Source organism: Balaenoptera physalus (assembly GCF_965194825.1).
Source record: "Balaenoptera physalus genome assembly, chromosome: 2".
In the NCBI taxonomy this organism is placed as follows: domain Eukaryota; kingdom Metazoa; phylum Chordata; class Mammalia; order Artiodactyla; family Balaenopteridae; genus Balaenoptera; species Balaenoptera physalus.
The window spans coordinates 40,968,267-41,112,445 of record NC_138883.1 but is presented as its reverse complement, the minus strand read 5'-3'; the positions used below and the strand labels follow the sequence as shown (position 1 = coordinate 41,112,445).

The window sequence follows — 144,179 nt, the reverse complement described above, 5'->3', positions numbered from 1 at the left end:
AAAAACCTGAACTAACGTTTTGGCCAACCCAATATTTACATCTGGCTCCCATACTGAATGAAATACTTCATGAATTCTAATAGTTTTTTCCACTGATTTTCTTGGCTAAACAATCATATAAGTTGAATATAAAATATTGGATCTGGATTTCTAGCTTGTTGCTTCTTTTATTTTTTCTTCTTTGATTAGCTTAAAACTTCAGCTTCCAAAATAATACTAAAGAACATTGGTTTTCTCAATCATCCTTGTTTTATTTCTCTAATCTAGGGTTTACCGTTAAGTACAATGTTGGTTACAAGTTTGAGATAGTTTTTTTTTTTTTTTTTTGGAGGTGTGTGTGTGCATTTTATCAGGGAAAGATGCTGAACTTCAATGACTGCCCTTTTGATATCTACCAATACAACACATTTTTTTTTAGTCCCTTGACTTATTTACATGATAAATCATATGAATAGCTTTCTTAATATTAAGCCATCATTGAATTTTATGAAATAAATTCTCTATGGTAATTGTTTATTTATTTAATATATATCTAGGTTTAATTTGTTAATATTTTATTTAGAAGTTGTTCCAAATCAGATGATGAATTCTGTATAGTTTTCTTTTATGCATAATTTTTTTCAGATTTTGATATGAATTATTCCAGTGAACTAAGATGCTCCCATAATTTTTCTGTGCTCAGAAATACTTTTAAAAGCCTATGAGTTATCTGTTTTTGACAGTTTGATAGTAACAACCATTAAAACCCTTAAGGCCTAGTACATTTTATAGAGGTAAATTTTAATAAACTTTTCAATTTGTTACATGATTATTTCTCTTCTTGAGTCAATTTTGATAATTTATATTTTCTTAGAAAATCATTCATTCCATCAAAATAATCTTAACAGATCACCCCATTTTTCAAGAGAAGCTAGAAATTGTTTTATTAACATTCCTTTTACTAAAAATAATTTTAGTCTTACATTAATGATAATATTTTATATAACCATAGTACAATTATCAAAAGCAGAAATTAACAACGATATAACACTATTAAATATTGAACAATTAAGTACATAATTCTTTATATAATTAAAATTGTGATGTTATATGAAGGAGCTATGCAGGATGTTATGAGAGGTATCCTAACAGTCTATGGGAAGGAGAGAAAGCATCTTTGAGGAAGGAACATGAATCAGTGAGAATACTAGTAAGAAAGTCTATGGTTCTAATCAGACCTGAAGCCAAATCTATGGTTTCTTTTGTGTTTAAGCTAGTGTGAGTTGGGTGTCTGTTGCTTATATCTGAGAATTCTAACTAACATGCCATTTAAGGCTAAATAAGATGTAAAATCAGTTTCGTTCAAGATAGTTAAAGAGAAGGCCATAACTATTAGACCTTAGGTTGCTATTTGAAGTTAATTTCAATTTGCAATTCATTTTTTCTCAGGTAATTTTTTTCAAGTTCATTCCCTAAAGAAAATGTAATAATTCAGTCAGAGCTACACATTTTTTTGCTTAAAAAAACAGAAAAAGTACACTCTAGATAAAGCTAATTATCTATTAAGACATAACTATTTCAAGTATTCATAGATAACTTTACATAATACCTAAGAACACTTTTCAAATTATCATCTGCACATACACTTACAAAGTGTATATACTACATGCTACATAGCAATTTAGTAAACATTTATAGATCACTTATTAAGAACCAGGCCTTAGGGATATAAAGATTAAAGACCAAGTCCTGAACTCAAGGAGCTCATATTTAGGATTATGAGAAAAGTTCTCAGGAAAAATTGAATCCCATAAAACAGTAGTGCTAGACACTGGTGACATAAAAATGATTAAGAGCTAGTCTTTGATCTGTAGGATTGACTAGCTTACTGGCATAGTTAGCTTATGCCATTCACCTTTCTCCAACAAATATTTATTGAGCACCTACAAGGGATACATACCATGCTAGATTATATCTGAGGTAGCAGTAGCAAACAAATTAGATATAGTCAAGTGGGGGAAACAGGAAACACTCAAGAATTATAAATATAATTAAAGCATTATTACATTTGGGGATCCTTAGATACCTAGAGCATAATCTTTGTCCTTGTGGAACTCAAGTCTAATTTTACAAATAGATAAATAATAAGTGAATATTTTAAAAGCTATGTTAATGGGTATGAACAAAGTATTTTTGAAGCACATAAGCTGAGATATGCTTAGTGAAATTAGAGACTGTTTTGCAGAAATGTCTTTGAGCTGAGTTGTAAAGGATAAGTAGGAGTAAGTAGCATATGAGTATTTTAATCAATGGAAGCAAATAAGAAATTTTTCTCCCCATAATTTTCTAATCACAAAGAAAAAGATGTACACTATGTATTGATTTTGTTTTTGTAGGCATGGAATATTAATTACATTTCTGTTTACACTATCTGTTAGACATACACTCATAATAAGTTATTCTTGTTGTGTAATGTTGAAATAAAAAACATTTGTATTATAGTCTTAACTGTGTTTTTAAGACCAGGTTGGTTCTGTGTATGAATAAACTCAGGTTCTTATAGAGGTGCTACTATTACTGTGGAAGATTAATTTTTGTTTCACTCAGATAAAATACACTACTATTTTCCCTCTCTTTTCTTCCTCTCATTCACCATGCTCTGGCCACAATGAATTCCACCTCCTAGAAATGCCAAGTTGCTACCTCAGGACCTATGCCCATTTTAGAGCCATTACCTAGAAAATTTAAAGTATTTATGCAAGTTTTGTGTACTGGCTATCACTCCCACTCAGTAGACCATAGCAAACATTTTTTGAATTAATTATTATTAGGTTTGCCATATTTTGAGATCCCATTATTCAGATCCTTTTATTTTTCTACCCAGCAAGTACAGAGAGTAAGAAAGAGACAGACTAATTCAAAAGATGTAGGCTATTATTAATTATAAAAAACTCAATGCACAATTCAAGTATTTTAAAATCATCAGAATTAGTTATGAAGGGCAAATGAATAAAAATTAGATTAGGGAGTAAATATTTTAATGTTACTCTTTTATTATGTGTTGGCAGACAGAATTATTACTTCCTTCGCTAGGAAAAACATGCATAATTTTTGCAAGTTATTGTTTTTCACACCCATTTGGACCATGTTATAACTGAACTAATATAAAATGCTTTCCTATTGAATAGTTGCTTTATTATTGGACAGACACTGAAAGATAATTTAAAATATCTTTTGTCTCTATCATTTGATGTGTTTAGCATTTCTTAATACATGTTTTTATATCTGAACATGTTCAAATTATCATGTTATATATGAAAATCTCTATCATCTATCTGTAAACAAATTGACCACCATTCTTCAAGCACTTACCATGAGCTAAGCACCAAGCCAAAAACTTTAATACTCCCAACAACCCTCTTTGATAGGTAGGATCATCAACCCCATTTTAAAAATGAGGAAACTGAAGCAAAGATGACAAATGATTGGCTCAGAGTCACACTTTGGCATGAATCTTTCAGTGTTTAAACCCAGAGAGGAACTCCAGGGTCCACACTCTCAGCCAGTATTCAATACTCCATCCAACATTCCTCTGCTATACTCTCTGTGATTCATCAACCTGGAGCTACAAATACTTCATGAGAAAACACTTCCTAAAACACACCAAAAAAAATCTTAAAAAGTGAGCTGATACTTTGGCAAAATAACCTTCTAAAAAGTACGGTAGTTTAAAGTTCTAAAAAGAGTATATATTCATATCAAATCAAAAAAGGTACACTATTAAAAAAATAATGTTTTAAGAGACAAATTCTCAGAAGGCTCTTAACATCAGAATACAAAATGATGCATCTAGAAGAAGAACTGCTGTGCTGCAAACAACCTGGGTGTGAGTCAGAGAATATTAGGAGAGGCCTGTCCACCATGGATATAGATTTGATTTCATGTGACTTGTGTCAACTTTGGAGAAATCAAGAGCAAAATATAAAAGCAAGGTAATGGGAATGTTTCTAAATGAGCCATTCAGCCTCTAAGGCAAGTTATATGGTAGCAATAGAAATTCAACTGAAATTCAAATTCAAATTCAAATTCAACATGCAAGCCAGGGGCAGAGTCAAGATGGTGGCATGCGAAGACGCGGAGCTCGCATCTATCTCCCCACAGCTAGGGCACGTGCAGGATGCTGGTGGCGGACCTCAATGCCCAAGGAGATGGGAGGAAACCCTGAGCAACTGGGTAGGACGTGGTGGGGAGTGGTGGGGGAGGAGAAGTGGAGGTTAGACAGGACCGGTGCCCCTGAGGGGTGGCCGGGAGAGGGGAGGGGTTCCCTAGCCTGGAGGAACCCTTGGGGGCTTGGAGGATCAGGGGGGAGTTCACCTAGCGTTTGCCCTGCCCAATTGGGCCCCCAGAAGCCTGCTGGGCTCCCAGACCAGGTCCTCTACCCTTTGAGGCCCCGTCTGGGCCGTGTTGTTCCTAGGGGCATAGGAGGGAGGTGGGGGGAGGAGAGGCAGACAAGGATGAGCCCTCCTGATCAGAGGATCAAGGGAGGCATGGAGGGCATTTCCCCCACCCACTTGGCCCCGAGAACCCCTTTGGGCTTCCGGGTCTGGTCCCTGCCTTCTGGGGCCCTCTCTAGCCGCATGGGTCCTAGGGGCACAGGAGGTGAGGAAGAAGAAAGGCCAATGAGGAGAGACCCTCTGGAATTGGAGGATCAGGGGAACGCACCTAGCATTTCCCCCCACACACTTGGGCCCAGGGAGCCTGCTGGGGTCCTGGACCTGGTCCTCTGCCCTCCAAGGCCAAAGGCACTTGTGAGCCCCTCCTGCTGCGTTGAGCCTACACTCCACCCTCCAGCCCTCCAGGGCCTTTTCTGGTCCTGTGGGTCCTAGGCATAGGCCCTGCCCACCACCTAAACCACCCCTGCCTAAGCCCTGCCCCTCACAGCCAAGGGCTTTTCTGGATTTTTTTTCCTCCTCTTTTCTGCTATTGTTGTTCTGTTTTACCTTCTGGTTGTTGTTTCATCTACTTTTTTTTTTCAAATTTATTTATTTATTTTTGGCTGTGTTGGGTCTTCATTTCTGTGTGAGGGCTTTCTCTAGTTGCGGCAAGCAGGGGCCACTCTTCATCGTGGTGCGTGGGCCTCTCACTATCGTGGCCTCTCTTGTTGTGGAACATAGGCTCCAGATGCGCAGGCTCAGTAGTTGTGGCTCACGGGCCTAGTTGCTCCGCGGCACGTGGGATCTTCCCAGACCGGGGCTCAAACCCGTGTCACCTGCATTGGCAGGCAAATTTTCAACCACTGCACCACCAGGGAAGCCCTCATCTACATTTTTATTTTGTTATTTTTTCTAACATTTCTGTTAGTTTTCTAATCTTATTTTTTACTCTCTGTTATTTCCTTTTTTTTTTTTTGCTGCCTTGTGTGGCTTGTAGGATCTTGGTTTCACAAGCCAGGGATTAGGCCTGAATTCCTGTGGTGGGAGCTGTGAGTCCGAACCACTGGACTAACAGAGAACCTAAGACCCCAGGGAATATTCATTGGAGTGAGGACTCCCGGCGGTCCTCATCTCACACCAAGACCCAGCTCTACCCAACAGCCTGCAAACTCCAGTGCTGGAAGCTTCAGGCCAAACAGCCAGTAAGACAGGAACACAATCCCACCCATCAAAAAAAAAAAAAAATGAGATGACAAAAAAATATGCCACAGATGAAGGAGCAAGGTAAAAACCTACAAGACCAAATAAATGAAGAGGAAATAGGCAACCTACCTGAAAAAGAATTCAAAGTAATGATAGTAAAGATGATCCAGAATCTCGGAAATTGAATGGAGGTACAGATCGAGAAAATACAAGAAATGTTTAACAAAGATCTAGAAGAACTAAAGAGCAAACAAACAGAGATGAGCAACACAATAACTGAAATGAAAAATACACTAGAAGGAATCAATAACAGAATAACTGAGGCAGAAGAACAAATAAGTGAGCTGGAAGACAGAATGGTGATAATAACTGCCGAGGTGCAGAATAAAGAAAAAAGAACGAAAAGAATTGAAGACAATCTCAGAGACCTCTAGGACAACACTAAACCCATCAATATTCGAATTACAGGGGTCCCAGAAGAAGAAGAGAAAAAGAAAGGATCTCAGAAAATATTCAAAGAGATTATAGTGGAAAACATCCCTCCCAAATCCAGGAAGTGAAGAGAGTCCCATATAGGAAAAACCCTAGGAGAAACACATCAAGAAACATATTAATCAAACTAACAAAAATTAAATTCTAAGAAAAAATATTAAAAGCAGCAAGGGAAAAAATAACATACAAAGGAATCCCCAATAAGGTTATGAGCTGATTTCTCAGCAGAAACACTGCAAGCCAGAAGGGAGTGGCAGGATATACTTAAAGTGATGAAAGAGAAAAACCTACAACCAAGATTACTCTACCCAGCAATGATCTCATTCAGATCTGATGGAGAAATTAAAAGCTTTACAGAAAAGCAAAAGCTAAGAGAATTCAGTACCACCAAACCAGCTTTACAACAATGCTAAAGGAACTTCTCTAGGTGGGAAGCACAAGAGAAAAAAAGACCCACAAAAACAAACCCAAAACAATTAAGAAAATGGTAATAGGAACATACTTATCAATAATAACCTTGAATGTAAATGGATTAAATGCTCCACCCAAAAGACACAGACTGGCTGAATGGATACAAAAACAAGCCCCATATATATGCTGTCTACAAGAGACCCACTTCAGACCTAGGGACACATACAGACTGAAAGTGAGGGGATGGAAAAAGATATTCCATGTAAATGGAAATCAAAAGAAAGCTGGAGTAGCAATACTCATATCAGATAAAATAGACTTTAAAATAAAGACTGTTATAAGAGATAAGGAAGGATACTACATAATGATCAAGGGATCAATCCAAGAAGAAGATATAACAATTATAAACATTTATGCACCCAACATAGGAGCACCTCAATACATAAGACAAATGCTAACAACCATAAAAGGGGAAATCGACAGTAACACAATCATAGTAGGGGACTTTAACACCCCACGTATACCAATGGACAGATCATCCAAACAGAAAATAAATAAGGAAACACAAGCTTTAAGTGACACAGTAGACCAGATATATTTAATTGATATTTATAGGACATGCCACCCAAAAGTGGCAGAATACACACTCTTCTCAAGTGTACATGGAACATTCTCCAGGATAGATCACATCCTGGATAACAAATCAAACCTCGGAAAATTTAAGAAAAGTCAAATGATATCAAGCATCTTTTCTGACCACAATGCTATGAGATTAGAAATCAATTACAGGAAAAAAAAACTGTAAAAAACACAAAAACATGCAGGCTAAAGAGTACACTACTAAATAACCAAGAGATCACTGAAGAAATCAAAGAAGAAATTTAAAAATACATAGAAACAAATGACAACGAAAACATGATGACCCAAAACCTATGGGACGCAGCAAAAGCAGTTCTAAGAGGGAAGTTTATAGCAATTCAATCTCACCTCAAGAAACAAGAAAAATCTCAAATAAACAATCTAACCTTACACTTAAAGCAACTAGAGAAAGAAGAACAAAGAAAACCCAAAGTCAGTAGAAGGAAAAAAATCATAACGATCACAGCAGAAATAAATAAAATAGAAATGAAGAAAACAATAGCAAAGATCAATAAACCTAAAACTTGGTTCTTTGATAAGATAAACAAAATTGATAAACCTTTAGCCAGACTCATCAATAAAAAAAGGGAGGGGATGCATATCAATAAAATTAGAAATGAAAAAGGAGAAATCACAACAGACACCATAGAAATACAAAGGAGTACAAGAGTCTACTACAAACAACTATATGCCAATAAAATGGACAACAACGAAGAAATGGACAAATTCTTGGAAACATACAATTTTCCAAGACTGAACCAGGAAAAATTAGAAAATATAAACAGACCTATCACAAGTAATGAAATTGAAACTGTAATTAAAAATCTTCCAACAAAACAAAAGTCCAGGACCACATGGCTTCACAGGCAAATTCTATAAAACATTTAGAGAAGAGCTTAGACTCATCCTTCTTAAACTCTTCCAAAAAATAGCAGAGGGAGGAACACTCCCAAATTCGTTCTACGAGGCCACCATCACCCTCATACCAAAACCAGGCAAAGATATCACAAAAAAAGAAAATTACAGACCAATATCACTGATGAACATAGATGCAAAAATCCTCAACAAAGTACTAGCAAACAGAATCCAACAACACATTAAAAGGATCATACACCAGGATCAAGTGGGATTTATCCCAGGAATGCAAGGATTCTTCAATATATTCAAATCAATCAATATGATACACCATATTAAGAAATTAAGGAATAAAAACCATATGATCATCTCATCTCAATAGATGCAGAAGAAGCTTCTTGACATATGTCAATGATTTATGATAAGAACTCTCCAGAAAATGGGCATAGAGGGAACCTACCTCAATATAATAAAGGCCATATATGCCAAACCCACAGCAAACATCATTCTCAATGTTGAAAACCTGAAAGCATTTCCACTAAGATCAGGAATGAGACAAGGATGTCCACTCTCGCCACTATTATTCAACATAGTTTTGGAAGTCCTACCCACGGCAATCAGAGAAGAAAAAGAAATAAAAGGAATACAAATTGGAAAAGAAGAAGTAAAACTGTCACTGTTTGCAGATACAATACATAGAAAATCCTAAAGATGCCACCAGAAAACGACTAGAACTAATCAATGAATTTGGTAAGGTTCCAGGATACAAAATTAACACACAGAAATCTCTTGCATTCCTATACATTAACAACAAAAGATCAGAAAGAAAAATTAAGGAAACAATCCCATTTACCATTGCAACAAAAAATAAAATACCTAGAAATAAACCTGCCTAGGGAGGCAAAGACATGTACTCAGAAAACTATAAAACACTGATGAAAGAAATCAAAGATGACATAAACAAATGGAGAAATATACCATGTTCTTGGACTGGAAGAATCAATATTGTGAAAATGACTATACTACCCAAAGCTATCTACAGATTCAATGCAATCCCTATCAAACTACCAATGGCATTCTTCACAGAATTAGAACAAAAATTTTTACAATTTGTATGGAAACACAAAACCCCCTGAATAGCTAAAGCAATCTTGAGAAAGAAAAAAGGAGCTGGAGGAATCAGGCTCCCTGACTTCAAACTATACTACAAAACTACAGTAATCAAGACAGTATGGTACTGGCACAAAAAAATATATAGAACAATGGTACAGGATAGAAATCCCAGAGATAAACCCATGCACATATGCTCACCTAATGTGTGACAAAGGAGGCAAGAACATACAATGGAGAAAAGACAGCCTCTTCAATAAGTGGTGCTGGGAAAACTGGACAGCTACAATGTAAAAGAATGAAATTAGACACACCCTAACACCATACACAAAAATAAACTCAAAATGGATTAAAGACCTAAATATAAGACCAGACACTATGAAATTCTGAGAGGAAAACATAGGAAAAACACTCTTTGACATAAACCACAGCAAGATCTTTTTTGACCCACGTCCTAGAGTAATGAAAATAAAAACAAAAATAAACAAACAGGACCTAATTAAATTTAAAAGCTTTTGCACAGCAAAGGAAGCCATAAACAAGATGAAACAACAACCCTCAGAATGGGAGAAAATATTTTCAAGTGAAGCAACTGACAAAGGCTTAATCTCCAAAATTTACAAGCAGCTCATGCAGCCCAATATCAAAAAAAACCAAACAACCCAATCCAAAAATGGGCAGAAGACCTAAAGAGACATTTCTCCAAAGAAGATACACAGATTGCCAACAAACACATGAAAGGATGCTCAACATCACTAATCATTAGAGAAATGCAAATCAAAACTACAATGAGGTATCACCTCACACTGGTCAGAATGGCCATCATCAAAAACTCTACAAACAATAAATGCTGGAGAGGGTGTGGAGAAAAAGGAGCCCTTTTGCACTGCTGGTGGGAATGTAACTTGATACAGCCACTATGGAGAACAGTATAGAGAGATGTTCCTTAAAAAACTAAACATAGAACTACCATATAACCCAGCAAATCCCACTATTGGGCATATACCTTGAGAAAACCATAATTCAAAAGGACACATACCCCAATGTTCATTGCGGCACTATTTACAATAGCCAGGATATGGAAACAACCTAAATGTCCAATGATAGATGAGTGGATAAAGAAGATATGGTACATATATACAATGGAATATTACTCAGCCATAAAAAGAAATGAAATTGAGTTATTTGTAGTGAGGTGGATGGACCTAGAGTCTGTCATACAGAGTGAAGTAAGTCAGAAAGAGAAAAACAAATACCATATGCTAACACATATATATGGAATCTAAAAAAAAAAAAAGGTTCTGCAGAACCTAGGGGCAGGACAGGAATAAAAACGCAGACATAGAGAATGGACTTGAGGACATGGGGAGGGGGAACAGTAAGCTGGGACGAAGTGAGAGAGTGGCATGGACATATATACACTACCAAATGTAAAATAGATAGCTAGTGGGAAGCAGCCGCATAGCACAGGGAGATCAGCTCGGTGCTTTGTGTCCACCTAGAGGGGTGGGATAGGGAGGGAGGGAGGAAGACGCAAGAGGGAGGAGAGATGGGGATATATGTATATGTATGGCTGATTCACTTTGTTATACAGCACAAACTAACACACCATTGTAAAGTAATTATACTCCAATAAAGATGTAAAAAAAAAATGTGGTACATATATACAATGGAATATTACTCAGTCATAATAAGGAACGAAATTGGGTCATTTGTAGAGATGTAAATGGACCTAGAGTCTGTCAAACAGAGTGAAGTAAGCCAGAAAGAGAAAAACAAATATCATATATTAACGCATATATGTGGAATATAGAAAAACGGTACAGATGAACCTATTTGCAGGGCAGGAACAGAGACGGAGACATAGAGAATGGACATGTAGACACAGTTGGGGAAGGGGAGGCTGGGATGAAATAGAAGACTAGGTTTGACATAAATACACTATCATGTGTAAAATAGATAGCTAGTGGGAACCTGCTGTATAGCACAGGGAGCTCAGCTTGGTGCTCTGTGATGACCTAGATGGGTGGGATGTGGGGGTGGGAGGGAGGTCCAAGAGGGAGGGGATATAGATATACATATAGCTGATTCACTTCATTGTACAGCAGAAACACAACATTATAAAGCAATTATACTCCAATTAAAAAAAAAACATGAAAACCAGGTTTCTACATTGCTTGTTCATTCATTCCTTCAAAATATCAGAAAAACTTTATTTTTAAAACAGTAATAATACCACTTCAAATTACTAACAATCTTTGGTCAGCTAGCAGTTATTAAAGCTCTAGTCAGCCACCTGTTTAGACTCCTGAAACTATAGTACCTATTCAGTCACAATAAATAAAAAATTAATATTTATATTTTCCATTACCCAAAAAAGATTTATAATCCTGCATACAGTAAGGTAATAGAAAGCTTAAAGCTGTGTGTGTGTGTGAGTGTGTGTACGTATTGTTCAAATTTTCTCTCTACTGATTTTTTAAAACACATCTTTAGAGCAGTTTTAGGTTCATAGCAAAACTGAGCAGAAGGTAGAAAGATTTCCCTACACCAACACATTCATGGCCTCCCCTGTTATCAACATCCACCACCAGAGTGGTACATCTGTTATAATCAATGAAGCTACATTGACACATCTTTATCACCCAAAGTCCACAGCTTACATTAGGGTTCACTCTTTGTGTTGTATATTCTATTGGATTGAACAAATTCATAATGACATGTATCCATCATTATATTATCATACAGAGTCTTTTCACTGTCCTAAAAATCCTCTGTGCTCTGCCTATTCATCCCTCCCTACCTCTTGACCCCACACAACCGCTACTATTTTTACTATCTCCACAGTTTTGCCTTTTCCAGAATGTCATATAGTTGGAATTGTATGGTATGTAGTTTATTCAGGCTGGCTTCTTTTACTTAGTAATATGCATTAAAGTTTCCTCCATGTCTTTTCATAGCTTTTTAACACTGAATAACCTTCCATTGTCTGGATGTACCACAGTTTACTTATCTACTCACCTACTCCTTAAAGGACATCTTGGTTACTTCCAAGTTTTGGCAATTATGAATAAAGCTACTATAATCCAGGTACAGGTTTGTGTAGACATAATTTGTACTTCCTTTGGGAAAATACCAAGAAGCACTATTGCTGGATCATATGGTAAGTGTATGCTAAAGTGTCTTCCAAAGTGGCTGTACCAGTTGGCATTCCCACCAGCAATGAATGAGAGTTCCTGTTGCTCCACTTCTTTGTCAGTTGTCAATGTTCTGGATTTGGTGTTGTCAATGTTCTGGATTTTGGCCATTTTGATAGGTGTACACTGGTATCACATTGTTGTTTTAACTTGCATTGGTCTGATGACATATGTTGTGGAGCATCTTTTCACATGCTTATTTGCCATCTATATATCTTCGTGAGGTGTCTGTTCAGATCTGCAGCCCATTTTTTAATTGAGTGGTTTGTTTTCTTATTGTTGAGTTTTAGGAGTTCTTTGTATGTTCCGGATAACACTCCTTTATCAGATATGTCTTTTGCAAATATTTTCTCCCAGTCTATGGCTTGTCTTCTCATTCTCTTGACAGTGTCTTTTGCAGAGCAGAAAGTTTTGATTTTAATGAAGCTCAGCTTATCAATTATTTCTTTCATGGATTGTGTCTTCAGTATTGTATCTAAAAAGTCATCACCAGGGTTTCCCTGGTGGTGCAGTGGTTAAGAATCTGCCTGCCAATGCTGGGGACATGGGTTCGAGCCCTGGTCCAGGAAGATCCCACATGCTGCAGAGCAACTAAGCCTGCAAGCCACAACTACTGAGCCCGCGTGCCACTACTACTGAAGCCTGCACACCTAGAGCGCATGCTCTGCAACAAGAGAAGCCACCGCAGTGAGAAGCCTGCACACCACAATAAAGAGTAGCCCCCGCTCACCTCAACTAGAGAAAGCCCACACACAGCAACAAAGACCCAAGAAGCCAAAAAAAAAAAAAGGAAAGAATAATTAAAAAAAAAAGTCATCACCAAGAAATGGAGAAGATGGCAGAATAGGAAAACCCTGAGCACACCTTCTCCCACAAGCACACGAAAATTACAATTACTTACAGAGAAACTACCTATGAAAACAACCTGAAGACTAGCAGAAAAGATTTTTCATAACTCAAGATATACAGAAGTAACCACAAGACAGGTGGGAGCGTTGGAGATGTGGTGCAGTCAAGACCCATAATCTCGGGTAGGTGACCCACAAATGGGAGGATAATCACAATTGCAGAGGTTCTCCCCAAGGACTGAGGGATCCAGCTCCACATCATGTTCCTTAGCCCAAGGGTCCTGCACTGGGAAGACAAGCTCCCAGAATACCTGGCTTTGAAGACTAAAAGAAAGCCAGAGGGCTGTAGGAAACAGTGAATCTGCTCTTAAAGGATGCACACAAAATCCCACACACTCCAGAACCCAGTGCAGATGCAGGAATTTGAAAGAGGCCTGGGTCAGATCCACTTGTTAACCTTGGAGAGTCTCCTGGAGAGGCAGGAGGCAACTGGCACTCCCCATGGAGACACAGACATTGGTGGCAGCCATTTTGGGGAGCTTGTTCTATCACAAGGATACTGGGGCTGGCAAGTGCCATTTTGGAATCCTCCCTCTAGCCTATTAGCACCAGGGGTTTACCCACCTACCAGTAGGTTGGCAACAGCCCCATGACAGCCCCAGCATGGAGCCAGCCACCCCAAGGCTTGGGCCCATGCAGTAGGTGGGCACCATCCCTGGGCCTCCCTGAGCCCCACCCACCAATGGGCTGGAGTCACTGCATGAGGCACTGCCTGGCAACAACCAGGCCAGAGGTCAGGCCTGCCTAATAGTGTTCTCTCAGTAATCACACCTGCCACAACAGAAGGGCCACAACAGAAGCCCACACAGGGGGCACCCCTAGAGTGTGTTGCTCTATTGACCAGAGGGGATTGCACTGCTGGGCCCCATAGGACGTCTCCTACATAAGGTTAGTTCTCCAAGATTGGGAAATGTGACCAGTCTACTGATACACAGAAATAAGGAAAGAATTAAGCAAAATGAGGAAACAGAGGAATATGTTCCAAATGAAGGAACAAGATAACACTCCAGAAGAACTAAGTGAAGTGGAGAAAAGCAGTCTACCTGATAAAGAGTTCAAGGTAATGACCACAAAGAGGATCAACAAACTCAGAAGAAGAATGGATGAACACAATGAGAAGTTTAACAAAGAGTTAGAAAATATAAAGAAGAACCAAACAGAGCTGAAGAATAAAAACTGAAATAAAAAATACTGCAGAAGGAAAGAACAGTAGATACAGAGGAACAGATTAGTAAACTGAAAGACAGAGTAGTGAAAATCACCCAAGTGAATAGAACAAAAAGACAGCAGAATTTTTAAAAACAAGAATAGTTTAAGAGATCACTGGGCCAACATTAAATGTGCTAACAGTTGCATTATAGGGGTCCCAGTAGGAGAAGAGAGACAGAAAGGGGCAGAGAAATTACTTGAAGACACAATAGATGAAACTTCCCTAACTTGGGAAAGGGAAAAGACATCCAAGTCCAGGAATCACAGAGAATCCCAAACAAAATGAACTCTAAGAGGTACACACCAAGATACACTGTAATTAAAGTGGCAAAAATTAAAGATAAAGAGAGAATCTTAAAAGCAAAAAGGGAAAAGCAACAGGTTATGTACAAGGGAACTCCTGTAAGACTATCAGCTGACTTTTCAGAAGAAACTTTCAGGCCAGAAGGGAGTGGCATATTCAAAGTGATGAAAGGAAAAAACCTACAACCAAGAATACTCTACCTGGCAAGGCTATCATTCATATTTGAATGAGAGATAGTTTTACAGGCAAGCAAAAGCTGAAAGAGTTCAGCACCACTAAATTGGCTTCACAAGAAATGTTAAAGGGACTTCTCCAAGCAGAAAAGAAAAGGCTACAACTTGAAATATGAAAATTATGACTGGAAAAATCTCATTGGTAAAGGCAAATATACAGTAAAGGTAGTATATCAACCACTTATAAAGCTAGTAGGAAGGTTAAAAGACAAAAGCAGTAAAATTATATATATCCACAATTAGTAGTTAAGGGATATGCAAAACAAAAAGATGTAAAACATGATGTCAACAACATTAAATATGGGGTGAGGGGAATAAAAATGTAGGGTTGTTAGATGAGCTCAAACTTAAGAGATCATCAACTTAATTTTACATATATATGTGCATATATATACACATATATTTTTATGTATATGTTGTGATATATAATCCTCATGATAACCACAAACCAAAAATCTATAATAGATACACACAAACAAAAAGAAACATAACACTAAAATAGTCATCAAATCACAAAGGAAGAGAGCAAAAGAAGAAAGGAACAAAAAAGACTATGAAAACAACGAGAAAACAATAAACAAAATGGCAATGAGTACATATCTATCAGCAATTAATTTAAATGTAAATGAACTAAATGCTCCAATCAAAAGACATAGAGCAGCTGAAAAAAAAAAAAGACCCATATATATATAGACTACAAGACACTCACTTCAGATCTAAAGACACAAGAGAGACTAAAAGTGAGGGGAGGGAAAAAAGTACTCCATGCAAATGGAAACAAAAAGAAAGCTGGGGAAGCAATATTTATATCAGAAAAAATAGACTTTAAAACAAAGACTGTAACAAGAGACAAAGAAAGACATTATATACTGATCAAGGGATCAATCCAACACAAAGATAAAACAGTTGTAAATATACATGTACGCAACAGAGGAACACCTAAATAAAAAAAAACAAATATTAACAAACATAAACAGAGAAGTTGATAGTTAACACAATAATAGTAGGGAATCTTAATACCCCACTTCCATCAATGGACAGATCATCCACATGGAAAATCAATTAGGAAACACTAGCCTAACAACACATTGGACCACATGGACTTAATAGCTATATCTAGAACATTCCATCCAAAAGCAGCAGAATACACATTCTTTTCAAGTGCACATGGAACATTCTTCAGGACAGATTACAGGCTAGGCCACAAAATAAGTATCAGCAAATTTAAGAAAACTGAAATCATATCAGGCTTCTTAACTGATAGTATGAGACTAGAAATCAAGAAAAAACTGCAAAAAACACAAACACGTGGAGGATGAACAATATGCTCCTAAGCAACCAATGAGTCACTGAAGAAATCAAAGAGGAAATCAAAAGATACCTGGATCAACTATATACCTCAATAAAAAAGGTACCTGGAGACAAATGAAAATGGATACACAAGGATCCAAAACCTAAAGGACACAGCAAAAGCAGTTCTAAGAGGAAAGTTTATAGCAAAAGAAGCCTACCCTAGGATACAAGAAAAATCCCAAAAAAACAACATAATCTTACACCTAAAGGAAATAGAAAAAGAAGAACAAACCCAAAGTTAATAGAAGGAAATAAATAGTAAAGATCAGAGCGTTAATAAGTGAAATAGAGATTAAAAAACAACAGAGAAGATAAATGAAACTAAGAGCTGTATCTTTGAAAAGATAAACAAAACTGATAAATCTTTAGCCAGACTCATCAAGAAAAAAAGAGAGAGGGCCCAAATAAAATCAGAAATGAAAGAGAGGTTACAATCAACGCCACAGAAATACAAAGAATCATAGGAGATTGCTACAAATAATTATAAGCCAATAAAAAGGACAATCTAGAAGAAATGAATAAGTTCCTAGAAATGTACAATCTCCTAAGACTGAGTCAGGAAGAAATAGAAAATATGAAGAGACCAATTACCAGCAATGAAACTGAATCAGTAATCAAAAATTCCCAACAAACAAAAGTCCAGGACCAGACAGCATCACAGATAAATTTTACCAAACATTAAAAGAACAGTTACTAATGTCCTTCTGAAGCTATTCCAAAAAATTGAAGAGGAAGGAACACTTCCAAACTCGTTCTACAAGGCCAGCATCACACTGACACCAAAATCAGACAGAGACACCACAAAAAAGCAAAACTGCAGGCCGATATCACTGATGAACATAGAAACAAAATTCCTCACAAAATATTAGCAAACCAAGTAAAACAATACATTAAAAAGATTACACACCATGATCAAGCGGGATTTATGCCAGGATGATTCAATAGCTACAAATCAATCAATGTGATACATTAACAAATTGAAGAATAAAAATCATATGATCATCTCAATAGACACAGAAAAAACTTTTGACAAAAGTCAACATCCATTTATGATAAAAGAAAAAAACTCTCAACAAAGTGGGTATAGAGGGAACCATACCTCAACATAATAAAGGCTATATATGACAAACTTACAGCCAACATCATATTAAATGGTTAAAAGTTGAAAGCATTTCCTCTAAAATCAGAAACAAAATGAGGATGTCTCCTCTCACCACTTTTATTCAACGTAGTATTGGAATTCCTAGCCACAGAATTAGACAAGAAAAATAAATAAAAGGAATGCAAATTGGAAAGGATGAAGTAAACCATTACTGTTTGAGATGACATGATACTACATATAGAAAATCCTAAAGACACCACCAGTTCTAAACTGTTAGAACTCATCAATGCAGTCAGTAAAGTTGAAGGATACAAAATTAATATACAGAAATCTATTGTTCAATATCACTAAAATCATTTCTATACACTAACAACAGACTATTAGAAAGAGAAATTAGGAAAACAGTTCCAGGGACTTCCCTGGTGGCGCGGTGGTTAAGAATCCACCTGCCAATGCAGGGTACATGGGTTCGAGCCCTGGTCCGGTAAGATGCCACATGCCGTGGAGCAACTAAGCCCATGTGCCACAACTACTGAGCCTGCGCTCTACAGCCCACAAGCTACAACTACTAAGCCCATGTGCCACAACTACTGAAGCCCATGAGCCTAGAGCTCATGCTTCGCAACAAGAGAAGCCACTGCAATGAGAAGCCTGCACACCAAAACGAAGGGTAGCCCCCACTCACCACAAGTAGAGAAAGCCCACACTCAGCAACGAAGACCCAAAGCAGCCAAAAATAAATACATAAATTAATTAATTAAAAAATTGAAAACAATTCCATTTACAATTATATCAGAAAGAATAAAAAGTCTAGGAATAGGTATAACGAAGGTGGTAAAAGACCTGTACTCAAAAATTATAAGACACTGATGAAAGAAACTGATGATGACACAAACAAATAGAAAGATATGTTGTGCTCATGGACTGGAAGAAACAATACTGTTGAAATGACCATACTATCCAAAGTAATCCACAGATTGCCTATAAAAATTCCCTGGCATTTTCCACAGAACTAGAATAAATAATTCTAAAATTTGTATGGAAACACAAAAGACCCAAATAATCTTGAGAAAGAACAAAGCTGGAGGTGTCATGCTCCCTGTTTCAAACTATACTACAAAGCTACAGTAATCAAGATACTATGTTACTGGCACAAAAACAGACACATAAATCAGTGGAACAGAATAGAGAGGCCAGGAATAAACCCATACTGATCAAATTAATCTACAACAAGGGAGGCAAGAAGACACAATAGGGAAAAGACAGCCTCTTCAATAAATGGTGTTGGGAAGACAGGCCAGCTACATGCAAAAGAATCAACTTGGACTACTTTCTCACATCATACACAAAAATAAACTCAAAATGAATTAAAGACTTAAATATAAGATGTGAAACCATAAAACTTCTAGAAAAAACATAGGCAGTACTCTCTTTGATGTTGGACTTAGCAATATTTTTTTGGATCTCTCTACTCAGGCAAGAGAAACAGAAGCAAAAATAAACACATGGGACTACTAAAATACTTTGCACAGTGAAGGAAACCATCAACAAAACAAAAGGCAACCTACCAAATTGATATTTGCAATGATACATCCGACATGGGGTTAATATCCAATATATATAAATTCATACATCTCAGTATCAAAAAAACAAACAATCCAATTTAAAAATGAGCAGAGGAACTTTTTTCCCAAGGAAGACATAAAGATGGTCAACAGACACATGAAAATATGCTCAATATCACTAAAGTCATCACAGAAAGGCAAATCAAAATCACAGTGAGATATCACCTTTCACCCTTCAGAATGGCTATTATCAAAAAGACAAGAAATAACAAGTGCTGGCAGGGATGTGGAGAAAATGGAACGCTTGTGTACTGTTGGTGAGACTGTACATTGGTTTAGCCACTATGGAAAACAATATGGAGGTTCCTGAAAAGATTAAAACAGAACTACCATATGATCCAGCAATTCCACCTTTAGGTATACATCTGAAGGAAATGAAAACAATAATTTAAAAGAATATACACATGCCAATATTCATTGCAGTATTATTTATAATAGCTAAGATATGGAAGCAACCTAAGTGCCCACTGATAAATGAACAGATAAGAAAAATGTGGGATATATATATTAATATTATATATATAATATATAGATATTATATATATAATATATAGATCTATATATAAATAGATGGAGAGATATACCATGTTCTTGGATTGGAAGAATCAACATTGTGAAAATGAGTATACTACCCAAAGCAATCTACAGATTCAATGCAATCCCTATCAAATTACCAATGGCATTTTTTACGGAGCTAGAACAAATCATCTTAAAATTGGTATGGAGACACAAAAGACCCCGAATAGCCAAAGCAGTCTTGAGGCAAAAAAATGGAGCTGGAGGAATCAGACTCCCTGACTTCAGACTATACTACAAAGCTACAGTAATCAAGACAATATGGTACTGGCACAAAAACAGAAACATAGATCAATGGAACAAGATAGAAAGCCCAGAGATTAACCCACGCACCTATGGTCAACTAATCTATGACAAAGGAGGCAAAGATATACAATGGAGAAAACACAGTCTCTTCAATAAGTGGTGCTGGGAAAACTGGACAGCTACATGTAAAAGAATGAAATTAGAATACTCCCTAACACCATACACAAAAATAAACTCAAAATGGATTAGAGACCTAAATATAAGACTGGACACTATAAAACTCTTAGAGGAAAACATAGGAAGAACACTCTTTGACATAAATCACAGCAAGATCTTTTTTGATCCACCTCCTAGAGTAATGGAAATAAAAACAAAAATAAACAAGTGGGACCTAATGAAACTTCAAAGCTTTTGCACAGCAAAGGAAACCATAAACAAGACGAAAAGACAACCCTCAGAATGGGAGAAAATATTTGCAAATGAATCAACGGACAAAGGATTAATCTCCAAAACATATAAACAGCTCATTCAGCTCAATATCAAAGAAACAAACACCCCAATCCAAAAATGGGCAGAAGACCTAAATAGATATTTCTCCAAAGAAGACATACAGATGGCCACGAAGCACATGAAAAGATGCTCAACATCACTAATTATTAGAGAAATGCAAATCAAAACTACAATGAGGTATCACCTCACTCCTGTTAGAATGGGCATCATCAGAAAATCTACAAACAACAAATGCTGGAGAGGGTGTGGAGAAAAGGGAACCCTCTTGCACTGTTGGTGGGAATGTAAATTGATACAGCCACTATGGAGAACAATATGGAGGTTCCTTAAAAAACTAAAAATAGAATTACCATATGACCCAGCAATCCCACTACTGGGCATATACCCAGAGAAAACCGTAATTCAAAAAGACACATGCACCCGAATGTTCATTGCAGCACTGTTTACAATAGCCAGGTCATGGAAGCAACCTAAATGCCCATCAACAGACGAATGGATAAAGAAGATGTGGTACATATATACAATGGAATATTACTCAGCCATAAAAAGGAACGAAATTGAGTCATTTGTTGAGACGTGGATGGATCTAGAGACTGTCATACAGAGTGAAGTAAGTCAGAAAGAGAAAAACAAATATCGTATATTAATGCATGTATGTGGAACCTAGAAAAATGGTACAGATGAGCCAGTTTGCAGGGCAGAAGTTGAGACACAGATGTAGAAAATGGACATATGGACACCAAGGGGGGAAAACTGCAGTGAGGTGGGAATGGTGGTGTGCTGAATTGGGCGATTGGGATTGACATGTATACACTGATGTGTATAAAATTGATGCCTAATAAGAACCTGCAGTATAAAAAAACAAACAAAACAACTAATACTAAACTTTCATTGGGTTATTTGTATGGAAATATGTTAATATAAATGTTTCAGACATTACATGAAATTTCTAAAAATCTTATATTTGTATTTGTATGGAAATATGTATGGAAATATGTTAATATAAATGTTTCAGACATTACATGAAATTTCTAAAAATCTTATATTTTTATTTGTATGGAAATATGTATGGAAATATGTTAATATAAATGTTCCAGACATTACATGAAATTTCTAAAAATCTTATATGTTCTGGTACAATGTTATAAGTCATAATCCTAGTTATTACTTTAAAATGTATATCTCAGAAATAACTAATTTTCTTGTCAACTGCATTATTATGAACTTTCATCAAATCTTTAACCGTGGTCATTTTTAAGTCTTCTGTCATTTGCAGACAGTTCTGGGTGTACTCTGATGATTTTGCAAATATGTTCCTATAAAAGGGTTTCATCTTCAAGAAATTCATGGAAAAGACTCTGACAAGTACAGGTTTCTGGTAACTGACTGTACTGCTGAACTGAATGAATAAGCATTTTCAGAACTCTAATGAAAAACTGATGAACTCATAAAAGTGCTAACAAAAGATCAAGATGAAAAAAAAAATTAATTACATGGGACTGAGTGAACTGATGAGGATGAGTATAATTTTTGTGACTTTCTGTCTGAATTAAAAAAAAAAAAAAAATCCCACAAGGACTCAGAGGCAAAGAATATACAAATCAATTTTCACTGCAAAGTAAAGGAGCTGTTACAGTGGAGGATTACTGGACTGAATGTCAATATTATGACATAGTAAGAGTGTGTTTCATGTTTGGTAATTGCAATCATTGTTGCTTTTGTTGTGGTCATCCATATACAATGCTTGGTGTCAGTCTATTTATCTCTTATAAAAATAAAATACAGTGTGTGTGTGTGAAAAAAAAAAAGAAAAATGTGGGATATATATATTAATATTATATATATAATATATAATATGATATGTATATTAATTATATTATAATATATAATATATATATTATATATGTTAATAGTCCCACAATATTATGTGGGACTATTAGAGGAAGTATGTGCAGAGATTATTAGAATGATTTAAAAGAAAGAGACAACCATATGCTATCTGCAAGAGTTACACTTTAAATATAAAGATACAGACAGGTTGAAAATAAATGGATGGAGAAGATATTTCATGAAAACAATAGTAAGAAGGCTGGAGGAGCTATATTAATATCAGATAAAACAGAATTCAAGAAAAAGTGTACTAGGGGAGTTAAAGTGAGAGATTTCATAGTGATAAAAGGGTCAATTCATCAGATAGATATAACAATCATAATGTATATAAACTTAATGACAATGTTTCAAAATACATGAAACAAAAATGAAAAAAATTAAAGGCAGAAACACAGTCATAGTTTTTAATAGCCTTTTCTCAGCAATTAAGAGCAAAGATAAAGATGATCTGAACAACACCATCAAACACCTTGACTGAACTGATACAGACTACTACATTACACCCAACAACTGCCAAATATACACTCTTTCCAAGTACACATAATTTGTTTACAAAGATAAACTATATGTGGGTCCACAGAAGTCTCAAATTTAAAAGAACGGAAATCATACTCTAAATGATCCCAAAGGAATTAAATCAGGTACCAATAAAAATAAAATACTTACAAAACTCCAAATAGCTGCAAATTAAACAACGCACTTCTAAATAATTCATAGGTCAAAGAAGAAACTGAAAGAGATATTTAAGGAATATTTTGAACTAATCGATAATGAAAAAATATATATTTTCTGGGATGCAGCTAGAAGACATGCTTAGAGAGAAATCTATAGCTTTAAATGCTTATAGAGTTGACCCTTGAACAACACAGTTTTGAAGTGTGCAGACCCACTTATACACGATTTTTTTCCAGTAATTATGTACTATAGTACTACATGATCTGCAGTTGGTCGAATCTGTGGATGCAGGACCATGGATATGGAGAGCCAACTGTAAAGTTATACTGGATTTTAGACTGCATGGAGGGTCGCCCCTAACCACCATGTTGTTCAAAGGTCAACTGTATTAAAGAGAAGTAAGGAATAAAATAAATGATCTTTGTATGTGTCTTAAAAAGCTAGAAAAAGAAGACAAAAGTAAACCCAAAGTAAATAGAAGGAATAAAATAAGAGTAGAAATCAACAAGATAGAAAACAATCAATAGAAACAATTAATAGAGCCAAAAGTTGGTTCTTTGAAAACATCAACAAAATTGATAAGCCCCAAGTTGAATGATAAAAAAGAAAGAACAGAAATTGCCCAAATCTGGAATGAAAGATGGATTATCACTACAGACCTGAAAGGATAAGGAAATATGATGAACAACTTTATACTAATAAATTAAACAACTTAGATGAAACTGATAAACTCTTTGAAAAGTACAACTTATCATTTCTCCCAGTTCCACTCAGGGATATAGAGAGCTAGAAGGAGCATCACTCACAGCCTTACAACAACAACAACAAAAAGCTGGACAAATACTAAGTTCACACCTTCAACTCATTAAAGTTCTGAGAGCAACCAAGTGGCCAAAATCTAGAGAGACAGGGACCTGCAGGGAGACACTGGATATGAGCAATAGCTTAACTGAGCAAGATGTAGCTGGACACTTGTACAAAGAATTCAGACAAATGGCAAATTTACGGAGGTCAGCTAGGTATAAATAGAGAGAGTTAAGCCACTGGAGAGTTTGCACCATCTTGCAGGCCTTTACTTCACAATCCCACCAGGTGGCATAGAAAAGTCTGAGAGAGTCCTGAGAAAGTCTCCCTTGTGGGGCAGAACATCAGCAGTGGCAAGAGGGACACAAAAGTCTGCTAGTAACCTGTACCTCTATCTCCCCTATGTACCTTAATCTGTGCATGGAAGGACAACAAACACTGTCACTCATAAAGCACTGGCAAAAATCCATTGAAGCTGGGGAAAGGGAAAAGGGCAAAACTTCTACAATTAGGGAGATGGCAGGAATATCTGCTGGGCTTAGAACAATGCCAGAGGCAGGAAAGGAACACTAAGAAGACCACACCCCTAAGACCCAAGGACTTAGGTCTGCCTAAGACAAGGCTTAATCAGGAGCATGCTCTTCTTTCCTTCACTCCCTCAACCAGGCTAATAAGCATGGGAGTTAGACATACTCTTTAGGAGATTCCACACAAAGGAAATACCTAAAGTTGAGGATAGAACAGATGTTGGGGGAAAACTCTCTAGAGCACAAGCTATCATCCTAAACACTAGATGTCACTAGAGGAATCTGAAGCCTGGGGTGCACTGAAGGGAGCCCTATCAACAAGAAATCTCAAGCCAAGACAAACTCTTACTTAGTTGAACTAAAACCACCATACTAAAGGTGTAGCAAAAGAAAACGTTTTCCATTTGGGGGCATAAAAACTTATTTTCTTTTGCCACTCCTACCTTATGCAAGATAGGAGCTTTGAGCAAGGGGAAAAAAATCACAGAGCATATGAAAAGGAAAAAATAAAAACACACTCCCAAGAGACAAAGCAATCATCAGAATCAGACTCAAATATGACACAGATATTGGAACAATGTGTTAGGGAATTTAACAATGAATCATATGTTAAAGACCCTACTTTAAAATATAGACAACATGCAGGATCAGATGGGTAATTTTAGCAGAGAAATGAAAACCATATGAAGTATCAAATGGAAATGTTAGAGAAGGAAAAAAATTAAAGATGAAGAATGTCTTTGATGGGTTCATCAGTAGACTTGACACAACAGAGGAAAGAATCGGTGAATTTGAAGATAAGTCTATAGAAACTACGCTAACTAAAAAACAAAGGAAAAAGAGTTGAGACAGTATCCATGAGTTGTGGACAATATCAAAGGGCTTTAAATACACATAATTGGAATCTTAGAAGGAAAGAAGAGAAAAAACAGGGCAGAAAAATTGTTTTAAAAAACAATGACTAAAAATTTTCCAAATTAATGACTAAACAACAAACAGAGATAATTGAGTCTTACAGAACTCCAAGCAGGATAAATACTTAACAAATAAGCAAAACTCCTAGGTACATCATATTCCAACTGCTGAAGATAAAAATCAAAGAGAAAATCTTAGAGGTACCCAAAGAGGAAAAAGACATTATATACAGAGAACAAAGATAAGAATTACAGTAAACGTCCATTCAGAAACCATGCAAACTAGAAAACAATGGAATGGTATCTTTAAAATGCTGAGAGGAAGGGAAAAAAAAAAAACCTGGCAACTCAGAATTCTATACCCAGTGAGAATATATTTCAAAAATAAAGGAGGAACAAATAATTCCTAAAAAGAGCAAAAGTTATTTGTCAGCAGACCTATAAAAAACGTTAAAGGAAATTATCCAGGCAGAAGAATCCTTCAGTTTCAGACAGAAACTTGGACTTACACAAAGAAATAAGAGCCCTAGAAATTGAATAAAAGATGGTAAAATTAAATTATTTCCATCTAATTTATATAAAAGATAACTGACTCAAGAAAAAATAGTAGTGATGTATTATGGTCTGTTTATAGCATATGTAAAAGTAAAATGTATGAACACAATAGCCCAAGGGATAAAAGGGAATTGGAAATAGACTGTCATAAGATCCTTACACTACACATGAAGTGGTATAATAGTACTTGAAGGTAGACTCTGATTAATTAAAGACATATATTGTAAATCCCAGGGAAACAGAAAAAAAATTTACAAAGAGGCATACAAAATAATTCAATAGAATAAATAGAATGGAATTATATTTAAAAAAACTCAGTTAACTCAAGAAAAGGCAGAGGAAATAAGAAACAAAGAACACATGTAACAAGTAAAAAAAAAAAGCCAGGTGGTAGATTTTAATACAACAATCAATAATCACCTTAAATCTGAATGGCTTAAACATACCAACAAAAAGATATGATCAGGTTGGATAAAAAAGTAAGACCCAACTATATGTTGTCTACAAAGAAACCTTCTTTAAATACAAAGGCATAAATAATTTAAAGTCAAAAGGATGAGAAAAGATACCCCATATAAACATTAACCAAAAGTAAACTATATTAATATAAGACAAAGTAGACTTGAGAGGGGCATTGTGTAATGATAAAAGGGTCATTCTCTAATAAGACATGATCTTAAATGTGTATATATATAACAACAAAGCTTCAAAATACATGAAGCAAAAACTGAGAAGTGAAAGGAGAGAAAAATCCACAACAGTAGCTGAAGACGTCAATATTTCTCTCTCAGTACTTGATAGAACTACTAGACAGAAAACCAGTAAGCTTGACATAAACGCCAAGATACACCATATTCTGCATCATAAAACAAATAATTAACAAATTTAAAGGAAAAGAAATCATACAAAGTATTTCTTTGGTCATAATGAAATTAAACTAGAAATTAATAATAGAAAGATATCTATAAATCCCTAAATGTATGGAAATTAAACAACAAACTTTTAAATACCCATGGGTACCAAAGTAGGTCTCAAAGGAATGTTAAACATATTTTTATCTAAGTGAAAATTAAAATAAAACATATTGAAATTTGAGGGATATAGCTAAAGCAGGGCTTAGAGGAAAATTTATAGCGTTAAGTGCTTATAAGAAAAGAAGAATGGTCTTAAAGCAGTAATACAAGCTTCCATTTTAAGAAACTAAAGGAAAAAGAGAAAACTAAAGCCATAGCAAAAAGTAGGAAGGAAATAATAAAGAGTATAAATCAACGCAGTTGAAAACAGAAAAATAGAGAAAAGTCAATGATACCAAAAGGTATTTTTAGGGGGAAAAAATAGTAACATTGATAAGCCTCTAGATGAAATGGACTAACTTTCTGAGACACAAACTACCAAAATTTATTCATGAAGAAATCGATAACCTGAATATTCCTCTATTAAAGAAATTGAATTCATAGTTTTAAAACTATCTAACACAGAAAACCCCAGACTGAAATGGTTTCACTGAAAGTTTTCCCAACAATCTAAGAAAAAAAAAAAAATTCTACATAATCTTCCAGAAAATAAGAGGATAGAACACTTCCTAACTCATATTATGAGGCTACTATTACCCTAATACCAAAACCAGATAAAGATAATAAAAGAAAGGAAAACTACAGATCAGAATTTCTCATGAACATTGCAAAAATCCTCAATAGAATATTATCAAATTGAAATCAGAATAAATAAAAAGGAAAATACATCAGAGTTATTGGCTGGTTCAACATTTTAAAAGAAGTCAATGTAATTCATAATATTAATAGACTGAAAAAGAAAACAGTATGATCATATAAATTGATGCAGGAAAATAATTTGGCAAAATTCAACAGCAATTCATATTAAAAATTAACAGCAAACTAGGAATAGAAGGGAATGTTTCCAGCCTGATAAAGGCACCTATGTAATAACCCACAGCTAACATCACACCTAATGGTGAAATACTGAATAATTTCCCCCTAAGATTAGGTACAAAGTGAAGATATCCTCTCTCCCCACCTCTATTCGACATCCTACTGGAAGTCCTATCTGGTGACATTATGTAAGAAAGAGAAATAAAAGGCACATGTGTTGAAAAGGAAGGAATGAAACTGTCTCCATTTGCAGACAACATGACTGCTTACATAGAAGATTCCAAAGAATCTACAAAAAAGCTACTAGACCTACTAAGTGGGTTTAGCACGATCACAGGATATAAGGTTAATATAAAAATCAACTATTTCTATATACTAGCAATAAATAATGGGCATTCAAAATAAAATATCAAAAAGCAACATCACTTATAATAGTAACAAAAACCGAAAAAGAAGAAAAGAAAAATAAGTATATATCCAACAAGATATGTGCAGGATTTGCATTATGAAAATTACAAAATATTGATAAAGGAAATCAAAGACGATATAAGTAAATAGAGAAATACACCATGTTCATGGACTGAAGGACTCAAAAACTGGTAAAATGTTGCACCTATAGGTCTAATTCAATCCCAATTAAAATCCCACAGGCATTTAAAAATATTAACAAGCTGATTCAAAATATGCATGGAGGGACTTCCCTGGTGGCACAGTGGTTAAGAATCCACCAGCCAATGCAAGGGACATGGGCTCGAGCCCTGGTCCAGGAAGATCCCACGTGCCGTGGAGCAACTAAGCCCTTGCACCACAACTACTGCACCTGTGCTCTAGAGCCCACAAGCCACAACTACTGCGCCTGCATGTCACAACTCCTGAAGCCCACGCCCCTAGAGCCCGTGCTCCACAAGAGAAGCCACCACAATGAGAAGCCCATGCACTGCAATGAAGAGTAGCCCCCGTTCTCTGCAACTAGAGAGAGCCTGCATGCAGCAACAAAGACCCAACACAGCCAAAAATAAATAAATAAATTAATTAATTTAAAAAATATATATATATAGAAAGGCAAAAAAACTAGAAGAGCTAAAATAATTTTTAAAAAGAACAAAGTGGTACAAAAATCAAAACAGTATAGTACTGGCAGAAAAACAGATGCACAGATCAATGGGGCAGAATAGAGAGCCCAGAAATAAACCCACACACTTATAGTCAAAGAATCTATGACAAAGGGGGCAAGAAAAGACAGTCTCTTCAGTAAGTGGTCCCGGAAAAACTGGGCAGCTACATGTAAAAGAATGAAATTAGAACATTTTTAACATCATATACCAAAACTCAAAATGGGGTAAAGACCTAAATGTAAGACCAGAAACCATACAAATCCTGGAAGAAAACATAGGCAGAACACTCTTTGACATAAATCGTAGCAAAATTTTTTTGGATCTGTCTCCTAAGGTAAAGGGAAAAAAAGCAAAAATAAACAAATAGGACCTAATTAAACTTTAAAACTCTTGCACAGCAAAGGAAACCATCAACAAAATGAAAAGACAACTTACTGAATAGGAGAAAATATTTGCAAAATGATATGACTGATAAGGCGTTAATATTCAAAATATAAACAGCTCATACTACTCAACGTCAAAAAAAAAAAAAAAACCTGATTAAAAAATGGGCAGAAGACCTGAATAGACATTTCTCCAAAGAACATATAAAGATAGTCAACAGGCACATGAAAAGATGCTCAACATCGTTAACTACCAGAGAAATACAAATCAAAACCACAATGAAATACCACCTCACATCTGCAAGAGTAGCTATCATCAAAAAGACCACAAAAACCAAATGTTGGCGAGGATGTGGAGAAGAGAACCCTTGTACACTGTTGGTGGGAATGTAAACTGGTGCAGTCACTATGGAAAACAGTATGAAGGTTCCTAAAATAACTAAAAATAGAACTACCATATGACCCAGCAATTCCACTCCTGGGTATATATATGAAAACAAAAACGTGAACTTGAAAAGATATATGCACCCCAATGTCCATAGCAGCATTATTTACAATAGCCAAGATATGGAAGCAACCTAAGGGTCCATCAACAGATGAATGGATAAAGAAAATGTGAGATATATATATATATATATATATATATATATATATATATATATATATATATATATATGTATGTAATGGAATACAACTTAGCCATAAAAAAGAATGAATTTTTGCCATTTGCAACGACGGATGGACTTGGAGGTTATTATGCTTAGTGAAGAAAGTCAGACAGAGAAAGCAAATACTGTATGATATCACTTATATGTGGAATCTAAAAAATACAACAAACTAGTGAATATAACAAAAAAAGAAGCAGACAGATACAGAGAACACTAGTGGTTACCTGTGTGGAAAGGGAAGAGGGGAGAGACGAGATAGGAGTACGGGATTAAGAGGTACCAACTACTATATATAAAATAAATAATCTGCAAGGATATATTGTACAGCATACGGAATACAGCTAATATTTTAGAATAGCTATAAATGGAGTATAACCTTTAAACTGTGAATCACTATGTTATACATCTGAAACTTATATAATATTGTAAATCAACTATACCTCAACTTAAAAAAAAAAAAAGAAGAAAAAGAGCATTTTAGAAAAGAAAAAAAAGTAAAAAGAACAAGGTTAGAGGACTTGCACCACCCAATCTCAAGATTCATTATAGGGCTTCCCTGGTGGCGCAGTGGTTGAGAATCCGCCTGCCAGTGCAAGAGACATGGGTTCAATCCCTGGTCCAGGAAGATCCCACATGCCGCGGAGCAACTAAGCCCGTGCACCACAACTACTGAGCCTGTGCTTTAGAGCCCATGAGCCACAATTAGTGAGCCCACGTGCCACAACTGCTGAAGCCCACACGCCTAGAGCCCGTGCTCCGCAACAAGAGAAGCCACTGCAATGAGAAGCCCGTGCACTGCAACAAAGAGTAGCCCCTGCTTGATGCAACTAGAGAAAGCCCATGCGCAGCAACGAAGACTCAACACAGCCTAAAATAAATAAATTTTTAAAAAAAGATTCATTATAAATCTACAGTAATCAAAACAATGTGGTATTGGTAAAAGGACAGACATACAAATCAATGGAAAAGAATAGAGAGTCCAGAAATAGACCCATACAAACATGGTCAATTGATTATTGCCAGGGAGCTCCCTGGTTGCCTAGTGCTTAGGATTCCGGGCTTTCACTGTCGTGGCCCAGGTTCAATCCCTGGTTGGGGAACTGAGACCCCGCAAGCTGCACGGCACAGCCAAAGGAAAAAAAAAAAGGATTATTGCCAAAGGTACAAATGCAGTTCAACGGAGAAAGGGTAGTCTTTTCAGCAAATGATGCAAAAAAAAATGTATCTTGATACATACCTCACATCTTATATAAAAACTTAAAATGTACCACAGACATAAATATAAATACAAAACTCTAAAACTTTTAAAAGAAAACATAGAAAAATTTATGACCTTGGGTTTGGCAAAGAGCTTTTAAATATGACACCGAAAGCATGTTCCAATTATAGATCGGACTTTATCAAAATTAAAAATTTTTATTCTGTGAAAGACACTGTTAAGAGAATAAAAAGATAAGCCACAGATGGGAAGAAAATATTTGCAAATAAAGGACCTGTGTCCAGAATACATAAAGAATTTGCGTAATTCAACAATAAGAAAACAAACAACCCAAATTTTTAATGAAAACAGATATTCAGATGGAAAATAAGCATGTGAAAAGATGCTCAACATCATTAGACTTTAGGGAAATACAAATTAAAACTACAGCAATATACCACTTTATACCTATTAGAATGGCTAAAATCTTAAAAACTGAGAATACCAAGTACTGAAAAAAATGTGAAGCAACTGGAACCCTCATGCACTGCTGGTGGGAATGCAAAATAGTACAGTCGCTTTGGAAAAAGTTTGGCAGTTTCTTATAAAGTTAAACATACTTATTGTGCAACCCAAGAATCCCACTCCCAGGTATTGACTCAGGTGAAAAAAATTTATATTCACATAAAATCCCATACATAAATGTTTATAGCAGCTTTATTCATAATCACTAAAACATACCAAAATGCCTCTCAACAGGTAAATGAATAAACTGTACTACATCCATACAATGTAATATTTAGCAATAAAAAGGAACAAACTATTGACTTATGCAACTACATGGATGAAGCTTAAATACCTTTTGCTAAGTGAAAGAAGCCAGACCCCAAAGGCTACATAGAATATATTTCCATTTATATGACATTTTGGAAAAGACAAAACTATAGAAGCAGAAAACAGGTCCACTGTTTCCAGGCTTTGGAAGTAGAGAGAGGGGTTGACTACAAAGGGTCAACACTAGGGAACTTTAGGGGTGATGGAACTGTTCTGTATGGTTCTGTAATGCTGGATATATGAAACTCTATTTGTTAAAACCTGCACATCACAAAGAAGTTTTACTTCTTCTTAAAAATCAATCAGGAATTCAGATAAACTCAAGATGAAATGCAGATGACCACAAGTGAATCTAACTGTATTATAAATGAGTGACATAATCATAATCAAGGGGGTAGGGAAGACAGGAGCTATCCTAAGTAACTTTGGAAAACAGTGTTTTGACTGGATACTCTAATACTATATACTATATAATAGGCTAGAAAATATCTCCCCAAAGATACCCAGGTCCTATCCCCTGGAACCTGTGAATGTTACTTTATATGACAAGGAAAAGGGGGAGGGTCTTTGAGATGTTATTAAGATTTTGAAATGAGATTATCTGAATTATCCAGGTGGACTCTAATGCAACGACATGTTCTTATAAAAGAAAGGCAGAGGGAGATTTCACACACAGAGAGAAGGCCATGTGAAGGCAGAGCAGAGAGAGATTTGAAGATGCTGGCTGTGATGGTTAATTGCATGTGTCAACTTGGCTAGGATTTGGTATCCAGTTGTTAGGTCAAACACCATTCTAGATATTGTCGTGAAGGTATTTTTTAATGTGATTAACATTTAAATCAGTAGACTTTTCAGCAAAGCAGATTACTCTGGCTATGGCTTTATCCAATCAGCTGAAGGCCTTAGGAGCAAAGACAGGTTTCCCAAAGAAGTTTTGGCCTCAAGGCTGTAACATCGAAACCCTGCCTGAGTTTCCAGCCAGCCAGGTCTCCCTGCAGATTTCAGACCCAAATTGCAAAATCAACCCTTACCTGAATTTCCAGCCTGCCAACATGTCCTAAGATTTCAGAAGTGCAACCTGAATAATCATGAAAACCAGTTCCTTAAAATAAATCAAGATGACAGATGAGAGAGAGAAAAGGGAGGAAGGGAGGAAGGAAGAGGGGGTGGGAGGAAAAAGGATGGTGCTATTGGTTCTGTTTCTCTGAAAACCTAACATGATGACCTTGGAAACTGGAGTGAGTGGACACAAGCCAAGGAACATCAGCAGCCACCAGAAGCTGAAACATGCAAGGAATGGATTCTCCCGTAGTCTCAGGAGAAAGCATGGTCTTGCCTTGATTGTGGCCCAGTAAAACCGATTTTGGACTTCCAACTGTCAGAGAATAAATTCCTGTTGTTTCAAATCCACCAAGTTTGTGGTAATTTGCTACAGCAGCCATAGAAAACTAATATGACCTATAATAAATTTCTCACAAGGTCTGAGTTCACAATCCTGAAACTACATGTATCCTAGGGTTGAACAGAAAGTAAATAAGTTGTAGATAATAAAAGCCAGATTTCTCACTGCCAGAGAAAGGAGTTATACAAATAAGCAAAAGGGGAATACTAAAATGAGCCTCATGTTGTTGAAGTTATCTGTATAAGCTCATGTTTTGTTTTGTTTTGTTCTGAGCATTTAGTTAGTTAGATAGACACATGTATGTACAGATAGATTAGTAAACATTCATCTGTTTCCTAGCTCTGTCTACTGAGAGATCCTGGCTTTGTCCACTGAGGAGTGGTGATACCCCAGTAATTACTGTGTGCTCCTTTGAGGATAAATCAGAGTCTTTACTGATTTTGGAATATTCCTCTCATCTACTGAGAATACCTTTCCTAATTGTGGAGAAAAAATTATTCTAAACATATTAAAATAGCGTTTTTCTTAAACATGATAAGATATGCAGTGTTAGTTGTTAGAGTAAATGAGAGAAGGTTCTGGAACTGGACCTCATATTTCTGAAATCTTGTTGAGTAGAAGTAGAGACAAATTGCTGTTCTGAAGATTACAGCAGATTTCATCTATCTTTAGGAGAATACCGCTCTTTAAAAAATTATCTTTAGAAGGCTATTTGATCATACAAAGTTATTTTTGTGATCTGTATTAGAAACACTGCACTTGCCTTCACCAGTTGGAGGACCTGTGACATTCATACACAACCAATTAACTGATTCCTTTCTCCTCTTACCTTATACCTAGATGGTATTCAATCAAATGTACTTAAGGTATACTTTTCCAATTTTAGGTGTTAGGAGTATCAAACAAGACAATCAGTTATTATCACCTGGAACTTATCACTGCATAATGCCTCCTAATTGGTTTAACTCTAATTTCTCCCAACTCTAACTGTATTGTCTGTTTAATCTTTCTTAGCCATTTCTTTTTTCTTGCAACTCTGGCATTTAAGATATAAGTTCCTTATTGGCCTCAGAAATCAAGTCAAAACACTTGAAGATCCTCTACAGATCAGTACCATATCTAGTAAACTCAATTTCCTACTATGTATTAGTCTGCACTCCAATTAGGCCTATTCTTGAATTTCCTCCACATACATTAAATTTGTGATTGCATTTTTCTTTTGCTCATATTGTCTCCCTTACGTAGAAAGTCCTCCCTGCCTCCTTTACCAATTCAGTTCAACTCTATAAATTCAATAAGCATTTAATGAAATCCTACTAAACACTAGCCACTAAAGTTAAGCAATAAAAAATGTAAACTATAAAAAGGCATCAACCTTATACTCAAGAATTTTATCATCTACATACCTTTAAAGTCCTAATTCAAGTCCTACCTCTTCAATGAATCCTTCCTAGGCTTTCCGGTCCATGATGAACTTTCTTTTCTAATTCTTAAAGCACTCAATCTCTTCTCTAGCAGAAACCAAGTTATAAGCTGTAGAATTTGATTATCAACTATTTTATTCGCATGTGCTTTTGTTTCCTAAGTTTTGTCTCCTCAACTAAATTATAAGTTCCTTGGGTATAAGACTATATCTTTTAGCTCTTTTATATGCCCTCAAAATGTCATACACACTATAGATACTTTAAAAGCACTTAATTTACCTCTTTTATTGATACATGATAAATCTAACCATACTGGTTTGCTAGACATTTCTCTATTTAAGGTAAAAATAAACCATGGAATCAGTGGGTTTCCCAAGGCTAAAACCAGTTTTGAACCTCTTACTAAATAATAAGCCAGTTACAACATTTTTATCCTTTCTCATATATAGAAAATGTCTTTATACATCAAAACTACCAATTAATTAAATCATAGGGACAATAAAATTAATAGTTGGTATAAAAAGAAAAATTCCAGGTTTTTAACTGAAATTTTCATCTTTAAACCAACTGTTGAAGGTTTTTTAAAACACAATCCAAAGTTTCCTTAAATTCTTTCTATCATTAGTTATACCATCCTTTTGACTTCTAAAAAGTTTGGGAAGGTTTACTTTAATACAATTGTGATATGTTATGGACACCCTGAAGAAGCAAGATTGATTCTCACCCAAAATTTGGTTTGGATATTGAGATTGATGACACCACACATTCCAATAGGGTATGAAAAAGTTATTACTCATATAATAACATTTTCTGGGGAGAGCAGACCAGGCCTCACAAGCTGGTCTGAAAATGGCTTGATAGTGCAGAGAAGGAAGACTGGCTTTTGGTTTTTATGGTGGTTAGGGGTGGGCCATGGCAAATTTCCTATACATGGTTTGAACTTCCCACTGATGCCAAAGTAGGAAACACCTGTGCTTTCTTACCAACTTGACCAGATGTGGGGCAGAAGGGGAAGAAAACAGGGTGAGGCTCAAAACCTTTCAGCAGTCACACATCTAGATATGGATCAGACTCTTTATTTCTTGATAACTCAATACAATTAATTTTAAAAAGCACAAATACAAAGATATTGAGCAATTATGTTTATATAATTCCATCAAATTTTAATTATCTTCATTTAAGCTATATAATTGATTGACAAGCAAATACTACATATAAAACATAAAGGTGAATTTTTTGTTGAAGACAGGAAACAAAATTTTAAATGTTCTTCAAAAAAGTTTAAGCAAAAATAAATATTAACAGTATCACAATTAATGCAACCAACCAATTTTCAGAAATTACTCTAGCCTTTCATATTTAATTTCCTTCTACTAAAGCTATTAGAATAAATGATAATATTTGAATTTTTGTTGTATTAGAAGAAAATAACACATTTTATTCACTATCAATAACATAAATTCTTTGAGATCATTATTAAAGTACCACTCTTTTACTGCAGCAGTGAAGCATAGGTTCTGTACGAATATAGCTTGCAAAATCAAAACCAAAATAAATAATGATAGCTAATGCTGCAAATAAAAACAAAAGTAGATGACAGTCTTAATTTCCTTCAATATTTAAATAAATATAATCAAATAATGTTACTATGGTAACCCATTATTTCTTTAATCAACAAAAGAAAGTGGTCTTCATAGTTTAATAATGTAAATTTCTGCCCTAGATGATTACAGAGTAGTAAAATAATTCAATAAATTAGTAACTAGTTCAAAAAAAAGTAAATTGTGTGGTATTTTGTGAGGAGGATGAAAACTCTTTTACAGAAGAAGGTGTTGAGTTTTGATCCTGTTCAAATGGAAATGGAAAACTAAAATCATCTCTTCCAGCTCCAAATGTATGAGTTGAAGAGTCCGATGGAAAAGAAAAAGTAAAGGTATCTTCTCCTTCTGGTTTCCCAAATAAGTTTCCTGAGGAAGATAAATATTACAATATCATGCTATTCATGTTACATAATATGATTAATTTGGTTATAATCTACCAAATTACAGTATACTGCACACAATAAATAGGTTAACATTGAATCACATATTTAACTGTTTTCCTCTTATGTGTAAAGCATTGTCCTTTGTACTGTGAAAGGTTAAACAGGTCCAAACTTAAACCCCACTTTCATGTAATTTGAATTCAAGTATATAAAGAACTAGTATATAGGGTAGAAAGAGGAGTAATAAATCTCAAATGGAGAGAATAGCACAGAGGAACAGAAATAGGTGTGCATAGGAAATATAAGGGTAACAAAAGTCAATTCAGCTTATCAGAAGCATTGAGAAATAACAAAGAGTTATTAAAATGGAATTAATAAAGATGAGCTTGCTGGGCTTCCCTGGTGGCGCAGTGGTTGAGAATCTGCCTGCTAATGCAGGGGACACGGGTTCGAGCCCTGGTCTGGGAAGATCCCACATGCCACGGAGCAACTGGGCCCGTGAGCCACAACTGCTGAGCCTGCACGTCTGGAGCTTGTGCTCCACAACAAGAGAGGCCGCGATGGTGAGAGGCCCGCGCACCGCGATGAAGAGTAGCCCCCGCTTGCTGCAACTAGAGAAAGCTCTTGCACAGAAACGAAGACCCAACACAGCCAAAAATAAATAAATAAATAAATAAATAAATAATAAAAATAAAGGAATTCCTTTAAAAAAAAAAAAAAAAAAAGATGAGCTTGTAAAGACTGCTGAATTTCCAGCTATAGAATCTGGACTTTATTTGATAGATAAGGTGAACCCATTAAAAGTTTACAAGCAGAGATATGACAAGATTTGAACTGCTTTATAAGGATTACTCAGGAGAGAATGTGTAGAAAGCCTGGAACAGGAAAATGTTTAGAAATGGGGCTAACAGGAAAGAGATGATGAAAGCTTGGCATTACCTACAATCATAGAAAAGGGAATGGAGAAAGAAATGTTAGATTTGAGATATATTGTATAAGTCAAATTTATTCAACTATTACTTATTGCATAACTACAATATACTGTTTATGGCACTGTTCAAGGAAACTGACAGAACAGTGAAAAGGATTTTATAGTTTTAAAAGGAATTTTTGAAAACAACTTTACATAAAGAATTACTTGGTTAATGATTCCCAGAATTGCCTTTAAGGAAAAATATTGTTTTTCATTCATTATATTATTTAAGACTATAATTATAAAAATATATTTTCAGCATCTTAATTAGAATTTTTAATTACTATTGAACAATTTTAAATGTACAGTAATCCAAAGACTTACTTGAAATAAGTCTTTTAAAGCATTTATATTTTTTCCACAGAGAACCAATTCAATTAATACATTAAGCAAAACAATTTACTTTGTGCCACTTTGAAATTTCATATATTTTCAAATATCTCAGTTATTTTACCCTAAATAAAGCTGAGCCAACCAGCAATAGGGTGGGTGGGTAGATGGCTGGCTGGAGGGATGGACAGATGGATGGACTGATCCTTGGGTTCTTCCTCTCTCCCTTTCTCACTTCAGTACATATCCATAAGACTTAAACAAAGGAAAACAGCTATAACATAGCTATAGATCCAGAAAGAACTAAAAATCTTGAATCTCCCTTTGAAAAATGAATTTGACATTATTTTAATTTCAGAACAAAAGAAGTTCATATGAAGTCTTCATAAAACTCCTGTGATCACCTTAAATAAAATAATAGATTACTGTGCAAGATTACTGTGTAGTCTAGGTGCAGTGGAGAATTCAAAGGTAAACAAAACAAGTCCCTGCCCTCAAAGAACCTATGATTAGAAAAGGTTTTATATATATTCATAAATAATGAGAGTATAATAATGGTATAGACACAAAAAAGTATTTTAAAAAAGACATTCAGAAAAGTGAGGGAAAGAGCTTTTTTTTTTCAAAATAGAAAATAAATTTTATTTCTATGTTTACGATGACTAAAAATTCAGAAAAATATCTTTAAAATTTATAATTTGTAATAGTATGTGCAGAAGTCGTATACCTAGAAATAACCTAATTAAATATGGCTACTTTACTTTTACCATGTTTTAAAAATGACTAATGGAAAGTCAATTCCAATTGCTGTCCGTCTGTTGTTGATCTGGGAAGTTTTCATAGACTCAGTTACTTAGTCTTCAGATAATATCCTCTTTACTTTCTGTTAGGCAACCAGAGCCCCAAGTTTTACAGCTTGGGGAATAGTCTTCATCTAGGCCCTTTTAGGGAGAGACCTTTTTGGAATGGAATGTCAAAGGGGAAAAATAAAAGGTTCTGTGGAAGAGAACTTGGTCTTGAAAAGATGGTTAGAAAGTGGTAGAAGTTGAGGATTTCAGGAAGAAAAAGTGTGTAAGAAAGTGTGGGCAGATTTGGGATGAAGTGAGTTCTTCAGTATGGCCAAAGCACAGATAATTTTTATAGGAGAAAAGGTTGAGGAGCTAGGTTAGAAAACTGGGAGCATAATTTGCTACTCCAGGGGAGCCACTAAAGGTATTTAACCAGGGCAATGAGATGGCCAACATTATGCATAAGGAGAGTAATTGGGGTATGATCTATAAGTAAGCTAAAAGGATGAAAAGACCAACCACAATGTTACTGCAATAGCCCAAGTGAAAGGTAATAAGACTTTGAAATATAATGATTTCCATATAATGAAAATAGAAAAGAAAATAAATATTTCAGAGACAGAACTGATAAAACTTGATGACTAGCTGAATGTAGTCACAGGCACAGAAGGAAGTTAAAATTAACACTGATGTTCTGAGTCTTGGCAACTAGAATAATGGAGAGACCATTAGGTATATCAGAAAGAGAACAAGTTTGATTTCAGATATACTGAGTTTTTAATGTCAACAGATGCCTTAGATATAAAGAGATATCAATTATACAATTATAAATAAAGTCCTACCAGACGACTTCACTGGTGAATTTTACCAAACATTTAAAGAAGAATTAATTGTCAATCTTTCTCAAGCTCTTCAAAGAAATCAAAGAGGGAACATTTCCAAACTCATTTTATGAGGCCAGCATTACCTTCATACCAAAGCCAGAAAAGGACACTACCAGAAAAAAAACTACAGATCAATATCTCCGATGAATATAGATGCAAAAATTCTCACTAAAATACTTGCAAACTGAATTAAGCAGCATGTTAAAAGGATCATTCATCATGCTCAAGTGGGACTTATACCTGGGATGCAAGGATGGTTTGATGTATGCAAATCAATCAACATGATACATCACATTAATAGAATGAAAGAAAAAAATCATATGATCATCTCAATAGTTGCAGAGACAGCATTTGACAAATTCAACTCATTCATGATAAAACTCTTAAAAAATTAGGTATAGAAGAAACTCACCTCAACATAATAAGCATAATAAAGGCTATATACGATAAGCCCATAGCTAACATCATACACAATAATAAAAGATTGAAAGCTTTTCCTCTAAGATCAGGAACAAGACAAGAGTGTCCACTTCCATTCAACACAGTATTGAGAGTCCATGTCAGAGCATTCAGGCAAGAAAAAGAAATAAAAAGTCTCAAAATTGGAAAGTAAGAGGTAAAATTATTTCTATTTACAGATGGCATGATTTTATATATAGAAAATCCTAAAGACTCCACCAAAAAATTGTTATATCTAAACAACAAATTCACTAAAGTTGCAAGATACATAATAAACATCCAAAAATCAGTAGCATTTCTGTACACTAACAAATTATCTGAAAAAGGAATAAAGGAAATCATACCATTTACACCAAAACAATTAAAGACTTAGGAATAAACTTAACCAAAGAGGTAAAAGACCTTTACTCTGAAAACTACAAGACACTGGTGAAAAAAATTGAAGACAGAAATAAATGGAAAGGTATCCCATGTTCACAGATTGGAAGAATTAATATTGCTAAAATGCCAATACTACCAAAAGCCATCTATAGATTCAGGATGATCTCTATCAAGATTCTAATGACATTTTTTACAGAAGTAGAAAAAAAAATCCAAAAATGTATATGGAACCACAAAAGAAAAGCCAAAGCAATCCTGAGAAAGAACAAGGAGGGAGGCATCACACTCCTGATTTCAAGCTATAGTAATCAAAACAGAATGGTACTGATATAAAAACAGACAAATAGATCAATGGACCAGAACTGAGAGCCCAGAAATAAACCCAAGCACACACAATTAACTGATATTTGACAGGGGAGCCAAGAATACTCAATGGAGAAAAGATAGTCTCTTCAATAAATGGTGCTGGGAAAATAGGATATTCATATGCAAAAGAATGAAACTAGACCCACTACCTTACATCACTCACAAAAATTAACTCAAAACAGAGTAAAGACTTAAATGTAAGACCTGACACCATGAAACTCCTAGAAGAAAATATAGGAAAAAAGATCCTTGATATGAGTCTTGGCAACAATATTGGATATGACGCCTAAAGCACAAGCAACAGAATGAAAAATAAATGGGATTGCATCAAACTAAGAAGCTTCTGCACAACAAAAGAAACAATCAACAATGTGAAAAGACAACTTACAAAATGGGAAAATATATTTGTAAACCATATATCCAATAAAGGGTTAACATCCAAAATATATAAAGAACTTATACAACACAACAGCAAACAAACAAATAATTCAATTAAAAAATGGGCAAACAATCTGAATGGGCATTTTTCCAAAGAAGATATACAAATGGCCAACAGGTACATGAAAAGATGCTCAACATCACTAGTCACTAGGAAAATGCAAATTAAAAACACAATGAGGGACTTCCCTGGTGGTCCAGTGGTTAAGAATCCGCCTGTCAATGCAGGGGACATGGGTTCGATCCCTCGTCTGGGAAGATCCCACATGCTGTGGGACAACTAAGCCCATGCACCACAACTACTGAGCTCATGCTCTAGAGCCCGTGCACCACAACTACTGAAGCCCGTGCATTCTAGCGCCTGTGCACTGCAACTACTGAGCCCATGGGCCACAACTACTGAAGCCCGCACACCTAGAGCCCATGTTCCACAACAAGAAAAGCTACTGCAATGAGAAGCCCGCACACCACAACAAATAGCCCCCGCTTGCCACAACTAGAGAAAGCCTGCGTGCATCAATGAAGACCTAGTGCAGCCAAAAAGAAAAAAGAAAAAAGGAAAAAAACAACAACAGAAACACAATGAGATATCTTCTCATATCTGTTAGAATGGCCATCATCAAAAAGACAAGAAATAACAAATGTTGGAGAGGATGTACAGAAAAAGGAACTCTTGTGCACTATTGGTGGGATTACAGACTGCTAAAGCCACTATGGAAACAGTATGGAAATTCCTCAAAAAATTAAAAATATAACCACTATATGATCCAGCAATTCCACTTCTGGGAATATATCCAAAAGAAATGAAACACTAACTTAAAAAGATATCTGCACCCCTATGTTCATAGCAGCATTATTTACAATAACCAAGATACAGAAATAACCTGTGTGTGAAATGATGGATGAATGGATAAAGAAGTTGTGAGATACCTAAATATGTATACATACATATACAAATATTATTCAGCCATTAAAAAGGAGAAAATCCTGTCATTTACAACAACATGGATGGACCTTGAGGGCATTATGCTAAGTGAAATAAGTCAGACCTGTATGATCTCACTTATAAGTAGAAACTAAAAAATTAGAAAAGAAAGAAACCAAACTCCCAGAAAAAGAGATCAGATTTGTGGTTACCAGAGGTGAGGGTATGGAGAGGGGAAATTGGGAGAAGGTGGTCAAAAGGTACAAACTTCCAGTTATAAGATAAATAAGTACTAGGGATGTAATGTACCACATGATGCCATAGTTAACATTACTGTGTTATATATATGAAAATTGTTAAGGGATTAAATCCTAAAAGTTCTCATAACAAAGAAGAAAAAAATTTTTTTAATTGTTTCTATATTTGATTATGGATGCTAACTAAACTTACTGCAGGAATCATTTCACAATATAAGTACTTCAAACCATTATGTAACGCACCTTAAATTTATACAGTGGTGTATGACAATTTTATCTCAGTAAAACGTGGGGGGAAGCTAAGAAAAGTAAGGTCCAGGAGTTTAAGAGAATTAGGAGAAGTCAGGGAGGGAAGATATGTAGTATAATATTTGAAAATGCTGAAGTGATTGAGTGTCAAATGAGAGTGTCAAAGGGGAGAATGTAAATAGATTTAATATTTTAGATAGTCGCATTTAAAGAATGTTTACAATTGCTGGATTCGTTCTGGTCTTGTGGCATTTAATAACCATTTATGACAATTCCAAAATTTATGCCTCACCCCAATGAATTCCAGGTTCATATATAAAATTTCCTACTTACTTTCACTCAGATATCTAATATAGGCTTTTCAGTGATAACACTTCTAAAATTAAACTCTTGTCAATCTCAAATTAACTTCTACAGCCTTCTATATTTCAACAGATGTTAATTCCATTCTTAAAATTATTCAGGTCAAAATCTTGGCATCATCCTTCTTTCTCTTAATCCTTACATCCAGTCCATAAGCAGATCCTTACAACTCTACCTTCAGAAAACTTAATAACCAAAATCTGACCTCTTCTCACCGTTTCCACTGACATCATCCGCACCATTATCAGTTCTCACCTGTATTACTTCAATAGCTCCCTAATCAATCTCCCTGATCTCCCCCACGTTTCCATATGGTCTGTTCTCCGTATAGCAGCCAAACTATTCTTTTAAAACCTGTCAGATCATTTCAGTCCTTGCTGAAAACGCTCCAATAGCTTCCCATCTCAAACAGAAAAAAAACACCCCAAAGTCCTTAAATGGTCTAAGTGTCCCCTATGGTTTGCTCTCCCTCCAACTTCTATGATTTAATTTCTTAACAGTTTTTCCTTCCTTATTTGATTCCAATTATATCAATTAAGCTGCTGTTCAATGAACATGCTGAGCATACTCCCATCTCAAGGCCTTTGAACCCTCTGCCTAGAACAGTTATCCCAGTAGCTTGTACCTGCACCTCCTTCAGGTCTCTGCTCAAATGCTGCCTTTTAGTGATACCTTCTCTGATTCCCTTGGAACACAGCAACTATCTTCCCAATCCAAATACTCCCTATTTCCCTTACTCTGCTTTAGTTTTCTTCATAATATTTATCCCCACAAGTGAGTAGAGTTAACATCAGGCCTGTGCTGATCCAGGCCCACCTGGAAGAATGACCTTGGAGTCTGACTCCTCATAGCACTGTTTTCTTAGAAAATAAGAATTAAGGTAAATGTATAATGATGTGTTTGACTAGTCGACTGGGTGGGACTACACCTGAATTAGAGGACCTGTGACTTGGTATATAGTCCTTCCTAGCTCTCAGGTGGGAAACCAAGGCTGCAGCTTTTGTGTGTCAAGGTGATTTACCTGCGCCATGCCTTTTGTCCATAGCAGCTTTACATGTCCCATGTAGACGAGGTAGCAAAAGAAAGCTTATTATTTGGGTTGCCGGTGGGCCTCTCAATAAGATAACGATGCTGTACATGCTGTTATATCCTATCCTGTATCTTTCTATAAAGCTAAGTAAATCTAAGACTAAAAATTGTGACAGTGAGTCTGACTGCCAATTCAAATCCATATCAACTGTTTTTTAGTGCATTACCTTACATATAATCATTGTCTATTTTCAGTTTCTCCGACTAGAACATAAACCCTATGAGAACTTTGCATTCTTGTCCACTATTCTATCACCAGAGCCAGAAGCAGTACCTGATATAAAATATACTATATATACATATATTTATTTTTATATGTTGAATAAATGAATTAATCAACGGATAAATGAAGAAAGAAGATCCAATAAAAAGTAAGCCCCAGCGAGACAAGAAGAAATCCAAAAACTCCAGAAGGGAGATGGGAATAGTCAACAATATCAAATGCTGCAAAGTGACTGAATATGATAATAAATATAAAATACTCATAATGTTTGATAATTAGTAAGTCACTAGTAATATTGGAAAAAGCAAGTTTTGGTAGAGTAGTGAGAGAAGAAGCTAAATTGCTAAAAAATAATAATAATAATTAGTGAATGGTGCAGAAGTAATGGCTATTTTTAAAGAATAAACTGAGTGCCTAAGAAAATCAGAGACAAACTAAACACAAACGGTGAAAGTTAACATGGTTTTATATATAGCAAACTTCAAATCACTTACCAATTTCTTGTTGTGATGAGAGAAGATTTAAATTTCCTGCAGAATAATGTTCATTATACTGAAAAATAATTTCCATTAAATATTACTCATGAAATCAGTAGAACAGTAGGTACAGCATTTATATTAGACTCTAAAGCCTAGTTCTTCTAATAAGCATAATTAGAGTAGACAAAATTGCAACATTCTATATAGCACATTATTGTAATTAAAAAGAGATCTATCTTCAAAACTATCATTGACTTATATTAAAATAAGGTTTATTGATTTGACTCTGGCAATAGATAAAATATTAATAGGCTATATATATATATATATATTATACCAAGGATACTTCCTACTTTGGAATATTAATATAACCTAAAATTCTAATTAACTTTGTTTTATTCTGAAGGCCTTTTACAAATCAGGTTGTTGTTACTGCTTTCCTGACTATAAAAATAATACAAAGTATTACAGCTTCATGTCAGTTCAAATAAAGTTTTGCTGCCAAGAGGGTCCGTTTTCACTGTAAAACAGGGTTTTCAAAAAATGGGATCATGAAACATAGTTTTCCGTCCTCTTTTTTTTCCTCTTAACATTGCATTATGAGCATTTTTCCACATAACTATTCTTCCAAAACCTTATTCTTTTTATGGCATTTTAATATTCTTCTAATATGGACATACAATATAGTTTCAATCATTCTTTTGTTTAAAACATTTAGGTTGTTTCTATTTTTTTCTAATATAAATCACACTTGAATATATACTATTATACACAGATTTATACTTCTTTGACAATTAATAAGGAAAGCTGTTTTTCCCAGAGATTTTATAAGGCACTTGAATTTCTTTTTCGGTGAATTATCTATTCACCAAATAGACTCTGTCCATATCTCTATTGAGGCAGTAATTTTCTTGCTGGTACATATAAGCTCTTTATACAATAAAGATCTTAACTGTTTGTCATATTATTGCAAATATTTTATATCACATTATCATTTTGCCTTTAAATTTTTTTAACATATAAAATTTTGTATGTAACCAAACCAAAACCCTCTTTATTTTCTTTTGGCTCTTCTTCCACTGTTTTTATGCTTAGAGAATACTTCCTTCTCTTAAGATCTGGTAAATATTCACCTATATTTCTTCTGAAATATTTTATGGTTAACATTTTAAAATTTAATGCATCTATAATATCTATTGGTGTACAGTGTAAGACAAATGCCTAATTTATCCCCACTAATTTGTGGTCCTATCTATATCGCATTCTAAATTCTTTTGTTTCAAGACACTTCCCATGCCATTGATCAATCAATCAATCCTTGTACCTTTACCACACTATTTTGATTGCTCTAGGTTTATGTAGGAAGTGAAGTTCCCCCTTATCAGTCTTCTATTTCATAATATTCTCTTATTATTAAAATCAGTAGGAGCCATAATAATATCCTCTCTTTCATTCCTAATATAGGTAAATCTTATCTTTTTCTTTGTCAATCTAGTAAGTTTATAAATTTTGTCCATTTTTTTCAAACAACCAACTCTGGCTTTGCTAATTTTCTCTATTGTTTGTTTTCCATTTCATTGACTTCTTATTTTTTGTAGTTTTTCATTCTACTTACTTTGGGTTTACTTTCTTCTTTTTTTAGCTTTTCAAGGTGGAACTTTAGGTCACTGATTACAGACCTTTCTTCTTTTCTATTAATTTAATTATTTAAATGGTTAATTAAATTATTTAAAGTTATTTTGCTCTGGTTTTGGCAGCAACCTACAATTTTTGATATGCTGAATTTTCATAACCATTCATTTCAAAATTTTTTCTAATTTCTTCTTTGATCCATGGCCTAAATATTTAGGACTTTCCTAATATCTTATTGAATTCTAATTTAATTCCATTATGATCAGATAACATACTCCGTATAATTTCTATCCTTTTAAATTTATTAGGAGCCATTTAATGGCCCAGAATATGGTCTATCTTGGTGAATGTACCATCAGCGCTTGAAAAGAATAAATATGCTGCAGTTGTTGGATGTGGTATTCTATAAATGTCTGTTAGGTCGAGGGGGTCGATGGGGTTGTTCAGATTTTATATAAGATCTTTCTTGATTGTGTTGCCTAATTCTATCAATTGCTGAGAAAGGGGTGTTAAAAATCTCCAACTAAGTTTGTGTTTTTGTCTATTTCTCCCTTTAATCCTGTCAATTTTTGTTTCTACATACACATGTAGTTGAAAAGACCAACTACCTACCTGAAAATTTTTTCACACTGAGAATATATGAAGTTTGTTTAGAATTACAAAGCCAAATTAATTTTTAAACTGCCTTTAACTGAAATTTAAATCATTGCTATCCTGAGATTCTGTTTTATGAACAGATGTCAATTTGAGCCACCTGAAGTTGAAAACATAAAGATAATGGGGGAACGTTGTTATGCTATCAATACTCAGAATCTTTTAAAAAATTGCCTCTGCAAGTGGTATTGGGAAAGTTGGCGAGCTACATGTAAATCAGTGAAGTTAGAACACACCTTCATGCCATACACAAAAATAAACTCAAAATGGCTTAAAGACTTAAATATAAAACTAAACACCATAAAACTCCTAGAAGAGAACATAGGCAAAACATTCTCTGACATAAATCATACCAATGTTTTCTTAGGTCAGTCTCCCAATGCAATAGAAGTAAAAGCAAAAATAAACAAATAGAACCTAATCAAACTTACAAGCTTTTGCAGAGCAAAAGAAACCTTAAACAAAACGAAAAGACAACCTACAGACTGGGAGAAAATATTTGCAAATGATGTGACCAACAGGGCTTAATTTCCAAAACATAGAAACAGCTCATACAACTCAACAACAACAACAAAACAAACAACCCAATCAAAAAATGGGCAGAAGAACTAAACAGACATTTCTCCAAAGAAGACATACAGATGGCCAATAGGCACACGAAAAGATGCTTAATATCGCTAATTATTAGAGAAATGCAAATCAAAAGTACAATGAGATACCACCTCACACCAGTCAGAGTGGCCATAATTAAAAAGTTTACAAATAACAAATGTTGGAGAGGATGTGGAGAAAAGGGAACCCTCCTACACTGTTGGTGGGAATGTAAACTGGTGCAGCCACAATGGTAAACAGTATGGAGGTTCCTCAAAAAACTAAAAATAGAGTTGTCATACGATCCAGCAATCCCAGTCCTGAACATATATCCAGACAAAATTATAATTCTAAAAAATACATACACCCCTGTGTTCACAGCAGCACCACTTATAATAGCCAAGACGTGGAAACAACCTAAATGTCTATTGACAGATGAATGGATAAAGAAGATGTGGCATATATATATACAATGGAATATTACTCAGTCATTAAAAAGAATGAAATGATGCCATGTTGCAGCAACACGGATGAACCTAGAAATTATCATACTAAGCGAACTAAGTCAGAAAGAGAAATACAAATACCATATGATATCACTTACATGTGGAATCTAAAATATGACACAAGTCAACATATCTACAAAACAAAAACAGACTCACAGATATAGAGAACGGACTTGTGGTTGCCAAGGAGGGTAAGGGGAGGGAAGGATTGGGAGTCTAGGACTAGCAAAGGCAGACTTTGTATATAGGATGGATAAACAACAAGTTCTGACTGTACAGCACAGGGAACTATATTCAATATCCTGTGGCGAACCATAATGGAAAAGAATATGATAAAGAATATATATATATATAACTGACTCACTTTGCTGTACAGCAGAAATGAACACAACATTGTGCATCAACTATACATCAATAAAATTTTTTTAAAAAATAAAATAAATTGCCTCTGTTTTGTACTGTGCTCCAAGGAAGTTTAGTATTAAAGAATTAAACTTTTTGAGGTTTCAGTGTACAATTTTTTTAGAAATAAAACTTTAGCTTCTCATATTACCTGATGTGATGAGATTTCTGAATCAAATACAGAAGAATCAAATAAATTCAATCCAGGAGATCTAGAAGTATAACTCATAAGAAAAGAAAATCCAGGGGATTCCTTTTGTGTTTGACATTCCGTAGCTGTATTTCTATTTCTGATACAGAGAAATAAGAAATCATCAAAATGTTAAATACATATTATTAAATATTGCAGACTGGTAAGCACCATAGGCAATGGCATAGAGGTAAGAATTAGCATAGCAGGAAAAGGGAGGAAGTAGTTATTGAAGTGACAAAAAACAAACCTATGGTTTTGGGTGGAGAATAATATTAACTAAAGTAGAATAATCAATTATGAAATGATAATAAAGAATTCCTACTAAGAATATACTGTCAGGATCTATTCTATGTATTTTCATCATCATTAATTTACTTATTCCTCACAATAACCCTATGAGATAGCTACCATTATTATCACCTCCATTTCAGAGAAGAGGATTTTGAAGCATAGGAAGATTAAATGATTTGCTCAAAAGAATGTAAGTGCCAGAGTTGGGATTTGAATGTAGCAACAACGATTCAAAGTCTAAGCTCTTAAGCCTGATGCTATACTGTCCCCAAGATCTTGAAAGCAGTCGCAAAATTTTAGTCTTAATGAGAAGCCAGTCATGACAGATTGTTTCATAAGGAAGTTAAGTTATAAAATGATTTGGGAAAAATAATTAGACAAGACAGTATATAACACAGTGGTTAAAAGCATGAATTCTGGAGGCAGAACTGCCTGGGTTTAAATCTCAACTCTGTCACCAATGAGTTGTATCACCTGTGATTCTGTTTCCTCTTCTATAAAATAAGGATAATAATGTACTTACATCTCATAAAGCCGTTGTGAACATGAAAGGAGCAATATTTATTAAATGCTTACACATAGTGCTATTAAGTGCGTGTTAAATAATAGAAGTCTGAAGATACTTCTATAACTCTCTCCATGACCATTAATGAGTCACTTTACAGACTGGTTTTCTCACCCATAAAGAGAGGTTTTAGTATACGAATGCCACATCCTTTTACAGTTCTCAGATTTGACGATGAGTTCCACTTTGAACATGCTGTGTTTGAGTCAACAGCATGACATTCATATATAAAAATCTTAGTAGCAATTTAAAAAACAGAGTAGAACACAGGTGAGAGATTCCTGATGAAGTGAAATCTGTTTGACATATATTTTAGAAGAATCTCAGGGTTCAGATTTAAGAAAAGATTGAACTAAACAGAGAGCTTGAATGCAGAACTATTTTCTTGGCTGTAAACTACAAATCTGTATTTTCCAAAGTTAAATAATGATGTTAGAGATATTTATGCCTACCAAGGTTACTTAAAAGAACAGTAACTCTTGTTTTAGACACTATAACATTAAGAAAAAATGACTGCTGGAACATTATTCAATGTCCACAACCTACCAAATGTGATAGTAACTTTTTAGCTTGACATTTAAAATTTTTCCATACATTTTTAATTCTTCTGAAAATCTTAAATCTTATACTATTGAACTTGATAAGTACTCAGGATCTAGTCCACCTTCAGCTAAATGTTTCAGGGAAAAAGGGGAAGAGGATCTAAGAAACAAGATGGCAGAATGTTTATAACTGTTCCAACAGAGTGATAGGTACATGAGAGTTCATTATACTACTCTCTCTCTCCTTTGTATATTTGAAATATTCCATAATAAAAACTTTTAAAAGTTACAGGTATTAGGCATTTTACTATTCCTATCAATTACTTACATAACTCAATATGTAGACTCTTTCATTATAATTACTAATTAAAATCTTACATTTCAAATGAGGGGGTTTTAGGTAATTTCTCCACAGAGTCAGGTGTTCTCACAGCTTCAGGAGTCCTTAAAAATAAAGGAATTTCAGGAGTTTGTGGAAAAATCTCAGCCCTTTCTTCTACTTCATCACTATTACTTTCTATTGGCTTCCCCAAATGTTCGGCATATGTAACCTGCAAATTCAAAGTAACAGAAAACTATAAAAATGAATGTTATTGCATTAATAAACTCACATATGTATAAATATGAGGTTAAAAACATCATATTAACATATGATATTATCATTTCATAGATGAAATAAGTAAAATAAGAATAACTGGTGAAAGTGATACCAAAATATATCTGTTCAAAAAACAGGAAAATAATTATTTTTAATTTTCCAATTTTTCTTTTCTTCCCAGGTCTATCTCACCTACCCCTACTGAAAAAGTAACTCATAACCAGGACACACTCAGATTGATGAAGAAAAATGGTTAGGAATGATTTTTCTTTTAAAATTTCCACATCATGCTCTGGGTCAAGATTTGTATATGATAACCCCTTGAAAGAAAAGAGCAATCTTGTTCTCACTGGTTATGTTCTTTGCACTTTTTGCCCTAATAAATTCATTATACTACTTTCCCTGCAAAGATTGAGAACTTGAATACTAATTTTCCTTTATATCATTTTGTAGGCTAGGAATATGATTTCCCAAATGTTTGTTACCAAATCCCATTACAGAAACAGTTTGGGTCCCTCCAGCAAAAAAACGAAAATGTGCTTTTTACCTGTATTTCTTTACAGCAGAATACTACTCTTGTTTCTCTTGTCTTATCCCTTAGTAGCTACGGTACATTGCCTACACCTATCATCGTTAAAGCTTTCCACTATTAAAAAATATTTTGAAGATACTTTTGTGGCAGCCTGGGAAAATAATTCAATCTTATCAAACAAAATTGTTTTCTTCAGTTATGATTTAGTTGTTGTGGTATCAATTATATATAGTCAATTATTAATGACAATTTTTTGTGTAAATTTTCATGTAAACTTTTTGTGGCTTCGTTTTTAAATCTATAACTCCTCCAAGGGATAGAATCTGTAACATCACAGCAACTTGATTATCAAACTAATAAGATCTAGACCTCACATAAATAATTTTCATTATATCAAATTGAAATTAAAATGGAAACAGAATATTTTAAATTGTAATATTTTGCTTAGAAATTAGAAACCAAACATTTGACTTACTTGTGAAGTACATTTTAATTCTGTCAATTGTTTTACTGTCCCTTTATCTCCACACTCAGCATCTGTTTGTTATATGAGAACAAAATAGTTTTTCTGTTTGTAATTTAATTGTAAATAAAACATATTAGCCAAACCATATGAAATTGCCAATATTTAACTATTCTGGGTCTATAAAAATGGAAATTTTAGATAGTTCAACCCAATACATAAAGATAAGACAATAAAACCTATAGGAACAGTTTAACGAACAAAATTATAAAGAGAACACCCCATGTAACCACCACCTAGGTAAAGAAATAGAACATTATGAGTTCTCCATAAGGCCCCATATTCCACTTATCTTCCTTCTCATCGGTAAACACTATCCTGACTTCTGTAATAATCAATACCCTGATTTACTTTATACAGTTTTATCACCTAAGCAATATAGTTTTTTTTCCTGTTTTAAAATATGATGAAATAATAATACATTTGTCATGCTTTTTTTTTGTTTAGTATACACTTATGAGATTCGTATGTATTGTTGTATATAGACATAGTTTGCTTCCTTTTACGGATGTAAAGTATTCCATTGTACAAACACAACACAATATATCTATCTATCCATTCTACTGCAAATGGACATTTGGGGTGTTTCTGCTTTGAGGCTATTACAAACAATGTTGTTAACATTCTTCTACATATATACTTGTATATATGTACCTGTATTTCTCTAGGTATATACCTAGGAGTGGAATTACAAAATATAGGGTAGTGTATCTTTCATTTTACCAGATGTTAAACTATTTTCCAAACTTTAGTTTTGAAACTATTCACCAATTTTTGTTGTGGCAGCTAGACATCCTGAGCTACCCTAGGAAATCATTAGATTTCACCAGACAAAATTACTAGTTCCAAGTATAATTTAGTTATATGACAATATATTTCATTTATAAATGACAGTCCCTACCAATAGTTATGAGAGTTCTAACTGTCCTACATTCTCATCAACATCTAGTATTGTCAGACTTTCCGAATTTTGCTCATCTGATGGGTGTATAATATCTCATTGTGGGTTTATTTTTCAGTTTCCTGATTTGTTGAACATCTTTTCATATATTTATCGGCCACAAAAGTTTCTCTATTTGAAGTGCCTATTCATTTATTTTGCACATATTTCTAATTGGGCTGTCTGTATTTTTATTCTTGGTTTGTAGAAGTTTTTTATACATTTTTGGAAACTAGTCCTTTGACAGTTTTATGTATTGGAAATATATTCTCTTGCCTCCCATTCTTTTCATAGTGTCTTTTGATGAACAGAAATTCTTAATTTTAATATAGCCAAATTTATCAATTTTTCTTTTACGATTGGGCTTTTTAATTCTTTTTAAGAAATTCTTTCCTATCTTGAATAAATGTTTCCCTATTTGGTCATCTGAATGCTTTATAGTTTTGTCTCTTGAGTTCAGTCACACTACTATTTTCACCACATATTAACTTCTTCAAAAGATAGGGTTGGAGACTGTTGAAGAGAGTCTTTTCTTCTTCCAAGATAATTATATGCCTTCTTGGGTGTGAAGCCTCACCATACATGCACAATGGCAGCTAGGTGAATCAAGTGAATCTTATGCCAGATACATGCATTTCCCCATATATCTGTATTAGGGGGTATATTGCTCCTAGAGATTATCCGTTCCTCCCTTGTCTAACACTCTGTCAGCTTAGCATATATAGAGGATTATAAACAGGTGAAATATATCACCTGGGCAGATAAGATATAATTCTTTTTTCGAGAAGAAAGCAGGAAGAATATCCATCTGCATTAAATAAGCATATTGTCTTGGTTGAATCCTATATTGAGAGTGAGAGGAATAGACTCATAGTATATTATATGACCATTCTGAATGTGCATATATTTGCAGAATTTTATACTGCCAGAATGAGCCATTTTTTTAATTTCAAAATAAGTCAGTAATCCACATGCTATAGACAAGAAGAGGTAAAGACTTTTATATAGCCTAATGAATGGAATAATTACTATTCGTTATTGGGCTACCAAAAAAATATATATATCTATGTGTCTCTATGATATATATTTTATATATACATATACATACATGTATACATATACATACACATATATACATAGAGAGAGAATGAGTCTCTGTCTCTCAAGGGTGCATCAAAGTTCCAACAGCTAGTTGATTCTAGGATAATAAACTCATACATATATATTCTGTGACCTTTCTATGATTTTATTCAAAGAAAATAATCCAAGATAATAAAATATTTATATAAAAGAATATAGTAGCATTATTTATAACAGCAAAAAACCTGGAAATAACAAAATATTCACTGTGAAAGAATGGCTAAATAAATTACAGCATACCGATGCAAAGACCTATTATAAGTCATCACAAATAAAATCTATTTAATGGCATGGAAAAATATCCTCAACAGTACATCAAGTGGAAAGAAAAGGACACAAAATAATATACATAGTATGCTTCAAATTTGGAGGAATAAACTAAAAGAACAAAACACAGATATGCATAGAAAAAATATAAGAATATACAACAGTATTATGTAGTGTCAGTTTTATCTGGGTGGTCGTATTTTTGTTTCTTTTATATTTTTCTCCATTTTTCAAATTTTCTACAATAAAATGTATTTGTTTTATATTTAAGAAAAATGTATTTAAAAACTAGGCATGCATGGTCAGTTAACCAGAGATGCAACCAATACAAATAATTTATTTGACTAGTATAAAAACCTGATATAACTTGTTACTCCCATTTCTTAGGAAAAATATAAACAGCAAATACCTGTATCTCTCTTTTCCAACCATTGATTGCAACTTGATTGTTTCTGTGGAGTTAACAATCTAAAATACAATAAACAAAATTTTTATATTATTTACTGAGCTGATAAATTATTTCAGAAATTAAAGCATTTTCTTATTTTTAAAGGTTACCTGAACTGCATAAAATTTTGTGAACTTTTAAAAGTCGTAACGTGTGAACACTTTGAACGGTTATTCACAGCAGAGTCATTCAATACCTGAACAAAAGAAATTAAGCATTAGAATTGACTACACAAAACAATAAAATGTTTTGCTTGCCATGGATAATCAGGGCTCTCCAAGAACACTGTCACTTTCCTCATCCTCACTGTTATTATCAACATCAACAACAACTACAAACAAAACATTAAATTAAATGAAACAACTACATACAAAACATTAAGTCAAACACTGGGAAACAAAAAAGGTTTAACTCTCAAGGAATTTGATGTTTTTGACAAGTATAATAACTATGCCTGAGAGTATTTCTTCATTTAAGGTAAACTTTAAAATTTTTCTTCCTTATTCATGATTAATCAAGTGAATCTTACCATTTTCTCAACTAATAACCTGATGCCTGTGTCTCTCCATCCCCTATAATCTCACAAATTGACTATAGGAAAGGAAAACAGTAGGTTAAAAGATTAAAGCCTGAAACTTTCTTTTAAAATATGTATGATATGTATGACAAAGCTAATATTTCATTTTTAACTTTAATTAAATTTAATACTAATATTTAAATCACTCCTTTACTAATGTTTGTACTGTCTGTTTCAAGTCTTTCATTCTCCCTGAGTCACTCATTTTGAAGTCACTGATTTTTCTTATTTGACCTGAAATTAAAATACCTTTAATAGGAAAGTTTATCCATTTATATTTGTTATAACAGCCACTGGTCTTAATTCTGTCATCTTATGTGCCTTTAGATCATAAGAAAAAGACCTTGTCCCTCAAAGAACACTTGGCCCTTAAAGAACAAGTGTTGTTACAGTTTTGATGTATGTTTTAAAAAATATACATGTTTGTATATTCCTCCTGGTACAAGTATTTGTACAAGTATTTCAAGTAATTGTTTAGAGTAGGTGCCAAGAAGTGAAATTTTTTTTATGTGCGTTTTTATTTTTAATGAGTACTGTGAACCAGTCCCCTAAAGCAGTTGTCCCAAATTATACTCCCACTGTTGTTGACTTCACTAGACATTATCAAATGTTTTAATGTCTGCAAATCTGACAGGTGAAACCAGGTATCTCATTGGTTTAATTTGCATTTCCCTGTTCTCCTGAGGTCAGGCATCTTGTTATGTTTAGTGACCCTTAGTCTTTCCTTTTATGTAAGCTGACTTATCTTTTGACCATTTTTATAGTTTTTTAAATTAATTTTTAAGAATTATTATGTATTTCTTTGTATATTATACATTCCAGATACCAATCCCCTAAGTGACAATTCTGTCACTCTTTTAACTCTGTTAGTGTCTTTCACCATACAAAAGCTTTTTTATTTTGATATACTCCATTGATCAATTTGTCTTTTATTGTACCACACTGTTATAATAACTGCACTTTGATAATGTTTAAAAATGTTTGGGGATGATGAAAATGTTCTGAAATTAGACAGTGATGATGGTTACACCATCTTGTGAACATACTAAAAACCACTAAATTGTACACTTTAAAACAATCAATTTTATATGTGAATTATATCTCAGTAACGAAAGTTTAAAAATAAACATTTTAATACCTGGTAGTAAGAGTCTCCCTAACACTCTTTTAAAAATCTTTATTTAAAATCATTTATTAATCTATTAATGTAGGAAATCATATTGTTAGATTTTTCTTAATGCTAAACAATCATAGTGTTCTTTGGGAAAACCAAAGTTAGTCATAATATATTACTCTTTCAATGTTACATTGCAAAATTTGGTTTGCTAATAACTTATTTAGGATTTTTACATCTATGTTCATTCTTGAGACTATGTACCATAATTTTTCTTTTCTTTCACTCTCTTTGTCCTTGCTATCTAATGGACTATTCATTTATAATCTGTTGGATAGTTTCCGACTCTTTTTATACTCTGGAATTGTTTGTATAAAAAGATTATTTAATCCAATGGTTCTCAACTGGGGGCAATTTTGCCTCTTAGGAGACATTTGACAATGGAGATATTTTTGATTGTCATAATTTGGGGATGAGGTGCTATTGGACTCTAGTGGGTCACAAGATGACCCCACAACAAAGAATTATCTGACCCAAAATGTCGAAGTGCCACTATTGAGAAACTCTGATCTAATCCTTAAAGGTTTGGTAGAATTCACCTGAAAAATTGAGTCTGGCGTGTTCTGAAGGGCATGTGTGGTGGAGGGAAAAGGGAGGGAAATAAGGGAGAAAAGAGGGAAATAGGTATTTATATACATTTCAGTTTCACTTACATCTGTTTCTTCTAGGTTATTGATCTATTCATGTTTCTCTTTTTCAGTCTATTTAGCAATTTATATTGTGCTAAAAAACTATCCATCTTACCTAAATTTTCAAATTTATGGGTATACAGTTTTATAGTATCCTTTTAGGACTTAGAAAAGATTTCTTACATAAGTGTAGAGACATGCACTTTTCCCCCCTTTTATTCTTTTCTTTTGTTGGGGGGGGTATTCTCTTTTTTCTCTACACTTGCTGAAACTTATTAGCTTTGGCTATATTAATTAACCCACCTTTTAAATTTCATTAATTTCTACTTTCTTTGCATTTATTATTTTATTTCTGTATTTTGAGTTAAGCTTTTCATACTTTGAGTGCAACTTTTTATACTTAAAGTTCAGCTAATTTTAATCTTTCTTATTTTCTAGTATGTTTGTTTTCAAATATAAATGTCTCTCTGAGGACCAATTTGGCTACATTTCACAGGTTTGGGTTTATAGTATTCTTTTGAATAGTTTTTAAATTCTATTTTGATTTCTTCTATAACCCAAAAGTAATTTCAAAGTATGTGAATTTCTTTTTTCTCAGCCAAATAGTTTTTTGAGGAGAGGGCTATCTTTTTGTTTAACTTGTATTTTTTTATGCTGTGGTTAGTGAAGATAGCAGCTTTTTAGAATTGGTTGAGATATCCTTTTTGTTCTAGTAAATAGTCAATTTTGGTGAATACTGCAAACAAAATTTAACTGAATTCTGTGTATTTTGGGTACAAAGTTTGCTAACTGTGCTACTCAGGTCCTCTACATCCTTACTTATTTTTCATCTATTTGATTCGTTCTTATGACAGAAACTGCCAGTTTTCTTTCCTATCCAAAATCTACATTTCCTTTGTGTTCTGATTTAAAAAGCAAACAAACAAAAAAGCCCATCATATTTCTCAACCTTTCTGCAGATGGAGGTAGCCATGTTACAAACTTCTGGCCAATGAAACATTAACATAAATTGTTTAAGGAGCTTCCATAAAAGATCCCTAAAATGAGGCTGACTCAACTAGCCTTTCTCCCCTTCTTCTTTCCTGCCTAGAAGGAAGATATGATGGCAAGTTGTAATGGTTAGCTTCTGACCATGAAATAACCTTGAGGTGAAAGCCTAGCATTAAGGATAACAGGGAAAGAAAACACCAATGGAGGTTGAGAAATGATGACATTGTGGAGATGGTGCCACAATTTCCCTCTTCAATACAATTCCTTCAGAAATGTCTTACCGTTTTTGGTCTACTGGATATAGAGATTGGTATTTTCAAATATCTTTTATTTTTAGAAGTAAGGGAGAAGGCTACAGTATATGCTCAGGCTGCCATATTGAAACTCTTTTAAGTCTTTTAGATCCTGAGATTGTACTAATGGCTACTTTAATATATTTATAACACACACACACACACACACACACACACACACACACACACACACACATGTCCTAAATGCAATACATTCACTATCTCATTCAATGCAAGCATTTAATTTGTACCATTAAAAAAGAAATACCTACCTGAATATCACTTTCTTTTTGTCTGAAGTCAATATTGGCAAGTTTTGACTGCTTCACAGAACTTTCTTCTTTTTTATCTAGGTTATTAAATGGTACAACTTCAAATCAATTCCAGAAATAGAATCAAATGGCATGCCCAATATTTAACCTAACCTTGTAATTTTAAAAAATCAAGTTACATTAATATTTAATTTAAATTAAAATAAAGAATTATGAATCACTACATACTCTTAATTCCTCAATATATAATAGCTATTACAATAACCATGAATGTAAAATGAAAAACAGCTGACAAAAATAAATTAATTAAATTAAATTTAAAAAAACAGCTGACAAAACTACATCTTTATAATGGGACTACATCTTTATAATGGGGAACCAAAGAACAAAGAGTGGTGATATTAATGATTGGGGGACTAAAACAGCCAATGCAGTTAACCTAATACATTGTAGTTAATCTATCCATTGAATGAAACATTCAAATATCTCAGTGACTAAGTCATAAATATCATTATCACAAGTCTGCCACCCACTTTAATCATACATACTGATAATACAACCTCTCAAATGAAAAATATATAATTATTCATCCTCCCCTGACAGCTGGAAACCAGACTGAAACACTTTTTTAAAAAATATCGTATGAGTGATTTCTTTCTCAAAGAGAAAAATGTTGTGTATAGAAGGCACATCTTGTTTGCTCTCAGAAAAAATCAAAGTGGCACTTTACTGAGTCTATAGGTATACAGTATTGTTTGCTCTTGCTTACACCAAATGATAACTAAAGTTGCTCCTTTCTATTTCTTCTTTTATGTGTTTTCAAAGAAAACTAAGTTTTTGAATAATAAACAGATACTGTACCTTTAACTCTTGGTTCTGAAGGATGCATCTTTATTGGTTTGACTAATTTCTGAGATTCATATGGAAGAAATAATTGACCGTTTTGAGGGGTTTTATTCAACATAAGTACATGCTGTTCATCTCTTTCAAAAATTCTAAAGAGTGAATTATAAATATTATTAGCTAAGTAAAAAATTAATATATTTTAAAGCTAGAAGAGATATTTAGATATTATATAGTTAAAACTCCTCAATTTGCAGATAATGAAAAGAAGTTCCAGAGAATTTAACAAATCCGCCCAATAGTATTAAATTACTTACTAGTGTCACAACTAAAACACACTTTTCCTGATTAAGTCCAGGGCTCTTCTCAATGTACCACACTCTCATTTTTAAAACATAATCATTTTAACAGACTTTCTAAACCTGTGAAAAACATTTTAAACCAAAACTGTATTGCAAATAGCATGCTTTAGATTTTGAAGTACAACTTCAAACTTTAAAAAGATTTATTCAGAAAAAAATCAACTAGCATGAACACAGACATCGTTAAAGCAATATTACAATCATAAATGGATCTTTTAAGTATTTTACTGGAAGAATAATTTCATTGAATTTTTCCTAAATTAGAGAAATAATTTATATTATTGATAGTTAAATAATAATTTAAATACTGGTATTATTTGATAATAACTATCAAAATATAAGTAAAAATAACTAGTTATATAAGTTTCTCTCAACAGAGAATTTTTATATTAAAAAGTTATCAATAAAGTGAAATTCTGTACATTTACTTATTTTTCTTATCAATGTCATTATAAAATTAAAGACACATTACCATGGATGTGAGACGTGGGAGTGGGGAAATCAATAAAAATAACAGATCCAAGGAAATAGGATAAGGGAAATTAACTTGGGAGAAGAGTGTGTTGAAAAATCAGATTAAGAGCAATATAGCCTGAGAAGAAGAATTTAAGATTTTAAAAGGGTACAGGCAGAAAGAGAAAAAGAAAATTTATCAAAAACAGCAACAGTAATACATCTATTTTTCTGTCACACAGTAACAGACAAAATCAATCTTTTCTTTTTAAGTGCCTCCACCACTGATGTCTATTTTATCACCATTAGGATGAAAGACAAGCAAACATATGATGCCACAGATTCAGTCACATTTTGATTCATCTTCACTCTCTGTGGCAAAGGAGAACTGGTCAAGCTGGTGACAGGATGATAAAAAGGCAAATACATTGCTGTTCCCATCATTTTTCCTCTTGTCTTACTCCTTTTGGTGACCCATAATGGAAAACTGGATGAAATGTACAACTGACAGGTTACAGAACAGCAAATGGGCTGCTGCTACCTTATTTCTCTCTACACATTATCCTTTACCTTACTAAACAATAAGCAAATTTGAATATTAGTCCATAATATTTAAAGGTATAAATTAATATTTTTCATAAGAAATGAATAGAAAACAGCCTGCACAATAAATGTTTATAGATACTATGTAAATATTGGTGGCTTGGGCTAGAATATGTAATCAAATTTTAAATGCAGAATATCTGTTCACATAAAATCCCATTTTAAAGTTTACTTATACCTTTCTTTCGATTCCTTTCTCTTTTCTATATTTTTATTTTTTTCTTCCAGAGTTTCTGAAAGATTCTTCATTTCATAAAGTCTTGCAATCTGCTAAAAGGAAAAATGATAAAGCAAAACAAAATAATTACCTGCAAAGCATTAAAGAACATATGGTTTATCCTAACTAATGAATATGATTTTTTTCTACATAATCACAGGACATATTTTTGGTAGTATTAGCAATCTTTTAGTGAAAAGAGTCAAAATTAACAATAAATCATACTCCTTTTATTTTTCCTTATAACTCCATTAGCAAACCCATTAGATTTCAATGAACTTTCAACTTCTTTTTTAAAAAGGACAGTCAGAAGCAAAGTAGACATTGATTCCCTACACAGAGATGTAGTTACCATATATTTTAAAGAAAGTGGCATCCACTTTCTTCTCATTACTAAAATGATATTAATACTATTTGGAACCTCATGCCTATGAACGATAAATATACCATCTTTACACAGTTTTCAGAAAATTCAGAAAATCAGCTATTCAACTTTTTTTCAAAATTTGGAAGTGACTTTGATGGGTTCTCATACCCATCAATGAAAGCCACATTTCAATACAATACTAAAAATGTATTCATGAAAATATCATGCACCATCAATCTTAAAGGCTAAACTAGCTTTATAAAGATTATAGTCATAAATTTTCTAGATTAAGTCTTTTAAATTATTTATTGCCTTGTTCTCTTTTTTGACAACACTGTTGTAAGCTCTGCTAATGCCTTTAAATACCTATTATTAAGCTCCATCTTGTTCCTTCCTATCTTCTTTCCTTAGAACCCAAAGAAAGTTAAACTATTCCCCAAAACTCAGATCTGAATACACTCAATATCTAAAACACATTTTGGCTTCAATGGTAATCTGAGGCAAACAAATTATTATAAGTTTTTCTCCATATCGAGGCTCTTTAGAAACAGCTCTTCTTAGACGTTCATCTAACACACCATTACACTTATACATTAACACGTATATTAGAAACATATAACAAAATTAATACCTGGTTTAAATAATTAATTTCTATTTCCACATCATCTACTTCTTTCTTCAATTCATATGATCTTTTGGAAAATTTGCTGGCATGTTTAAGAGTATCTTGTGTTTTACATCTCAAATTAACCCTTTTACGTTAAGGAACTATGTTATACAAGTAACTTTCACACTTACATACACTATATCAAAAATAATTAGTATTATATAACATTATTTGTATATGTATATATAAGCAATATTAATAACAGTATCTGAAAATAGCTGTAAGACTAGTACAAACATTTGGCAAACTGACAAAGACAATTTATTGTTCGCCTATGTTATATATTTAGCTTAAAAATAACATTTCTTCAAAAATATGTGTCAGGATTTTTTCTTTCAGTTAAATATTTTCACAGGGTGGTTTTTTACTTTTGGTTTTTACCCAACTTTATCATGTCATTTGGCATGATGAACATAATCAATTCAGGTCCAAACTTAACGTCTTGTGTTTCTGTAATTTATTTGTTCCAAAGTCAACATTAAAAATCCACTCAATTTTCCTTTTCTTGCTCTTTAAGGTCCATCAGTGCACACTGCAGAACTCAAAAGAGAGCTGCATCTTCTATCTGAACTTTCTGCTTGAACTGGATTTATAGCCAATTTCAAGTAGAGAATTTCTCAGCTGTTAACAGACACCCTGCATGGTTATTAGCTACTACCATTTCCTAAGTTACTCTACAATCCATTTAGGAGAATTTAAAAATGAATAAAACAGTGTTAATGAACAAGAATTCCAGAGAAAATCTTTATCAGACCTTTCCTATTTCGCTAAAACTTATGATTTACATGCTAGCACATAAAATTTCAGATGAACGTTATTTATAATGCTATGCTGTTATCAAAAGTATCAATTTAAAATGTTAGATATAGACATTTAAATCCTAATCTTCAATTCTCCCTACCTCCATCACCTCTTCATGTTTGTCATGTAATCTTATGCCTCATCCGTTTCTACATCCAACTCCCTAAACCCCTGCTGTGCCTTATGCATCTACCAACCTCTGCCTCTTCCTATTGAGAAGTTAAAACACAGATGGGCAGCAAGTGAACAACTAAGTACAGAATAAGCTAAAACCCAAACATGGAGAGAGCAAGCAGCAAAGGAGTTAAAAGGATGATTTGGGATGAAGTAGAATGAAGCAAGGTAGAATGCAGGGATAAAGAAGACTTAGTACAAACAGTGGAGTTATAATCTGATAGGAAAGCATATGAAGGATTGTGGAGGTTGGAAGAGGATTAAAGTTCCAAGTTCATCATCAGGGAAGATCTCCTTGACAAACAGATGAGACTTAGACTAATTAAGAATTACTTAAGCATCTAATACAATGCCACTGTATTACTTCTTTACATGTCTGTTTCCTCTACTAAACTGTGAGCTCCTTATAAGAAAGCTCTGTATCTTCTTGAGTATTGCCTGGCACAAAGTAGGTACCCAATGAATTGTGGCTCACCTCCTTACCATCTTCCATCTTAACAAGTAATAATCAATTGATTTAATTGGAACTCTTTGGTAAGACAGAGCAAGATGACTTTTTCATTGGTTTGGTTGATAAGATATGCCACTTAAAGACAGATACATATACCACTTATTGGCATTAAAATTTCTTGCTTCTGATGACACGCACATGTATGAAAACTAATCCCAGATGATCTTTAAAGTAATCTCTAAATTTTTTAATTAAACAAAATACCAAATCAATGTGATTCTCACAGGGAAATGCAATAACAATTAAAATACAGAAATAATACTTATCCAATAAAAATTCTAAGTAGAAATACTACTGTGGATACATATGTAATGTCCAACTGGTAAGTGATGGAAAGGGAGCAGGCACTGAAAAACAAAGTCATATTTTAGACTAATTTATTATATTTTTTTCATTACAAAGATAATGTTATTAAAACAGTATGTAACAAAACCATTAATACCTAAAAATTCCATAAAAATAGTTTCATTCATTTTTAGTTGTTCAGTACATGCCAACACTCTGTTTTGAATTTCTTCATGTTCTCTTTTCTTCTCATAATATTCATGTGAAAGAGGTGTTTCTGAGTATTTTTGTTGGTATTGCTTTAAAACATCTTTATACTGACATATATAACCGTGGTACATTTTTCTGTTAAAATTAAAAGAAATGATATCAATATAACAAAAGTATATCAAAATCACTTGTTAAAGTCTACTAAATTAAGCATAACAGACAAGTTAAAAATCTACTTATTCTTGCTTCCCTCAATATTGTCTGTCCTTCAAACTTTTCTTAACTCTATCACACTTTTCAATTCTCTACTATTTTTCTTCACTGCCTGAGTTACTCACTCCTCAATCATGTTCAATTAAACTTCCACTTCCACCAGTTTAATGAAACTACCCTTCCCAAGGTTATCAATGATCTAATTTGTCCACCTTAGTGATCTCTTTTCACTTTTCATCCTAAATGACACTGCAGAACCTGGTTCTTTTGATGACTTCTTGAATCTCTATCTTCCCTGAGTTCTGAATCTCTATTCTTCCCAGTTCAGCTACCTCTATAACTATGCTATTAAATCTCCTTCAGTTTTCTAAGTTAAAGTTATCATGTTCTAGGTGATAGAACTTTGGGTTCACAATCATTCTTGTATACTCCAGAACTATTTTATAAGAAAATTTCAGCACTGTTTGGAGGAACTCCTTCAAGTACAACTAAGGTAGAGGTGCATGGTCATCTATTTTGGAACCAGTCTTGAATGAGATGGTCAATTCTTGCAAAAGGATATTAACTCTTCCTTCTCATTTGAACTTTGCTTGATCTACAATAGGGGTCAGTTACTATGATCTATGGGCCAAATCTAATCTGCCACCTGTTTTTGTACAGCCTATGAGCTAAGAACAATTTTTACATTTTTAAATGATTAAAAAAATCAAAAGAATAATAATGTTTCATGACATATTAAAATTATATGAAAATCAAACTGTAATGTCCATAAATAAAGTTTTATTAGAACACAGTCAATCACTTACGTACTGCCTAAAGTTGCTCCTGTACCACAGTATCAGACTTGAGTAGCTGTGACAAAGACTGTATATTCCCACAAAGCCTGGAACGTTTACTATATGGCCCTTTACAAAAAAAAGTTTGTCAGTCCTCATCTACAACACTGAACATGTTCAATCCAGGTTCATTGCAAAAAACATATTCTTGGGAGGAGAAAAAGATGGCAGAGTAGAGGGACGTGGAGCTCACCTCCTCCACAAACACATCAAAACTACATCTACAAGTGGAACAATTCTCACAGAATACCTACTGAAAGCTTGCAGAAGATCTCAGACAACCAAAGCTACAAGAAAAATTCCCAGGTAACCACTGCTCCTGCAGAAGGGCTGAAATCTGAGCCAATTACCTGCACTTCCCCTTGGCATGGGGGTGAGGCTTGGGCAGGTTCTTGTGCAGGCAGATTTGCGAGCACACGTGCATGCCTAAAGGACCTCTGAGCTCATTATGAGCACTTCCGCAGTGGATGTGGCCCCTCGAGGGCAGCGCCAACAACAGATTTCTTTGTGGGCGTGCACACCAAGTGGCAGGCGGCATCACAGAGTTGCATGTCCCAGTGGACAGCTCCTGGGGAAGAACACGCAGTGGCTCCTTTCTCAGAGGGAGTGCTCCCAGTCCCACCTACCTCACATCACAGCTTAGAACCGGATCTGGGGGCTTCTACTCCAAGAACTGGGGAGCAGACCCTGACCCTGACAGGGCTATGACAACCACCAGAGCAAAGAGGAGGCCCCACCCAACATCCAGTGCAGGCTCTGGTAACCACAACACCAAACACATCCCCTATCAAGGGGACAAGGGCCAGCACAACCTGAGGAAAGTCTTGGCAAGCATCCATACCACAAACAGCCCTCACACTGAAAATATTGCACTCACACAGTCTACACAAGGGTCACTCCCACATAAAAACAGACCTTCAAGACCACAGTAGATAAGTGTTTCTCCAAAATTCATAGAGTTGGAGAAATATAAGTAAAATGAAAAAAGCAGAGGAACTACTCTGAATTAAAAGAACCAGAGAAATTCCCTGAAAGAACAATGAAACAGACCTCTCCAATCTACCAGACCCTGAGTTCAAAAGAGAGGTAATAAAAATGCTGAAGGAACTAAGAAAGTCAATAGAAATGCAGATCACTGTAACAAGGAATTAGAAACTATAAAAAAAAGCCAATCGAAATTAGACAACTCAATTGCCAAAATGAAAACTGAGCAAAAGGCATAAATAGTAAACTAAATAATGCAGAATAAGAAGTGGTCTGGAAGACAGAATAACTGAAATCACCCAAGCAGAACAGCAGACAGAAAGACAAATGAAAAAAAGAAAGAAAGCAACATACGAGATCTATGGGATAATAAAAGCAAGCCAATCTACGCATAATAGGAATCCCAGGAAAAAAAGAAAGAGAAAGGGGGATCAAAAATGTTTTCAAAGAAATTATGGCTGAAAACTTCCCAAACCTAAAGAAGGAAACAGCAATCCTGGTACAGGAAGCACAGAGGTTCCCAAACAAGATGAACCCAAACAGACCTAATCCAAGACATATCATAATTAAAATGGCAAAAGTGAAAGATAAAGAGAGGATTCTAAAGGCAGCAAGAGAAAAAACAAAGAGTCAGTTACAAGGGAACCCCCATAAGGCTACCAGCTAATTTCTCTAAAGAAACTTTGCAGGCCATAAAGGAGGGGCAAGATATATCCAAAGTCCTGAAAAACAAAAACCTGCAACCTAGGATACTCTACCTGGCCAGACTGTCATTTAGAATAGAAGGAGAGATAAACAATTTCTCAGACAAGCAAAAACTAAAAGAAGACAGCAATACTAAATCTATCCTAAAAGAAATATTGAGATCTTCTCTAAATAGAAAAGAAGCAGGAATCAATAAAAAAGGTAAACTCACAATAGGAAAGGCAAATATATAAAAGGATTGAATATCACTTAAATAAGCCAGTACATGGATTAAAAAACAATCAAAAAAATTCTGTGAAAGCAATTATAAATACAATAAACAGCAAAAAGATAAACATTAAGATGTAAACTAGGACATCAAAATCACAAAATGTGGGGGAGGGGAGTAAGAAAATGCAGATCTTTTAGAATGTGTTTGAGCTTATATGATTATGAATCTAAAGGAAGTAGATACAGTTATGAGATAACATACTTGAAAATCAGGGTAATCACAAATCAAAAACATAAAATTCATTCACAAAAACCAAAAAGAAAGGAACTCAAGCATAATACAAACCACAAACGGAAAAACAAAAAGGAGGAGAAAGGAACAAAGATGTGCAAAATCAACTGGAAAACAAGGTTTAAAATGACAATAAATACATATTATCAATAATTACTTTATATATAAATGGACTAAATGCACCAATCAAATACATAGAGTGACAGGTTAGATAATAAAACAAGAATCTACAATATGCTGCCTACAAGAGACCCACTTCAGGGTGAAAGACACATATAGACTGAAAGTGAGCAGATGGAAAAAGATATTTCATGCAAAAGGAAATGACAAGAAAGTGGGGGTAGCAATACTCACATCAGACAAAACAGACTTTAAAACGAAGGCCACAAAGAAAGACAATGAAGGTCAACATATAATAAGATGATCAATACAAGAGGATATCACACTCATTAACACATATGCACCCAATATAGGAGGACCAAAATACATAAAACAAATACCAAGAGACAAAAAGGGAGAAATTGATGGGAATACAACAATAGTAGGAGAGTTTAACACCGTACTGACATCAATGGACAGATCTTCCAGACAGAAAATCAATAAGGCAACAGAGATCCTAAATGACACAATAGAACAGTTAGACTTAATTGATATCTACAGGACACTACATCCAAAAAAGCCAGAATACACATTCTTTTCAAGAGCACATGGAACATTCCCTAGGATAGACCACATACTAGGACACAAAACAAGCCTCAACAAATTTAAGAGGACAGAAATTATTTCAAGCAACTTTTCTGAGTGCAACGGTATGAAACTAGATATCAACCACAGAAAGAGAAATGAGAAAAAAAATTATTACATGGAGACTAAACAACATGCCACTAAAAAACCAATGGGTCAGTGATGAAATCAAAGAGGAAATTTAAAAATACCTCGAAACAAACGACAATGAAAACACAACCATACAAAATCTATGGGATGCAGAAAAAGCAGTTCGAAGAGAGAAGTTCATAGCAATACAAGCCTTCTTCCAAAAACAAGAAAAATCTTAAATAAACAACCTAACCCACCACCTAAAAGAATTAGAAAAAGTAAAACAAACAAAACCTAAATTCAGCAGAAGGAAGGAAATAATAAAGATCAGAGAGGAAATAAATAAATGGAGATTTAAAAAATAGAAAAAAATCAATAAAACCAAGAGATAGTTGAAAGGATAAATGAAATTGACAAGCCTCTAGCCAAGCTCACCAAGAAGAAAAGAGACAGGATACAAATAAATGAAATAAGAAATGGAAGAGGAGAAATAACAACCGATATTGTTACAGGGAAGAACAAATCTGACTACATGTTGGATCTGTTTCTCTTACTTTAACCTTTGCTTCCTGCTGCTTTTGTTCACTAAAAGGTTACTGTCTATACATAATGGTCTGCTTCAGGGAACCTGCCCCTCTGCCTGAATGTTAAACCAAAGTGCCTTTGTTCAGGGAAACATCCTCACCCTGTCCACCTGTGAATGGCTGCAAGAAAGAAGAAATTAACACATCCCCTTCCCAAGGCTGGCTATTCCAGGAGATATTTGCAAGACTTATGGCCTTTTTACTTTACTTCCTCACCTCTGCTCCCTCTCTGTTCTATAGAAGAAACTGGCATCCAGAGCCCAATAAGATGGTTCTTCTAAGACACTAGTCTGCCATCTTCTTGGTCTGCTGGCTTTCCGAATAAAGTCACTATTCCTTGCCTCAACACCTCTTCTCCCAATTTATTGGCCTGCCATGTGGCAAGCAGAGTGAGCTTGGACTCGGTAACAAAACCATAGAAATACAAAAAATTACTAAGAAAATATTATGAACAGTTATATGCCAACACATTTGACAACCTAGAAGAAATGGACAAGTTGCCAGAAACATACAGCCTGCCAAAACTGCATCAAGAAGAAACAGATAATTTGAACAGACTGATCACTAGAAGTGAAATAGAATCTGCAATAAAAAAGGCTTCCTACAAACAAAAGTCCAGGACTGGATGGCTTCACTGGGTTATTCTACCAAACATACAAAGAACTTATATCTATCCTTTCAAAGTCTTCCAAAAGACTGAAGAGGAGGGAACACTCCCAAAGTCATTCTATGAAGTCACCATCACCCTGATACCAAAACCGGAAAAAGAGACTACCAAAAAGAAAATTACAGGCCAATATCTTTGATGAATGTAGATGCAAAAATACTCAACAAAATATTAGCAAACCAAGTCCAACAACACATAAAAAGGGCCATACACCATAATCAAATTGGATTCATCCCAGAGTCACAAGGATGGTTCAACAAACACAAATCAATCAATGTGATACACCACCACAACAAAAGAAAATAAAAAACCACATGATCATCTCAATAGATGCAGAAAAAGCATTTGATAAAATTCAACATCCATTCATGATAAAAACTCTCACCAAAGTGGGTATAAAGGGAACATAACATAATAAAAGCCATTTATGACAAACCCACAGCTTACATGATACTAAATGGTGAAAAGCTGAAAGCCTTCCCACTAAGTGCTGGAATAAGACAAGGATGCCCACTCTCACTACCTTTATTCAACATATTATTGGAAGTCCTAGCCACAGCAATCAGGCAAGAAAAAGAAATAAAAGGCATCCAAATTAGAAGGCAAGAGGTAAAACTGTCATTATATGAAGATAACATGATACTCTATACAGAAAACCCTTAAGACTCTACACAAAAACTACCAGAACTGATAAACGAATTCAGCAAGGTATCAGGATACAAGATTAATATACAGAAATCTGTTGCACTTCTTTACACTAACAATGAAGTATCAGAAAGAGAAAGTAAAAAAGCAATCCTGTTTAAAATCAAAAAAAAAACCTAGGAATAAACCTAACCAAGGAGGTGAAAGATTTATATGCTGAGAACTATAAAACACTGATAAAGGAAACTGAAGATGATTCAAAGAAATGAAAAGATATCCCATGGTCTTGGGTTGGAAGAATTAATATAGTCAAAATTGCCATACTACCCAAACGAATCTACAGATTTAATGCAATCCCTATCAAATTACCCATGACATTTTTCACAGAACTAGAACAAATAATTCTAAAATTTATATGGAACCACAAAAGACCCAGAATTGCCAAAGCAATCCTGAGGGAAAAGAACAAAGCTGGGGGCATAACCATTCTAGACTTCAGGCAATATTACAAAGCTACAGTAATCAAAACAGGGTGGTATTGGCACAAAAACAGACATATAGAGATGGAACAGAATAGAGGGCCCAGAAATAAACCCCCACACCTACGGCCAATTAACCTTCGACCAAGGAGGCAAGAATATACAATGGAGAAAAGACAGTCTCTTCAGCAAGTGGTGTTGGGAAAGCTGGACAGACTCATGTAAATCAATGAAGTCAGAACACTCCCTCATACCACACACAAAAATAAATTCAAAATGGCTTAAAGACTTAAATATAAAACATGACACCATAAAACTCCTAGAAGATAACATAGGCAAAACATTCTCTGACATAAATCGCACCAATGTTTTCTTGGGTCAGTCTCTCAAGGCAAAATAAATAAAAGCAAAAATAAACAAATGGGACCTAATCAAACTTAACAGCTTTCACACAGTAAAGGAAACCATAAACAAAACAAAGAGACAACCTACGGACTGGGAGAAAATATTTGCAAAGAATGCAGCTGACAGGGGCTTAATTTTCAAAACATACAGAGAGCTCATACAACTCAATATCAGAGAAACAAACAACCCAATCAAAAAACGGGCAGAAGACTAAATAGACATTTCTCGAAAGAAGACATACAGATGGCCAACAGACACATGAAAAGATGCTCAACATTGCTAATTATTAGGGAAATGCAAAGCAAAACTACAATGAGGTATCACCTCACAGTCTACAAATAGTAAATGCTGGATAGGGTGTGGAGAAAAGGGTACCCTCCTACACTGTTGGTGAAAATGTAAATTGGTGTAGCCACTATGGAAAACAATATGGAGGTTCCTTAAAAAACTAAAAATAGAGTTACCACTACTGGGCGTATATCTGTAAAAGATGAAAACTCTAATTTGAAAAGATACATGCACCCCAATGATCACAGCATCACTGTTTACAACAGGCAAGATATGGAAGCAACCTAAGTGTCCATCAACAGATGAATGGATAAAGAAGACGTGGCATATATATATCATAGAATATTACTCAGACATAAAAAAGAATGAAATAATGCCTTTTGCAGCAATAGGGATGGACCTAGAGATTATCATGCTAAGTGAAGTAAGTCAGACAGAGAAAGACAAATACCATATGATATCACTTATATGTGGAATCTAAAAAAAAAAAAGTACAAATGAACTTATTTACAAAACAGAAACAGACTCATAGACATAGAAAGCAAACAGATACGCACTACCATATATAAAACAGATAAACAACAAGGCTTTACTGTATAGCACAGGGAACTGTATTCAATATCTTATAATAACCTATAATGGAAAACAATTGGAAAATGTGTATTTGTATATATATGTATGTATATATATATATATAAAACTGATCACTTTGCTGTACACTGAAACTAACACAATATTGTAAATATTGTAAATCAACTATACTTCAATTTAAAAAAAGAAAATATATTCTTGGATCCTTTTTTTACCGAGTTATTAACAAATATATACTTTCAAAAAATAACATTCATAGAAACTTTTCTAAAAATATATAGTCCTTATATTCCTCAAAATTTTATAAATTTTCTAAATCAAGCCATACTATATGGGGGAATTTCTTAAAAGATACTTCAATGATTATCTCGCCTTAGCAGATGAGAAAAGAAGTATACATAAACTGCTTGTATAGTAAGAAGTAAGGATAACAGCCTTCTTCTACTGGTCAGCAGGTCTGAATCTTAAGAATGTTTTAATTTCTTAATATTACTAAACTCTGCCCCCTTAGGCAAGATAAAGTAGTTTAGCCCAAAACAAGTTTCTTGCTATTCTTCTAAATGCATATTTGCTAATTAAGCCTTCACTTCTTGGGAAAATAGTCCAAAAGGAGGGAAATACCTATAAGAAAACTGAGTCTGGGCCACCAGTTCCAGATGAGATTAGCATACCCCATCTATCCTGTTCAGACTGCATATTCATGGCAACTCTTCTAATATACTCCATACAAGAACCTTGCTAGCCCAAGCCATGATTCAAGAAGAGCCATTACTATCTCATCTCTTGCCAGCAATGCTAGTCTTCGTGAATGCCTGGGACAGGGATGGGTGATTAGGAGAAATAAGTAGCTGGTGCCTCTACTTCCTTCATTACCCATGATACCAACAAATGGACTCTTTTCCTCTTATAAATACATAGTATTGAGTCATCAAGTCAATCAACCTATGTGGCTGGTTTACGAAAGAAAGAGATAGCTGTTTTCACCTCCATACCTCTGGCTAGCTAAGAGAAGTCATCCACAACAAACACTATCAGAGAAGTACTTATTGGACTGGTTTGTTTTAGCCCCTCATAGAATCATTTTAAATAATATTTTATAGCTATAGCTTACACTGAGAGATGTTATAAGAAGCAGTAATACATATTGTGTTTATTTGGGGGAGGCCACTGAAGATACTGACTACCATATTGCACAATTTCCCCTTTATGAGAATCCAGGGAACAAATTTCTCTCAAGTCTGAGTACTAGGGAAAAAACCTCTGCTTATCCTAAGCAACTGAACTGTTTTTTAAATGAATATTCTGAATTCCAAATTGATGACACTTCCACAATGCTTTGACTACTATTAGGAATTTCAAAGCTTAATTTTGCCTATATCTAACAAATGTGTAAGACCATATAGTATGAATTTCTATCCAGATCAAAGGCTTCATCTTCCTACATTACCCTTACTTCCCTATAGCCTCAATTTGTATGTCTAACTTTATTTTAACACTATGGTATTATTTATATAAATCATTTCAAATTCTTTTTGACTTGAAGTGGGGCCTATAAATAACAAAATAAGTCTCCTTTGTTAATTCTATCCTCTGCCTATTTCTTGGATGATCATGTACTCCAGCTTTCTCTTCTTTTTGCTTTATACTTTCCCTGGGCAATCTCATCTATTTTTATGATTTCAAATGCCAATGAAGTCCAAATCTATACCTCAGTCCCTACCTTAAGACCCATTTATTAATATGAAATGTATTGCATTCTAGATTTTGTGTGGGTGTTTTTAATTAGAGTATTAGAATAGGAGTGACATCGGCAAGATGGCAGAATAAAATGTCCCTTGAGCATATCACCCCCTCAGTAACAAAAGTTTGTCATCCAACCATGGACAAAAGTGCCTTTGTGGAAGCTTTGGAATCCAGGTAGGAGACTGTGAAATCCTGGTGCAGTCCAAGACTGGGGAGAGCCATTTTGAGAAGATGGACTCACATCTTGGTGGTTTAACTTGCTGACTGTGGTCCTGGCTACAGAACCAGAAAATATCTCTGTACCCCTGAGAACTCAGCTACAGGCCTATCTAGCTTTGGGTCTGTAACCAGACCCATAAACCAAGGGACCTGGGAGAAGTCACACCCACCTGTGTGTCAGGCAATAGGCATACAGACCCTGGTCCTGGCTGTGGTCTCAGAAGTGGCAGGTGAACCAGTTCCAGCCCTTCATGGCCATGGTCTGGGAATACCAGGAGATAAACCTGCCAAACTCAGTGAGACTGTAGATTCTGAAAGGGCCCTGTAACTAGATTCCAACCTGTCCCAGCCACAGTCACTGAAGAATCCTGCTGGCACAGAGACCCAGCAGGAGACACTCCTGTCTATGCCCCTAAAGATCCTAAAGCACCCTATAGTTGGTTCCAGCCCTCTCACAGCACAGTTTGTCCACAGTACTGAGGGTCCAAGGTTCAAGCAAGAGACACTCCTGTCTGCACCCCATAGATCCTGTAAGGACCCATACTTGGTTCTAGATCTCAAGCAGTCTAGCATTAACAGAACTTCTGGCCCAGGGACCCAAAGAGATACTGCTATATGCTCCCCTGGAGATCTTGAAAGGGCCCTATACTTGGCTCCAGCCCCTCTAGCCACAATCAGGGAGCAGTCCAGCCCACGGAGGGACCTGGTTGGAGACATGCCTATTTGTGCCTTGAGAACCAGGACTGTAGACCTCAATTTTGTTTGTAGAATCTGAAACAGCCCTGAGACTCAGTTCTAGCCCCTCTCAGCCACAGTCCAGGGCCAGTTCTGACCACCCATGAATCCATTCAGTGACTAGGCATGAACTCTCCCAGGGACTTGCTGGGAGACAAACTTGTCTACACACTTGGTAATATGCCTGCTGACTAAGGACCCAACTGTGGAACCTGAATCAGACCTTTGTCCCAATACTATCCTACTGAACAAAGTACTGGAGGAAGTCTCACCCACCCAGGGACCAGACAGGATCCATACCTGCCTGAGCCCCTGGTAACAAGCACACCAACCATGGATCCCACTACAAACTCAATGACAGCTTCAAAATCAGCTCCAACCCAGCACAACTGCAGTTCTATAGGTAATCCCATCAGCCCAGGAAACCAACAAGAGAAGGTCTTTACTTCCCAAAACCAGACTGTAAAGACTGGAAGAAGTGTTTGTTCATTCAAGTGCACAGACACCAATGCAAGGCTAAGCATATCACAAAAATTAGGCAAACATGACACCATCAAAAGAAAAGTAATAAATCTTCAGTAACTGACCCCAAAGAAATGGAGATCTACAGTTTGCCTTGCAAAGAATTCAAAGTAATCATCTTAAAGAAACTCAGTAAAATGCAAGAGAACACAGACAACTAAACGAAATCAGGAAAACAATGCATGTACAAAATGAGAAGTTTAATAAAGAAATAGAAACCATAAAATAGAACCAAACAGAAACTGTGGAGCTAAAGAACACAATAGCAGGACTGAAGTATTCAATAGAGAGCATCAATAACAGACTTGATCATATAAAAGAAACAATCGGCAAACTCAAAGACTATTCATTTGAAATTAGCTACTTAGAGGAACAAAAAGAAAAAGAATGAAAAAGAGTGAAGAAAATCTACATAAATTATGGAACACTGCAAAGCGAACAAATATTTGCATCACAGAAGTCCCAGAAGGAGAAAAGAGAGAGAGAAAAAGGCAGAAAGCTTATTTAAAGAAATAATAGCTGATTACTCAGCTATAAAAAAGAACAAAATAATGCCATTTGCAGCAACATGGATGGACCTAGAGCTTCTCATACTGAGTCAAGTAAGTCATACAGAGAAAGACAAATATCATATGATATCACTTATATGTGGAATCTTAAAAAAGGCTAGAAATGAACTTATCTACAAAACAGAAATAGAGTTACGGATGTAGAAAATAAACTTATGGTTACCAGGGGTTGGGGGAGGAGGGATAAAGTGGAAGATTGGAATTGACACATACACACTACTATATATAAAACAGATAACTAGGGCTTCCCTGGGGGCACAGTGGTTAAGAATCCACCTGCATGGGGACACGGGTTCGAGCCCTGGTCTGGGAAGATCCCACATGCCACAGAGCAACTAAGCCCGTGCACCACAACTACTGAGCGTGCACTCTAGAGCCCGCAAGCCACAACTACTGAGCCCATGTGCCACAATTACTGAAGCCCACGCACCTAGAGTCTATGCTCCACAACAAGAGAAGCCACCAAAATAAGAAGCCCGCACACCACAACGAAGAGTAGCCCCTGCTTGCTGCAACTAGAGGAAGCCTGTGCAAAGCAACGAAGACCCAATGCAGCCAAAGATAAACATATAAATAAATTTATTTTAAAAAAAACAGGTAACTAATAAGGACCTACTGTATAACACAAGGAACTCTACTCAATACTCTGTAATGGCCTATATGGGAAAAGAATCTAAAAAAGAGTGGATATATGTATTTGTATAACAGATTCACTTTGCTGTACACCTGAAACTAACACAACATTGTAAACTGATTATACCCCCAAAAAAAATTTTTTTTAAAGAAAAGAAATAATAGCTGAAAACTTCCCAAATATTAGGAAAGAGATAGACATCTGGGTACAGGAAGCCCACCCCAACCAAGATCAACCCAAAGAAGATTGCTCCAAGACACATTATAATCAAAATGTTAAAATGCAAAGACAAAAAGAATTTTGAAAGCATCAAGAGAAAAATAACTCATCACAAGGGAACCCCTGTAATGTCATCAGATTTCTCTGCACAAATCTTCCAGGCCAGAAGAGAATGGGATCACATATCCAAAGTACTGAAAGAAAAAACTGCCAACCAAAAATACTACATCCAGCAAAACTGTCCTTTAGAAATGAAGGAAAAATAAGGACATTCCCAGACAGACAAAAGCTAAGGGAGTTCATTACCACTAAAGGAGTTCATTACTACTGCCTTTTAGAAAATATTAAGGGGAGTTTTTCAAGCTGAAATAAAAGGATGCTAAGTAACAACATGAAAACATATAAAAGAATAAAACTTAATGGTAAAGGTGAATATATACTCAAATTCAGAATACCATAATACTGTAATGATAGTATGCAAATCACTTTAATCTCTAGTATGAAAGTTTAAAATATTATTAAAATTATAGCTACAATAATTTGTTAATGGATGCACAATATAAAAAGATATAAAGTATGACATCGATAGCATTAAATGTGGGGGGGAGAAGTAAAAGTGCAGTTTTTGTACGCAGTTGAAGGTTACTTGTTATCAATACGTCTGCTATATCTATAAGATGTTTTATGTAAGCGTCATGGTAACCACAGAGAAAAAATTTATAGTAGATACACAAAAGAGAAAGAGAAAGGAATTAAAGCATACCACTACAAAAAATAAATCACAAAGGAAGACAGCAAGAGAGGAAGAAAGGAACAAAGGGACTAAAAATACATTCAGAAAACGATTAATTAAATGGCAATAGTAAGTCCATACCTATCAATAATTACTTTAAATGTAAATAGACTAAATACAAAAGACAAAGAGTGGCTGATGCATTAAAAAAAACAAGACCCAACAATATGCTGCCTGCAAGAAACTCACTTTAGTTTTAATGAAACACATGAGCTGAAAGTGAAGGGATGGAAAAAGATATTCCATACAAATGTAACCAAAAGAGATCAGAAGTGCTTATAATTATATCAGATAAGATAGACTTTCAGTCAAAATCAGTCACAAGGGACAAAGAAGGTCACTTCCCAAGGAATTAGAAAAAGAAGAACTATCTAACCATAAAGATAGCAGAAAGAAGGAAATAACAAAGGTTAGAGCAGAAATAAATGGACTAGAGACATGAAAGACAACAGGAAAACATCAATGAAACAAAAAGTTGCTTTTCTGAAAAGATAAACAAAATTTACAAACCTTTAGCTAGACTAACCAAGGGAAAGAGAGAGGACTCAAACAAAGTTATAAATGAAGGAGGAGATACTATACCTGACACCAAAGAAATACAAAAGCTCTTAAGAGGCTACTATTAACAATTATAGGACAACAAATTAGATAACCTAAAAGAAATGGATAAATTTCTAGAAACATACAACCTACCAAGATTGAATTATGAAAAAATTAAAAATCTGAACAGGTCAATTCCTAGTAAGGAGATAGAAGCAGTAATCAAAACCCTCCCAACAAAGAAAAGCCCAGGACCAGATGGTTTCACTGGTAAACTGTACCAAACATTTAAAGAAGAACTAACATCAATCCTTCTCAAATTCTTCCCAAAAAATGGAAGAGGAGAAAACACTCTCCAATTCATTTTATGAGGCCAGCATTAGCCTGATAAAAAGCCAAATAAGGACACTACAAGAAAAGAAAACTACAAGCCAATATTCCTGATGAATATGGATGAAAAGATTCTCAAAAAAAAATACTAGCAAACAAATTCAACAGCACTTTAAAAGAATCATACATGAATACGAAGTGGGATTTATCCTTGGATGCAAGGATGGTTCAATTTACACAAATCATTAAACATGAAATACCACATTAATAGAATGAAGGATAAAAATTATATGATCTCAATAGATGCAGAAAAAGTATTTGGCAAAATCTGACACCCTTTCATGATAAAAACTTTCAATAAATTGGGTATACCTCAACATAATAAAGGCTATATATGACAAGTCCATAACTAATATCATACTCAGTGGTAAATAGCTAAAAGCTTTTCCTCCAAAATCAGAAACAAGACAAAGGTGCCATTCGCACCACTCTTATTCAATATAATACTGGAAGAGCTAGCTAAAGCAATTAGGCAACAAAAAGAAATAAAAGGCATCCAAATAGGAAAGGAAAAAGTAAAATGGTCTGTTTGTAAACAGTATATCCTTATATCAATATACAGAAAATTCTAAGACTCCACCAAAAACCTATTAGAACTAATCAATAAATTCAATAAAGTTTCAGGATACAAAATCAACATACAAAAATCAGTTGCACTTCTATACACAAACAACGAACTACCTGAAAAAAAAATAAAGAAAATAATCCCATTTACAGTAGCATCAAACACATTTAAAAACTTAGGAATAAATTTAACCAAGAAGGTGAAAGATTTGTACACTGAAAACTATAAGACACTATGAAAGAAACTGAAGAAGACATAAATATGGAAAGATATTCTGTGCTCACAGATCATAAGAATTAATACTGTTATAATATCCATACTATCCAAAGCCATCTATAAATTCAATGCAATCCCATCAAAATTACAATGGCATTTTCCACAGAAATAGAAAAACATCCCAAAATTTGTATGGAACCACAAGAGACCCCAAATAGTCAATTTCTGGAAATCTTAAAAAGGAACAAGGTGGAAGCATAACACGTCCTCATTTCAAACTATGCTACAAAGATACAGTAATCAAAACAGTATGGTACTGGCATAAAAACAGACAGATAAACCAATGGAACAGAATCAAGAGTCCAGAAATAAATCCATGCATATACAGTCAACCAATATTTGGAAAGGAAGCCAAGAATACTCAATGGGGAAAGGATAGTCTGCAATAAACAGTGCTGGGAAAACTGGATAGCCACATGCAAAAGAATGGAATTGGACCCCTATCTTATACCACTCATAAGGATGAACTCAAAATGGGTTAAAGACTTAAATTAAATGTAAGACCTGAAATCATAAAACTCCTAGGGGAAAAATCTCCTTGATGTTGGTTTTGGCAATGATTTTTGGGGATATGATACCAAAAGCACAAGCAACAAAAGCAAAAATAAACAAGTGGGACTACATCAAACTATAAAAGCTTCTGCACAGCAAAAGAATCAATCAACAAAATGAAGAGGCAGACTATAGAATGGGAGAAAATGTTTGCAAACCATATATCCAATAAGGGGTTAATATCCAAAATACATAAGGAACTCATACAACTGAATAGCAAGACTAATAATCCAAGTTAAAAATGGGCAAAGGGCTGAGAGACATTTTTCCAAAGAAGACATACAAATAGTCAACAGGTACATGAAAAGATGCTCAACACCACCAATTATCAGAGAAATGCCAATCAAAACCACAATGAGATAGTACCTCATATGTGTAGAATGGCTATTACTGAAAAGACAAGATAGGTGTTGGCAAGGATGTAGAGAAAAGGGAACCCTTGTATACTGGTGGTGGGAATGTAAATTGATACAGCCACCATGGAAAACAGTATGGAGGCACCTCAAAAAATTAAAAATAGAAAGGCCATATGATCCAGTAATCCCACTTCTAGTTATATATTCAAAGGAAAGAAAATCACTATCCCAAAGAGATATCTGCACCATGTTCATTAAAGCATTATTCACAATGGCCAAGACATGGAAACAACCTAAGTGTCCACTGACAGATGAATAGATTTTTTGAATGTGATGTATATAAAAATGGAATGTTATTTAGCCACTAAAAAAGAAGGAAATCCTGCCATTTGTGACAACACAGATGGACCTTGAGAGTGTTATGCTAACTGAATAAGTCAGACAAAGACAAATACTGTTATGATTTCACTTATATGTAAAATCTTTTTAAAAAGCTGAATTCATAGAAGCAGGGAGTATAATGGTGGTTTCCAGGGGCTGACGGGTAGAGGAAATGAAAAGATGTTGGTCAGAGAGTACAAGCTTCCAGTTAAAAGCTGAATAAGTTCTGGGGATCTAATATAAAGCATGGTGAATATAATAATACTGTATTATATACTTGAAAGTTGTTAAAAGAATAAATCTTAAATATTCTCACTACAAAAAATATAATAGAGTGATAGATGTGTTATCTAACCTTATTGTGGTAATCATTTCACAATACACACATGTATTAAATCATGTTTTACACCTCAGACTTACTGCTATATGTCAATTATACCTCAATAAAGCTGGGGGGAAAGTAGTAAGATAAATAAATAAAAATTAAAAATTAAATCAACACTGCTCTTGTCCAGTTATGTTAAAAATAAAAACATTTCAATTTTTTAAATTAAGCGAAATTATAATGCTATATAACGTGTTCAAAGTTCCTCACCTTGTTTCATTATATTCATTAATTACATTTAGTCCCCCAAACCAGGTGATTTAACACATAATAAAATAAGCCCACACAAATATTATTGCATTGGCCAAAAAGTTCATTCGGATTTCTCCATAACATCTTAATTTTTGGCCAACCCAATAGTATTTCTCTGTCAGAATATAACACCCCACTAAATCAGCACTCTGAAAAACAAGTTCAATATAAAAATACCCTTCAAAAGTCAATACTCCAAATTTTTCATAAGCTAATTATACAGCTAACTACTCCCCCAGATGTTTGACTATAGCAATTCAGTCATAAAAAATATTAATTGAAGCACTCTACCTTATAACTGCTACTGATAAATAGTTTCTATCTAAGGACATATTTAAACATATCCAAGGTTGGATAGAGCTTTATAACAAATAGGTAGGCCAACAGTGACAACCAGAGTCCAAAACACTGAATTTACTTTATAAATAAATAAATAAATAAACAAAAAAAAATTTGCGTATTTTTCAATTAATATTTTTGCAAAGAATATCTTAATACTAAGCTATAGAATTGATAAGCTTAAATTAATATATGTACTGTACTTGTCTTTTTCAACAGTTTCTTGATAAATAGTAAACTGGTCCTGCATATAGTTTTCATGTTTATGAAATACATCACATGTTGGCCTCCAGCTATGGAAAAAAAATACTGTAATTAGCATCTCAGAATGATAAACAAATTTAAGAAATAATAAAAATGAATGTAACCATTTAAAGATAAACAACTCTTTCCTTTCCTGGAAGAAACAAGCTTACATCAAGAAAAACATTCCCATCTCCGATCACCACCACTATGACCATTCCTGCAATCATACATATGCTCAAATATCAATATCGATTAATTTTTACATAAAGCCTGTTTTGGAACCATGACTAGGGAAGGAACAAATGTGACATGGATGGACTGTGTATTACTATGGCATTTCTGGAATATACTCTGCAACACTCCAACATCAGGCTTTGTTTCTCATCATACTTCTAAGATCTTAGCTAAGAAATTCTTTTGGAGTAAACATTTAAAGAGCTAGGATAAGGGATAAAGAGAGGCTTTTTTCTCCTTTGAAATTTAGAAAGTCAGGTTTTATACCCTCCTGAACTTGAAAGAAAGAAACTAGACCATAATGAATTATAAAATCAGATAGTAAGAATAAAATGAATATTCAACTTATACATTTGTTTTATTACATGACTCGAAAAATGTTGCCAGTGTGAAAAATCTAAAATTAAGTATACACCATGACAGCTTACATTCTAAGTATTGTTCAAATATTTCCTCTAGCTCTTTTCTCTAATCTTTTTTATTTTTTCAGATTCAAAAAGTATGCATATGCATTTTGGAAGAACAGAAAAGTATACATAAGAAAATAATTATCATCTATATTCTCAACACTGAATAATAACTACTAATACTGATATTATTTTAATAAATTATCTCCAGATTTTACTATAAGTATATAGTTTAACATCTTTGAGTTCATATTCACATATACAACATACCATCCTTTATCACTTACTTTTAAACTATCAATATATACATTTTCTTTGTCACTAAAAATTCACTGTAAAGGTTTTAATAAATACAACATATTACACAATTTATCTAACCATTCCAATATTGTTGGCCATTTTGGTTAGTCTAAGTTTCTCTTAAGAACTTGTACTTAAACACTTGTCTGAGTTTACAATCATTTCCTTAGGCAATATTCCCCAAAATGGAATTATAAGGTCAAAGGTTATATATACATACATTCTGAATATTTTTAAAATTCCATAAGAAATACACGCTCACTGAAAAGATATTCACTGTAACCATTTTGATGTACATATTTCTAGACTTTTTAAATTATACATAAATACACAATTACTAAATTGAGTTTATTCTATGAATGTTGTTTTAATGTTTTGTTCAATTTGTAATATACTGTTAACACCTTTCCATGTCAATATTCACTTATAAACTAATGGGCTGCCTACTGTTCATTCATATGGATATACCAAAATTCATTTAAACAATCACCTAATGTTGAACATTTGAGTTGCTTCCAATGTTTTCCTATCATAAAAAAGTTGAAATAAATACCTTGTTGTACGTCTTTGAGAAAATGCCTAATTGTTTCCTTACGAAAAATTATCAGAAATAGAACCGTTTAATCAAAAGTCATGCTTATTTTTAAAGCCTTTAAAGTATACTTATATGTCATCCAAAAGGTATATACCAGTGTACATTCCTACAGTGTATGAAAGAGGTGATTTTCTTATTTCCTGGCCAACACTGAGTATTATCCTTCTTTAAATTTCTGCAAAACTTAAAGGCAAAAGAATATATAGTATTTTATTATTGCTTTAATTTGGATGTCTTTGATTATTAGTAAGATTGAGCATTTGTTCACGTTTATTAGACATACATTTCTTCATTTTGGTATTTACCTGTTTACCTTCTTTGCTTATTTTTCTAATGGGACTTTGGCTCTTTCTTATTAATTTCTACAAGCACTTTATATTTTAAAAATTAACCCTTCTTTGACATTTTCCTACCTTATGCTTTTGCTTTTTGTATCATTTTGAGGTGTTTTTCTTTTTAATTTGCATGTGTCATATTTATCCATTGTTTCCTATGTGGTTTCTACCTTTGATGACATACTTAGAAAGGCCTTCCTCTCTCAAAGATTATAGTCACCTATATTTTCTTCTAATACTTTCATGAATTCATATGTCACATTTAAACCTCTTAACCAGCATGCTGAAATCATGAACTAGAGGTATTCATGCATTAAAATCAACAGATCCTACTAACTGCCCTCAGAACCCAGCAGAGAATAATCTTGTATAAAGTAAAGTACATCTTGGACACAGTAGGTTCTGCGGGGAAGATACCAGTACTTTTCCAGCACCCTTTACAGCTACTTGAGGGAAACCACTGGCAAAACTTAACTACCATAAACCTAAATCAAACTAAAAGAAAAAGTTCAACAATATGTAGTTTTTTCGTTGATCAGATTGCCAAAAAATTTAAACATTGATAATTTCAGTGTTAGCAATGGTGTGAGGAATAGAAACTCTCATATATTGTTGGTGAAAGTATAAATTAGTATAATTTTTTTGGGAGAGCAGTTTGGCATTACTTATCAAATATTTAAACATGCATACTCTTCAACCTGGCAATCTCACTTCCACGAGGTCATTCTATAGCAACTGGTCTAGAAATATGGAAGGATACCTGTACATGTTGTTTATAATAGGAAATAACTGGAAATAACCTAAATGTCTATTAATAGGAGAATGGTTAAATAACTTAGGATACATCAATACTATAAAATACTATGGAGCTGTTAAAAAAAAGAATGCAATCCATACATAATCATTACATGTATAGTACCATTTACATTACATATTGTTAAAGTTAAAAAACAAGTTGAAAAACAAGTATGGTATGATCGCATTTTTTAAAAAAGGAAAGACAGATATACAGGTAGATGTATATATAAGCATATGTAATAGTGATGTTGAATATATATTTTAAAAGGTCTGGAAAGGTACTCACTGTTAAGAGTGATCACCTGTAAGGAAGAGGAGAGGGTGGGGATGGGGACTACAGGCAGGGAAAAACTTTTTACTCCATACATTTGTATAGTCTTTGAATTTTTATACTAGGCATGTGTTACTTTTATAAAATTTTAAAACCAATATAAAAAAAGTAATGAGGGAAAACCAAAAAGTTTATGAAATTTTTAAATAACAAAATATTTTAAAACAAATATGATTCTTAATATAGTACTTAATACAAAGACAGTGATCCACATAAAATTAAATACAGAAAACTAAACATTTTATTTTTGTAAGTACCTGTCCATACAATTAAGTTCCATTAACAAGTCTTTGTTTCAAAATGTTTGTCTTATAATAGATGTAACTACTAGAATCCGGAACCTGAAGCTATACTGAAAGAATTCTTAACTTACTGAATAGTTTTATTTTGAAAAGCTACTAATTTTAGGCTAGGTTCCCTTAGACAAAAATAAGATCTTGAAAATTCAAAGATGGAAATTATTTCAAATTTATTTATCTAATAGGAATTTTCTATACTGAGCCTAGATTATTCAACATACTGTGTTTAGACTAAGTGGATCTGAATTAGAGAGATCTTACAGCTCTTCTATTTTTCTTTTGAAACTTCTGTGATCCCTTTTACAGTGGCATGTAACAAGGAAATGTAAGACTTGATTCACCATTTTCCTAATATAAAATACTACTTTAAAGCAACAGTGTCTTCAACTATAAACTCAAAAACCTTGAATAAGAGAATCTAATGACAACTATTGAAAGTTTCTTTAAAATACTCACTTACTACAGTTGTCTTTGATCTCCTTACTATGTTTACAGTAATGACCGATTTCCTCATCTGTTGTATTTATAGTTTCATGTATCTTACAAATAGTCGCTTTGTTTTCTTTAATATCTTCAAAGCATTCTGGAAATCATAAATTCAAAATAAATACAGTAGACAAAAAGGTATGGCAACTGACCTAGAAAAGGAGAACCAGAGAATGGAGAGGAAGTGGGGCTTGAGATGGGAAGGGCCCTATACTAAAAAGCACAGGACCAGAGTCAGGCTTGCTCCTAGACCCAGAAGCTAAGAATTAGTGTTTTAGATTGAAGAGAAATAAACGTCCCCATCCCACATCTTTAATGTAAGAGGGCTGGATTAAGTAATATCTAAGATCAATGGCATCTTATGATGCTATGAGTTCATGTAAACATCTACTCATATGATACTAACATAAGAGTTTTGTTTTTGACAAATGTGGAATTTCTATTCATCAATTCCATGTCATTATTTAATGCACCTTCAACTCACTTATTTCTTTGTTATAGTGAGTAAACACAAGCTAAAAATAAAATGTAATTTCTTAAAAAGATTAAAATAAATTCTTAATATCCAATATTCTTTTTTGCTGCAGAAAAGATAACCAAATTCTATAATACCTTTCAGAACTATTAAGAAATTAATGAGTGTAGTTTCTTTTGATAGTTTTTATGTAGGATCTTAAAATACTATATTTACGTAATTTGCTTTGTCATTCCACTCATAATATTAATTTTCATAATTAGCATTCCTGAAAATGTGGCTTCCATTAATCCTGGCCACTGACTTTTGATGATTTCTAAAAATATTTTAAAATTTTCACTCAAATGTTTAAAATAACCTGTGTTATTTGAGAAAAATAACATTTTCAATTGTATTTAATTAAGGGTGATTTCTACTTAGAACAAAATTCTTAAACACAAAATAATTAAACGCTGAATACAGAAAATTATTGAAAAAATAGTTAGGGTAAATAGCTCATTATTAGTCACTAGATAGAACCAGGGGAAAAGTTCTAATGCCAACTATAAATTACCCTAAACAAGGCAACAGCATAATATCTTACATTCCATAAAAAATAAAAACATCTTTGTCATGCAAAACTACTTACTATTAATTCGTTGAATCATATCTTCTTTAGTACTTATATCTTGCTCATACTGGAAAACTAAAATAAATTACTCTTTTGTGACTTCATTTCATTGTTAAAATGTCCAATGATAATACAAATAGTTATCTACTTTTTATTTCCATTTTATACCTACCAAATTCTAGCAAAAGTCTGTCCAAACTGACAAATAGGCTGTCACTCATCTTGGATACTTTGCTAAAAAAGAATAATAAGGAAGGGTTTTCTAAAAACAACCTTTTGACATAGCATTATTACAGAAAAATGTGGGTGGAGCAAGAAGTGGGGAGGGAAGAGATACCTTCATCCCGGTACTGGGCAGAGCCCTAGCAGGTATTTAATAAATGAAAGTCGTTATATATATTAAAATAAATGTATACAGTTATCTATAATAAAATAAATTGAATGTTGTTGCATGACTGAAACTTCATAATTGTTTATACATGGTCGTGCCATAAGTCATTGGATGTTCTGGAGTCCACGGACATCCAGATTTCTTAAAAGGATATGCCTTTAAAAGAAATAATATCTCTGAATATGTCCTTTCTCGGCGTGTGTACTACTACACGCAGAAAAATTCTTAGAGAAAGTCAGTCACCAACAGCGAAGTAAAACCTACAGGAACCGTGCAATTCGACACTTGAGAATTTACCACCGAGAATCCAAAAGTGGAGGTATTCACTGGACTACCAAGCCGCATTAAAAAAAAAAAATACGCGTACGGCGGGGTTTGGATCACTCGTTACCCGCAGAGTCGAGGAGCTACTCTTCCCGCGCGTTTTGAAGCGAGGAGTTCGCTCGCCGACTACCTTCACAGCCTACTCGCTTCTCCTCACCCGAGTCCGTCCCTGACACTCCAGCCACACGGCGGCCCCCGAAGCCTCGGGCGGCAGTGTGGCCGAGGGCGAGGCCACGCGCTGGGAAGCCCCCAGAACGCGACCTCCGGTCGTACTTCGCGGACAGGGCCCGCCAGCTCCCCAAACCCCTCAGGGCCGCCTGCCTAAAGAATAACCGCCACACGCAGTTCTTTCCCACCCACCTCAGCGGCCCCTCTGGGACCCGAACGCCCACCCTTCCTTCCCCGATCCCAGACTCTAGTCAGGGTCGCGAGCGCCGAGGAAACTACAGCAGGTCGCGACACAGAACGACCAGAGCCCCACCTCGACCCCGCTCGGCCCCGCTCCGTTCCACCCGGCCCGGCGAAGCCCAAGGCGTGAGCTGCAGATCGCGCTGAAGAGAAACACGCAACTCCCCGCGAGACCTGCGCGGCGGCGCTCCCTCCTCCCTCCCGCGGCGAAGCGAGAACCCAGCATCCCACCGCCCCAGAAGGGTGTGCTGGGGTCAGAAGCCCTAGAACCAGGCTAGGGAACCTGTCAGGGGCTGGTTTTTTTGTTTTTTTTTTTTAAGGCTATCCATTCCGCTTGTGAAATAACAGTTTAAAATATATTGTGGAGAACAGCACTAAAATTGATATTAACTTTTAACATGACAACAAAAACCACTCGAATCGTCAAAATTCAATTTCGCATTCAGCATTCAAAACTTCTTGAAAAGCAAGTATAAGAATTCAAATACGTTTTCATTCAACAAAATGTTTTGAGAGTGACTCATTTATTTAGTTTCAAATAAAATGCACATTAATATTTTCTGTCCAAAATGCTGTCTTTGGATAATTTATGCTCTTAGACTTTGCATATACAAGGTGAAATAAAGAGTTGACTTTATTTATAATTTATAAATTATTTATGGTTTATAACTTGTTCACAATAATTAAACAAATAGTCCCCCAAACTGCCTTCATGATTGGTATATTTCTGGTGAAAATGTTTTTAATACTAAATGATGTAAATAGTTGCCTCAATTCCCAACAACCTAAGTTGTTTCACAGATTATTAAAATGAAAAAGATACTTTCAGAGATTTTTTTGCTTAAGTACTTCAGATCATATATGCATAACCAATTTTATTGTAATGTGATGTAATGCTGCTCATTAGTATTAATGATAGTGAGTCATCAAGGCTAATTTAATGTAAATTTGATGACATGAGAGATTTAGAAGCTTTATTCTTATACTTGTTTATATTTATTAGCTATCCCTTTTTAGGAAGGTATGAGAGAATGGATATGAAGGCTAAATTATCATTAGTCTTGCTAGCACTGCTTTGCTATGACTGTCAAGAAAATGTGACAGGTCAAAAGAGCTGATCCACTTCAACTTAATAGTAGATTCTCTTATGTAAAATTGTGGAAACCTAGAAACACCACCTTACTGAGACCTGAAAATCAATTTATTTGCATTTACATTCACATTTATGCATATCCTAATTACTCTCATAAAAATATACCTGAGTTCTACCAACTCCACTACCCCTTATTCCATTGTGAAAATTCCTTCTGGAAAAGCAATAAAGATGAAGATGTTCCATCTACTGGAGAGTTTTAAATAATAAATTTTATTCTCTCGTCTAAATCCCCTCAATGAAATATAATGTTCTGTTTGAAAAATTATAGAATGTTGACTCAGGTAAGCATTTATCCTAACAACTCATTAAAATCTCTCCCTACCTATTATTAGCAACTTCCCCTCTTGCTCCACACATGTAAATCAGAATCTAAAGAAATTCTTAGTTTAAAACTGCTGCCCATTCTAATTGCACTGTATTACTGTTACTTTTACCGCTATATTTATCAATAGAAAGCACGTCTGCTACCCACAGTTCCTTTCCACTCCTTTCTTCATTGACTTTTTCAACTCAACCACTGTACCCCATCACATTTAACTGCTTTCTCAGATAATCAATAAAATATTTTTATTCCAAATATAATGGTCTTTTCTCAGTCTTATCCTTCCCTCTTTTTTTCCTAACTCTCTTCCATACTTGGTCCCATTAAAATTCTCTGCAACCCTAACCCTGGCTTCCAAGACACTACTTTCTTAGTTCTCCCACTTCTCTTGCCTGCCCTTCTGATTTTGGCTTCTACTTCTCTCCCTCTCACCATCACGACCCAACTATAGACTCTTATCTAAGCTTTTTCTTTAACTCTCCCCCCTTCTATATGTTCTTTGGATTATTCATTCAAAATGTGCTTAAAACTCCCAAATCTATATTCCCAGTTGTATCCTATTATCTGAGAGTTATCCAATATTTACATTTTCATGCTTTTCCATCAATCTGGGTTCAATCTGATCCAAATCCAAAGTCGTCTCTTCCTCTCCCTCTGACATAGCTGTCTCAGTGGCAGAGTAATTCTCCACAAAATCAATACATGAAGAGTTGGTATCTTACATGACTCATTACTCCCTCTTATAAATAATTATTCACAAAATCTTGTTGATTTTTTCTTTGATCTATCCCTTGTATACATCCAGTCAACTCTGTAAATAGTCTTTGTAGTTAGATATGGATTCAACTTCTGGTTTTGTTATTTGTTAAGTCAAAACTTTGGGCAAGTTTCTAACCTAAACTTCAGTTTCCTCAAATGTAAAGTGAGAATTAATAATTCTACATCTTGGCTTCTAAGACACAGTATTTACTTGATTTTTCTTCTATCTCTAATAATTTTTCTATCTCCTCTTTCAGATTCATCCTCTTCTACTCAATCATTAACTGTCATAAATTTCATAGGCTCAATCCTAGCCCTTTTCTCTCATTCTGTTCTCTATGTTTAAGTAATCTCATCCCTGTCTATAGCTTACTGCTATACATATGACTCACAAATGTGTATCTCTAGCACAGACCTCTAGTATCAATTCAAGTCCTTAGTGGCAAATAACAGAAGTTGATTCTGGCTGATTTAAGCAAAAACCAAATTTGTTAAAGAGGATATTGTGTAACACAAAATCCCCAGAATAGCTTGAGATCCAAGCTCTAGCAAGGAAGCAGCATAGCAAGGAGCAGTGCCCAAACTCACCCTACAGAACTGGTGGTCAAGATACCCAATCACAACCAAGCGCTACAGGCTGCAGCTCACACCACTACTACCAGCACAAGATGCTTCAGTACCACAACCGCCCTAAAAACTTGACCTTATTTCAACTGCCACCATTGCCAGAGGGGGCTCTTCCTAGGGCATACTTCTTTGTGTCACTTATTCCCAATCCAAAATTTTGGATGGGTACATTTGATTAGAGAAGCCTAGGCCCATACTCCACTTCTTTGTCCTTTCAGACTGTTAAGGTATGAACTTCTCCAAACATAAGAAGCGGATTTAAATGCTGGGAAGTCAAAAATAATAGCGACTTTCCATGATATTTAACCTCTGAATTCTAACCCCACATATCTAACTGTCCACACGATAAGTCAAAACACAACTCGTGTGTTCCCCCCACTAATCCTGGACCTTTTTTATCATCTCTCTTTTCATGAATGGGATCAGTATCCAGCTGTACATACCAGAAACCTAGGCATCATCCTTGACAGCCTTCCTCTCCTATCATCCCCCATATCTAATCCATCACAAATCCTACCAAATTTACCTTTTAAATATCTTTCAAATCCATCCATTTCTCTCCATCTCAATTGCCACCATCTCAGGCCAAGTTACCATCATTCTCTCATTTAGATTATTGTAATAGCTTCCAAAATGGTTTTACTGCATATCTACTCTGGCCCTCTTGTCCATTAATCATCCTTCAACAGAGCAATTCTTAATTGCAAATTTTATACTCTGACTCTCTCTCTGTCTCTGTCTCTCTTTCTCTCTCTCTCTCTCTCTCTCTCACACACACACATACACACACACCTTAAGACACATCAATGGCTTCCTATTCTTCTAAGAATAGGGGACAAAATTTTTATCATGGCTTACAAGGCCATTTATGATCCTGTCCCCATCTATCTCTGCTTCTTCATATTATACCAACTTTATCTTCCTCCTGAAATCCAGCATTAACATGCGTCTTTCCATCACAAGGACAGTGCACTTGCTGGCTCCTCAGGCTGGAATGCTCTATCCTTCCTCATTTAATAACCTCCTACTCATTTTTCAAATCTCAACTAAAGTATCACAGCCTCAGCAATGCCCATTATCAACTCTCAAAGTTCTTGTACTTATCCTTCATAGCCTTTCACATGGTTATAATTCTAAATTATTTGTGCAGTTATTGTATAAATATTTATCTCATCTACCATACTGTAGGCTCCATGAAAACAGGCCCCCCTTTTTCCCCTCCCCCAACACACACAAATATCTTGGCAGCCACAAAGAATAGGTTACAGCAGTGTTTTGTTATAATGGCTATAGTCCTAATTCAATTCACAAGCAATTCCAAGGGAATAAATGCCACTTCATTCTAAGAACAGTCCTTATAGGGAAAATAGTCATAAAATAGGAAGTGAAGAAATGTGAATCTGCTAACACAAACTTATTTACATGAATAGAAATCAGGTCGGTGGGAAAAACAACAGGATTAAAGTGTGCCAGGATTTTCAAATATGTATGATTAAATTTACATTTTAATATTAAAACAAAAACCTCTCCTTTGTTTTCTCAGTTGATCCCCTGTGTTGAAATTAGTTGACTTTCCTGGTCAAATTAGGTCTATACCTTCATCACCTCCTTGAATTACCAAGTCAATAAAATATAGGTAGTTGTCTGACAACTCTGCTGACCTTTCTTGACAGTAATTCTAACACTAGTAGGTTTCCAAGTGTGTGCAAACCATATTAGGCAAATTTAAAAAAAACAGCCTTTTTTGTTCTTGTAGATGCCATTTAACATTAATCTGACTCATTCATTGCTTTACTGTTCATGTACCTTTGATTTTATTCTTGGTGCAAGACTATTTCCCTCAAATATGTCTACTTACTTCTAAAATCCTATTAAGTGGGATTTTAAATTTTAATTTACTCTTCATTATACTATCCTTTATGTCACATAATTCTTTAATTTTATTCTTTTTTTGCTCACCATTTTATCCCCAGCACCTAGCAGAGTGCCTAATACATGATAGAAACTCAACAGATACCTTAAGGAATAAATGAATGAATGGTAAATGCTCAAAAAGTGGTTACATCATTTCACATCTGGATTACTGTAACAGGCTGGGGACAACCCTTCCCCTTTGATCTATTCTATATTCTTCCTATTCCGTCCTATAACAATACTGATTTTTCTTACATGCATTTCATCATGATTCTCATATAATTCAAAGAAATTAATGATTATATTTTCCTCTGCTTCAAATTGGAATGCCTCTGCACTATTTTAAGAACTTCTATAATTTGACCTCAACTTTATTTCTCAACAAAATCTCTCTATTTTAAGCCGTTCCCTCACTGATCCATGAAGACACTATGTTTATTTAAGCCTCCATGGCTTTGTGTTCAATGTTCCTCCCAACTGGAAAGTTTCTCTTCTTGATCCAATCAAGATCTACCCATTCTTCAGAGTTCAATTCCCAAGAAAGCCTTCTCTGACTATTATAGATATTCCTTTTCTCTGAAGTATATGGCACTGTGTGTACTACTTAACCAACACTGGTTTTATAAAGATGAAGAAAGTCCTTGCTCTCAAAAACCTCACCATTTGACAGTGAAGACAGATATTGATAGTTATGACTACTATCATAGAGATACACATATGTGATTGGATGATAGTTTGGGGATATTAAATCAATGACTTCAGTGACCTTTAATTCAAAGTCAGTCAGCAACTCTGTACCAGTCAGGGTTCCAGCAGGAAACAAAAATCACCCCAGATGATACAAGTGATAAGACTTTACTGAAGAGACTACTTATAAATGTACAGGCAGAGGACAAGGTGTATGGTGTTTCACTCATAGAGGTAAATGTCTAGAAACCCAGATTCTAGCAACAGGTGGCTGCTCAACACTCCAAAAAGCTGTATGGGGCCAATCCATACTGTAAAACCATCATTCCAAAGCAGAGACCAGAAAGGATCCAAAGAAAACCAAATGTATCTGAAGCCCCATCTACCCCACAATGAAGTCACTTTTACTCCATTCCCCATATATTAAAATGCCATTTTAGAGTGGAGGGCAAAGGAAATCTAAAAGATTTAGCATACCTCTGAAGCAGACTGAGTTATCTAAAAGAAACTTTTAAACTGGCAGTATCTATCAGAAGTTTAAAGTTGTCCCCCTGACTGCCCCTGGTATCCAACAGGGTAGAAGCTCGCAAGAAAGATTCGATCAGTTATAAAGAGCTAAAGTCTCAGGACATCCAAGACGCCCTTCTCAGACAACAGAACTCCTCTTTCATAACAGTAATCAGTAACACTACTATCTAGCTCCCACAGGGCTCTGATCTCAGAAATGGACATGTGACTAGGTAGGGAATGGCCTGGCCAATCACAGCACTCCACCTCTGAGGCCAGTCTTTCCTTAACTGGTACATGTAGAATAATAGAAGAAAATTGTCTCTCTGAGCTGGTGAACTCCAAAAACCTTGTAAAGATGGAGCAGGTGATAACTATCTTTCTCACCATATGGAAAAACCTGCCCTATAATGAAGGCAACACAGATGAACGCATAAGCAAGATATAGAAGAGTCAGCTAGTCAGTTCTGTAAGTCAAGAGAGTCTCTTTTCATTCAAGATAGCCTAAGTTGGGTTTATATTGCCTGTACCTATAGAGTCTTTTTAAAGAAGGCAGAAAAGTAGAGATGATGAAATTTCGTGTCACTACACATGCCATTTGAAATTTACTTGCATCAAATTTCCAAGCATTGGGACTTCCCTGGCGGCCCAGTGGTTAAGACTTCACCTTCCATTGCAGGGGGTGCGGGTTCAATTCCTGGTCAGGGAACTAGATCCCACATGCATGCCACAACTAAGAGTTTGTGTGCCGCAGCTAAGACCCAGTGCAACCAAATAAATAATAAATAACTAAATATTAAAAAATAAAACCAAAGTGTCACAAAATTTGTTTTAAAAAAATGGTCCACATCAAAAAAAATCTAAAAGAAAAAAATTTCCAAGCATCAAAATCAATTAATTTTTCTTTGTTTAGTCTCCACCAATTGATTATAATCATGCCATATTTTCATTTGTTTCACATTTGATCCATGATTTCTTATACAGATTTTGTTTTCCCCAGAGTTTCTAAGTGTACTTTTTCCCCCTGTATACAGAAGAACCATATGTCTTCTTTACCATATCACTAAATCCCTCAGGCTCCTTACTGATTTTTGAATGCACTAGCATAATTTCTAAGCCCTGAGTAAGCATAAATTCTCCACTTTGAAAGACCTATACCTTCCCAGGCTAACCACTCAATTTCATTAAAGACTATTTCTTAGGCTTCAGTCTGGGTGCTTTCACAGGAGTAGGGGGCAGATAGGAAAGGCCAATTATCAAGACCCTGCCCTAGACAATTCCTCAAGCTCTAACCTCATTTTCTGCTCCTCTTCCTGTTCCAATTATCTATATCTGCCAACTCAGGGGGACTCAACGGAAAAACTTCCTCATTCATTTTAAACAATAGTAAATGTTAATTATTGTGCCATGCTGTAATACAATGATGCCTTCAAAATCCACAGAGTTGTATAGGACTTAAGACCTTTATAATAATAACCTCAAGCCATGATGCTTTTTCAATTCTCATGTCTGTTTTTCCTACATGAGGAAAGTATAAAATTTTATTGAAGGACATAAAAGAGCGTTTGAATAAATGAGAGCCAGTCTATGTACCTGAATGGGAGCATTCAACACTGTAAAGATGCAATTTATCCCAAATTAATCTATGTAATGAAACTTGTTGCAGGAGGTCATCAAGAGGACGTGACCGCCAGTTGACCCAAGAGCTGGACCCAGGCAACTGGAAGCTCCTTACCCCCTCCTCTGTCCGTGGAATGTACACTTTGCTTACCATTCCAACAGTGGGAGTCATTTTCAAGGATGAAGCCTGAAGAGAGTGAGGTGTTGTTGAGACCATCTGGACTGTATATGTGACTGAACCCAGCTAAGGCCTCTATTATAAACTTTTAAGATTTGGTGGGTTGGTTCAGAGACCTACTCAACTTCCAGTCACTGAAGACAAGTCTTGTAAGCAAGTTCCCTTGCTTATTAAACCTGCCAGCTATCAATCTGGAGTAGTCTGCCTCTTTCTTTGTTCTCTCCTTGCTCTCTGTGTTCAGGGGGCCAGTTTGCAAACCAACAACCGGTGAGCCAGCCAGGAGATGGAATAAATGGGCCTTGAGAAAGAGTCAACTGTGGGGGAAATCCTGAGTTGGCCATTGACCTCTATGTGAGGAGAGGTGGCCCATATGTCAGATGCATGTGGACCACCCCAGGAGTATGAGGACACCCCAAAAACGTGGCTGTTTTAATGAGCTTGTTTGAGAAACTACACCTAAGAGAGAACTTAAGTAAAGAAGGGAAACAAATGGCTGCCACAGTGGGCTGGCCTCTACTGTGGGCAGTTCGGCTGACCATCGATGCCCAACTAGAGACTAATTTGAGTTTGAAAGTTGGAAGAAGAGCTGAAGTTAGAAAAGGATGTGCAGTTATCCACTACTCTGCTAGTTTCAGGAGTGGCAGACAATTTTGGAAGACCAGAATAATAAGTTGGAGACCTTAGAATGCTATTTTGGAAAGCTAGGAGATCACAAGCTGCCATTGATTAAAGTCCATGTGCTTGTGATAAAGCCTGATTAGGACAGTAAGAGGTAAAATCTTGGGGAGAGTGAGGAGAGCAAAGAGGAGGATATTGTAGTGATTGACAATGAAATGGGCAGAGTAGACCCATGCCATCCGACCTTTAATACAAAGAAAAATTTTAAATAGTAATTACCCTAGACTTTGATAATAGAGAAATACACCCCAAAACTCCCAGGAGAAAACTTGCATTCATTTTCTGTCCCTTCAAGTTGTAAATTTTATCTGAAATGTAAATACCTCAGGAGATAACTAAAACAGCCCATGATTGCCTGAGACTGAATAGAAAAAAGGAGGGAAAGAGACTATTTAAAATACAGATGACTACAGAAGCTCCCTTGCTCAAAATCTAGTCCACAGCCTCCATAAGATTACCAGTAAAGTGCAAATACAAATTTTAAAAGTCTTCACAAATATTAGTAAAAAGCTTTAGCCACGTGAGTGGGTAAACTTAACTTGTTCCATCTTCCAGAAACACATTTGGATTCAACTGGCTTATAAATTAGTGAGTTTTATATTGTTGTACCTGATTCTTGGCTAAAGTTTTAGAATGAAAGCTATGGGGTCTCTGTGTCTGTCTGTATGTTGATGTATGTCTATGAATATATGTTACATATATGCGACATTTTTCTACCTCTGGAGGGTGTTGCCAAAATTAATCTGTAAATGAGCTCTATTTAACTGGCTTAAAGAAAAATAAGCTTTAATATCAATAGTGTACTTATGTAAAAATAAAACAATTTTTTTTGTCCGCTAAAAGGACTAAGTTGTTTTGGACTGTTGGTCTGTTCTTAGTGGGACTGTGAAAGGTTTTTCTTCACCTTTTAAGTAATCTGCCTAGAAAAGAGATTCTGTGTTTTATCAAAATAATTTTCTGTGCTTCATGTTGTCTTTATCAGGCTTTGATTACTTAAGAAAACTGAGTCTTCTGTATTAAAAGAGGTATGTTGTGTTTTTGTTTTGTTTTTACAACTACGTAAACTTTATGTATTTGCCTTTGAAGTCTCTAATTATCACTTTGGTTAACTGGATAACTAAGTACTGTTTCACGGTGACCTATGGTCCTATTCAATCAAGTGTTTTAAACCTTTTGATATTTTTGACAAACTTACCCCAAATCAAATTCTTAACAAAGTCCTGTTGACCTTGAATTAACTGGGATTTTCTAGAGGGCCCCTGGAACATCTCAGAGATATGTAATCTCTCCTTATAAAAGAGAATTAAATTAATTAGGCTTATTTGATATATTAAATTACATGGGAAGCACTGTCAAATAAGAAGTGATGCTAAACTTTCTTTAGGTTATTTTGTATAAATATACGTTATTAATATAAATGTTCCTGCAAAAATGCTTCATCTTCAAGGTGTTTTAAGGAAAAGACTCTGACAAGTACAGGTTTCTGATAATTAAGATCAATTTGCCTTCATGTGGGAGGGACAACAATAGACCTTTCAAATATCTCCTTAAGGCTACCTGCACAGCCCCACAATATCTTATGGGATGGTAGCCCAAGATCTGTCCCTGTTCTCCTTCCCCACTACAGTAAAATGGGCCCATTACATTGATGATACTATGTTAACATGTGAAGACTTGCCTCTGCCGCAGGACACTCTGCAGACTTTGCTGGAACATCTGTGAGGGAGAGGATGGGTGGTGAACCCATAGAAAATTCAAGGTCCAGGCACGGCCATAAAGTTTGGGGGAGTTATTTGATTGGGTAAGATGTGCATTATCCTAGTAGCTGTGATTGAAAAGGTGCAAGCCTATCCAACCCCTAAGAACTTGAAAGAGGTGCAAGCTTTTGTAGGAATTTGGGGGTTTTGGTTTTATTCCCTACCTAGCACAGTGCCTCCATCCTTTATACTGCCTGGTGAAGAAAGGGCACGTGTGGGACTGGGAATGAGAGCAACAAGCTACCTCTGAAAAGACAAAAATATTAGTGAAGCAGATTAAAGCTCTGGGCATCTCTCATGCAGGGCTACCATTTGATTTAGATGTATCTGTGACTCTGGAAGCTTTGGGTTGGGTGCTGTGGCAGGGGCAACAGAATAAGAAATTATCCCTAGGATTTTGGTCCCAGTCCTGGAAGGGGGCAGAAACCCAATATACCCCCCCACCCCCAACACACACATACAGCAACAGCTCCTGACAGTGTATACAGTGCTCCTCAGGGTACAGTCTCTCACGAAAGAACAGCAAATCATGGTCAGAACTTCCCTTCCTATCAAAGGGTGGATGGAGAATATGTTCCATCAACCCACTTCTGTCATGGCTCAAATTCCCACTTTGACTAAGTGGCATGCCTATATGCAGCAGAAGAGCACCCTGTCTGCCAGCCCACTGTCTCTAGAAATACAGGTGCTACTAAGTCCTGTAGAATATGAAGATGCTCTGAATGCCTCCACCCCTATTCCTGTGGCAGCCCCTGCAGCCTATAGAGAGGGAGTGGAGGAAATTCCTGCTGATATCTGATAAACAGATGCCTGGAAACAGGAACAAACCACAGCAGCCAGTGGGCTGAACTCAGAGCAGTTTGGCTGGTGATCACTCATGAACCCTGGTCATTAACCCTTTGCAATGACAGTCGGGCTATTTATAAAGGGATGAACCCTATGACTTGGACAATGGGAAGCTAAGGAGTGGATGATCATGAAGAAGCCTCTGTAGGGTCAGGAAGTGTGCAAAGACTTTTAGGTTCGCCTGGAAGAGCTTCAGGCTGTCCTTACTGTCTTCCACGTGCTGGTTCACAAGGCACTGACACACCCTGGCAATCAAGAAGCTGATGCCCTAGCTCAGGTACAAGCCCTAGCAACTGACCCTTCACTATATATGGCAGATTGGTTGCATAGAAAGAGTGACCACCCACAATAGCATATGGGTGGGATGGCATATTGTCAAGGATGCTGGATTGCCCTTGAAATACAGTGTCTTGGTTAATGCAGTAACGACATGTCCTTTGTGTTCTAAACAACACCTAAGGCAATTACCAAAGGAGTCTGGGCCATATACTGGAGTTCCCAAACAGTGAGGTATTGGCAATTGATTATATTGGTCCCCTCCCTCCAAGTAAGGCTTCTAAATATGCCTTGGTTTTCGTGAACACTGCATCTGGCCTAACCCAATCTTTCCCCTGCCACGGCTCAAACCAGGCTGCCACCATTAGGGGATTAGAGAAGCTGAGTACCATGTACAGATACCTTCATCAAATAGATAGTAATTGGAGGTCACATTTCAAAGGTTATGATATGCAGGACTGGGCAAAAGAACATGACATTGAATGGAGGTTTCATCGCCCCTATAATTGGCAAGCAGCAAGGTTGATAGAAAGGAAAAATAGGATATCAAAGCAGCAGATTAAAATACTAACAGGTACAACCGCCTTGGCTTTAATACATTTGAACGATCAACCAGTAGGGCCTGTTGCCCCATACGACAGACTAGGGACCCCTGACGAGACACTCAATACCGTAAAGGTATGGAAGTTGTAGGAAACAGACATTGCCTGACTCTCACCATGGATCAATCTGCTATGCTGCTGAGAACACCAAAGGCCCTATCATGCCTGGGAAAGGTGTCATCTACTATAATTTGCAATGGTACACCTCACCCGGATGGCCAGATAGCTGCCAAACAAGCCACCGCCATGCTAGTGAAACCACTTGCTGGCCGCTCAGGGCACACTGGGAAAGAGTGGCTATGTAAGACCATAAGAGCCAGTCACAAGGGGTGGAGTATTGGAGGAAGTCATCAAGAGGACATGACAACCAGCTGACCCATGCGCTAGACCCAGGCAATCAGAGGCTCCTCACCTCCTCCCCATCCTTGGAATGAATGTTCTGCCCACCATTCCCACGTGCGAGCCATTTTCATGGATGTAGCCTTAAAAGAGTAAGGTTCTGTTGAGGCCATCTGGACTAAATACATGACTGAACCCAGTTAAGGCCTCTATATAAACTGTAAGATTTGGCAGGCAGATGCAGAGATCTACTTGTCTTGCAGTCAACCAAGACAAGTCTCATAAATAAGTTCCCTTGGTTGTTAAACCTGCCACCTACCAATCTGGAGTGGTCTGCCTCTTTCTTCAGTCTCTCCCTGCCTCCATGGATGGGGCCAGTTTGCAAAACAGCACAATTCCATGAAAACTCCACTGGAATCTGGGGTTGTGAAAAAGACTTGACAAAACTTACCTTAAAGTTGATCTGGAAGAAAATACTCACAAAACAGCCAAAGAATTTTTCTTTAAAAATACTGAAGAAGAACTTGCCCTATCAAATATTAAAATGTATTTGAATGACAGTAGGGGAACCATAGGAATAAATAGACATATCAGTGAAAGAGAACAGGAAGTCCAAAAGAATACCTATGTATACATAGAAATTTAATATGTGATAAAAGTGGAGTTTCATATCTGTGGGAAAAGAATTATCAATCAATAAATAATGGCAGGATTCAGAGGTGGTAAAACTAAACTCTGGGAAATATACAACAGAGGCACTTTTTGGTCTAAAAAATCTCTTAGAGCGCTGGTTTTAATCTCCAGACTGTCTCCAGACCACTTCATTATCTCCAACCTGAATCTCTGCTCATCCCAACAAGTCCTTAAGGCCCAGGTCAAGAGCTTCCCTCTCCTGCATGGTGACACACTCGCTCCTATCTTCTTCCAGCCGCGCAAGTCTTCTTGGCACCTTAGGCAACCCCACCTGCTTCCACCCTCTTAACATTCCGAGAACAAGCACAGTCTAGACACACCCAGGCCAAGCAAGACTGCCAGAGAAAGAAGAGAACCCAGGCTGTCAGAAGACAAACCCAGGTCTGGAATGGAAGGAGGTTTCCAGGACATTCTGAGGCCTGGGGTGAATTAGCTGAGAAGCAGAAGGGGGAAGAAAAGTCACAAAGAAAAATTTACACTCTTTTGATTGAAGGAGGAAGGGGCCTAGAAAGGAAATGGGGCCAGAGATGAAAGGGGATGCATTTCTGGTATTTTTGGTCCAGGGAAGGAAGGAAGAAAGGAAGGAAGGAAGGAAGAAAGGAAGGAAGGGTGGGAGGGAGGGAGAAAGAAGAATTAGAAAATGATTTGAAGGGGGAAAAAACCCTGTTAGAGTCCAAATTTCCATGAGACCTCAAAATAAATCCAGATGGATTAAAATTTTTTTAATCTAGAAAGAGCAGAGAAGAAAATACAGGTTATCTATAACATGGAAGGGACACTGTACTAAGTATAACACCCGAGACAGAAACAGACTTGATAGATCTGACTATGTGAAAATTATAAAAACTATAGGACAAACAACACCATAAAGTGAAAAAGCAGGAAGAAATATTTGCAATATATGACAGGAAAAAATGTATCCTTAATGTTGTAAGAAATACTACAAATGAATAAAAAGGATAAACATCCCAAATCAAGGGATATAATTGGGAAAATCTCAAAAGAAGAAATACAAATGACCAGTAAATATGTAAAACTGCATAACCTTATTAATAACCAAAGAAATGGCTATTTAGAAAACATGAGAAACCATTTTTCAAATATTTGTTTATTTATTTATTTTTATTTTTGGCTGCGTAGAGTCTTAGTTACGACACATGGGATCTTTCCGTTGTGGTGCGCGGGCTCTTCATTGTGTAGCACAGGCTTTTCTCTAGTTGTCGCGCGCAGGCTCCAGAGAGCATGGGCTCTGTAGTTGCTGCACGCGGGCTTAGTAATTGCAGCGCGCGGGCTTAGTAATTGCAGCGCACCGGCTTAGTTGCCCTGCGGCATGTGGGATCTTAGTTCCGGGACCAGGGATCGAATCCGCGTCCCCTGCATTGGAAGGCGGATTCTTAACCACCGGACCACCAGGGAAGTCCCAAAGAAACCATTTTTCATCTATCAATCTGGCAAAGATTTAAAAGAAGAATAATGGCCAGGGTGTGGGGGGAAATGACACTCACATGGTGTGGGTATAAGTAAAAATTGGTAAAAATCCTTTTGGATGACAATTTAGAAATACATACCACTTTTTAAATATGTAAACCCTTTAATCCATTCATCTTACTTCCAAGAATTTGAAGGAAGAATTGGGCAATACATAAAGATGCTCATTGTTTCATTGTTTATAATGGTGAAAATTTGGAACCAATTTAAACAATCATCAATAGGGACTGGTTAAATAAGTTATGGTATGCATGCTGTGGAATACAGTGCAGCCATTCAAAATGATAACATGTATTTATTATCAGGAAAAATGTTCATAAAATGTTACCATAAAAAAAGAAGGCTATAAACAGTATGGATAATATGACAGCATTTCTGTCAAAAGAAAAAAAATCTGTATCTCTGTGTGTAGAAAAAAAAAAGTATATAAGGATATGCACTGAGCACTAATAGTGATTTATCTATGGAATAATGACATTACAAAAAACTTTCACTTTTGACTCCATAAGTATATGGATATTTATTGCAGTGAGCATGTGTTGCTTTTATACAGAGAAAAACACAAAAGGTATTTCCAGTAGGGGAAAAAATAACACTCCAGATGAGGAAAATACATGAGAAAAAAAAATCTAAATATCAACAAATGAACCATAGCAGAGGGAAAGAATGGAGAGGAATATGTGTCTGTACGTGTGTGTAATAAGAACAGACTGTCTAGAAGTGTGTGACATAATTGCTAAATAAGTATTTTTAAAACAGAAGGGATACACTACAAGGAAAACTCTAGGTACTACATCATTTCAGAAAACTTTGGGATCGGGGTAATAGAGGAGGAGGAAAGTGGGGAAGTGAAAATACTGTAAAAGTCTAATCCTATTTGGATGGCGAGAACAATGGGGAAAGTAATGCCATGGTAGGAAAAACAGTGCATCTTGACGGGGAAGATATTAAGTGTCCTGTTTATAGACAATAATAGAGTCATATATAACAATTAAGAGAGCAAGGAAAGGAAAGATAACCATTGATGGACTAGAAAATACTGCAGAACTTCTAAATTATTATTTCAAGGACAAGGATAAAAAGATGGTCAAGCAGAAAGGAGATGAGAGGGGTAGAAAGAAAATTTAACTAAATGAAGGTTAAAATTAGATATTAAAATTCCAAAAAACTCAGTTCAGCCCCAAATTTTAATCACTGTAAAGACAAATTCTCTTACATTAATTTCACGAAAACCTAGGAATAATAGGGAAAGTAACAGATAAAATACAAAACAGAAAAAAGAGAGGATTAAAATTCCATAGTGTGAAGGATCTGAGGGGGGAAAAAATCTACTGTTAAAGGAAACATGCACACATTTCTCTGCCTCTTAATTTTTTCTAAACCTACTGTCACTGTCTGCCTATATAATTCCGTGCCAGAGCTTTGCAGCTGGTCCCCACTGGGGCTTAAGCAGACTCCTCTCTGTGTTTCCATTTAAAAGTCTTTATTTCAATAGGTGGGCCTAGAGCATCTGCACTTCCAAAATTACCACACAACTGATCCAAAATGATTGAAACAAAATTGGTTTCAAAAATTGCCTTAGGCTGAAAAGAAGATGAAGGCTAACATTTCAGACCTAAAGAAACATTTATCACAATTCTCTGTCTGTAATAGACTTCTGTGGTTGTAATAGAAATGTTGACAGCTTGTTAATTATAGAAATGCTAGTGAGCATCACTGTTATTCTTTTGAAAGACCTGACAAAAGAGTTCGGAGGTTTTTTTACTTAAACCAAGCCTTACAGCACCTCAAGTCCAATCTCTCCTCCCCAATAAGCCTGAATTCAGTTCCATTTTCCTGCTAGCATACAGTGTGATGACTCAGAGAAAGGTCTTCAATAAACCCAGACTCCAACATTCCCACCCCGCAAAGAAGATAATTGAAGTCCGAGAATCACATTTGAGATTCAAGGACTTTTTAGGGTTTGCAAGGATACACCATTTGACAAGACCCAGAATAGTTTCAACCTCTCTGAGATCCATGAACTAGCGTGCATCAAACTATGAAAGTCACAGCATCAGGAAATAGCATAGGACCTTACACATGGCAGCCACCAATAAATATTCATGTGTGATTCAGATCCTCACCCTCAAACTCAACGGGAATTATACCATCTTCCTTGGGTAGGGAAAGCAAGGTATGTGATAAATAGAGGATTGCATCTGTGTTTTAAACGTATCTCTGCCACTAACTAGTTGTATAATATGAGTAATCATTTAACCTCTTGGTCTTCGTATTTTATTCACTTGTAAAATGGAGACGGTCTGAGCAATAACTTTCAACCATTGTTGTCTGTCCCACCAGTTACTCAAAGAACATAGACAGAAACAAAACTCCACTTTCCCCAGAGATATTTCTAAATTTATAAGTATTCAGTCACCATAAGTATCAATTACAATAAAGTTTTAAAAGAAACAAAATTACAGTGTACCCTTAGGAAGAGATTTTATTGGTGTGGCCTAGACCTAAGATGAAATTAAAAGGGCACTGATTCCTTTAAAAGTGTTTCAACTCCAAAATAAACAGAATTTTAGCAGGTTCTGTATGTCTGTGTCTTGTTGATTATCTTGAGCTCCTCTGAAGCAGGGTTTCTTAACAGTGATGCTACTGACATTTTTGGTTGGGGGTGGGGGCCGCTGTGGCGATTCGCTGTAAGATGTTTAGCGGCATCTCTGCCTCCATGCATTCAGTGCCAGTTGTGACAACCAACAATGTCTTCAGACATTGCCAAATGTCCCCTGGAAGGAGGGGGTATAATTGCCCTCCTGAGATTTGCTACTTTGAAGGGTAAGATGCCATGAAAATTATATTTTTAATGTAATTCTTTAAAAGCATTTTCTGTTAATGAACTGGATTAATGCAGAATTTAAGGTATTTATTGGAGTCTAATGTTTCTATTTGATTTTACACTACTTGGAAGGAAATGATAATTTATTACACATATAATACATGTAATTAATGCATATATATGACATACAATACATAAAATCGAATGTGAATAATGTTTGACTCATGCCAGAAGACATAAACAAATTTACACTCTTTCACTTCATTGAATTATAAGGTGTCTAGGTGTATTTTAGAAAGATACTTTGATCTTAGATTTGAAAATGGTCAAAAATAACCTGCTAGTGGAAAAAAACAAGGTTCTAGTAGAGAATTATGAATTAATTATTCTTTCAGTCATTCAACTAATGTTTCATTACTGATAATAAAGTGTTTATAAATGACATGCTGGTTACATTTTTAAGAGTTAATCCTTCACATAAGAACCCATTGATACATAGCCCTAAGCAAGCTATGCTGTGGTGTGGTTAGCCCTCTGAAGATTTAGACTTACCCTCACAAAAGCAGAAGAGAGAGAGAAAAGTGAATTTAAAACCATAGTTTAAATAAGGGGTATAATTTGCAATATAGTCTTTGGCTTAAATACAAATTATCATCCAAATGCCTAGAAGCAGCCACACACTGGAGGTCAAAACAAAGTTACATAGTCAGCCTAACATTTTAAAAAACCATTACTGCTAATTAACCAATACTTTCAAATGGTACATTTCCTCACATTTAAACTTATAAACATTTCCTCCAATTAACAACACAAGCAATTTTGCATCATTTAAAAAATAGATGGTAAATAATTTTGCAAATAATAACAAAAATATCTAATCTATTAAAATTAGATCAATATTTTGATTGTAATACTTTTTTGCCAGTTAACTTTACAGCACCAAGAAATCTACAAAACATTTCTCAAAGAGGCATCTCTGTTCTTTGTTACAAGGTGCATACATACAGTCAGGGGAAGAATGCATGAAAGACAGCAATCTATCTTGGGAACTTATTAGGATAGTTGGTACTTTAAAACTAGGATATTGAATTAATTTCATAATCTGAAGAGCTGGACCACCAAATTCATAAACAAATATATATCTATATTTATACAGTATCATCTAAAAATCAGAATTCTAAATTCATGAATAAATGAGAGTGTGAAATTTTAATACTGTAATTTCAAAGGCAGTAAAACGCCTTTCTAATCTTGGATTTTTTTTTTTTTTTTTACATTATTCTCACCTATTCGCAACACATGGCTTTGAGGCCCAGGAAACGAAAACTAAGATCTCTCCCCCCAAAGTCAAAATGGACATACACAAAAGGCTGGGACCTCATTGTCTTCCAGTCTGTGATTCTCACATGCAGCACAAACGTCTTTATCAAGGAGTTCAGATGCATTCAATTATGATATCTTTAAAATCCCTATGTGAATTGTAGAGGAAAGAAAACAAAGACACATCATTTATTTTATGGCTTGATTTAGGAGAAGTCAAAGAAAAGAAAGACAAAACAAGACAAGAGACTGGAAACTAGACATAAGAATGTATTGACCTCTACAAAGTGCTCTCCACTGGCAAATCTTTCAGCAGAGTGTAACCTGGGCTCCAAGTGTCCCTCTACTCTAGAGAGCAAAATCAGAAGGGGCAAAACGAGGGGAGAGATTGATATGTGCAAGAAATCCTAGACTGAACTCAAGATTTCTGGTATGAACCTCACAACTCCCTGGAGGCACTTTGCCCTGGTGCCTCTGCAATGAACAATTAGACACAGTTTTTCCAGGGAGGGCATTGTCTTCTACCCGCTTTTTCTCCATAAAATAAAAGTCTTGAGTTTGCAGAAAGAATAGCCATCTAGGTATTCCCAGTGAGAATCCAAGGCCTCCCAAATCTACTAGTAGCTGCAAACCAACCACAGAAAGTTGCAAACCTGCCCAGATGGGCCGAGGCCAAAGGCTGCCGCTGCGCTTTCCAGGTTACCTGGTCAAACACATAAGAAAAATGAAGTCGGGTGTAGCGAGTTGTCTGCAAGGTTGGCGCAACGTTCCAAAATTGGTAAAAATCTATCCCTCCGTAAAATTAAGAAAAGCTCCAGCCTTCGCCTGGCAAACCCGGAAAAGTGCGCTTCAGCCGTGGGGTGGGGGGCCATCTTCTTCACAGTGGAATTATCTCTAAGGAAATCCTCGAAGCTCCTCATTCTCAGGGACGGGGGCTCACAAATTTCTTCCCTTTGTCCCTTCCCAGAGTGAAGCTGATGAACGAATGTGCTACCTCAGTGTGCCCTGGAGAAGTTTATTTCCCTTGAGTTGATAAAATTAAGCCAAGCCCCCTGCGATGGTGAAGACAGGATATCCTGACCGTAGACCCGGGCCTCTAGACAACTCTCAGAACCCGCCCGCCCCGGCGCCCAGACACAGCGTCCGGCGGGGTTCGGACTCGGCGGCGGCAGCAGCCAGCGCCCTTTTCCCGCGATTCCACCAAGGCCAACCTAGGCTTTTGGTCTCAGTCACCGGAGACCCCAGACACGCAGAAGCCAAAGGGGACATCTGGAAATAAACATTCCCATTTCTTGCATAGGGCACCTAGACTCGGAAAATTACACGACTTACTTAGGGTAAGAAGCCGGAATTGACCACTTTCAAATTGTGCAGCAAAAAGGCGTGCGGAGGCGCGGTCCCCTGGGGCACCGACAACTTCTCACCTCCGGCGGCTAGGAGCCGAGGTTGGGGGTCCCCTCCGCGCTCGAGGGCTGTAAGGTCCCGCGGACCCGCGGCTGCTTCTGCTCGCGGAGGGCAATCAAGAAGCTATTGGGCTAGGGAGAGCCCATAGGGGAGACACCCCGAGAGGGAAAATTCGGAAACCTCTGCAAACTGGAGCAAGGGGGTGCTTTCCTTTCTTGGCCAGGGGTGCCGGGAACGCAACCCTCCTGGGGTCCCTCTTCACCCCTTTCCGCCTGCCGGGTTTTCTACACCGTGCATTGTTGGCCCTCGTTTGCGATGTTTCTCACTAAAAGTTGTCCTTGAGGCGGATTCGGAAGTCTCCTCAAGCTAGAGAGGGTTTGTGCTTCGACATTATCCTCATCACCCTCTCCATTTTGCCTCTGCCTGTCGCATTTCATGAAAATAAGCTCTTAGAAAAGAAAGTCTCTCCGTTGAGGCGGCAGCAAACTCACAGAAATGATGTAAATGGTTGCAGGGCTTTTTTCTTCCTCTCTGCTATTTTTTTTTTTTTTTTGAGTGAACTGTGAAGATCTGTGAAAATAATATCAGGGTTTTCCATCAGAATGAGCTTTGCCCTGCATTCAGGCGTAGCATGATCTGACCCGACACCTCCAACCATCTGTGCTATCTATCTGCCTTCTGATTTACCAGAGCTGTACAAGCCACATACAAATTGTACTTGATACTAAAGAAAAGACAGCCCGGCCCAGTCCAGTTCGGGGGCGAACATTCTCATCTGATTCCTTTCTGGGGATAGGACCTCCAAAGATATTTTTCCTGGCGTTTTCGTTGGACTCCCCTCTTCCAATTATTTTTCTTCAACCTAAATAAACCCCTATCAAAAGCCCAGGTGATATCGTAGTTACTTTTGACCTAGGTCTCAGAAAACGGTATGATGAGAATGTCAACTGAGAATCAATAAAGTTGCCAATTCAACTGCTGGCCCCAAGGCAGAGCCGCCAAGAAGGCCCTTTCTCTCTTCGGGAGGGGTCAGGGCTCAGGGGTTTAAGAAGTGCTTTCTACACCCCCTTCTCTATTGGTATGGTCCCCCCTTCTCTATTTTACTTTTATTGAATTACTTTTGGGTCCAAAGGCCAAGGTTAGAGTTTCTATCCCCAGCTCAAGAGTTAAATATTCTAACACAGGGTATGGCAAAATTAGCCTGCAAGAAGAGCAAATCGATACTTCTTTAAAAAGGTCTTTGAAACAAGCTTTTAAGTTGCTGTCCTGACCTACCAGTGACTTCTCACTCTAGATGTGGCTATGCTGCACATTTGTTGAAGTCCATTAAACTGGGGAGAAAAAACTGAAAAGTATAAACTTGGGGTCTGCGGCGCCGCTTTTGTTGCGAGTGTTTTACTTCATGGTCAGCACCTGTGTTATCAAGAATGCGAGTGTCCTAGCTCGTATTTTAAATGATATCAGGAGACTTTTGAAGGTGATGGGGGTAGAGTCCAAACTGACCTCTTCTACAGATCCCGGGTCCTGTTCCTTCTGCTTCACATTCGATTCCCACTCGGCTGCTTTGGCAGCCGGCAAGGCATGCAGGGATGGGTGCTGGCAAGAAGAGAGGTGATCCACTTCCCCTCCCTCCCCATTCGTGCTCTCCCTCAAGGTTTTCTGTTTTGTTACAACTAAACTTGGTGACTTCTCTTGGAGGATTTCGATTTGGCCCAGTCCTCTTTGTCCTCTGGAGGCCTCTTGACCCAGGCAGCGCCTCGCCCCAAAGTGGATTTCTGTAGCATCACTGCCTCTTGGGGGGGGTGGCGCTGGGGCAGGGTTGCGGGGGAAGAGAGACGAACAAGGCTGGGGGTGGTAGTGAAACGCTGCGGCTCTCGCCCGTCTTTTTCTCCCATTCACTGGCACGTCTTTTCCTCCTCCAAGTTCTGCAAAATACTAAATCTACCGGAGAACGGCGGGCGCTGTCGAGGGCGGGGAGGTGCTGAAATGGCCGGGGCGCTCCGGTCGCAGTCTTGATTGGCAGAGCCGGCCAGTGACTGACAGGGGGTCTCCATGGCGCCCGCGCCGCCAATCCGCCCACCCCAGTAGCGGCGCCCGCTAGCTGGCCTGCGTGTCCTAACGGAGCCGAGCCGAACCCGAGCTGCGGAGTCGGCACCTCCTCCAATCCCTTCCGCTCTCTCTCTCCCCGCGGTTGCGCCGCCGCCGCTGCCCCGGCCGTGCGTCCTGGTGGCCCCGAGCCGCTCCACCAAGGAGAGTCTGGCGCACCCGGCAGCGCCCGCGGGCATCTGCTGCGTGTCCCGCTGCGGACTCGGCGCCTCCGCTGCCGCCGGCACTGCCTCGATGTTCCAGCTGCCTATCTTGAATTTCAGTCCCCAGCAAGTGGCCGGGGTATGTGAGACTCTAGAGGAGAGCGGCGACGTGGAGCGCCTGGGTCGCTTCCTCTGGTCGCTGCCTGTGGCCCCTGCGGCCTGCGAGGCGCTCAACAAGAATGAATCCGTGCTGCGCGCGAGAGCCATCGTGGCCTTCCACGGTGGCAACTACCGCGAGCTCTACCATATCCTGGAAAACCACAAGTTCACCAAGGAGTCGCACGCCAAACTGCAGGCGCTGTGGCTCGAAGCGCATTACCAGGAGGCTGAGAAGCTGCGAGGACGGCCCTTGGGGCCAGTAGACAAGTACCGCGTGAGGAAGAAGTTCCCGCTGCCACGCACCATCTGGGATGGCGAACAGAAGACACACTGCTTCAAGGAGCGCACGCGGCACCTGCTTCGGGAATGGTACCTGCAGGACCCATACCCCAACCCCAGCAAAAAGCGTGAGCTCGCCCAGGCAACCGGACTGACCCCTACGCAGGTGGGCAACTGGTTCAAAAACCGCCGACAAAGGGACCGGGCGGCTGCAGCCAAGAACAGGTCGGTACCTAAAGGCCTTCTCCCAGCCTTGAACTCACCAGGGAGGGAGTGGGTGACCGCACCCCCGGCGCCCTTACCCAAGGCCTGGAGACTTGGATTTCGCAGGAATTGGGATGGGATTGAGGTCTTCGGTTTTGAGCCCACTGCGTTCTGGGATCCTGGGTCGGGAATTCCTTCCGGGCTTTTGATTCCCCACTCTTTCTTTTTGGTTCTCGGCGCCTGGGGGTCGCTCCAGCAGCTGGTTCCAGTCACCAAACCAAGGCTACATTGAGAGGGAGAAAGAAAGAAAAATTAAAATCCCATAAACAATTACAGACCCCAAGGCCCAAAGCTAATTCTTGTCAGCCTGGGCCCAGGCTCCTATTATTAAGTGAAGCCTGGCTTATTAGCAGTGTGGCAGTTTAGTGTTGTCATCTTTAAAGCCCAGGTGCATCCTTCTCTAATGCTTTGAAATTTCTAACTTATGTCTGTAAGAAGTGGAAAGTCGAGTTCTACTCTTCCCACGTGTGGGCAGCCCTGTCTCAAAACAGCAAACTAGTTGGCAGAGGTTTTTCATTCCCCAGCATGTGGCTCTCAATCAGCCAAATACTTTGACCAAGAACCCAGCCTTTTCTCCCAGGTCCAAAGCCTCTGTGCAACCGTCAGGCCGCCCTTTTTGCCGGCCTCGGGGGCACTCACACAGGAGTATGCCCTAGGCAGACGCAGGCTGGGAAAGGGGTCTCCTGTCCCAGAGCCTGATCTCTCCTTGTCACCCACACCTCATTTATCCTGAGAGCATTGTAAATCTCCCAAAGGTGACCAACACCAGGAACGACCTTGCGAGCACAGCATCCCAAAGATTGGGGAGATAGGGAGCCAAGAACGGACTAAGGAGGAGGATGGGGCAACCTCAGGGCTCCACAGAACAGCCGCCGCACGCCTCCTGCCCGGCCTCTGTTGCCTCGTCTTACCCGCTTTAAATGCCCGGGTCTGAGGGAGAGTCGCTGATTGCTGGGCTTAAGGGATGTGGACCGGGGGACGGGGGTACCGGCGGCTATGTTACACACAGTGACTCGTTTCCTTTCCTTCCCCGTAGGCTTCAGCAGCAGGTCTTGTCGCAGGGCTCCGGCCGGGCGCTAAGGGCCGAGGAAGAGGTCACGCCCGAGGTGCTGGGCACCGCCGCCAGCCCGGCCGCCAGCCTATCCAGCAAGGCAGCCACTTCGGCCATTTCCATCACGTCCAGCGACAGCGAGTGCGACATCTGAGCCGCCCACCCAGCACGCTCAGAAACAGAATTCGGTGTAAAAAGCGAGACAAACAAAACGAAGGAGAGAGAAAGGACGAGAGACCAAGCAACCCAGCGCTTGCGAATCCAGGTGGCCAGGGACCCGCGGGCTCGGGTTGCCGTGTCCGCCCCGCGGCCTGACCCGCTCCACTGGCGCCCTCCGGCTGCTACCACAGGGGCCCGCGGTGAGGCCAGACCCAGTTCCACGTTCTCCTTGCTTTGCTTTTTCCCAAGGATTTTGCTGCAAAGATGCCTCCGGAACCCGAACTGCACGCTGAGAGCCTGCCCTGAATCTCCCGTGGGTATTTCACGTCGAAAGGACGCTGTTACATATGTATAACTTTTGCTTTAAAGTTTTTTTTAACAAAACATATATATGTTGTTTATTTACTTATTTAAGAGACTGCATGGTAGGTTTCTCTGTATCGAGAGAACTTGCTGTTTCTAAAGGTGCAGGGTGAAGCCGATGGGTTCTGTATGAAGAAGCCAAACAATAAAAACCTGGTGAGCAACCTTTCTTAATTAAGAGAGCTGCTCTCAGATTCCTAAAAAGAAAACAGAGAGATCTTTCTCTTGGGACCCCAGGTAGGGGTCCTTGAGCAAATGGTCTCAGGAGAGTCTTCTCTGTATCTTTTGCCTTTTCTGATGTCTCCTGGTATATTTTTAAAACAGCCCAAGGTAGGTCCATAACCACTTCCTTGTCAAATTGTATGCATGTGTGTATGTATGTACATACATATGCGTGCATGTGTGATATATTTAAACCTAGTAATTGGCAACATGGTCATCCCCTATAAGGCAACTCCCCGCATCCCCAGCACAGATAACTAACTATGGCTTGTCCACTTGATACTCACTCGGCTTTCAGGAACAATTTTGGAAGCCAAACTCTGGAACTCAATAGTGAGTTCTATTTTATAAAAGTACAAGACTACTCCAACAGAGGCTCTGCAATGAGAAAGGTTTTCCATCTCCTTTGAGGCCCCCCACCCATACAAAAGCAGTAGGTATCCATAATCATGCAAGTGAGCACATACTGCATTTAGTATTGAACTTGTACTAAAATAAGACAAAAAAAGAAGATAGGACAGGTTGTAATAACTAGACTAGCATCTTCTCAACGCAGAAGCAGGTTTTAATCAAATGCATTGTTTTCAACAGAACGGATACTGAGATGGGGGTAAGGATGTAATCATGTCACATAGTGAGGTCAAATAGAAGGCTGCAGAGAAAGGACTGGCATTTAAAAAATCTGATCGTTGTATTGAACATGAAACAAGTTATCTAGAGCCTCGTTGTCCTGTAATGGCCTCTATTAAAAATATCAAATATTCTCAGGATTAAATTTGTCCTCCCAAAGTGTGCAGGTGCACACAGGCACATAGACACACACATACCAAAAACAAAACAAAACAAAACAAACCACCTACTGTCCTAGCACTAAAAAAGTAAATGCTACCTGGAAGAGTCTCTAAGCTTTTTCCTAGTGAAATGGATTGCATATTATAAAATTTGACATTGATCTTTAAATCACTTGAGCTGAACTTCCTCCTGGAGCACCCGCCCTCACTTCCGCCGTTGGACTTCTTTCAATTTGCCTCTCTGTCCTTAGCAGATGCTCTTTGGTTCAGAAGCCTGCTAACTTATTTGGGTAGAAGTGCCAATGTGCAAACCAAACAAAAATAAGTGAAGTCATGGAAGACAAAAAGCAGTCAAATGGCAAGATATACGGGGAAAGCCCAGGACATGAATAAGAGTTGATTTTTAGTTTCTAAATCACTTAAACAGATTTGGCCTCGTTTGGGCTTTATAAATGGTTGTCTTTGTATACCGAGGCCCTTATCCAGAGAACTGTTGACAATCAAAACTCTCTTGCACAAGAGCTCTACATGGAAGGAGTGGGGAAGTCTTTGTGATCAAGCTGGTGTTCTTCCGGAAAGCAACCAAATGCCCTTCTGTGGGTCCTGAAAGGCTAGGATGGTAGAGCTTCCTCACGGCTCTATTTTATTTCCTAGAGCCCCTGGTACTTCCTAGAATGCCAAGAAGCAGGACCAGGACTCCAAAGAGAAGGGAGGTGTCTAGACTACAAAATTTAAGGAGGCATTCACTCTCAAGGTCAAGCAAGTGCACAGCATCTGGGAGTGAGTACCTCCTTAAATTTTGCACTCTAGGTGCCTCCCTTGCCTCACCCTAGTCCTGAATCTGCTAAGGAGTATTGCACTTCAACGAAAAATCAATAGATTTCCAGTCTTGTTCCCCAGTCAGACTCCATCCTAACTACACAGCTGTCTAGACCAGCATTTGGAGAAAATAGCTGGCAAATTTTCTCTCTTAAGCTGATGCTTCCAGGTCTAAGAGGGAAGGAAAAGGACTAATTAGTGGAACGATGTGAAGGAATTTAAGATTCTAAAAATCCCACGCCACTCGGCAGTTCAAATGATGCCTAAAAGCAGAAGGAAGTGTCCATTCTGCATTCTCAAGGGGGAAAGAAAGGGGGGGGGTAACATAACATAAACACAGTTCTTAGCAAGAACTAAACTTTCTTTTTACAAATAATTTTTAAATAATGCTTAATTGTGCGGCAAAAAAGAGAAGGCCAAACAGTGATGGAGGATTTTTCTTCCTGCTTTGGTGAAAGCCTTTAAAGTACATCTAATTTGCTTAAAGTAACATGCTGCCTAAGGGTTACATTATAAAGTAACTATTCTGTTTCACCAATTTGTTGATTTATTTATATAATTTCACTTTAGCATCTTAAGAGGTGACACATTATTTAAAAGATTTTTTTAAATGTTTATCTGAAACCTGGTGGCACCTAACTGTGAATAATCATTCTTTGTGAATAATCAATTCATTGATGATTACTTGTTGGAAATTGGTCTAAATCTCCACGCAGATTTACTTTATTTTAATTGGTCCAAATCTTCCCATGGACAGGTATTGTAAAGTTTTTCGTTTTCTTTTTAAGATATTTTTTCCTTATCAGCTTTATCCTGGTCTAGAAAGGGTTTTTTTTTGTTGTTGTTGTTGTTGTCGTTTTTGTTTTTAATTCCAGTTAGCTGCACTGCTGAAGGTTTCTGAATCTGGAGAAATACTTATGATGATAGGTTTATTTTCATTCTTTTCTTAAAATTCATTTCCTATAACAATTTCCCCAAAAGCAGTTACTGCAGCACAGTAGAAAGAAGCTGCATTTTTACATTTCAACAGATCTGACCAGTGTGAGGATTTAACCCTCAGCCCCAGCTCGGGCTCCTTTACGGGTAATAAATATTTCAACCACCCGCCAGTTAAACCAAAAGCGCGACAGCTCCTGCGCCCCAAATGCCGCAGTTCCTCTGTCCTCCACTTTAATGACCCACTCGGCTTCCACGGCCGCCCTCGTACCTCATCCCACCCCCACTCCCCGCGCCGCCTTTCCCAACACCAGTTTGTTTATAAAAATCTGGGAGGGAGGGGATGAGAGGCTGGGGGTGGGGGAGGACTTGCTCTTTGTTTACATTAAACAAATGACAGGCAAAGAGCTCAAGCAAAATCTTCCTTGACCTCGTTCCTTCTCCCCAATTTTAACAAAAAGGAAAAAAAATATTGTATCCAACGACAGAGTGAATGGGGCGGGAGGAGAAGAGAAGCAGCTTTTCGCTCTATTCAGCCGGGACGCGGGAGCGCCGATGATTTCCGCTCCTATTGTGAGGCGGGGCCGGGGGTTGGCGGTGAATGGGGGGGTGGTCCGCCGAGCGGCCCGCGGGGCTGTCAGGCGGCTCAACGTAATCAGGGCTAATGACGGTGGCCGGGCGCTCCGCGGGACAATGCGCGGGGCCGCGGGGTTTTGTCGGTCTGAATGGCTAATAGGTTTGCCTGGGGGCTGCGAAGGGGGCGGTGTCGGGAGGAGGAGGCGGCGAGGGGAGAAGGAGTCATTGTCCGCGCACTGGCCCGGGCGCCGAGGCGCGTCCCTCCGCCGCGCGGCCGCCCCCATGCCCGGAGCAGCCGACGGGAAGGCCGCGGCGGGGAGGCCCCCTGGAGGCCTGCTGGGAAATGGCGGCCGGAGCGGTGGGCGCGTGGGTCTCCTAGGGGAGGCAGCCTGGAGCGAGGAAGTGGAGCCCGAACTTTGCTCCCCAGGAGAAGCCTAGAGTGGGCCCGCAGTACCCGGGAAGGTGGGTCCTTCCTCCAGGCTCCGGATCGCGACTCTGTGAGGTGACAACTCCACACACCCACCTTTTCCGTCCGGCGCCCTGGGAGCTCTCAGACGTGTAGGCCTCGAGCCACTCCTATTGTTAGACTGCCTGACATACAGATCGAAGAAAGAAACCTCTCAAAATCGGGGGGTGGGGAAGAATTAAATAAAAACCAAGGTGAGGGGATAAACACCCACAGGTGCACTCTGGCAGCAGCTGAGGCGCTCGCCCGCCCTCGAGCCTCTGACAGCGCGGCGGCTCGTGAGCCTAGAGCGGGAGGAGGCGGCGAGCCCCGCAGGATTGTCGCGCGGGTCTGGGCCTGCGCAAGTTGCTGCCGCGTGCGTCGGGCCCGTGCGCAAGGGGCCTGCGCAGGCGGGCCGCGAGCGTCGGGCCTGGACACGCCGCCCAGAGCAGCTTGGCGTGGCCGGGGAGGAGAGTAGAATATGCCACCGCCGTCTCTCGGCGGCTCCCTGCTAGTCTCCGAGCAGGGACGGGAGAGCAGGGGGGCGCCAGGCTCAGGAAGCGGGATTTGCGCACCCGGCAGATCCACAGGGTCAGCCGTCGGGGCGGGGACCCAGAGCAGGGCTCCCTGAGAACCAAATGTCCGCGACCGCACAGTTAAACTCTGGCAGGCCGCCACCGGAGACCCCTTCTTTTGGCCGCTTTCGTTTCAGCTCTTAGAAATCTCCTCAGGCTAGATCCTGCCTCGCAGCCCTACTTGCTAGGATTTATAGTCCCAAACTTCTTTAGACGTACCCTACCGTGAGGGATCGAACTCCTTGTCTGGAGACAAAAGGGTGTAAGGGCGATCCCAGGGCAGAACAAGCTGTTTCACGCCTCAGTGCCTCTCTTCTAGCTGTTTCCGCTTGCCCAGTAGTTTCCTCTGCCCAGAACGTCGCCCCCTACCTCGATGGCTAACCTGTCAATCCATCAGTCCTGCCCCTCCTCGAAGGAGTCTTTCTTGAATCACTGGGCTCCCCACAGAGACTTTTCCACTTCCTTTTTAATGCTGCCGCCGTACCTTATCTAAACGTCTGTTTTAAAGTTCGTAATACATTTGTGCATTTATTTATCTGTATGTTTGACTCACCCATCCCCCCCCACCAGAGTGTAAGCTCCTTAAGGGCAAGGACTGAATCTTACTCATCTGTATATTCCCAGCACCTCGCCTAAGTAGTAGGTGCTCAATAAATACATACATACATACATATATACATATATATATGTGTGTGTGTGTGTATATATATATATAATATTTGGTTTCTGTCCTTGGTTCCAGAAACGGTTTCAGAGCAATAAAGTTGAAACAGGTGTCTTTTTTTTTTTTTGGCTGTGTTGGCTCTTCGTTGCTATGCGGGCTTTCTCTAGCTGCAGCGAGTGGTAGGCTACTCTTCCTTGCGGTGTGCTGGCTTCTCACTGCAGTGGCTTCTATTGTTGCAGAGCACCGGCTCTAGGTGCCCGGGCTTCAGTAGTTGTGGCACGCGGGCTTAGTTGCTCCGTGGCATGCGGGATCTTCCCCGACCAGAGCTGGGCCGTGTCCCCCGCATTGGCAGGCGCATTCTTAACCACTGCGCCACCAGGGAAGCCCTCAATAAATATTCTCAAATTGAATGAATTAATGGATCTTCCTTGAAGCCCTCTGTGTTCTGAATTAATGGAGGAGTTTTGGCAGCTCTGTGCTCATTTGAACAGCAAAGATGACTTATGTTGACGGGACCCAAAGTTCACTTGAATCCTCCTAGCTCAGGTTAATGGCTCGTACCTACTTCTCAGGTTCTCTGGGATGATTCTCCCTTTAGACATACAGTTTTTCAGAATCCTGTGGTTTTGGGTTCATAACATGAACATTATCTTCTCACAAACATATTTTCCCAAATAGAAAGGTACAAGTCATTCCCTTAGGTTTTGAAAACTCTAGCTGTTACACTCTCTGAACCCTGTAAAATATAATTCCTAATAGTTTTTGTCTATGATAAGATGATAGAAGTTTCCCCTTCCAAAATAACACCTCCCTTCTTCTCTCTTTCTCTCTCATTCCCTCCCCAATTTTAGTTTTGACCTACAAATTAAAAAGTAAATACACACAAAAAATCACAAATCAGACGAGGTGTCCAATTTTGAAAGTGTGTTGGCATTCCACCCCACGCTTAGGATAACCTGGGGGATGAGGTAGGGGGCAGAGTTTTCATTAAAATCGTAAATCACAAAAGCCCTGTGAATAACTACTGGCTACCAGACTCATCTCAATTTTAAAATTTAATGGAAAGAAGCAAGTGAACCGTGTGTAATTTTGAATTCTGATAAAATATATATAAAGCTGCCAAGAGGAAAGTCATTTTAGTCTGGTACTGTCAATCTGCAACCTGAGAATGTTGGTTCCCTTTTTTTTTTTTTTTTTCCTGGATGAAGAGATTAATCTTGAATTTTCTAGCATGAAATCAAATATCTGAGTTCAGGTGGTGCATTTTTTTTTCTGTATTTAACATCTTTATTGGAGTATAATTGCTTTACAGTGTTGTGAGGTGGTGCATATTAAATTGATATATGAAAAGCGTGGTTGGTGGTAAACTAGTTTATTGTGCATCTCAAACATTTTCAGATATTTAAAATTCCTAATAAAGATTTGTCCATTTAAATCATATTTTATGTTTAAATTAAGCACCATTTAAAGCATATTCTAGGGGACTTCCCTGGAGGTCCAATGGTTAAGACTTCGCCTTCCAATGCAGGGTGTGTGGGTTCGATCCCTGGTCAGGGAGCTAAGATCCCACATGCCTCATGGCCAAAAGACCAAAATGTAAAACAGAAGCAATATCATAACAAATTCAATAAAGACTTTAAAAATGGTCCACATCAAAAAATATATATAAAGCATATTCTATTGCATTGGATATATTCTTGATTTTCAATAAATTCATGATAAAGTATATATTTCAACAAAAGACCTATGTGTATATACTAGACATCTGATCTATAAAATTATTTTTGCAGGCAATTGTGACTGAGCTGGATTCATCAATTTAAAACAGACAAGCAAATAGGAAAAGGAAAACTAGACTGTAAGCAGGATGTAGCAATGAGCTGGTACCTGAGGAGGGTGGAATCAAACACACCTTGCTTAAAATACCAAATCGCTGTGAATGTGGGCAAGTCACTCAATTCTTTAAGCCTTGGTTTTTACTTTTGCAAAAAGCAGTTGACAATATCCAGAGATATTGTCTATAAATTCACTGAACACCTATTATATGTATGGTTCTGTGCTAGGTGTCTGGGATAATGTATTTAAAGCACCTAGCACAGAACCACACATATAATAGGTGTTGAGTGAATGGAACTTCCCCTTTCCCATTTTTCCTGGTTAAATGCCAGGGCAAAGAAATAGGCTGTAAATTTGTTTTTTAAATAGACGTCATCTACATATTTGGAATATTGTTGAATTTAAATGCTAAATGCTGTCCTTAGTATCAGAAGCAGCTCTGCTCACCACACTCAGCAGGGAGAACCTAGCATGTTGGTTTTCCAACAGTGGTAATGAATGGGCTTAGGCTAACACACCATCATTCTTTCCTAGGCTTTTTACTCTGCTTGGGGCTGCTTGTCATCTATGTGAAACTCTCCAAAAGATTCTGCCCCATCCTGCAAGTCAGGATAACCCCAAATGTAACGTTTGATCCTGAAAAGATAACATAACCTCTTGGAGAAAAGGCAAGGTGCATTTCTTTGAGGAGGAAGCAGAGATCCCACTTTATTTACATTTGTATGGCTCTTAGAGCTAATAATAAAGTCCTTTCACCTGCATCATCTCACTTCTTCACAAGAACCCTGTATGGTAAGTCAGCAGATATGGTGATTCCCACCTTCCAGATAAGAAAACTGGGGCTCACATTACTTGCTCAAAGTCACAGGATGGGGGAAGAATCCAGATTTTGTAGGACTTGAAATTAACACAGTTTGGAGAAGAGGATACTCTTTAAGATAAAGGATACCAGATTGTGAGTAAAAAAATGGATATAAGAAAAGAAGTGGGCTTCCCCGGTGGCGCAGTGGTTGAGAATCCGCCTGCCAGTGCAGGGGACACGGGTTCAATCCCTGGTCCGGGAAGATCCCACATGCCGCAGAGCAACTAAGCTCTTGTGCCACAACTACTGAGCCTGTGCTCTAGAGCCCATGAGCCACAACTACTGAGCCCATGTGCCGCAACTACTGAAGGCCACGCGCCTAGAGCCCGTGCTCCAGAATGAGAGAAGCCACTGCAATGAGAAGCCCGCGCACCGCAACGAAGAGTAGCCCCCGCTCGCCGCAACTAGAGGAAGTCCGCGCGCAGCAACGAAGACCCAACACAGCCAAAAATAAATAAATTTTTAAAAAAAATTAAAAAAAAAAAAAAGAAAAAGAAGTGACAACAATTACAAAATTTTAAAACCTGGCAAATACAACAAACATCACAAAATTCAAACACTAACAAAATCATTTTATTAATTAACAGTTGTATAAACCTCTAGAATAGTTTTTCCCTACTTTTTTTCCTCTGTTATGTTCTTTGATTACTTCTCTTTTTTTTTAATGATTTTTTAAAAATTTATTTATTTAGTTAGTTATTTTTGGCTGCATTGGGTCTTTGTTGCTGTGTGCAGGCTTTCTCTAGTTGCAGTGAGTGGGGGCTACTCTTTGTTGCGGTGTGCAGGCTTCTCATTGCGGTGGCTTCTCTTGTTGCGGAGCACGGGCTCTAGGCGCACAGGCTTCAATAGTTGGGGGACGGAGGCTCAGAAGTTGTGGCTCGCGGGCTCTAGAGCACAGGCTCAGTAGTTGTGCACGGGCTTAGTTGCTCCGTGGCATGTGGGATCTTCCCAGACCACAGCTCGAACCCGTGTCTCCTGCGTTAGCAGGCGGATTCTTAACCACTGCACCACTAGGGAAGTCCCTGTTTCCTTCTTTATATGACAACAATTTTATAGTACAATCTCAAATAGAAAGATAATTCAGTCTTTCCTGTAGTATGGGTTGATTTAAATGTTTTTTTATTATTTATGGTTTAGAAAGGTTTCTTTCAGCTTCATAGCTCATGACTGGTAATGCCATATACAATTTGGTATTAAATTTGGGAAGGCCTCTATAAATTTTCTGTCATATATGAGCAGTAAAGTTTCATGATATTTCAAGTTTCCTTAACAGTGACCTACCTTAAATAATCTTTGCATTGGTAACACTCATTAACCAGTTTGTGATCAAAGGCCTTAAACATTCATGTTGTGACACATAAAGCAGCACAGTGGGCAGTAGGAATATTCCTGCAAGACATCCTTGCACTGAAGCAGCTAGCAATAACCTAGCAATACACAGAAGTGACAGCAAACCATAACAATTTATACTACTAAATCCAAACTACCCGCATCTCCAACGCAACTTCCCTTTAGCTACTGGATCACAAAGATGACTGTAATTACTCAGGTGCCACCCAGCACTTAGGGGAAATTTGACAAAGAGAAAATAAGAGTGGAAAGAGACTGTGGTCTATTGTAGTTACATCATCTTATTTTGCTAATTTTTAAAAATGCATGATCATGGGAACAGATTGCTAGAATCCCTCCCAGGGTATTGAAAGGGGCATGTGCAGGTGAGTATCTTGAAACCCAAGCATCATTTGCTTCAAGGTAATTCTGCCTCTGCACATGCCCAGTGAGAGTCTGACAAAAAGAGGTTTTCTGACTCCAAGTTCAGTACTCTTTTCTATTATCTGGGACAATATTGTATTTTCCAAGAAAGTTTTGACAAGGTTCTACTCAAAAGCTGACTTTAAAAATGATCCATTGATGGAGGAAGGGAGAGCTTAAGATTACAAATGGAAAGCTGACCTTGGGTAGAATTGAGGTAGACAGGTTACCCCTTAGAACCTGGTTACCTTTCGTTTTGGGGGCGTCTTCACCTTGCCTTTTTACAGGTGCTACATCCCAAACTGTCAAAAACTCTTCAGGGTTCTTCACTCTCCCTTTATCAAAATCTATTTTTAGTTGTCACCAAAAAATCAGATAAACCAATTCACATCAACACACAAATAGCTGCTAAAAGCTTAATGAATTACTTACAGATGGGGGCCTGGGAGGGTACTTACTAACTGCTAGGAGATAATCCTTTAATTTAATAACCCCAAATCACTAATGGTAGCAATTCAGACATCACTCATAGGCCAGTAGAAAATTAGTTTTGGTTGGAAGAGAGCCAGGAACCCTTCAAGTCATTCCATGGAAGCAGATGACTGATTTTGGGGTCAGATACTGCCAATTATCAAAAATAAAATGAAAATAAACTTGTTGGTTCCCCAGCTTTCCCCTCAAGTTGCACTTCCTTCCTTATCATTCCCTTCACCACCAAACTTCACGAGAGAGTAGCCTACATTCTTTGCCTCCATTTTTAAAATTATACCTCAATCTCCTGCAGTCTGGCTTTTACTTGCGCCATTCCATCAAAACTGTTCCCTCAAAGGTCACTCTACTTGGTCCTCAAACAACTCAGCCTGTTGATTTTCAACACTGTTGAGCATCCCTTCCTTCTAAACAGGGCCAGGATTAGGTTGAGGAAAGCAACCTGCCTAAAGTACGAAATTTAAGAAGGCACTCTCTCAGAGTTTTACAAGTTCGGGATTGGCATCTGAGAGCTAGTACCTCCTTAAATTTTGCACCAGAGATGCCTCACTTCTCTCATACTAGTCTCAATCCTGCTTCTGAAACATTAACTGAGCTTCTCACCATACTCAAAGCACAGCCTGTAATTTTTCTGCCTTCATGCCTTTGCTCATGCTAGAGAGGTAAATGAACCTCCATGCTTTGTACCTGCCCTGCAACCTTCCTACCTCCCTCTGGTAGCAGCACTCTTAGAGCACTGCTCCCCAATTCAATGTGTTTCTAGTGGGGCTGCCAAACACAAGACCTCCCTCCCCAACTCAAAGTGGGGTATAATCACCAAGTTGGACCAGTTCTTTCCCAAATTTTCTGAATTGGAAGCAAAGGGGCAACTGTCTCTTTACTCTTGGATTGAGAGCAGTAAGGATATGGTGCCAAAGTTATTGGCAACCATACCACCTGTTACAAGAAGGAGCCTCGAGGAGAAGCACTATGGAGGGAGGAGAGACAGAAAAGGCTAACTTAATAAAGTCTTTGTATGCTGTTGACACTGATGCTAGCTCCAGCCTTGTCTTTTCTAGTTTTGTTTACAGAAGCTAATATGTTACCTTCCTACTTTTTCTTTCTTTAAGTTCCTGTCACTTTCTTTTTTTTTTTTTTTAATTGGGGTATAGTTGCTTTACAATGGTGTGTTAGTTTCTGCTGTACAACAAAGTGAATCAGCTATATGTATACATATATCCCCTCCCTCTTGGACCTCCCTCCCAACCCCCTCCATCCCACCCATCTAGGTCACCACAGAGCACTGAGCTGAGCTCCCTGCACTATACAGCAGGTTCCCACTAGCTATCTGTTTTACACATGGTGGTGTATATATGTCAATCACAGTCTCCCAATTCATTCCCACTTCCCCCCACCCTGTCTCCACACGTCCGTTCTCTACACCTGTGTCTTTATTCCTGCCTTGCAAATAGGTTCATCCGTACCATTTTTCTAGATTCCACATATATGCATTACTATATGATATTTGTTTTTCTCTTTCTGACTAATTTCACTCTGTATGAGAGACTCTAGATCCATCCACATCTCTACAAATGATGCAATTTCGTTCTTTTTGTTCTTCCTTTTCTCTCACCCCATCTCCACAGGTACATAGACTCAAAATTTCATGGCTCAGCTCAAAGGCCATTTTCTTCCCAGAGCCTTCCTTGATCCATAGGATTTGACTAATCTCTTCCTTTTCTGAACTGCTGTGGCATTTCATATGTCTCTCATGGTTATTTAGCTTTATGTCTTATATCTCCTACTATACTATATGTTCTTCAAAGGCAAGATCCATAATCTTTGAATCCTGAGAACTGAGTACAGGATCTTTTGACACAGCAGAAAATCAGTAGATTTTTGTTGAAGGGATGAATTAAACAGATGAATGAACATAACTAAGGGATACATTGAATCTCTATGTTTCACTTCAGGAAATTTCAGTCTGAATAGTAAGTTCTAAAAATAATAAAAAGTATTTTCCAAAAGAAAAATAAAAGAAAAAATGGCTCACTGATTTCTAGGGAAAAATGGTGAATGTTAAAGGGTGCCAGTGTTTTTTAAAAGATGGGTGAGACCTAAATTTATATTTATTCATATATGAATAAATAAACTCTTGGATGATACACAAGAAACTGTAAAGTGATTTCAAATTTGGGGGAGCAACTGAGCAGATGGGGCTCACAGATAAGAGGGAGACTTTTCACTGTATACTTTAATTTTTCAACCAGGTGATTCATTGTTTATTCAAGGATAATTCAAACTAAATGAATAAAATAAACTCTAAATAAAGCGGTTTTGTTATAGCGATCATTCACCTACAACATGAAAGGAAGAACCTTCTTTCCTAATGTAATATGCATGAAGTACTAGCACCATGCTCTGGTTTAAAAAGTGCAACAGAGCAAATAATTTATATAGAAATGAAGATGATGTGCTCTGGACAATTCTGTTAGAGGTCTCAATAAATGGAGTAAACAGCCCTGGTGATGATAATGACACCAATGTTGAAGCTAAACACAAAATGTTCACATAAAATTGTTTCACACAAAAAATAAAAGATAACGGAGAACATAAAATTCTCCATCTACCAATTAGTGTTTTTCTTCCCAGTAAAAACAAGTTCTTAAAACCTATTAAAATTTACACTTTCAGATAGGTGAATTTGGTTGTATGTAAATTATACATCAATAAAGCTGATTTTAAAAACGTAAAACATAAAATGTTAGATTGAAAGGGACCTTAGAGGTTTTGTCTAGTCATCCCCAATCTTTATCCAAGGACTCCTTCTATTTTGCTTTTAATCATGGATCCCCATATCTTGAAAGATTTTGTGACCTAAATGAAATCGTATAAACCACTGTGATGGATAACGCTAATAAGCAATAAAGTTAAGTAGGTTTATGGACAAAAAAAAGGTCTTAATCATATTCTGCTAGTTTAAAAGTCAGATCTTTTGACACACAATATACCTAGATACTAATTTAAAATTAGCTAAGTAACATTCCTATTAGCTAAAGGAAGCGGTGTGGTATTTGATTTATCATATCTTAGCTACTAAACTTATAATATCTTAACTTGTATAAATCAGAAATCCCATTCCTCTAGTGAGGAAGTACTTTCCCTGTTAACACCCAGTGGTATCACTAACACTATTATAGATATGCAAACTGGTCAGAAATTCATTCACTCATTCAGTCATCCTATAATCATCCATCCAATCATTCAACATGGATTGGGCATATAGTGTGGTGCAAGGCACTTTAAGGTTTCTACCCACACTAAAAATCTCTCCATCTTTTAACAGTTTAACTAATTATCAGTAAATGACCAATAGGTAGAGATCAGAAAGGAGCACTTAGCCACATTAAATGACTTCAAATTTCTACATCTTAATGAATTACATTCATGGACCCAAAAGGAACTTGCTGAGGTGGTCTCTGAATCAAGAAATCTTAGAGCATCAGTGGACAATGGGAGAGATGCCAGAATCCTAGAATGGGAAGATAATCTCCTTATCTCAGAAAGAGGAAAAAGGGTAGATTTTAGAAACCATAGATTGAGCCGTAGTTCTCTAACTGCAGGGAGGACAATAGTGCCTGCCACAAGTCACCATCCTAAGTCAACATTTTTATTCTGCACTTGAATGAAGGTTAAAAAAAAAAAGTCATGTTTTTGAAATGAACAGAATTATAACCAAAAACAATAATTAATATGATGGATGATAAAAACAAAATTCAAGATGATCTTACTGGATCATTGGGGGAAAAGCTATCAAGATAAACTTTAATAGGTCTATACCAAATTTCCAGGCTTTAACAACCTATAACTACAAAATAAGGTCACAGCACATACTCCCACTAAATCTGGAAGTTATAATGGACCCTGATGACTCAATTGAAGGAAACTACTGGAAAGTTCTCCATATTGTGTTACAGGTGTGCTGTTGTTTTTCTGCTATGACCACCTCCTACTACCACATGAAACTGCCGCTCCACCGGCAGAGCTGTTCCCAGTTATGATCCCCCCACTGTAACTTCCTCTCTGGATTCAAGGAAGAGGGTATTGTTCTCCCTTTTGCATCTCCATCTATGTAGGATAGACACACCACTAAAATCCCTGAAGCACAGCTAATGTGAAGCCACAACTTCTGAATAAAATTGTACTTAAGGGCTAGAGAATAACAGAAAGGAAGTATGAAGAAGGAAATACAGTTGCTACTAGAAGTGACTATTATCAGAGCCCATAGACTGGGCCGTTGCTTAGGGTTTTTGTAGGGCTCCTGGCCTGGCTCTACCTGCTGGGACCATCCATTCACTGGGAGTTCGTTGACATCCCTACCCCTAAGAATTCAAGCTACACTCTCCCCAAAAAGTCCAGAGAGAGGAACAAGTTTACCCTACTCCACCTCTCAGTCTAATCAGCACAGTTAAAGGTAGCTAATGAGTTTAGTCCTCCATAGCATTCAACTATGCCACCTAGTGAGATGTGGTTTGGGAGGTGTCAGGGTCAGTCAGTACAGTAAATAAAAGAGTAAACTCCAATATTGGGATCCATGGGTCCCAGGCTAGATAAAACAGTAGCAAAAGGTCTCTAGGAGACACCGAGAGCCAAAGGAGAAAAAAAATCCATAGTTCAGAGGGGAACATAGAGGCACAATGAAAGCACCAGAAGAGGTTCATTAGCTATTTCTCAGGACAGTTTATGTCTAGGGATTGGCCTTCCAAGTCCAAAGTCAGAGAAAGAAACTGAGTATAGGAGAACATCATATCCAAAAGGCTACCTACCCAGGCAGAGCAGTGCAAGACATCAGGACAAAGCCAATAGAAGGAATCAGGACTCCCTAGCGAAGTGGTTGATTCCAGGGCTGGGGCAGGATGACCCTGGGTAATCTTGTGGTACCAGAAAACAAGGAAGTTTTCAAAAAAGGATGGGGCAAGTCAAAGGATGCAGGAGCCAACCCAAAGGCACCCTACAATGGCCAAATGTGGAACAATTTGAGCAACTAAATAAAATAATGATAGTATTAGATTATAAACCATAAAATAAATATCCATGAGTCCATACCAATATAAATAACTGAGTAAATAAATAAATGGAGAAGAGAGGGCAGCTCTTCCTTATAGAAGAATTCTAATTAACAAATGTAGAGATAATAAGAAATACAAAGTCCTTATTAGGCAAATACTGCAGTATTTATTATTATTATTATTATTATTTTTGGCTGCACTGGGTCTTCGTTGCTGCGCGCGGGCTTTCTCTAGTTGCGGTGAGGGGGGCTACTTTTCGTTTTGGTGCGTGGGCTTCTCATTGCGGTGGCTTCTCTTGTTGTGGAGCATGGGGTCTAGGTGCGCGAGCTTCAGTAGTTGCAGCACGCGGGCTTCAGTAGCTGTGGCTCGCGGGCTCTAGTGCGCAGGCTCAGTAGTTGTGGCGCATGGGCTTAGTTGCTCCGTGGCATGTGGGATCCTCCTGGACCAGGGATCGAACCGTGTCCCCTGCATTGGCAGGTGGATTCTTAACCACTGCGCCACCAGGGAAGTCCCCAGTGTTTATTATTTATACTGCATATTTATTGCAGACAAGATCCACCTATGGAGGCAAAAATCAGTGAGCAAAACTTTGAGGAGAAACAGGGTATTAGCCTACTCTCAAAGTAACCAAGATAGTTATCAGTTACAAAAGGGAAAATGGGAACTTTTCAGTGAAGAAACCCAACGTGACCAACTTAACCAAGTGATCAAAGTTAACGTCACCAATAATGAGACAAATCAACATCATGTACCTCTGTCATGATGCCCTGAGAAGGACATAAGATGACTTGTATATTATCCTTGCCAAAAATGCATAACCCCATCATGAGAAAACACTAGACAAACCCTAATTGAGAGATACTCTACAAACTAAACAGTATTCTTCAAAAGTGCGAAGGTTGGGCTTCCCTGGTGACGGAGTGGTTAAGAATCTGCCTGCCATTGCAGGGGACACAGGTTCGAGCCCTGGTCCGGGAGGATCCCACATGTCGCGGAGCAACTAAGCCCGTGCACCAAAACCACTGAACCTGCACTCTAGGGCCCGTGAGCCACAACTACTGAGCCCACGTGCCACAACTACTGAAGCCTGTGCACCTAGAACCCATGCTCCACAACAAGAGAAACCACCACAATGAGAAGCCCATGCGCCACAGCTAGAGAAAGCCCTTGCGCAGCAACGAAGACCCAACACAGCCAAAAATAAATTAAAAAAAAAAAAAGTGCCAAGGTTATGAAAGACTAAAGAATGCCACAGATTGTCAGAGACCAAATGCAATGTGGGATCCTAGACTGGATACTGAAACAGAAAATTAGGGCATTGGGGGAAAACTGGTAAACTTTCAATAAGGTCCATAAGTTAGATAACAGTAATTTCCTGGTTCTTCCATCATACGATGGAAATAGTTAACATCATATTTAACTGTTAATTAATAGTTATGTAAATAATTAACATTAGGGGAAGCTCAGTGAAGCATATATGCTACGTCTTTGTACTATTTTTTCAAATTTTCTATGTCTAAAATTATTACAAAATAAAAAGTAAAAACATGTCATCACCTTTTCTGGAGTCAGTACATTCTTCATGATAGAGAGGCTCCAGCACATTTGTGTTTCCAGGTAAGGGTGTCAAATAGACATGTGCTTATTTATTTGTTAAATCAAACTGCAAAAGCCAAGAAAAGTGATTTTGCATAATTTTAACTTACCTAAATGAATTTCCTCTCTCCCTCCTCCTCCCTTGATGAAGAAAAAGAAAAAAGAAGAAGTCAAAACAAACAAACGAAAAACCCCAAACTGAAAGAGACATCAAAGAACATCCTGTGTTAGGATTACCAAATTACCTTAGCTGACTCACCATGAATCACCATGGGCTTACTGTTTTTAATTTGCATCTGCTCATTAATGTGGCATTCCCTAATCAACGTTTTAAAAAATCCGTTTCTTACTCTGGAATCTCTGCCACAAGACATAACATATTGTTGCCTTTGAATCTCTGAATTACTTCTAAAACTTGCATGACTGCTATTGTCTTCTGCAAAGATTCTTTTGTTCTCTTCCTTCTACAAAAGGCGTTTAGCAGTTATCCTAAGGAAATCAAAGACCCATGACTATTTTATATGGAGAGTAAAATAGAGCAATAAAGACTATTCTTGATTCTTTTTTCCCCTCATTATGTAGAGTCAGACTTTGAGGGAAGTTCTGGGGACCCTCCCCATCTCCGAGCAAGTTCCAAAGGCTTCCCAAGGGAGCTCACTTCTACACATAGTATGACTAGAGAGAAGGGGTGAATATGTGCAGAGTGAAAGCAACGGCAGACCTTTTGAAGGTGGAATTAGAGAAGAAAACAAGTATCCCTATGGAGTCTAAATTCCTCACACTTTCCTTTATATTGTTGGAGAATTTCCTTGCTCTGTATATTTTTGGTATAGAAATTTCCGAATTTTGAAGACAAATATATTTCATCTCTGGTTATGTGCATCATACTTTGGGTAGATAACCAACCGGATTTCTCCTTTTGATCCAACACCTTATTCTTTTAAGAAATAAATCCAAAGAAGTAAAAAGTAGTAAGGCTTTTGATTTGTAACTTAGGTAGTTTCCTTTGCAGCTAACCAAAGGGCCAAGAGGAAATATCACACTTTAAAGTATCTCAGATTCAAAAGACTGTCTGATGGAACTGACTCCTCCTCTTTGCAGGACCTCTGGGCAATTATACAGGCTTTGGGTTACAAATCTGTTTATCTACCTACTGTCACTACCACTCCAGTGAACAGACACAGTTCTTTATCAACTGGTGAGGTAATCAACAATGACTAGACTAAATAACTATAAAATCACGATAAAGAGCTATCCATATAAGCCATAGAACACTTTCCAGTTGTAATAACTTGTGTGATTTCCTATCCATACATCCCTCCTTCACACCTGCGACTCCTGGTACCTCTGGGACTTCACACCTGAAAATTTTATCGGGACTCATGGCCCTATTGCCTCCACTTTCTTCAGCTCCAAGACTTTTACTCTCTCCACCATAGGCTCTAAAGAGCTCTAGTTCAGCACTAATGGAATAGACATCAAGCCAGCCTGTTTTCCATCTCATACCTCAGATTTGGTACCTGGAGTTGGATTGTGCTTCTAAAATTAAGCCCTTGCCGTTCCCTTTCTAGTATCTTAAATGCTTATCTCGATAATTTGCCCAATCTCCCAGTTTCTATACTTTACCTTGATCTTTACCTCCCCATGGCAGCCTTTATTCTCATTCCTCATCCCCACCCACATTATTTGAATACTGTCCCTTGAACCCCAGTCCTGGAGATGGAGCCCTGTTACTGGTCACCAATTCTCTCTGATGCTGAGTACCTATAAGCCATTCTCTGCTTACCTGGACTTCTTCGCACTGCCCACAGCAAAGTATCCTCTTAGCTCCAGCCTTGCGCTGTGAGTGTGTCATCCCAACTGTACACCACAGTCCCAGCCCTAGCCCCATAGCCTTCTCTTTCTCCAATTATTTCATGTCTTAAGGAGAAAACATATTCCATATGTATCTTACTTTTGTATTTCTCAAAATTATGTTCAAAGTAAGTGCTTTAGTCATTGCTCTCCTACGAGTCAAGAGCATTTAGCAAATAACAAAACTCTATGACATCAAAATTTGGATAATAGTGCTCCCATTAAGGAATAATTCAAATAATTAAATCTAAAACGTTTAAAACTCAATCTCACACACATAGCCTTCTCCAGTTTTCTTCTGACCAGATGCTATAGAATTATACCCAGTTGACAAATGTCTTCTAGAATAGTGCTACTCAAGGGTGGCCCCTGAAGCTTGCTAGAAGTATGGAATCTCAGTCCCCCAACTCAAAGCTACTGAATTGGAAGCTACTTTAATAAAATCTCCACGTGGATTTGGTGGAGCTGCTAATCACAGTGTCTTTCCTCCCCATCACACCACGGAGGCGCAGGCCTACAAGCCAGGCTGAGCTGATCGCAGGACTACAGCCCCCTGGAAACAGTGATTTGTCCAGGCGGCCAGTCTGGCAAGTAATCAACCCAGAGCAATCAATATTCATGAAATTTTCCAAATTGGAGGCCAAGGGACAGTTTTCTCTCTCCCTTTGGAACCCAAGCTGTAGAGCAATGACACCTGCATTGTCAGGGGCCATCTTTCTGCCTTGGGGGGAATGCCACATACAATGGAAAAGCAAGAAACTAAGCAGAAAGGAGCAGAAAGGAGAGACAGATAAGGAAACAGAATCAAGAAAGCATTGTTTGAGACCCCAGATCCAGGTATACCCACAGGCAGATGTTCCTCAGATATTCCTCAGTTATGTAAACAGGTTAAAAATCTCTTTTTCACTTAAACTAGTTTGAATTAGGCTTCTTTCACTTGCACCCAGGCTTCTTGACTAAGGCACAGCTCATATATTTGAAGATTGCTATAATATTTTCTGTTATTTTTTATTAGTCTAATCAGCTTATTTTCCTTAATCTTTTTTTCTCCATGGATTTTCTAAGTTGACAACCATTTGGGGGTTTTTGAGGGCTACTATCAGATCTCCAGACTCCTAGCTGTTTTCCTGATAGCTTATTTATTCTACCGTCCCTTGGGAACCCCCCTGAACCTCCTAAGAACCCTTTAGAGAGAAACTCTTTCTTATCAAAACTGACATTTGTGGTTTTTTTCCTCCCTGCTTGGTGATGTCTCTGAATATTTTTCAACTCATATATGAATACTTAGTCAAGAAGACAATAGATTGGCCTATTTACAAGCAGATTCTGAGAACACTTAATGGAAGCTCCACGCATTAATTCTACAAGAAGAGCCACTGGATGCATTGTAATAATGACGATAGATCTAAATGGTTACAGTGCTTTGCTTTTGAAAACACTGAGTGCATCGTGGCCATTTTAAAAGATTGCTTCAGCTCAGATCATTTGGTAAAGCTAAAGCAAAGGAGGAGAAATATTTGCCTTAGAGAACCAATTCTAACTAGTTACAGGGCAAATGTGAACCATCACATTTATCCACTTATCCTTGGAATCTAGAGACAATAAATGTGTATATAGGGAAACAGAAGGAGATAATCTAAAATCATTTTTTTAAAAGTCTTGAAGGGATGTGGCCGTTATAACATGGTGAAGCTCTTTTTTTACTTGGTTTAAAAATAACCACTTCTCTATAACACTGGAGTTAGGCTAATGTTAGAGAAAAGACCCCTTCAGAAACACTTCTAAACCATACCTGTATGGTAAGGTAACAAGAAGGCCTACAGTTATACTGAGTTCGACATAAAGGATTTCTGTAAACTGGTTAGCATCACTCTATTTCACCGTCATAGAAGCTCCTTTAACCATATCTCACAATTGTGTCTTACTTGTTATAAAAAAAATAAAATAAAATAAAATAAAATAAAACAGTGCTGGTCCAGGTCAGGCCAATAATCCATCTACCTCAGTAGTTTTCTTTTTCTTTTTTTCTAACTATATAACCTATTTAGGTGGGGAAAACGCCAGGAAGTCCTACTCTACATGTTCCCACTTTCTAGGGAAAAAAGAACTTGATAATAACAAAATTTCAACCACACATAAATTTACAAGAAAAAATAACAGCAATTCTATATTTTCATTCATACTCCAATAGGAGCAATTTAAAACCACAACCAACTCAAGACAACACTAATGGTATACTCTGATAAGAAAACTTCCTTCCAAAAAACTGGAAGAATTCCAAATATGTGTGCATATATAAAGTAGGAGCTTTGAAGGACCTTGTTCGGGGTTCTTTCTAAGCTATAATACCTTTTTTCATGTGCTGTCCAATACAGTGGCTATTGAGTACTTAAAATATAATATAAATTTTGAGATGTGCTGTAAGTTTAAAATACACACTGGATTTTGAAGACTTAAGTACTAAGGAAAGAATTAAAATATACCATTAATAATTATTTATATTAAATAAACATTGAAATGATATTTTGGATATATTGTGTTAAATGAAAGATATCATTAAAATTAATTTTACCTGTTTCTCATTACTTTTTAGAATGTGGCTCCTAGAAAAATTTTAATTACATACATGGTTCACATCATATTTCTATTGAACAGCACTGTTCTATACTATATTCAGTGATTAGGAGCATAGTCTGGAGTCAGTCTGAAACCCAGTCTGTGTCATTAGGCAAATTACTAATTGCGGGGGGGGGTCTCAATTTCATCATCTGTAAAATGGAGTTAATAATAGCACCAGCCTTATGTAATTGTAAAGATTAAAAGGGTGTTTATATGTAAAGTACATAGAACAGTGCCTAGCGCATACTAAGTCTGTATATATATATATATATATATATATAGACTACATATATATATCCTGGATAATATACTACTTTTTGGTTTTGGACTCCAAATTTTATTATTTCACTTAATTTTAGTGTCTCACTTAGTGGGTATATCAGTCTGTTCAGGCTGCCATAACAAAATACCACAGATTGGGTGCCTTAAACAACAGAACTTTATTTTCTCACAGTTCTGGAGGCTGGAAGTCCAAGATCAAGGTTCCAGCAGGGTTGGTGCCTGGTGAGGTCTCTCTCCTCAGCTCGCAGACAGTGCTTTCTTGATGTGTCCTCACATGGTAGTCTGGTGTCTCTCCCTCTTCTTATAAGAACACCAGTCCTATCCGATTAGGGCCATATCCTTATGACCTCATTTAACCTTAATTACCCCCTTAAAGGCCCTATCTTCAAATGCAGTCACATTGGGGGTTAGGGTTTTAACATATGAATTTGGGGGTGGGGAAACAATTCGTCTATAATAGTGGGTTATGTGTAAATAGTTTCTTAGACACATATAAAACTGAAAGCCAGTGGACTCATAATTTTGGATCCATTCACAGTCCATCAAGAAGAGCAGGTGGCTACTGATCACTGAAAAATTCTCATTTTAAGCAACAGGTCCATCCATGGCATTAAAGGTAGTTAGCAGAAGGGCATGATGATTCCCCCCAACATCAACCTCAAAATACTTCTGCGTGTTTTTAAACCAGCCCAATTTTTATAACTTGGTATGAACTGAATAGCCCTGAATTTAATACAACTCTTAATTCATATCACCTCTTGGAGTATTGAATTTAAAAACTGCCTGTTAAAAAAAGTTGTTTCTTCTTCTTTTAAAATTGCTTTGTCAATACTAAAGTGTGCCCCCAAATTTTTGAATTTTGGAATTTGATAGAAAGACTCTGTTTTTATCTTTTTTAAAAAATATATATAAACTTATTTATTTTATTTATTTATTTTTGGCTGCATTGGGTCTTCATTGCTGCACACGGGCTTTCTCTAGTTGCAGAGAGCATGGGCTACTCTTCATTGCAGTGTGCGGGCTTCTCTTTGCGGTGGCTTCTCTTGTTGCAGAGCACAGGCTCTAGGCGCACGGGCTTAGTAGCTCCGCGGCATGTGGGATCTCCCTGGACCAGGGGCTCGAACCTGTGTCCCCTGCATTGGCAGGCAGATTCTTAACCACTGCGCCACCAGGGAAGTCCCCTGTTTTTATCTTAAGCTGTGCCTCTTGTTTGATTATATTTTCTCTCAGACTGTTTTTCTGCACCCAAGATCTGGGTTGTCAATCTGTCTTCACTAAGCAATTCTTTTATTCTCTTGATTATCTCACAGCAGCATTTACAGTCTTTTCTAGTCCTTTATTTGAGATTCATCATTCAAAATTCAAACAGGAGTTTGTTCACTGGTAGGATAATGTTTTCTATTTTATTTCTGATTTTGAGTATGAGGATTTGTTCTTACCTTTCATCTCTATATATTTATGATTGTATTTCTTTCTACTTTTGTTTGTTTGGTTTTTTTGGCTGAGGCAACATATTGGGTCAAAACCTTCAAGAAATAATCCAGATGGACTCCTAAATCCTTTCCCTATGTTGGAAATCATAGCTTGGAACTCACTAGCCATATGCATCATTCCCAAATTTCAACTCTTATATTTCACCCATCTGTCCACATCCTCATTTGAGCTTCTTGCAGTTTATCCACATCAGCACATTGTTCAACTATCTAATGAGACTAAATGCAATGAATGAAAGTCAAGATTTCTCATGTACCTCCTTTTCTAGATTATTTTGAAATGTTAAATGAATTCAAGCACAAATTCCATTTCTCTATCCAAAGAAACAACAGTAAATTTAGTTGGATAAATATTTGCTAAATACCAACTACAGGGCAAAGCATTAAATAGGGATAAAAGTTAAATATAATATGATCTCTACTTTCCCTTCCAGTCTAGAAGGAGGCAGCCATGGAAACAATTAACCTTGAAATAGTACCAAATAGATTCAAGTGTTGGACTGAATATTTGTGTCTCCCAAAATTCATATGTTGAATCACCCCTATGTGATTGTATTTGGGGTCTTTGGGAGGCAATTAGGTCATCAGGGTGGAGCCCTCATGAATGGGATTAGTGACCTTATAAGAATGGACACGAGAGAGCTGATCTCTCTCTAGGCCAAGTGAGGGTATAGTGAGAAGATGGCTGTATGTAAGCCAGGAAGCAAGCTCTCATCAGACAGTGGATCTTCCAGTGCCTTGATCTTGGACTTCCCAGTCTTCAGAATTGTGAGAAATAAATGTTTGTTGCTTAAACCACTCAGTCTACAGTATTTTTGTCATATCAGCCTGAACCAAGACACTGAAGTCTGAAAGGAAGAGAAATGGCGTCCAACTGGCTTGACTGAGTAAGCCTCCACAGAATATGAGACATTTGAGCTGAGGCTGGAAGAAGAGCCATCTTTTGATTAATACCATCACCTGAGGACAAAGTCCATATGCAAAATTGAGAAGAACCAAAAGAGTCTGGGAGAAATGGAGAACCCTGTCCATACCGTTCCTAGAAATTACCCTCCCTATGGACTCCCTTTCGAGTGAGATTACAAGATTATGAATTTTCTTATCATTTAAGCCAGTTTGAGATGGGTTTTCTATTACTTGCACTCTAATTGATATAACCCCTCTAAAGCTCTTGACCTATATTTGTTACTGTCAGCTAGGCATCTCTAAACGGATGTCCCAATAACAACTTGTGTTAGCATGGGTTGTCTGAGAAGCAGGTGTCAAAATGGGACTAGACGTGGAAGAGATGAATTGGGGGCAATACTGGCAAGGGAAATATGGGGAGGATGTCCATGAGTCTGTGAAAGCTGGCAGACTAGTCTGCCCCTTTGTGAGGGGACAAGGAAGGAAAGAAGGAAGGGGGGTTGAGTGGAAGAGCCTTACTCTGCTATGCAGTTCTGAGACAGGCTGGGACCTGGGACCCTTTGCTGCAATGCTTGCATCTGGACACACCTCTCCTCCAGCAACAAAATACAAAGAAACTATATGGGACTAAAAATAACTGTGTGCATGCTGCAGTTGGGGCAAATTCTGGACTCAAAAGATACAAAGAGACCAAAAAACCCAACTGCCACTTTTGAAGAGCCTGGAGCAAAAATGGGGTGTCAGGAGCAAAAGCAGAGTACTGAGCATGCCCCCTGCACACAACATCACCTAAGGGATGGGCAAACCACCTAAGCCACCCCTCTGGCCCAACCCCTGGACACACCCCTACCCTCACCCTATATGAGGAACCAGCTTGCACCCGCCCCCCACAGGGTGAGCAAGCAAGCAAGGGAACCCATTGTTTGTTCTTGGTCCCCCCTGCCACAGCAGGGGCCCCAATAAAGCCTTGCCTGAATTTCTTGTCTGGCCTCTAGTCAATTTCTATTGCTTGGGAAAGGCCAAGGACTCTGGTCGGTAACAGTTCTAAGAAATTTCAGCAAGGCTGATGGGGAGCCCTCAGCCAATATTGCTGATTAAAGAAAGAAATTCTAAATCTACCTGGAGGACCTGTTCAGTATTCCTGCCATACCCAGTCACTGGCTGGGAGCTGCCCGTTGGAGGCTTGGCCTGGCCTGATTGATATAATTGGTGTCAGTACACAGCAGCACCTGGGGCCTTTAATCAAACACGCTACCCCTAGTCAGCCGCTTCTGCAAGGTGCATTTTCCTCACCTCTACACACTTCAACCTCAATACAGCCAAACTGAATTCATCTTACCCAGCTGCCAAACCTCCCTTTCCACCTGTGTTCCCTACCGTCCTAGTCATCCAAAGCAGAAGTTATATAGTCATCCTTGATTTCTTCCTCTTCTTCATCCTCACACCCCAAAATACCTCCTATTTTAATGGCTTGACCTCCAAACCATCTTTGACCCACCCCTGATAATTGCTTGTGTAATCCAGGCTTTCATCTCTTGCCTGTGGCATTGAAGTAGCCTAAGCAGAACTCATTTCTGACTCCTTATTCAGCATTCTTTTCACTACATCAAACCACTTTCAACAAGCTTGGAAAGACCATCTAACTCATTTCTTTTTAGCCTTTGATCCACTCTAACATACCTGAGAGATTTTGATATGCCACTCTCCACCCCAAATGAGAATTACTGATAATTTTTAAAAGCCATTGTAGAGGGTTAACGGAATCATCCTCTGTTCAGGACACACCACTGTTATTGGTCTGTGTAAGGTCATCTCTAGTTTTATTTATTTAGACCTTTTATTCCCATTCCTTACTTCCATTCCCCTCTCTGCCAATAGGTAATCATTCTAATGTGTTGATATGTTATAATCACAGGTGGGTGGGAAGTATTTTTAGTTGAAGATTTAATCAGTTATTATTAATAAAGCATTAAAAACAATTTTTCTCTAGGTGCCACATGAATGATAATATATATTGCAAACTTATAAAATCAATTATTAAAGCAAAACCATTTTTTTTGGCCGAACCACACGGCATTGGGGATCTTCCCCGACCAGGGATCGAACCCATGTCCCCTGCCTTGGGAGCGCAGAGTCTTAACCACTGGACCACCAGGAAGTCCAGCAAAACATATTTTAAAAGTATTTCAAAATGAGAACAAATTCTAAGGGGAGAAGAGTGGATTTTAGTTGCCACAAACCTCATGCTCCTTTGCAGAATCCTCTGGCTCTGAAGATGAGTATCAATAACAGGGAAGGGGCAGAATGGCCTCCAGGGATTTAACCATCTCTTATCATCTCATCATCTCCTTATCACAGACTACAGCTGGAATCTTGGGAACTTTCTTTTTTATCATTATATCTTCATATACTTCAGTGGATTCAGGTTCAAATCCACAGATTTGATTCTCATCCAGCCACCTGAATTCAGCCACCTACTTGGCCCTCCCTTGGGAATCTCCCAGACACTGACAGCTTTTGGTTTGGAACACTTCCCCCAGAGATTTTGGATACAAAATTGTTACTTATCTACCCAGAGTGGGCAAGGAGGTGTCTTTTGGCACCACCTGCCTCTTTAGTATCTTCTAGGTTATCACGATCAACCTCGGGACCTCCAAGTGGAAAGAGCTTAAAATAAAAGCTCCCAAGCATATTGGCTTTTCTATTTCCCTGCGCTGGGTCTTGCACATGTTTTTTTTTAAAAAAAAGACATTTAAAAAATTAATATATTTCATTTCTTAGAGCTGTTTTAGGTTTGCAGAAAAAGTGAATAAAAAGTACAGAGTTCCCGTATATTCTATATATTCTCTCTGCCCCCACTACCACCGTCAGTTTCAGTTTCTTCTATTATTAACATCTTACATTGGCGTGGTACAACTGTTACAACTGATGAACCTATAGTGATACGTTATTATTAATTAAAGTCCATATTTTACATGACACTGTGTGGTATATTGAGTTTTAACAAATGCATTATGACATATATCCACCATTACAGTATCATTCAGAATAGTTTCACTGCCCTAAAAATTCTCTATGCTCTCTACCTATCCATTCCTCCTTGACCCCAAACCTCTGGAAACCACTGATCTTTTTACTGCCTCCATACATTTGGCTTTTTTCAGAATGTCATATACTTGGAGTTATACAGTATGCAGTTTTTCAGACTGGCTTCTTTCACTTGGTAATATGTTTCCTCTATGTCTCTTCACGATTTGATAGCTTATTTCTTTTTATTACTGAATAATATTCTATAGCATGTATATACTATAGTTTGTTTATCCATTTACCTATTGAAGGACATCTTGGATGCTTCCAAGTTTTAATAATTTTGAATAAAGTTGCTCTAAATATCTGTGTGCAGGTTTTTATGTGGGTGTACGTTTTTAACTCACTTGGGTAAATATCTAGCAGTACAATTGCTGGAGTGTATGGTAAGACTATGCTTTACTTTGTGAGAAACCACCAAGCTGTCTTCCAAAGGGACTGTACCATTTTGTATCCCCTAGCCTATCTCACTAAGAGTTAGGTTATAATTACTCTTGGCTGTGGCTGTTGTTTCAGGGGCTAAAATTTCCTCCAGTATCCTTGTTTTTGTCTCCTCTGTTGTCTTTGAGTTTCCCTAAGGACTCCTTAAATAGGGTCTGAGGCTTTCAGTTCTTTTAGTTGTAATCCCCTGTTACACGGGAGCCCTGTTGAGGTGTCGAGGAAGGGAAGTGTTCTACAGTCCTGTAATTAGGCCTCAGTCTTTTAGTGAACTTGAGCTGGGCATTTTTCTTCTAAGTCAAAGGCTAGTGTCGGCTGGAGTTGGGTATTTCCCTTTCCCTGATTGGTTAGGCTTCGGTAAAGTGCCAGTCGGTTAGGTTCTGGTAAAATAGTTTCCCTTTAGGGCAGCCCTTGTTAAGAAGAACAGAGCGCTCTGAGAGTAACCATATTTCAAAATGGTTACTCTTCCCCTCCCCCTGCCAGAAGCACTAGGGGATTTTTTTCTCCAGTCTATACTTTGAGAACCTGGTGGGGGCTTCTGGAGGTAAAACTCGTGAAAGTGTAGCCTCCTAAGACTGGGACCCCTCAGAGTTTTTAACTCTCAAGCTAGTCTACATCGAAACCTCAGCAATTGGTCACATAAAATTTAAAGTGCTCCTACTGATACTAGCTTCAGGTTTGGGCTTCTGCCCCTGTTAAGCTGTGATTCCCTTTATCCACCCATCTGTCTCTGTGGTTTGGGGGCAGCAGTCTACCCTGTGGCCTCAATTCTCTGATGAATCTAAGAGTTGTTGATTTTCAGTTTGTTCAGCTTTTTTCTTATTGTGAGGATGGGAGTGACAATCTCCAAGCTCTTTATCTGTATGCAGGGCTGGAAACCAGAAGTCCTTTCATATGTGTTTTTATAAAGTATGTGGCGTTTAGTTTATATTTTTATTTTCTTAAGTCTTCCTGTGCTAGACTTCATCCTATTTCTTACTTTTTCATTCAGCATCATATTTATAACAACTTTGCATGTTGCTGGGTGAACATCTAGTTCATCACTTCTTAACCACTTTAGTACGGTATTCCACAGTGTGTATCTACCACACTTTTTTCATCTCTACTCTCCCAGTAAGGGACACCTAATTTGCCCTCAGTTTCCCAGTACACAAACAACTCAAGAATTAACATCTGCAAATATGTTTCCTTATGGACCTGTGGAGGAATTTCCCTGGAATATGTACCTGTTACCGAGTCCAAGCTCGCCCTGCTTGCCACACAACAGGCCAATGAATTGGAGACAAGGTGTTGAGGCAAGGAATACGACTTTATTCGGAAAGCCGGCAGACCGAGAAGATGGCGGACTAGTGTCTCCGAAAAACCATCTTATCAGGGTTTGGATGCCAGTTTCTTTTATAGCACAGAGAAGGGGAGGAGATGAAGAAGTAAAGTGAAAAGGCCATAAGTTTTGCAAATATCTCTTGGAATGGCCAGCCTGGGGGAGGGGATGTGTTAATTTCTTCTTTCTTGCAGCCATCCACAGGTGGACAGGGTCCGGATGCTTCCCTGAACAAAAGCACTTTGGTTTAACATTCAGGCAGAGGAGCAGGGTTCCCCAGGGCAGGCCAGTATGTATAGACAGTATCCTTTTAGTGAACAAAAGCAACGGGAAGCAAAGGTTAAAGTAAAAGAAACAGATCCAACGTGTAGTCAGATTTGGCTCTTCCCTGTTACATACCTAGGAAGGACCTGGTGGCTCATAGGGAATAGATGCACTTAATTTGACTGTGGAGCACCAAACTGCTCTCTAAAAAAGGTGCTAAGCAGGGCACGAAGCTTCCTCTATCCTCACTTTGACAGCACTTGACCTCAACTAACTGGCTAATTGTTGCCTTTTCGATGCATGTAAAGTGCTCTCTCCTTGTTATTTTCATGCCCACTTTTCTAATTAACTAATGTTTGAGCTCTTGTCACATGCTTGTTAACATTTTGATTTTTTTTCCTGTGGATTAGTTATTCATGACCTTTGCCCATTTTTCTGTTGTAGTTTCTGCTCTTTCCTTGTTGGTTTGTAGGAATACCTTATATTAGGTCCTTTTAAGGATTTTCTCCAAATTTATCACATCTGTTTCCTTTTTCCATATTTTCATTCGTTGAATGAAACAATCTTGATAGAATCAAGGTCATCATTGTTTCTCCTTAGGATTTTTGCTTCCCCAACCTAGGTCATTAAAGACATTTTTTTAACATTATTTCTGTTAACTTTATAGTTTTACCTTTCCCATTCAGGTTATGTACTAAATCAATCTGCAGCCTACCTTATAAACAGATAAAGATGAGGCAAAGTTTCCTGACAAAATGACATGTAAGCTGCAACGTGAAGGAAAAATAGAGGTAGGCCAGTTAAAAATGGGAAGAGCAGTGCTTCATTTGCAAAGGCAAGGAGGTTAGAGATGATTTATGTCAAGTTTGAGTAAATGGAAGAAGTTGAGCATGTCTGGAATATAAAGTCCAGGAGGAAGAGAAATGAGAGATGAATCTGAAAAGAAAGGCAATGGAGAAATAATGCAAGATAATGTAATCAAGTGCAACACACTGTCAGCTACATAAAGACCTAGATAAGCCAGATCTAAAACCTCATTCCACAGGAATTCAGAAGGTCCAAAGCCTTCCATCAAATTTCTAATAGGTTTATATTACTGACTGTGAATTACTGCTTAATTCAGTTAAAGGATTATCACTGTCATGAATGAGGACTAGTCCTATCCCTATACAATGTTGACCAGGACATGGAACCAGCCCTTTCTTTTCTTTTACAGACAAACACTCACTCACCCACATATGCACACACACTATCACCAACACACCCAGGTAATTTGTGTAAGTAGCAGATTTTACAGAGTGTATGAGAGGGTTATAACATTGCAACATAGAAATTAAAGTGAATACTAGAATTCTGGTTCTCCAAAGTCCTTAGCCTCTTCACCATCAGGACTTTCACCAACTTCATATTTCTATTTATTTTGACTGACAATTATTTTGTTACCTTAGTTTTTGGCATCTCATGTCATTAGAACTTTTCTCAGCTCATCCCCAGTAACACATTAAAGTATTTTTCTTAACAAAGACCATTTTCTCCCTAATAAGAAAAATTCTAGTTCCCGTTGTTAGGATAATAAATGTTCTACTATGCTACATAGGTTTAGAGGTTTGGGTTTTGTCTAAGGGCAACTGGAGCCCACTGGATGGTTTTAAATAGAGGTTCTTCTCTATTTAATGTGTTTGAGTGATAGATCAGATGTGTTTGAGTGACAGATCACCCTGAGTATAGTGTGGAGAATGGATTGGAGGGGAGTGAGATTTGAAGCAGAAAGATCATTTAGGAGACAGTGGTAGTTGTCTAGGTAAGAAATGATGGGAATCTGAATAAGGATCGTGGCAATAAAGTGTTGGTACAGATGGAGATGGAAATGGATACAAGATGGACACAGTCAGTAGGTAGAAACAACTTGGCAATTTGATTGGATATAAAACTTCCCTCAGTTTCTGACTTGGAAACTTCAGGGAACTGTGGTGCCTTTTCTTAAGATAGAAAATATAGGGGCTTCCCTGGTGGCGCAGTGGTTGAGAATCTGCCTGCCAATGCAGGGGACACGGGTTCGAGCCCTGGTCTGGGAAGATCCCACATGCCACGGAGCGACTAAGCCCGTGAGCCACAATTGCTGAGCCTGCGCATCTGGAGCCTGTGCTCTGCAATGGGAGGGGCCGTGATAGTGAGAGGCCCGCGCACCGCGATGAAGAGTGGCCCCCACTCGCCGCAACTGGAAAAAGCCGTCGCACAGAAATGAAGACCCAACACAGCCATAAATAAAAATAAAATAAAATAAAAAATTAAAAAAAAAAAAAAAAAAAAAAAAGATAGAAAATATAGGAGGAGGAGCAGGCATGGGGGAAATCCTGAGCCCCATTTTGGTCATGTGGAGTTGAACTGCCTGAGGGACCCCTGCAGAGAGATCAAGCACATAAATGGGTATATTGGTGTGGAGCTCAGGAGAAATATCAGGGCAGGGGATACGTATTTAGAGGTTACCATAGATGGGGATAGATGAGATTGCTCAAGGAAACAGTATAGAGGAAGAAGAGAAGAAGGCCCAAGGCAGAGTTCTAAGAATTCCAATATTTAAGAGACAAGTAAAGGAGGAGGGACTTTGAAAGAAGAGAATAAATAACCAGAGAAAAAGAAAATCTGAAAGGTATAGTGTCACACAAGCTGTGTGGAGACAATATTTCAGAACAAAGGGAGGGCCTGAAGCTCACCTTTACAGATGAAGAAACTGAGATTAAGAAAGCTTAAGTAAGCCACTGAAAGATATACACACACAAGTAGGGATTCAGACTCAGAACTCTGTGCTTGTGGGCCTCAGTTTCCTCATTCAAAATATGTTGAGGAAGTAGAATCAAGAGAGAGAGAGATTGGGCTAAATTCTATGAATTCTATAAGTTCCAGCTCTATAGTTGTATAAATGAGGACAAAAGTCTGGAATGGAGTATATGGGTAATCATTGGTGAGCCCTTTAGTTATTTGTTCCTCTACTCCTAATAGCAGGACAGAGCAGACATGCAATAAATGTTTGCTGAATTGAACATGAACATACAATGATTATTGCCAAAGCAAATTCATAGAATCCCATTAAATATCCATTAATACACAAGGCATTAGAGGTGTAGCTGAAACCTATTATTAAGTCATCATTAGTTGACTGACATCCACCCTGCCAAACTATTTTTATTTTTTCTCCAGTGGTTCTTACTTGGCCTGACCCCACAGAAAAAGAAGCCCAGTATCATCAGCATTA

General features: G+C 37.2%; 2 protein-coding genes and 1 long non-coding RNA gene across 9 annotated transcripts; 1 reads left to right on the top strand and 2 right to left on the bottom strand.

Annotated features, from left to right (window-relative positions):
* Positions 1–35,169: 35,169 nt before the first annotated feature.
* On the bottom strand, positions 35,170–142,919 carry LOC309655329 (protein SIX6OS1). 7 transcript variants are annotated; one of them, XM_082450417.1, is made up of 20 exons: positions 111,390–111,524; positions 110,517–110,701; positions 86,577–86,638; positions 86,423–86,479; positions 85,290–85,416; positions 81,492–81,581; positions 64,051–64,238; positions 63,913–63,955; positions 62,087–62,207; positions 61,050–61,141; positions 59,472–59,605; positions 58,611–58,687; positions 54,786–54,871; positions 54,637–54,695; positions 53,947–54,018; positions 51,833–51,894; positions 50,606–50,778; positions 48,788–48,926; positions 44,867–44,924; positions 35,170–36,630 (listed from the first exon to the last, which is right to left on the bottom strand). In XM_082450417.1, the coding sequence occupies exons 3-20, from the start codon at positions 86,623–86,625 to the stop codon at positions 36,431–36,433; spliced, it is 1,827 nt and encodes a 608-aa protein (XP_082306543.1). In that variant the 5' UTR covers positions 86,626–86,638; positions 110,517–110,701; positions 111,390–111,524; the 3' UTR covers positions 35,170–36,430. The 7 variants fall into 7 exon arrangements, with proteins under 7 accessions (XP_082306543.1, XP_082306538.1, XP_082306539.1 ...); XM_082450412.1 differs by lacking the exons at positions 110,517–110,701; positions 111,390–111,524 and adding an exon at positions 128,773–142,919; XM_082450413.1 differs by lacking the exons at positions 110,517–110,701; positions 111,390–111,524 and adding an exon at positions 128,773–142,919 and having other exon boundaries at positions 62,087–62,195.
* On the bottom strand, positions 106,008–109,153 carry LOC309655412. The gene is made up of 2 exons (XR_014260828.1): positions 109,031–109,153; positions 106,008–108,097 (listed from the first exon to the last, which is right to left on the bottom strand). It is a non-coding gene; the product is annotated as an uncharacterized lncRNA (long non-coding RNA).
* SIX6 (SIX homeobox 6) lies at positions 109,864–111,696 on the top strand. The gene is made up of 2 exons (XM_082450522.1): positions 109,864–110,439; positions 111,515–111,696. Exons 1-2 carry the CDS (start codon positions 109,868–109,870, stop codon positions 111,681–111,683), a joined length of 741 nt encoding a protein of 246 aa, XP_082306648.1. The 5' UTR covers positions 109,864–109,867; the 3' UTR covers positions 111,684–111,696.
* Positions 142,920–144,179: the final 1,260 nt, after the last annotated feature.

Bases quoted from the DNA above. Each gene is read 5' to 3' on its own strand.
- LOC309655329 (XM_082450412.1), bottom strand. From the start codon at position 128,873: ATGTCTCTTTCAGTTTGGGGTTTTTCGTTTGTTTGTTTTGACTTCTTC. The intron at 86,480-86,576 runs GTAGGTATAAAA...AATTTATTTTAG, and splicing joins CAGACTTTTGCTAGAATTTG to TTTTCCAGTATGAGCAAGAT. The intron at 54,019-54,636 runs GTATTTGCTGTT...TTATTATCCTAG, and splicing joins GTTGGAAAAGAGAGATACAG to AATCAACTAGCTGTTGGAAC.
- SIX6 (XM_082450522.1), top strand. From the start codon at position 109,868: ATGTTCCAGCTGCCTATCTTGAATTTCAGTCCCCAGCAAGTGGCCGGG. The intron at 110,440-111,514 runs GTCGGTACCTAA...CCTTCCCCGTAG, and splicing joins GCGGCTGCAGCCAAGAACAG to GCTTCAGCAGCAGGTCTTGT.